We start from the raw sequence: 140,321 nt of genomic DNA, 5'->3' as shown, positions 1-140,321 counted from the left end.
CATTTTCCTTAACGTAATAAAATTTCATAGAAGATACTGTCCCTAAGGAAAAAATTGTATGCTACAAAAACAGTCCTTAAAATTCAGATGTTGCTTTTTGCAGTCTTTTGCAATTGGAATTTCCACCCAGCCAAGATTTTTACTGGTCAGTTTTAAGCTACCTCTGTAATTTATGTTTATACATAAACAGCTCTGATTTTAATTGCTATCAACTTCTTATACTTGATAGATGGTCTTAAACATTTTTTGCCTCCAGAGACTACTTATTTTGCCAAGTATTGACACACTTGCAAGATTTATACTTCTCTAAGGAATGAAGTTTACAATAAAATATAATGTATTCCGTGGCTGTGAATGGTAATGTTACTAAACAATCCAATGATATTTCACAACTGATAGTTATTTCCCTCTCACACCCAGCACTGTATTGTTTTAGTCCTACTATAGACTCAGGTTTTAAAAGAAAAGCAAAATGCCTAATTTGCCTAATCTAATGTTTTAGGGATCCAATATGACTTAATTTAGGTTTCCTTCCACTAGAGTCATTATCGGACTATTACACTTTCTTTTTTCCCAGTAATTATTTTAAGAGGGTAACTCTTGTGGAATGGATTCATTCACTTATGGGATTGGAATAACCCTCAACTATCACACTGCAGTCAGAAATAGGAATTGTTACAGAAGATTAAGATTCAGCGTCAAACATACAAGTAGTTACTAACTATTAGGCAGACATAACTCAGTAGATGATTGAAGTCATATCTAGATCTAAATATATGGACTGGATCCGGTTTGCTGGTAGCAATCATGGGTGACATTGCCTAGAGAAACCCAGGCGGACATGGGAGGGTTGTTAGAAACAATTCATCCATTTGTACCATCTCCGTGCAACTGCTATTGCATTACTGCAGAAGTAGCATCCTCAGGCTCTATCAGTGGCTCTTTTAAAATCAGCTGAAAATATCTCCAGCACTGAAGAAATTCATAGATGTTACTTTAGTGACAAAGTGCAACTCTCAGCCTTCTAAGAATATAGTTTCAAGGGAGAAGATTTAATTTTCTTATTTTATTTTTCTCAGTCATTTCAGGCCTTTAATAGAACATTCTATATTAATCTTTTTTTTTTTTTGTAAATAGATAATTTAATGTTACACAGCTCCTTTGCACAGGAAAAGGAAAGGCAGCTCTGGATTGCTCTCTTTTTATCTTATTGTTACTGCTTCTCAAGATGAGCAGGCACCCCAGCAATAAAAGGAAACACGTTCCATGGGTTGTACCACCCGTCTTCCTCACTGACCGGGGAATGGAAAGGATGAAATCCAAGGGGGCCTGTAATTTCCCTGGGGTAGGTGATGATGCAGCCTGTATCAGAGTAATTTGTTGTGAAGTTTTGAATTTAAACATTCCAGCTCTTGGTTAGAGTACAATTCCAGGTTACTTGGCTTTTGCCCTTGAGATGGAGGAGACATTTCCTACCATTTCTATAAGGGACACTAAAAAGTCTAGGAATAAATGATTTTGTCAAAGTAATCATTTCTATAATTACTCATTGGGAGTCCTTGCCCCAGCCATCCTTCCTCTCCCACCCATCTTATAAGTATTTTTCTAGAACAAATAATAGCTTAAACTGCAGACAGAATAAAAACTGAAGAAATCAGAAGAACAGAAGTATAAAGAGACAGAAGTGAGCAGTTGCTTAAATCTGTTAATAACCAGATATAGCAACAACGAATGAGAATGATCAGAAAACTGAAAGGAAAATATTCTTGAAGATTTAATCCCTGTAGGAGAAATCAATAGAAATGGAGACCTAATTCAGTTTATGATTTAAAAAGCATGTAAATGCTTACTTAAGCACTTATAAGCTTACTCAAGCATGTATATACAAATGCTTAAGAACTTCTTCATGTTCTGTCAGCATGAACTTAGTTTTTACTTGGGCCTGGTAGTTTGTGTTGCAAAGATCTTTTGCAATACCACTAGTGAGTTTCCAACAAAAATTTTATTAGGATGTAAATTTACTCTAGAAATCTATTTCAAGATATAAACCCAATAATTCTTCCGTTGTACATTTTATTTATTCCCTTTGACACTAGGATATAAATCTGACAGTAATTTTGTACCAGTCCAATAGAGGACTTACAAAAGACAGTGGATGAGATAATTCATTTCTGATTATTCATGTTTATTTTATCTTTAGCATAAATAGATTATGAAAATAATCTGTTCCCTGGCTGGTGCTTTTCTGATGAATTTTAAGATACATGTGGAATATTCTTAAGAAGACAGATACTGAAAATATAAATTTATTATTATTTTGACTCCTGTTGGCTCCTGTGTTTAAAAAAGTATATACACAAAGAGGTTAATGGCATCATGTTTTTCAGATAATCTGTTTTTAAACTGCTGACTTGTAAACTGTGAGATTAATAGCACTAAAAAAAAAACATCTAAAGATAATAGGATTACAATTTAATATTAACTATGCTTTTCTTGGGCATCTGCTGTAGCAGTGCCTCATCTCTGGGATACACTAGAGTAATTAGTCTGTAGTGGCATACAGTGGTGATGCATGATAACTGCAGCTTTTTACTGCTGCAGTTAGGGTTTTCCACTCACTGGTAACTAGTTTTAATTTGTAATTCCTGTCCTAAACCTGCACAGAGCAGGCTCACAATGCTCTTGCCCTAAGCTGATGCTGATCAGAGAGACATCAGTTCTCAAAGCATCCTATACTGATACAAATGCACAAGAAATTATTTGCTTGCTTTTCTCCCACATAGCAGAATTGCAAAAATTATCTGCGCTCACTTCTGCTACGCTCCAGGACTGGTGATATTGCACAGTATCTTTAGGAGAGCCTGATGGAGCCCAGGGTGGCCAGAGCTGATGGGTGCTGTGTTGGCTGCAGGACAGAAGGACGCGGGGAGTGGCAGCTCCGGCAGTACTATCATCTAAATCTCTAATTATTTTCTCCTCGTTTTGCTAATTATATGTATCCAATTGAAAGTAGATGGCTTCCTCTATCCCGTGTTGCCATTCTATTTGGGATGACAGGATAATTTGGTTCTGCTGTCATGTATGATTGCCTGACCAAGCCACACCTGAAACACCAGTCACAGATAATGAGGGCAGTGAATTGAGGGTTGTGGAGACTTTCCTCCAGCTGTAAGAGTTTGTAACAGAAGCGTTAAGGTAGCATGACTGAAGTGCAAGTGGAAAAGGACCCAAGGACACCGCAGAGCAAAAGATACAGGACCAGCTTTTATTTGCAATCAAGGGCACAGTCAACAGCAGACACTCTCATAAACATTGAAGAAGGTGGTGTTTACATCAAGATCAAAAGGCCTGTGCTTCAATAAGGCCAAAGTACAGTTAGGTCAGCAGGGGACCTAGACAGGAGGAGGGCAAAAAGGTACTTCTTACCTGGCATTGCTCCTCCTGCTCTCCCAACTGGAAGATGCAACATTACTAGAGGGATGCCCAAACTGGGAATGTAACAATGCATAGTAAACTGTGCTTAATTTTTACAGGGTCTGGGGGTTAAATAAGAAATACTCAGAAGAAAAATATTATCTCATACTAAATATTGATCCTTAGAAGCTCAAACAGACCCATCCAACAAACGACTTCATGATGGCCAGTCCCTGCTAGCCCCAGGAGCACAGTGAGGATGCTGCAGCCAGAGCCCCTGGTCCTCCAGGTCACACAGAGGGACTTCTACCAACACCTTGTGGACATGTGCATCTCGCTGCTTGTGTGCAGGCTTGAGTGAGTGAAATCTATGAGAGCTTTGTATATTAGGTAGCAAAATGAAAGCATTTAGGAAGTTAGAAAAGTAGGCTAGCAAAAAGAGCCCCTATACAACTCCATAATCATTGGGGGGGGGGGGGGGAATATTTTAATAATCTTAGTTTGCAGGATGTCCTCACAAAACACAAAGCTTGAGAATTCGATGTACTACAAGGACTACCTCCTGCAGAATGTTAGTAGGATTTAAAAGTTGTTATTTGTGCATTTAAAAATCTACCTTTCAGGCAATGAACAACTTCTGAATTTTGATTACAAGATTTCATTCACCTAGAAAATTCAGATCCACAGAGGATCTCATGTAGTGCCTCCACTTACAAGTAGTGTTATGCTCAGTATCGACCCCTTTCATACCGTCATTCAGTTCAATTGTTCAGATTTCCAGCTATTTTTGCCAGTAACTTTTAATCCTTTGCTTGATAGGGGATGTCTTTATACCAGTAGGAAAACAGTTCATGATAGAAAAAAGATAGTGACTCAAAGTGATAACCAATAACAAACCCATCAATGTAATACGCAGAAGACAGAAAAAAGGGAATGGGGTCTAGTCACAATTTCTCTTAATTTCAAGACCTCTGTATTTCAATGAATCCCATCAGGTTAGCAGATGTGAGCCTACTTTACACTCACAGTACCCCTGTGAGGCAGGAAATTTTGTCTAGGAGTAACTGAGTGCACAAGGGACCTGAAGAAGCTGTCCACGGCCACACAGCAAAGGAGGGAATCCGGGATTTCTTAGATGACACTGATACAGACCTTTTTTTTTCCTCCCTAAAGAGTCACAGAAGCTCAAAATGCACATTTTAAGTCACTCACATGATAAGAGGCACTGCCTGTCCCCAATTCCTGATCCTCTGCTCCCCCACTGGCGTATTCCAGAGTCCATAGGTGATCCTTGCCAAAATCAGCCCTACCTGTGCTGCAGTCATATGCAGGCTTCTCTTGTTCAGAAACCTCTGTTAGAAACTCAGTCCCACAGCATCAGAGGCACACAGAGGAAATGGAAAACAAATTGCCCAATATCAGTGAAACATGCAGTAAAAATATGTGACCACCTGCAAAGAAACACCAGCAGAATAGAGGAGTAGAGATTAAAGGGAAGGTAGGATGCATGTTTACGAGGGAAAAAGCAATGTCAGTGAACCTCTGGACTGAAGGGAAGAAACATCCTAAGCAAGGAGCAGCCATAAGCATCTTGAGCTGAGAAGGTAAGGACAGCACCTGAGCACATAATTCTCTTTGTAACCACTTAACAACATTGGGTCATAGAAATGCTGTCCAGAAGGGACCTCTGGAGGTCATTTCCCACTCACAGTGGGACTATTGCCCATACTAGATCATGTCAGCTTTGCCCAACCGAGTCTTGAAAACTCAGAGTTATCTTGAAACATTTTCATGCATGTCATTGCCACTGATTTCAACAGAATTTGGAAATTTGAACACATATCAAAATCTGTGTTTAAAACAATAAGGCTAAACAGTTCTTCCACTACTGGTAAAAAAAGTCACTGCTTTTTGAACCCATGATAATTAAATTTATGCAATCTATATTATAGGATTATGAGCATATTTTGTACAGGCTAACTTACTCCTTACTCCCTACATGAGCCACAGAAGCTTCTGTAGGTGCACCTGTGCATCTGCCTTATCCCTTGAAAGCAGTGGAATAATAATGGCAGGACAGCATCCACTGCAGGGCTACAACAGTGTATCTGCAGTGTATAAAGAAGTTTTTAAATGGATCACTTCTTGTTGTACTTGCAAACAGTCATTCCCTTCATGTAGAGACCAGCTTAGCCCACCCAAGACTTGTTTTTGACCATTGCCACTGATTGTTACCTGCAGTGAGCTAGCTAGTGAAAGTATTAAGCATTTCTATATTTCAGTTGTGCCTATTGACTGTGTATTTTAAATAGACTCTGCTATTCTCTCCCAGCGGAAAGATTTCTTTTACTTTAAGAATATATCGGGCTGTGCTTTCAGTACTTTTTCTTTGTTTAACAAGCAGCTCTCTTACTGAAAACCCAGTAGACCACAAAACCAGTCAGGGGCTTTTATCCAGGATGTCTGACCCATCGCCTGACAATAATTAGTTCAGGTTAATTACAGCAAATCTGTAGATTTGCAGCCCGAAATCATCTCATCCCCTAAGCTGAACCCTCCAGAGGTTTCTTTTATGAGCTCTGCATCCTAAGGGTGGACTTAAAGTAATGAATTTGTCTCTAATAAGATTCATAGGTTTGTTCCCTAAGCAATGGTGTCAATTATAGAATCTAACACTGATGGCTTATTTTGCTGAAAATAGAGAAATTGAGAGTTTTTAATGAAGCATGCAGGATTTTTAACATTTTTGTTTAACTCTTTGTATTGTCGAAAAGTATAAAAATACAATTATGTGAAATATTGTAACACACTCTATGTATTTCTGTGTGTGCCAATAGCTAATTTCCTTCTGCTCTACAATGGAAAAGGTTAATGTAATGACTCTGAGATTTCATTTGGAAATGTTCCAGAAGAGTGTCTGAGTATTTGCTGCACTTAATGGCAGGAAGTAATAAGTGAGGTTATGTATTGGTGAAAAATATTTCATGTACTGAGAAGATTAATACTGGAGTGAGGCACAGGGGACAGAAGCCTGAGGCTTCCTCCTCCATCCTGACACAATATAATATGTCCATACTTGATACGTGCCCTTCTGTAGTTAGTTCTTAATCATTAACAAAGCAGACAGTAAGTCTCAGGGGGACGAGGTATCGGGAGAAGGGAAGAAACCAGGCGTAGAATTCTCCTCTCTCCTACAAATGAGTGGCAGGCACCTTCAACTGGGAACACTGGACCAGATGGCACTGGTACCAGCAAGGTGTCTACATAGCAAGACAATGCCAAAATACCTTTCAAGAGTTTGACTCTGTCCTGAGTATTTCAATGTCTATACTGATTTTTTTGTGCATAGTTATTGTACTTAAGAGTTCCTGGAAGATGAACCACCATGTCACAGCCGTGTTTCAGCATTTTATTTCACATTAAATTTATTCCTTATGAAAAATTCAGCAGTATTGCATATGAAAGATTTAGCCCTCTTCTTTATTTCAAACTTTTCAAATTTACTTTTAATTCAGATCCCATTCCTGTTTTCTGAGTCAGTCTGAGCCACAAAACTGAGATTTCAAGCTCTTGAGAAATAGCTCCAGTCATTTATTTAACTAATTTTAATAATTAAATTGTTATTTTGCTTTTAATAACGTTGAAAGAAGAGATAAGGTTCCAGGACTCTTAAGTTCACTGGAAAGAGATTGTTGAGGTTGGAGCTGGAAGGGGGTAAATGTGGCAGTACCCATCACTGGAAGGGTGAATGTAGCTAAGGGGCACAGTACCGGTACACGTACAACAGCTCCTAATATTTAAAAATACAATATTTAAATATTTAAAATACAATTTATCTGATCGAGGTAAACTGCTAACAAATTTATACTAACCCTCCACTGCTGGTAGACTACTACAAGAGCTTGTTCTGCTCCCCGGCCAGGGGTCACACAGGCAGGTCAATGCAAGCCTAATTTTTCAGAAAGACTTTTAGATCAGCTGTGGTCTCTCTGCACCTTCAGCTGAGGGGAGAAGGGAGCCTCCATGCTCCTTTGGTTCTTGGGTGCTCAGCTCAGAACACAAATCACTGTCCCCAAAGGGCACATGGGTACAGACTGTTGGGTTGAACTTAGAGACTCGTGTCAGGTACCTGAGACAGGCGTCAGACAGGACATCCTGCCATGTTCACGGGTGGTCTAGTTCACAGTGGGAGCGGGGATTGAGGGCTGTGTATCTCCTCGCCTACCCCAAGCTGTAGAGTTCACTGAATTCTCACTTTTTACTGACTGTCATGCCTAATCTTCCACTGACCTCTGCTCTTAAGTCTGCTTATCTAATGACATCTGTTTCAATGCACATTTGAAGCAATAAAGGCATCCATTAGAAAGAGTAATATTTAGAAAAGGAAAAAAAAAAATGCACCAGAGGTGCAAGATTAAAAAGAAAACTCCCTTCTCTAGGTTAAACACTGATCAGACGCTTGCAGCTATACACTTTTTTAGCTGGAAAACATTGAAGTACTGTATTGGATTTACATGGGAAGGTTCTGGTAGCAGGGGGGTTGCAGGGTGGCTTCTGTGAGAAGGCACCAGGAGCTTCCCTCATGTCAGACAGAGCCAGTTCCAGCTGGCTGGCTCCAAGGTGGATTCACCGCTGGGCAAAGCTGAGCCCATCAGTGACGCGGGTGGTGCCTCTGCGGTAACGTACTCAAGAAAACATGAAAAACGCTGGGCAGCATCTGCGAGAGCAGAGTGAGGATATGTGAGAGAAACAGACGGAGGGGAAGGAGGTGCTCCAGGAGCCAGAGCAGAGGTTCCCCTGCAGCCTGTGAGGAAGACCACGGTGAGGCAGGCTGTGCCCCATGGAGGCCCACAGCGGAGCAGGTACCCACCTGCAGCCCGTGGAGGATCCCAGGCCGGAGAGAGAAGCCCACGCGGGAGCCAGCTCCTGGCAGGACTTGCCACCCTGAGGGGGACCCATGCTGGAGCAGTCTGTGCCTGCAGGACTCTGACCATGGGAAGGAGCTATGCTGGAATTGTTCATGAAAAACTGCAGCCCGTGGGAAGGGCCCATGCTGGAGCAGGTGAAGAGTGTGTAAGGAGGAAGGAGTGTCAGGGATGAAATGTTATGGACTGACTACACCCCCATTCCCCATCCCCCTGCACTGCTTGGGGAGGGGAGGTAGAGGAGCTGGGAGTGAAATTGAGCCTGGGAAGAAGGGTGGGGGAGAAGGTGGTTTTGGTTTTGTTTTTACTTTTCACTGTCCTCTGTTATTAATTGGCAATAAATTAAATTAAATTAATTTCCTCAAGTCAAGTCTGTTTTGCCAGTGACAGTAACTGGTGAGTGATTTCCCTGTCCTTACTTTGTTCCATGAGATTTTCATCCTATTTTCTCCCCCTTGTCTTGCTGAAGAAGGAGAGTGAGAGAGTGGCTTGGTGGGCATCTGGCGGCCAGCCAAAGTCAGCCCACCACAAATACCAAGACCTAAACTTTTAACAGAAAAATTGCTTGATTTCATTATTCTTATAACAGGGTCTAGGATTGTATTTCTGGAGAAGGAGACCCATACCTAAGAAAGCAAAGGGATTGATCACTCATCTCAGACGACAAATGCTTCAATATCAGCTGCTGTTTTCTCTGTTTCAGGACAGGGGACCAAACTTACAAATTGGATGTTGGACAAGGGTATCCACTCTGCTTGAGAGAAGAGAGGGTCTACATCAACCTATCTGTAAGTCAAGCTGTCCTCTCACTCATTCATGCAAATAAAAACGGTTTCAAGACAAGCAATTGAAGACATTATCTACATCCTGGCAGTTGGCGTACTTGTCTTACATGAAACTTGGACCTGAGACTTATATTGCTGGGAGAGGCGAGGTTAGGAGGACCATATTAGAAAATGCTTGATTTTATTCTGATGTTGAATCAAATAAAATTCTACAATCTCTCACATCTCTCATAAAACTAAAAAATTGTTTTTCAGGTGGCCCTAGGGACTGAGAAGTGGCATTAATTACTTGGAAAACTATTTTGGCCACCTCTTTAAAAACATTTTCATTACAAAGTTACAAAGCAGGAGTTTAGTTATGGGAGGCACGTACTGCGCTTGGTTCTGTTAACCCTGTTAACTCAGCATTGCAACATATTTTGCCAGATAACAACCTCTCCCTGTAGAAAGACCACAGAAAAGCTCAGGTGTACAGAATATCCATCTTTTAATCCTGTATTGCAGTCAGAACTCTCCTCACTTGGAACCTCTAACCTGTTAATTGCCTTACCCTCATTTATATGATAAGTGGTTCATTTCCTTTATTGTGATTGAATCCCCTCCCTATATTACAAGAAAACCGGAGCTGCAGAGAGTGCTTGATTGGATTTCATTGCTGTAGGCCATTTCTTAAACAGGTTACAGGTTGACAAACATAGAAGGGGGATCAATATCCATCCTTTGCCTCATTGACAAGCTAATCTTTTCAGTAAACATTTCATCAGTACCTGCCATTTGTATACATACCTGCCTCATGAGGACGGAGAAAGCTCTGCTTTATAAGGTCTAGGTAACTAATAAATGAAAAGACAAGAATATAAATGGGGCAAATCATCAAGATAGCATTTTTAGGATAATAGCCTTTCATTGCCTCCAGAATACAACCAAGCACGTTTCCAGCCATTCTTAATTATAATTAGGTTGCATTACACTCAGACCTGGTGTCAGCTTCTGTTTCTGTAACTCAGCTCATACCGCTCTCTCGGAAAGGTCTGCCCCTCAGCCCGAAATCTCCAACCATGTTACAAATGCTTGTGAAGATCACACTTGCCAGAATTAGAGATATTAAATGAGCTCAGCAAATGTAATAGGGGAACTAAACTGTCCCTTTTCAATGCACAGGCGCTGCCCACATTTTGCCTGCTTTTTCACTCCAGTGCAGATGAGAAAGGCCACCACGCTGAATAGTGACATCCTCCTCTCTTATCAGAGGTAACAGGACTATTTTGAGTGGGGATTTAATGAAGTTGAGGCTCTGCTAATCACTTAAAACTCATGAGTCATAGTCCAAAAGAAAGCGAGAGTTATGTTAAGTGTGTTTAGAGATATCTTTTTTTGTTTGCTTTTGTGTCACATGTTGAAGTCTCCTTCCCCCACAACGACGTGGGCTAGAAACTGGCATTGTCTCTGACATGAGGGCCAAGATGATTGCTATATTTAGGCTTCTCTTACAGTCCTGTCTACTAGAACTGCATGGCTGAATGACAAATGCTTCAAAAATTGGAAATGCCGAATTTCAGTCTAACCTGAAACAGAATATAAAGACATACTCTGCAGGGTCTGGGGTGGTAGAAAATGGACAGCAAACATGAAACTTTGGGTTAACAAGAAAAGAAAATAATTCTGTTGTTGATACTTTAGTAATAAGTTTATTACTATCTTCAATATAATAATAAATTAAAAAAGAAAAAGTAGCTATTAGTGACGCAAACAGGCTGTAGAGCATGGCAGGTAATCAATTTTTTTTATAAGCCCTTCCTCTGCTTCTAGGATCCAACGCTACTACTGACTGTACTAGAGGACTGCACTCTATTTCCTCTTTCATGTCTGAGATACATCCAGCAGAGAACGTACACATGAAAACAGCTCCTTTCCAGCTAGACAAGTCTCCCTTTGTTGCTCCAGGCTCTGCCTTTTCACTGAGGCTAATAGCAGTGGGCGTGCTGGTGCAAACTGGACATGGGTGCACATGCTGCTTTACCTAAGCTTCCTCTGATCCCAGTTACAGGAGTTGGCATTCCTCTAGCTTTAGGCAATATTAAGGCTTCTAGAGCATCTCCAGTGGATGCTAGGATGGGAGGTAGCAGTACTACTAACACCAGTAGGATACTGCATCTAGGCTACTGCACCAACTCTGCTTATGGTGTATGTTTATTTTGACATTTTTAATTTTCCATCTTGCCCAGTCCAACAAACCCTACAAACCAGAAAAGTCCCCTGCAATAATTTCGGAGGCAGACTGTTTCTTCAATTTCTCATGAACTTTCCTGTTTCCTTTCTTCTGTAGCATAAAGAAACTGTATTAAACCACACAGTGACATTTACCAGTCAAATAAACTTTGTAGACAGTAGAAAACATTAGAGGTGGAGATTGCCCCAGATGTGACTTCACTGACACCACTAAAGTAACATTAGAAATATTTCAGTCCTGCATTTTGCTAGAGAAAATTGAGGTGATACAACTATTCAGTGCTTGAGGAATGGGACAGAGAAAAAGTGGGGCAATGTAAAGGAGAACACATACACATTTCCTTTTCTTCCCAAGGGAGTCTTTCAGTGTCTTTTAAAATACATATTAACTAACTGCAACATACCTCAGATGTCTGTTCTATCACCTATATAATGCCAGGAAGAGGAAGCAGAAAGGAAGAGCTCAGTTAATGCCCAGCAGTCTGGGAAAGGATTTAATGTAACGTATATCCAGCACATTGGATGCCCTCTTTTTCTCATATCAAGCTGGTCCATGTAGGTCTCAGAACTTTTGTTTTCTAGCCTTTTCAATTAGCAAAAGCAGTGTTAGGATACATCTTTTATTTGATGTGCAGACCAGAATAGAAACGTGATAGGGAAAAAATATTCCCATAACCATAGGTTAATTGCTAGTAAATGTTGCTCAAGCAGTCTTGGGTATGTTGATTAATGGCCTCAGTGAGCAGCTGAAAAATAGCTAGGCTGCTGGAAAGATCATTAGCAGTTTTAACTCCTCAGCTATTGTGATGGGCATAGAGAAAAAATTACTAACATTTATAATACATTTCACTGAATACAGTGGCATACAGAAATGCAAGTTAAAGTGAGGCAGAAACAATCACTGAGCTTTTCTTGCATTCAATTTTATAGATGTTTACAAGACAGAGGCAAAAAATTTTATATTTTTTTTTCTTCTTTTCTAAAGCTTTTGGACACATCCTTGATAAATGCATGGGAGATTTTATACATAAACACAAATACTCAGTTCTGTTCATTAATCCTATTATTTGAAAGAGGAGGGGGGCAGAGATGCTGCATGAAAGGTAACATGCTGGCGAGCAGACCCTGTTTTAGCTCGTAGAGGCACAGCAACATTAAGTTGTGCCTTGTGACAGCACAAAGCTTGCAGTCCAGCGGCTGAAGAAAAGAATGATGAACTCTCAAGCTGCCTCTGATCATTCAGAGCTCTGAATACCATAGCCTTCCTCAGAGCATCCAGGAGACCATGGTGCTTGTGGGAATTCATGACAATACCTCTTCTTACCCAGAGTGACTGCAGACCCTGACAGTGCTACAGTGCCTATTGCAGTTCCAGGGAGGGCATCTCTCAGCAGTCAGAAGGGATTTCAGAGCTCTTACAGACCACTCCAGACTATTTACACCACGTAAAACCAGGGCGAGTATCCCATCATCAGACTTTGGATAGCCACCCAGCTCCACAAACACATTCATAAATTGTCTTTTTCTAACCTAGTCCTCAGAAAAGGAGGAAAGCATCACCTTCGCCTGACTCTCCCTAGTGAGGCTTCAGCAGGCTAGAGCATGGACCCACAAACACCTGAAGCACTGCACCCAGGAGGGTGTGAGAAAAAGTAGCTGAGCTAAGATAGGATATAAGCACCATATAAAGCCTTGATGAAGCAGCTGTAGTGCTCAGAGCCCTCTCTTCCTGCCCTCATGTGCTAGCCCACATGAACTTGTGCCACCTCCTTCAGAGACTCCATGACCCATATTAGCATTCAAATCCCAGGAGGGGAAAATAAAACAATCCTGAACTGCAAGAGAAAAAGGATGGCAAGAAGCTGAAGGCTATATTTGGCTGATAATGAGACAAGTTCAATTGTAGCAGGCTCCTGGAAAGCTCATCAAGAACAATCCCTCACACGGTTTCAGAAAATATGCAACAGGAAATTACAGCCTGAAGGCACTGTGTTCACTAGCAATTCCCAACTAAGAAAGAGAGAGAGAACACAAACCAAAATAATTGAACAAGACTCTTTGAGCTTTATATGCAAGCTCTGCACTTGCCAAGGGAAGTGGGCAAGCAGCCAAAAGGGACACAATATATCACTAATTATCAAATATAGGAGAGAAATAGCCTGCTTGTTGGAGAAACAATTCATGTAAAGCTTTCTCTATACTTTCTAGCATAGATGCAGTAACATTGGCAGAGTTCAGCAAAAGCACATTTTCCACAGTGTAACTCTGTCTGGAGTGAGGCATTTGTTGATGTACCTGCGATGGAAGGACAGTAGAAAATCCCCCCATGCTTCTTCCACTGGCATAGCTTTTGCATTGATCCTTCCAAGAGGAGACTCAGCCTGTGCACGGCATGGACACAAAGAATGCAAGGCACTGTAAGCTATTTGTTTTGTGGAAGAAACATATGGGATAGACATATGCAGTGATTGGGATATGGGATAGGTGTATGCAGTGATTTGCCACAGTCATAAGGCACACAACCCCCTTCTTGGCAACACCCCCCCAATAGCCAACTCACTATTGCAGGGGATTTCTTCTCTATTTTGCAGCAAGCCTACGTAAAAACGGGGGAATGAAGAAAAGTGGAGGCAGGAGGAGAGGGGAAGCCCTCTATCTACATCCCCTGTGTGGACAGGCAGGCCATTGCTTCCCCTCAGATGGGAGCAAGGGCTGCAGACTGAGTGCACACTGGCCGGCCAGCTGCTCTGCAGGAATCCCCCTGGAGCTACGGCCGCAGATCTCTCCTCTCCCTTCTTCCACTCCCAATGTGTTCACAGACACCCGTCAGCACTCTTACAGGTATCTAGCACCTTCTTTCCATGCCCAAGGCCACTAAGGATATTTGAGCCAGTACTACAAAACAACATTGAGAACTGCATCAGCCAGGACACTTGAATAAATGCAAGCTTTTAACGTCATAAATTGCCTTGTTATTACTTTGTTTTCTGGAATCGATGTTTAATGTGAACCTTGGATGCAGGTATGGACAGAGCAGCTGCCCCAAACCTGCCACATTTGAGGCAGCTGTAGATATAGGCTCTGGGCTCACAGGGGAAGGACAGGACTGCACAGAAATCCACTCACTGCTCCCATCGCTTTACCTCACTCTGTATTTTTATGGGCTCAGCATATCCCTTTCAAATTACATTTTCCCTTTCAATCCCTTTCAAATTACCTTTTCCATCAAATTCATGCAGCAAAAACACCCTAAAACACCACCAGCCTATCTTTATTCCACCAGATGCTGCGATGGTTTTGAATATATCCAGTAATCGAGCCGTAGGATTGAGAACATTAAAAATTACGTTTAGCGCCAAATCTACGGCGGCGTAGGTGGCAGGGCCCCGCGGCAGCCGGGGGTGCCCGGCGGGGAGGCCGCGGGGCCGGAACAGGCCGCGGGGCCGGGGGACAGGCCGCGGGGCCGGGACAGGCCGCGGGGCCGGGGGACAGGCCGCGGGGCCGGGGGACAGGCCGCGGGGCCGGGACAGGCCGCGGGGCTGGGGGACAGGCCGCGGGGCCGGGTCAGGCCGCGGGACCAGGGGACAGGCCGCGGGGCCGGGGGACAGGCCGCGGGGCCGGGACAGGCCGCGGGGCCGGGGGACAGGCCGCGGGGCCGGGTCAGGCCGCGGGACCGGGGGACAGGCCGCGGGGCCGGGGGACAGGCCGCGGGGCCGGGACAGGCCGCGGGGCCGGCGCCGCTGTCGGCAGCGAGCGGGAACCGCGGAGCGACGCTGCCACCTGCCGCCCGCCCGCCCGCCGCCGCCGCCGCCAGGGCCCAGCGGGGACAGCCGGCTCTCCGGTGGGGCTTCGTCCGCCGGGAGGGCAAAACCGCACCGCCTGAAGCAGGCGGCCTGCCCGAGGTGGGTATTCAAGCCACGCTGAGGCGTGAAAAATGTAAGCGGCCATCCCTTCAGAAGGTTTTGGAAGGCAATCGGCAAAACGTGACAAATTCGGTCTCTGATGAAACGTCCGGGGTGAAACAGAAGTGGGGGAAAGACCCCGATGGAACTCTGCCAGAGGCTCTGCGTATGTGGCAGCAGAGCGATCACCACTTTCTTCTTTTCCAGCACACAGCACATTAACCATATTTCATAGTTGTGCCTGCCGTAGGGAAGAGAGAAGATACCTAATGCCTCGGCATTTGTTGTTGTGAGCCTGCACTGTCCTGCCCCCGGGGCCTTGCAGAAGGAGCATCAGGCGTGGGACCAGCAATTGGGTTTCCCGAGTGCTCCCTGCAGCTACCCTGCTGACTGGACACCAGAGGGTGAGGCAGAAAGGGGAGACCGCAGCCCTACAGACACAGCTGAGAGTAAAGGACCGTTCATGAATGTCTCCAAAAAATGGACAACCTGCTAGACTTCCCTCCTGACACGTCAGTGAGCACCCCAGAGCTCATGGATAGGAGAGTTGTTCTGAAAGTTCCCAGCCTCTCGTGATATGAACCCTAACTCTGGATTTTGGTGACCTCTCAACACTGCTTTGCCCGGGCAGGCTGCCTCCAGGCATTGCAGATGTGCTTTAGTCAGTGTACTCTTGCTCTCTGCAGACCGCTCTACAGCTTTTATCAGGTTGCTCAGATCCTAGTCTGAATGTTGACCATGCAATCCATGTCTGCTTTTTCTGGGTTACTTCTTTGCAGTTCACATGGCGTAACTGAAAGCCAACTGCATTTCGTTGTATTGAGGGCAAGATTTTTGCAATCCTGGCTTGCTCAGCGTCCTCCTAGACAAGCTGGGGCACACAGCTCAGGACAGACAGGAATTAAATGTTTGAGCAAAAGCAGGAAACATAAAACTTCTTATTAGAGGATGTGGAAGGTAAGCACCTGACAGCACTGCTCAGGAAAGTAAAACAGCTCAAAAGCAGAAACTTACAAGGCAGGTTTACAGTGGCTGCCAGGACGTGCAAAGGTAAACTCAGCTAGAAGGCCTTGCTCTCCATGAAGGAACAGAGGAACTATGCAGTGTATGGGGAGAAGCACAGGAAAGAGGGAGGTCGCTTGGCCCCCAGACTGCTGTTTGGGGCATGTGGGAGCACAGGGATGGCGCTCATCCCAGGAGGGTGGCAGGGGCACCCACCATCAGAGCGTGCCTCCAGAGACAGGGAAGGGGAGGCTGAACCCAGGCACTGCTGGAGACTCTCAGGCCCTCCTTGGCTTTCAGCATTTAATACCTTTCACAAAGGGCTTCTTTAATGGTTTGAAGGAACAGAATATTTTCTGGATTGTGACTTGCTTTGGGCTGATCGCATAGGAAAGCCAAGGCCGAGTGCAACTCCCATTTTGTGTTCCTGCCACAAGAAGTGAAATCCCACAGTCTGGTGTGCAGAGCTTTGGGGAGCAGAGATTAACCTGTGATGTCCCCCAGAGAGGCAAAGAGAGAGCTGAAAGGCATTAAAACTCAGTCTCACCATCTCCATATGGTATGGTTTGGGAAAGGCAGTACAAGGATGCAACAGCTTGCTGTAGAGCTGGATATGCAGACAGGTTTTCTGGTCTTTAGGCCGTGTAAAGGAGACAGAAATAACAAGATCATTTTCAAATTTCCTACCATGTAATAACTGAAGCAGCCTACCCCTGACTTTTTCCTGTGCTCTCCCTAGAAATGCAGTTTTCTGAGGTTTCTAGTGCCAGGTTCAGGAAAGATGGCTTTGGCTCACTGGCTTTCTTTGTGCCACCTCAAGCCCGTTTTCCAGTCTGCTTGGGGTCAAACAGCCTCCAGTTGCCACCTTACACATAGCACTTCCCTCACAAAGCCTCTAGGGGAGAGGAGACGTGGAACTGGTGTGTACCATGACCATGAGACCAGCAGCATCAGTGCTTGTAATGAACAGATCAGGACAGTCTGTGGCTTTGTTTACATTACTGTGTTCTGGGCTTTCTAATCTACATCAAAACGACCATTGCCACAGGGACAAACTAAATGCCAGTAAGCACTTTGTTTTCTTAAAAGCTCTGTTTTCTTAAGCTGTTGCCTCATCTGAAGTCATACCTGGCTTTTTTTCAATCAGCTGCTTGGACATTGTAGGAACTTAAGAAAATGGATGCTGAAAAGACAGCTCAAATTAGCGTTAACACCAGTCACATGAAAAAGCATCTTTAAATACTGAATTAGAGAAAAAAAAAAAAAAAAGTCTATCAAAGTCAGAGATACCTACAAATGCTAAAACAATTCTTAGGGCATATGTGACACTGCAAAAGCCTGCAGGTCAGCAGTCCACCAGCCTAACATGACTTCTCTGCAGTCCACCCAATCAAGTCAACGACTTTGTTGGAGGCAAATCCACCTGAAAAGTTAAAGCTCAGGACAAGTAGAGTGGCTGAGCTACTAAAAAGCAAAGCATTTCAAAATTTGCAAGGCTTTCACCAAGTGCTTGCATATTTTTTGCCCATGGGCTTATTATTTTTCATGTGATGTGGCTTTCTGTCTGATCTGTGGTCTTCTAACAGTACTTCTACCACTTCTCAATGTCATCTTCTACTTGTTGGAGGAGGAATCACCTGGGTTTTGTCCCTTGGGAAGATAAAGCAAGTAAGTTGGCAAATTAAAATGTGTACTGCAGGCTTCTCTTTTTAGTGCTTTTGAAAGACCAGTCCCAATTCTTCCCTAAGTGCTTCATTACTATTTAGCCCAGAAGACTGGAAACGAAGCCTCAGACCAGCTAGAATTCCTCCTCCTCCTCCTCTTCCTTCTGCTGCTGCTGCAAAAAGACCTTAGAAATCATCTGCAGGCCTTTAAAGATAGGTATTTTTCTCTTGTATCAAAGCTGTCATATCAGCCGTTTCTTTATTCCCAGGGCAAATGTGACTTCTGTGTGTACAGCCCTGGCTGAGGAAGCTCTTAAACACCTTGTTCTGCTCTAACGTGGCAAGAGATAACCTTTCTGTGCCAGCTCCCAGTCTCCACAACTCTCCAAGATGTGGTGGAGTGGAGCAGTACACCTACAGAGAGTCTTTTAATACAGATGGCTGGTTAAGTCAGGTTTCAGTGTACACTTCCCAGAAATCATACGGTTTTTGAGTGAGTCACATCAGTAATGTCACCCTCCCCTTTGCATTTGGACTCCTACATACATCATGGTTTACTGTGCAGCCAGAGTTCATTTGCAGACGGCATCAACATCAAGATCTTGGGTCACGAAGAATTAAAATGACAGGGTTTTATTAATTGTTACAATCATACTTACTTGCATGGACTCTCTGTGGAGTGCATGAAGCATGCATTGAGTCTGTTTGAGTGGCTTTGTGCTTCTTACATGTCTGATTACCTCTGATGCCCCCTCAAAATGCTCTGTCTAAAAATCTCTAGAAGTTCACTTGCCAGTATCATTTTAAATAAAGATAACTACAAGCTTTGTTTTATTTTGTCCTCTCTTTACCTACCATCCCAGTTCTCTCTGACATTAAAATAAAACCTAGGTGGCAGCAGAGAAAAACTCTGACTTGACTCACTTAACTAGGAGTTATACAGTTTTACACTAACTATTCAAGGAGTTAGGGGGACAATAGCAGCAATGTCATTAGGAAAAAAAAAAAAAAAAAATATTTTAATACTATTAATTTGTTTAACATCAGCTTTTACCTTTACATCAGTTGCAGCAAGCCTATTTTTTTCAGAAAGTCCTGTTTTCATTCTCAGGGATGATAATGCACTACAGATAAAACATTAACCTACTTGGAGCCTCAACATTTGTCAGTTGAGGGCTGAAGAGAGGAAGGCCCCAAGACTGCAGTCACTGAAACACACAGGTCTGAGTGGGAGTCGAGTGGGTATTTTTTACTGAGAAAACATCAATCAAGAGAGGGAGCAGCAGAAATGAAATGAGATACAAAGCAGGAGATCAAGAAAGAGGTACGCCTCTTCAGCTTCAGCTTCAAGTGTTAGCTCAGTCTGGGTATAAAGGGATGATGTACGATCTGCTGTATGATTTATCATTTCTTGGAAGGTCTCTTCTTTCTTTCCTGGACTAGAATACTTGCTGCTTTTATTTGCTCCATGTTGCAAAATAATGTCATATGTTAATGTCCTGGAAATAAAGTTGGAAGATTATTCAACAAAAACTCAGGTAACAGCAAAGGCTTGAATAATTCATATTCAAAAATATTTAATTTTCAGATGTTCAATATATGTGTTAAATTCTTGGTTACAGCAAAAAGATTGTAACATACAGCATCACAGTGACATCTAACCAAGCCATAACTGCAGTTTTTTACAACTGTGTAAACAAAAGTATTTCTGTGATGGCACTCTTCATGAACTGAATTCTGGCATACGGAATCTCGGCAGAAGTCAAAAGAAACATTTACAAAGAAAAGAAAACCCCAAACTGAAGAACAGTATATGAACCTGGCCAGAATGGCCCAATCCACATTTCTTAAGAGAAAAGAGTGTCCTCAGAATTTTTGCTTGCTTGCTTTCAAGGAAATTCAATCTTTTCAAGGCATCATCCAGCATGTGAAATATTTTTACTATTATTGAATGATATGAAAAAAGAGTAAACATCTCTTAATTATGACCATGTGCATATCTCCTACTGTGACATTATTAAAGGAGACGAGATGATTTGGGAATACTATTGTCTGTATAACATGGCACCTGAAGAAGAAATAAGGAAATTTCACCTTAGGAAATAAAAATAAGTTCTTGAGAAATAAAATCCAACATGCTCCATCAAAGAAACTTTTTTGTGCATAAATACCTAAGAAAAAGTAATATCTTACTTTCCTGTAACAGAAGGAAACAATCTGATTATAAGATGTACTGTAAGCTGTAAAATGGGATTTGAATTTGAAATACACTCATCTGAAATAGATTTTAAATATTAGCACCTAAGATGTAACGCTGGGATTTAAACTATTTTAGTAGCTCTCTGATCATGCATCAGCTATGGCTTGCTTGACAGATACAATTTTGCCAGCAAAGTTTTAGTGTTCTGTGAGATCCTCTTAATGAAAACACATAGGTCTGAATGCCACTACATTTTACACATGTACCTTTCATATGGGAAGTTTTGCATATGTTCCATCTGCAGAGAAGGCCCCACAGTAGCAGGAGGTATAGATAGATCAAAGAAGTTACAGTTATAAAAAAATACTGGAAAACTGGGAGTACATGATATAATTACAAGCTGGTATCTTCAGTTTACAGAAAGCTACAAATTCGCTTGTTTAAAAAAAAGACATCCAACATGTGCTTACTCACATGCTGACACAGAGTTCATGCAAACTATTAAAAAAAAACCCTTATAAATGCTACCCCTCAGAAATGCTGCATATACCTCATCCTCAAATAAACTGAAGCCCCCTCAGAAACAACAGGGACCTAATGTGCAGATCGACTCAAGCAACATGTGATTGCTTCCTCTGTAATGAGAAGTGAACAGCAGTATCAAACAGGAAATTTCATTGAATCATACTTCATTTCAAACACTGTTAAGTCCAAATCCAGGTTCACTTGTCATTAAGCAATAAGACTACCTTTTTTTTTTTAAAAAAAAAAGCTACTTTCTTGGAGGAAGGACATTTTCTTCATAATAGCCTGGATTTACTACATTTCCAGCTGGATCGTATCTAGCCACCACAAACGTTGAGCCATCACTAGCAGATGCTTTTCCAACTCCCATCTTTTTTGTGTTTTTCCAAACCATTGCTGTGAAGTGACCTGAAGAAAGAGAGAGAAGCATATGCATGCATTCTAGGTACTAAATCTATAATATTCTCTTTAACATGTGAGGGGTGGGAAAAGAAAAAACAATACAAGCCTGTTTCTTTCTCTAACAGCAGAACAAGCTAGGGACATGAATAAAACACCTAGATCTAGCATTTTGTCTTGGAAAAGCCTGATCTAATCTGATTCCACGCTACTGTTCCCAGTTCCATGTCCTATATCCAAATAAGAATACCTAGGAGGAGAACCACGAAAGAAGTAATTTGATGAGTATCTGATACAAAAGTTGACAAAGACATCATGGTCTTTACCCCCTGCAGTGTGAATAGCAGTTCTGACAGTGACTATTATTCATTTACTTTAACCATCTCATACTTCCCCATTGTCTGCATGTGCAAATGTTCAAAATAATACTGGTTTTGTGGCTTCTTCTCCATAGTTGTAATAGTCACCCCTGCATTGTACTGCTCCTCTGTTGTTCTCCCTCTGCATAGACAAATCCCATGGGAGAAAAACATGATTTTCTTCATCTGAAACAAGCTCAGGCAGATCTCTTGCTTGAGCATTATCCAGGGAACAATGCTCTTATGTTCATTCAACATCAGACTGTCAGTATGGGGTCAACGGCCTCTCCTGATCTCCAAATTATATCTGAAGTGATCTCTGTGACTGGAGTGATATAATTTGTTAGAAGTCACATGTCAGTGTAAACAACAGCATAGTACATTTAGTAAGACACCTATATGATTCAATTTATTATTTTCTACAAATTAATTTGCCTTAAAATAAGTTGCCTTTCAAAAACTTTGGAGTTGGAGGAAACATACAGTATTAAAAACCCTATAGATTTTGCCTACTTCCGCGTTTCTCAGTTTCCTTTTACTCTCCTGTCAGTTTCTACCATAAAACTTTGAGGAAATTCTAAATTTTTTTCCCCTCTCATTTTTTTTTCTAAGACAAAAAGGTAGATTTTTGAAAAATATCAAACAAGTTGGCTAGCCAATTTCTTAAAATGAAAGCTGTGTTTTTGAAGAGACAGTACCCAGTCTGAACTTACCTGTCCCAGAAGAAAACCCTGGGTTTTGAAAGCTGTAACTTTTTATTTCACTGTACCATCTGTCAGCCACATCCTTTCCTGAAAGACAAAAGAAATCTGCTATGAAATCATGACATAGACACCAAAGTGTAGCTTGCTTACAGCCTGGCCAGCAAGATCTTCTGTTAATAGCTGATGAGAACCTCTAGAAACATGGAGAAACAGTCTTCTAACTGAAAAGAGTTTTTGAAATGTAGGTAGTGTGCTAGTACATGTAACTTACCAAACCTTTATTGTTTTGCAGTAGCTGTTGCTACTCAGTTATCACACAATCATAGAATCACTTAGGTTGGAAAAGACCTTTAAGATCATCAGGTCCAACCATTAACCTAACACTGCCAAGTCCACACTAAACCACGTCCCTAAGCACCACACCTGCACGACTTTTAAATACCCCCAGGGATGGCGACTCAACCACTTCCCTGGGCAGCCAGTTCCAATGCTTGACAACCCTTTCGGTGAAGATATTTTTCCTAATATCCAATCTAAACCTCCCCTGGTGCAACTTGAGGCCATTTCCTCTTGTCCTGTTACCTGTCACCTGGGAGAAGACACCAACACCCACCTCACTACAACCTCCTTCCAGGTAGCTGTAGAGAACACTAAGGTGCACTCAGCCTCCTTTTCTCCAGACTGAACACCCCCAGTTCTCTCAGCTGCTCCTCACATGAATTGTCCTCTAGACCCTTCCCCAGCTTTGTTGCCCTTCTTCGGACATGCTCCAGCACCTCGATGTCTTTCTTGTAGTGAGGGGCCCAAACTGAACAGTGTTAGAGGGGCAGCCTCACCGGTGCCGAGTACAGGGGGACACTCACCTGCCTAGTCCTGCTGGCCACACTGTTTCTGATACAAGCCAGGATGCTGTTGGCCTTCTTGGCCACCTGGGCACACTGCTGGATCATATTCAGCTGGCTGTCAACCAACACCCCCAGGTCTTTTTCCACCAGGCAGCTTTCCAGCTGCTCTTCCAAATTTACTAAGTTACTAATTAGACCGATGCTTTTTGTTAAGCACCTCATGCCATCGAGGCCATCAATGACTTGAGTTCTGCTCGACACAAATACAGTCCATCAGTTTCTCCACTGGACTACCAGTGCCTGGGTGGCCAGCACAGCCTGGCTCAAAGCCTGGGCAGGCAACACACAAAACAGCTGTAGGATCAGGTAGAGTTCATCCTGTTCAGGGAAGATCTCTGCAGCAAGGTGCTCACCTGGTAGGACAGAACTGATGAAGAGCACTATACTATCACCAACAGATCAGGAAACAGGACCATCCACCAATTCTTGTCTGCAGTTAAAACTTTACAAGGTTGAAGTAGAAAAACCTTTAGACAAGGGGGATCTGTGCGGCATTGTTTGATCGAGATGGGGCAAAAATCCCCTTAGAACTCAAAGAAATGACCTCGAAGAAAGCATCTCACAATTTAACACACTGAGTTTACATTTTTTTCTGCCCAGAACCTTCTGTAACTTTCAGCCTGGAAGGTAGTGAGGACACCTCTCCCTCACCTTGGATGAGTGCTCCTGTCATTTGCCTTCTACGTACAGCTTTCACCAGCTCCTCCCTCTTGGAATGTGTTTGAAAAGAATTAAGTGAGCCTTGCCAGATTTTTTTGAGGAAAAGGGCACAGGGATCTTTCTACAGGGCGGCCTCTCACCTGTGGATGCAGGTATATGAAGACACCTCCTTACAGCTTCAAGCAAACCAAAGGAAAGTGACACTTTTGACATCTTATAGTTTTCCGTGTTCTCATCAGCATTTAATAGTCAAATTTCTGAGTGCATTTATGTTTAGTGGTTTTTACTTAGCACTTGAGCCATTGTGAATGTCCACTTTGAGGAACGCTAACTCAGGGTACTAGTCAGACACCTCAAATATACATGCCTAGGAGCTGCTGCTGCTGCGTGGAAGTCCTTGTGTCCAAAGCTGTCACATCTCACTGACCAATATTGTGTAAGGGCTATGACTATGGCCAGTGATAGAACACTACACGTCTGTAGTTCTCTAAAGTTGATGTTTGCCAAAGAAATAATCCTACCTTGTTTTCTGTTGAACAGCTAAGGAACCTGACAGAAAGGAGCAGATTCTGATAATCTGCAGTGGGTCCCGTGGAACAGGCAGCACAGAGGGCAGGAGCTCAGACCTGAGCTTGCAGATGCTTTGCACTGAAAAGTAAAATGTTACTTCTTTTCCATTACTGGTTGTTAGGAAATTCTTGTGTCAAACAATGCAGGGGGGAAGGGGGTCAGGTTTTTCCCTGAGCTACATCAATAATGAAGTTTCTGCTTAGCATTCCAGGATGTATAACGCAAGGCCAGTTGATTTCATAGCAAGCTGCCAATGCTGTTAAGCTTACCGTCATGAAGAACGCTGGTCCCTGGTGGACTGTTGGCTGCAGAACAGCAATGACTCATGTTCTGCTATTTTGCAGCAAAAAGTCTTAAACTTGCACTGTTCTAGAAGTGAGACAGTGCGTTAACTTCTCTAAACTTCAGTTTCTTATAAGCACAGTCTGCTAAAAGGATGGCATTGTTAGCCTGGCAAGCTGGCTGACAGAGCTGTCATTGGAAAGAAAATATTGAATGAAATACCATCTCATGAGAGGTTTGTGAACTGAAAGTGCTGTCAACTTATCTATGCCACACTGCTTGTTAGGAATAGTGCTCTCTTAGTAGAGTCAATTTATATTTTCCACATAAAAAGGTAGCAAAACCTCTCTTGCTTCCCAAAGTAAATGTTACAGAAATAACAAAAGGTTCCTTCTTTCCCTGTTCTCCCCACACCAAACAACAAAACTTGTAAACCTATTTCACAGCTGAGGTCTGTAACACAAATAAATACCTGTTTATTTGTTACACACACTAAAGCTAAAATGAAGACTGAAAAAAATGCAAAGAGCAATCTTTACATAGTACAAGGCGAAAAGAAAAACCCCATATTAAAAAAGCCCCAACCAATCAGATCATCCTGCCACACCCTAGACTTCAAGGCTGTGAAGGATTTAGATGTATATGTGGTAAACTGGGTGAAACAGAAGTACAGAATGTGACTTCAGACATATCTGGCCTTATGAAGCACATGTCTTTTATGTGTACAAGTGCTTAAGTGACTATGCCATGTACGTAGTATTTTTACAGATGCAGGACTGCATTCCCACTGCTACCAGTACTTCTTCCCTCTGTTACTGTATCAGTGTGATACAGTGTAAAGAGTAGTTCAAGAGAAAGTCATACCCACTCTGCTTACTGTAGCTCTAAGAAGCGTACCTAGGCTTCACATGACAAGAACTTAAAATCTCCATAATAGAAATATTGCTGGACACATGGAAGTTTTGACAAACACAGTAGCTCTTCATAAGTTTTTGGTTTGGTTTGGTTTGGTTGGTTTGGTTTTGTTTGTTTTTGTTTTGTTTGGTTTTGGGTTTTGTTTGTTTGGTTGTTTGTTTTTTTTTTTTTTTTTATTTAAATAATACCATCGTGTGAAAAATTGGTAACTCTTTAGCTCAAGGGAGATGGCAATGTCATCAGTTAGAAATACCTCAATCCAGTGGATGAAAGACAACAAGCATAGCTGGCTAGCACAGTCTGTGACGTGTTAATCCCCAGCCTTTGCGCTCAAAAGCTTGCAACTTACTGCAGCCAGGCAGTGAAAGCCTAGGAGCTGATAGCTATGCTCTGTTTTTCATGTGAATTATCATGTTATCATTATTTGGCATTGCTGTCATCCTCCTTGAATTATAAGAGTCATTGCATCATAGGCTGTGAGAAATTAAGGACTTTTTCCTGGCAAAAGCGAAGGTGAAAGAATGACTAGACAACTTTTGACAGACTCTGTCTTGAAATCATGTTAAAGAAGTGTCCTGGAAGTGAAGGGAATTAAGTGTATCTGTCATATGCCACAGGAGGTGAGCGGGTTCCTACATGGAAGTTATTACCACCTGAGAAGTCAGGTAGGTACCTAGTGATTAAACACACTCTCTTTCCTCTGAAATACTTTTCTTCTAATTCTTTGCCCCTTGAGGAGCAGTAAACAATGCAGTGGTGGGACACAAACCAAACCAGTGTCGAAAGCAACAGCTGATACACGAGGGGACTAAGGAAGAACTCTGTTTTGAGCCAAGTGGTCCCTGGGCTTCCAGAATGAGTACAGCAGAGGCTGCTTTTGCAGCAACTTGCATCCTCAGACTTGCTGGTTCAGAGAACTCACCAAAGTATTTCTATTTTAAATTATTACGGAGTAAGTGATGCAGTTATATTTAATGTCTGTTTCCCTTGCATCTTAGTGTTTCATTGAAAATAGCTCCCACTCCCCCCAAGTTACCCCCAAACAGGGGTTGCTTGCTGTTCAAAATGCATTTCAATCAGAAGGAAGGAACACAGAAAAGAAATCTCAGTCCCACCACTTATTCCTGATTATAGCAGAAATAATAGAAGTTTACTTCTATCAAAAAGCACGCAGATCTGTCCTACAGTCAGCACTACAGCTTCTCTTCTGTTGCTCCACTTGCAGAACCAATTAGGATACTGCTGGTTGGTTTTTTTGTTTTTGTTTTTTTTTTTTTTTTTTCAAATACCCTTCCTGTTTGCATTGTTGCAAACCACATTCACAGTTTCAACACCTTCTCTATGGAAACACAGTTTTGACTCCACCCTTCTCTGAGCAATAGCTGAGTGATGTCCTGCTTGGTTAGATTCACTAGATTTCAGAGCGGGCTGAATCTCTCTCTAATAAGTTTCATCAGCACCATGACTCTCTGGACACATCTACATCACATAAAAACTTGGTGCAACAATCCTTGAATTAAGTGTCCAAGTACAGTTCTGCCCAAGACCAGGTCCAGAGTCAGCACAGTGATTATTTTATTTACCCAAGCTACAAGCTAGCAATGTGGCCACACTGACTGTGCCTCAAGCTGCCTCATATGGTCAGAGGATTGACCGTATGAGGTCAGTCCATACACAGCACTGCCCGTCCTGGTGTAAAGTTCTTCTGCTGATACCATTCCCTGAAGGTTGGAGAGATAGTAAGGGGCCACTGCACATAGACAGGTATCAATACTCTTGCCTGGCCATGCCCTGCATCTCGTCTCTTGTCCTGTTGTCTCATTAATCTTAATTTCTAACTGTTCTCCTGGGTGAAGAGCTCTATTCTGTGTGGATGGGGGGGGAGGGCGTGTGTGCCGACAACTGGTGTCAGACCAAGGGGTACAGGGACCTGGGTGTCTGCGGGAAGTGGTCTGGGAGGAGTTGCCACAGAAATGCATGGCCAGTGCAGGGGCAAGGGGGGTCCTGGCTGACGACCAGGGAGCTGCGGGTGCGTGTGTGCAGGATGCACTGTACTGGCAACTGGAGTGGAACTGCAGCCTCGGGGGTTGGTACGTCCAGGTGCAAGCAGCTGGGGAGACTGGGATCCAGAGGCAGCTACTGGGCACACTTGAGAGTCTGAGCTTAGCTGCTGCAAGGATCCATGCTGGAATTTTATTTCCATTACTGATATATATACATGTATATAATGTTATAAAAATATATCTATTTTTTTAAATCCATGAAAGGGAAATATATTTTTTATATGTCTATATTATGTTATTTATATAGATTCCAGTAACACACTTCATTGCAATCAGCCGAAGAGGGGAACAGGATGAGGCCACTGCTGCTGTTCATTTTAATGCTGACTGCGTCTGTGTGGCTACCTGTGTATATATACACACGTACAGGCTGTATGTATGTGTTTGTGTGTGCAAGCCTGGAAATACATTCTCAGCCTCAGTCCTGGGAACGTAAGACCGTGGCAGCTCTATGACTGTATTTGTCTCCCCTTAATATTTAATTTCTCTGGGCCCAGCCCTAATGTTTCTCCTCATACAAAAGATCCTTAAATCTTCAAGTAATCCCACTGAGAAAGTTGCCAAAAACATTCTAATAAAATCACATAGGACGCATTTCTGTGAAAGGATAGGCACCACCACAGTGATCTACTTAAAAAATAGGTACCTCAAACCTCAGAATTTTCCTCAAATGTTTTTCTAGCTTTTGTTATCACAACCTTCCTTATATTAGTCTGAGGGGAAAGAAGGTAGAGGTAGGTTTAAATTTGCCTCAGAAATCTACCTAGATTGAAGTCATACTCATGGTTTTGGGAAGTTATCCTCTACTTCCAGTATTCCTCATGCAGGTCCTTATTTTATTTTACTTTATTTTATTTAACTGTACTGTATAAGTCTGGTGTTATACAGCAAGAGATGCATCAAGGCAGGCTCTCAGCCAGAGCACGCTCCTCCAGGACTGGGGCAGAGGGTGCCTGTGCTGCTCTGCCCACCAGCCCCAATCGGTAGGCAGACCCAGGTTCCACCTGTAACAGAGTTGGGTGATAACATACAGTGAATTTTTCTTATGAACTCTAGAGTTCATAAGCTGCAGTGTTTTCATAGACAACACGGCACGTTCTTCATGACCACACCAGCCGTCCCAACCAGAATTTAGTCATCCAGTGCTTGCCTTCAGCCTCCCGACACACGAGAAATGAGAAGAGGCAGCCTGAGAAGCCTGACACACTACAGCTGCCAAGGCAGGCTGCAGTCTCTCGCATTAGTGGCAGATGACAGCTCACTTATTTGAACACAGACAAAGAGAAGTCTGCCATGGAGCAGTTCCTGCAGGACCGGAGGGAGGAAACAGCTGTCAACTATTTCTTGGATTACAAGGATAAACATATTTCCAGCGACAGCTTTAGGCTATGCAACTCTAAAATCCTGAATACAATTCAAGGTATTCTTGTACCAGGAGAAGAGTCAAACTAGAAGGCTTTTATAGTTGAAAGCTTGAATCTCTGAAACAAGAAATGCATCTCCTGACATCATTACAGAACTCAGTAAGAGCCAAAGTAAACAACAGCATCACTTTCTTAGAGAGAATACAGAGTATTATCTGGGAAAGAAACCGGAAGACACTGCTTGCCTTTGTTAAGCCCCTGAATGGATGGCCTTAACACAAATGTCAGCCTCATTGATCAGGGTACAAATTAACTATCCAAAGGGAACTATATAAGAAAAATAGAAAGAATGAACCAGCTCCACAGAGATGAAGACTAGCCCAGATGAGAGAATAACTTTCTTTGAAGAACTAGTTTGCTCATTCTGGTACTTTGAATGATCCTGCTACATAGGAAATATAGAAGTGTTTTACAGAACAAAAGAGGACGTAGCTTAATTTTCTCAGCACGACATTCAATCCTGCGGATAAAAAAATAGCAATGGACTGGCTCAAAACTGACAAGTTATGTATGGAAACAGTGCATTGAAGAAAACAAATGGGATCCATAAAAAGACAAGCATTATATATTTTACGGAAGAAATCATGTGTTTTGTTTCCAGCTCTCTAAATGGGAATTCTGTGACTTTAACCTCAGGGGAAGGAGCATAGGCCATTAACACAAACAAGAAGGAAGAAGTAAGCTCAGCCAGTGAGTCATAGCTACTATGCAAACTTTGCCGTACATCTGTGTTTTCCCATGCTGCTCTGAACCCTTGCCTCACACTCTTGCAATGGACAGAATGCCAAATATGTGTAGATCAAATTGTATTTTTCCACCCCGGGTTTCTTTTTCAACATGAAAAAGTACCCATTGCAGACTAGAGTTGGCACTTGCAGAGGAACCGAGCAATGTCCCTGGGTCTAAAACTCACTCGCTAAAATTTCCAGGTCCTTCAAACAGGGCCCCCAGCTTGCAGAAATGAGCTTCTGTCTCCCCGAGGCTGTGCTGGAAATTCCAAGGGCAGATGGGAATAAAGAAAGCAAGTGGTCACTTTTAATACATCCCACCTGCTGTCTCAGCAGACTCAGGCATGAGCCCTGCTCGCTGGAGGAGGCAGGAGGGAAGAGCCCGCTGAACATCACTCTGACTGAGGGCTCACCACAGGCTGTCAGCCTGGCCAAAATTCAGCTCCTTGGGCACCCAAACCAAAGGCTGCCAGTTATGTGTTACACTTATGATCAGAAAATGGAGTATTTTTGTCTTCAAAAACGAAGGCATGGGAAAGGGCTCAAAGCCTGTTAGCTGACAGAGCAGAAGAGACTAGATGTCTAACACATGAACTTCTGTCACTGTGGTGTCCGCTCCCCGTTTTTGCCCCCACAAATAGGGACTGCTGTGGAGCATGTAATGGCCATTTTTCCACCTTCCTCACTACAGCTGGCCTACGCTCAGCCCTCTGTTTGACTGGGACAAACTAAGCATAAAGGTGAAGTAGAGGGCACTGATGGCTTCCTCCTCTTCTCCCATGGACATACAAGTACCACTCAAGACAGGTCCACAGGGGGCACACGTGGAGCAGCCTGGCTGCCAAGTCCTGCCTCCAAAGGGACATGGCACACTACCACAGTCCCATACCCACCGCATGCCTACACGTGCTTCTTGCTCTCAGTACACGTAGGTGACTGCAAACCACCATCCTGGTCCCAGGGAGCTTGAGCTGAGCTGGGCTGTGGGGGACACATTTCTGAAGCAGAGGAAATGCCAATACTCTTGCAACCAGACTCTCTGAGCCCAAAGTACATGAGACAAGCCATTTATCTACTGTCTGTAAGACAACAAGAGAAGAAAGCTTACCTGGCTGGTCATAGGATGCCCATGCTAGGTTTTCTCCACACTTTCCATTAGCAGACTCAGAGCTGTGTTTGAGGACCCTTGTGGTAGCCAGTTCTTCTGCATACCTAGCAAAGGAATCCACACATTGAGTCACGGAACACAGCCACAGTGAGCAGAGAGGAAGAGGAGCAGGAGGAAGGGGATGAGATGCAAGCAAGGAATTTTGCTGGAAGATGATGGTGGAAGTCAAGTTACTCAGCTGCAAAGCCCTGAAGCCAGGGATGCTTTAAGCTTACATGGATCTAGGAGTTCAGCAAAGGGAAGGCCTAGAGGCCGTCTTCCCTGTCTTTCATGAGCATCTGTGTCACTGCTCAGAAGGGCCTAAAAGAAATCGAAGGGCAGATCTCCCCCCAGCATGTTCTGCCCAGCACCTGGAAATCCACCAGCCATCTGTAGCTGCAGCTGCTGGTGGAGAGGGAAGTACCTGCAGAGATTGCTACAGGTGTCACCTCACAACATTTCTAGGCCCCTCATGGGAGTAACTTAAATGTTCTCAGTGAGAGGGAAAAAAGACCACAGTGGGGATTCAGTCAAAGCAAGTGCGAAAAAACCCACATTTACAAATGAAAAAAAAAAAAGTCAAATGAAAAACAAGAGCAATGTGTCACGCGACAATATGGAAGAGAAGGGGACCACACAGAGAATCTGAGGTAACAACTGTGTACACCAGCATAGGGATAAGCAGCACTGTTTCTATAGAAGTTGATGTGTATGAGAGTGTGGGATGTATTTTATTGTCTTATGACAATAGAGTTAAGAAGATCATCATGTGTAAAACAACAATTCTCTTTATTCAACATTGGAAAGGCTTCAGTACAGAGACAGTAAAATTGGAAAGACCGTTTGTTATTTCTCATGGCACAAGAAATAGGAGGCAAGACAGAATGATCAGGTTTTAGATTGAAAAGTCACTTTTTCCACACTGTGCAGCAGAAGTCATCACCACAGGACAATACAGACACCAAAGCGCTTGTGGGTTTGAAAAAGAGCTATATAAATTTGCAATGTGTGTGTATGTGGGGGAGAATCTTCAGGGCTTATTAAATAACAGCAACAAAAAAATGAGGATATAAACTACAGCTTAGGAAAAACATAATTTCCAGGAGGAATCTGTAATTTCCGGGAGAAGATAATGGGGGAAGGATCACCACATTTACTTTGTCCTGCTACTCCTTCCCTAATCATCAGTTACTGCATCTGCCAGAGACAGGAAATTTGTCCATCTGAATGTTTTGGCCCAAGTTAGTACTTCAGCCATGAGGTTCTCATTTCCTTCTGTCCTAATCCTCCCACTAAACAAAATAAAACAAAACAACTATTTAGCTACCTCCGTTAATTTAGAAATAATGAAAACTTGCCAGTTGTAAGTCTGCTAGGTCCTGACTACAGGATCTCTAGATGCTCCTCCATGCCCAATATCACGACAGTCCTGTAATTTTTCTCTTTGAGGATTCCCACATTCCAAGCAAGAGGCAAGACTGGAACAGAGTACACATTGTACTTGGACAAAGTTGCCAAGGATTTGAGACAAAGGGTGATTAATTCACTCTAGCTCAGGCAGTTGAAAGCATGAGACTTGCATCTGAGATCATCACCCTATGCTTCATGATGGTCAAAGATAAAAAGACACCTGCTGAGGGTGACTCATCTCATGATAAAGCAGAGAACCAATAGTTGGTTCATCTAACCTGTCACAATTATTGGAACTGAAAATAGTAGGAAACAGATCATTTTCAACACAGATAGAGAAGCACAAAAAAGTACCCAGAGATACACCAAATATATACCAACAAATATATCAGGTATATCTAAAGAAAAGGTGAAGTTCTTCTTTGAATTTAAAACAATGCAAAATCTGTCATGACATATAAATATAGGATTTCTTATATTTCATGTATTTTATTCAGATCAAACCAGTTCTGGTTCTTGCTATTGACCAGTTTCACCAGTCTATGAATATGTGTCTTTTTATTCTTACAAGTTAAGTTACAGACCACAACCAAACAAAGCTTTCCTATTGTTATTCATCAGTGTGGAAAGTCAGTTGAGAACAGAGAGGACTGTGAGGAATTCCAGAAGGATCTAAAAATACCTAGCAAGGGCAGTAGCACACTTAGAGATAAATATGGAGCAATGCATATTTGACAGAATATCTGAACTATTCATACAAGTTGACTTGTTCAACTGTAGCACTTTGGAGACACAAGTGTTATTGACAAATCAATTAAATTTCTTCCTTGTGAGGCATTGTGTAAAACAGAAACAAAACAATCCTTTGAAGAACAGAAGGAAAACCCCAGCAGATTACAAAGGTATGTGGATGAGTCACTGACATTCTACATTTAGAAATACTGTATCCAGTTATCATGGACAAAGAACAAAAAGTAAAAAAAATCAAGACAGAATCAGGTTTTGCTTGCTGCCAGAGGGCATGTCCACACACCACGTACATGGTGCATTGCACAACACAACACCTGGCAGAGATCTCTGGTCTAGGAGTGTGGGAGCTGGTGCCTCTGTGTGACAGCACCATGCTCGGACAGTAAATCAGGTTCTGGAAAGGCTACAGTCTCTCTGGCTCCCAGTCAGCTGGCACAGAGAAGTCTGCATGGTTATGGTAGAAAGCCTAACGGGAGATGAGATCTCATGTCTGCAGGGATCAAACTGGATGCTATTTATATATTATAGAACGACATTTATTTCCCAAATAGTTTAATCAGCATTTACTGCTTCAGGTACCTACTTTGTACTGTAGGGATCAGCCTGAAAAAACTGAAGACTTTCAAATCTACTTTGAAAAAGGTTGCTGTAAAGGGAAAGGAAATAATCTGGTTGTTGCATCTACAGCAAAAAGGACAAGCAGTATTGGACTCAAATTTCTGTAAGGAAGACTTCAGTCAGACAGTAGGAAGATGGACCCACTGTACATCAGACTGACAAGAAGTTGTGCAGTCTTCAGCACTGAAGAAGGGGCAAGATGTGTCCCTCCTGACAGACTAGAGAACAACATATACTGGTTTTGCTTTCGGGGCAAGGAGATAGACCATTTGATCTGAATTTACTTCCTTCTGACTCCATTGGTCTTAGACCTGTCATCACTTCCTACCATGAAAAAGTTATTTTCTCACTATTTCAGCAGCAGTGGATATTCTCCTATAGATGACAACCCATCATCTGACAGAGAAGGTGGTGAAGCATGTTTTAGGCAGCTACTCTCTGCAGAGGAGACATACCATCGTAGACAGATGCATCCCACAACTAGAAAAAGATGCAAGAAAGATTTCTACAGTTGTGGCCACAGAAGTGTCCATGTGATCAGCTGATGCTATGTGATGGAGAAAGAAGGGATGACAAGAGTTGGGTAGGGAGACAGAAAAAATAGAGTCCCTCATTTTCCACCCAGTAAGTCTTCATTGAATATCAGCATGTCAAAAGGCAAATATTTTTGCAGTATGCACAGTCAAACCTAACGGATAAAAGTGTCACAATCTCATTAGAGAAAAGAAAGGACTGAACTCACTGTTGGGCTCCTCTGTTTAACTTCTTGCAGAGTTTTAATGGGGGGACTCCATGTTTCTTCCGGTAGTCATTGTGCGCTTTCAAGACTTCTTCAGCAAATTGTTTGGAAGCTGAAATCACATCAAAACAAATTGGAAAGGTCTGTCAAATACAGACATTAGTGAAGACAGAAAAAGCATGCTGTGGAGCTAAGATGCTGGTGCAGAGTGGACTGAAGAACAGAAGAATACCACCCTCAGTACCTGGGAGTAGGATGAAATGAAGCATTAATGCCTTCCATCCAGGAACTAACTCTAAGAGACACTCTCACTGGGATGGTACAGTTTCACTAAAGTTTGAAGAAAAATGTGAACCTCATTCCCTTCCTTAATAGCAAGGTGATTTAAGGTTAGTTTGACTGACTTTCATTTTAAAGTTTCAGCGCACTACATCACCACTGCAAAAAAGTCTCAGAGTAAGACACAAATAGGTCCTTTAAGGGCATGCACTAAAAATGCAAATTATTGTCACTGCATGCAATAATTTTCTGTATTAGTCAAGATGCCAACTAAAGAAAACAGAGATGCGAGAATGTGTAGAACTATGCAAATACTGTGAAACACACTTTTTATTCATTACATAGTACAAATTCATAGATATCTCAAAATGCACCTTTATTTGGCTCAAGACTAATAATTATTCATAAACAGCAAGTGGTAAGGAAAGAAATGACTGCTGAGGATTATGTTTTTCCCCTGTGCTAGAGTGCATTTGTTCAATATCTGAATTCCAAAGTTACTGCAAAGCTTTAAAAAAGCTCCTGTTTGTACCTTGATAAACTCAGGTCTTTCCACAGCACAAGGCAGAGGACAAGCAACAAGGCACAGTGCAATTCACCTTGATGACAAGTTCATGTTACCTCCCTTTATGACTTTGCTGATTTTTTTCCCCAAGATTCAGAGAAAAAAAACAATCTTCCCTGGCACTGGTCACCCTGTGGAATTTGCTGCTTTAAGAGAAATTTGGAACCTGAAACAGGGCATTGGGGCAGTTTGAGAGGTATGGATAGCACCTTCAAAACAGAAAGACAGTTTTCACTTTCTCTGTATTGCTGAAACTTCTGAACAGGCCAAGACATCTTTGAGTATTTACTCCACTTTTACCATGACACAGGTTTCTATATTCATTAATGACTCATCAGCTTTTTTTCTGAATATCCTAATTAGCACAATTACCATCATTTTTCTTGTAAAGCACTTTTGAAGCCCAAACAGACCTCATGACTAGAAAGTGTTTCCTGTTATTAAGCTTAGCTTCCTCAACTTCCTCTCACTACTCAATCCTAAAAACTATAATCAATCATCCTCTCCTTTATTAGCATGTATACCATTCTGCTGTTTCTAAAGACACATCTTCTTCCAGTGGAGCTGTCAGTTTGCACATACTGCTCTCATACATTTTTCCTAAGGTGATTACTCAACCCATGCTCATGCCGTTCTCACAGTTCTCTCCAGTTTCCCCAACAGCTTTAGGATAATACAGCAGCCTAAGATAATCCCAATATCCAATGCACATAGAAAGCCATTACTGTTTCATGCAGTACCTTAAACCTTTTGAACACGGTGTGAAGTTGGGTTGACCTTTTCCAGACCAAAGTGTTATTGTGGACATATATCTAATATTTTCTTCATCAGTATGCTTTCAGGCTAGATTTTTTTGGTATCAAATTATTGGCATAAGACAGCAACAGGAACACTGTTGAGCGAGATGAGATCTGCCCACCACCTTCCTCCTCTTAGGTTTTCCTTCAATGTCATATGTCATAAATTGCATTTCATCAAACAAAACAGGTACCTCCACTCTGGTGTTTAAGCACCCACACACCCCTCTGCTAACAAAGAAGCATGTCCCATCACTCTTATCACTATTGCTCACAGCTCACTGATTCTATCAGGCCAGAGTCCTAAATCTCTCCTGTGCTGCATCATGAAGGTTCATGGCCTATTTCTAAGGCAACTCTCCTGGGTTACTGAGGAAAGCAAGCCTGCAGCTAGTTTGCTTCATTTCAGTGATACAGGGGTCTCTGCTTCCAGCAGGGAAATTTTAAGACAGCCTGCAGATCAAAGAAGTTAAAATACACAGCTTTGGATGTTGCTTCACATACTATAGGCTGCATTTTTTCTGCACAAGACCATCTTAAAGCTTATGGCTGTTATCACCTAGACTCAGTATCTCATCTGCTCAGCATTAAATGGTAGATAAATAATCTGATATACAAGTGTGAAAATTTCTATTCAAATTATTTGTTCTCAATGGCAATAAAAAATTGAAATTCTAAAAAAAAAAATAATATTAAGTCAACTGGAATACAGGCTTTGTCAACTGTCAGTCTATCCATTAGCAGAAGTATTGAGTAATCCAGCTCTGTACCAACATTTTGATTTAGAAAGACCAACAAGACATGGACAAAACTGAGTTTCTTCTAGCCACAGCAGGCATCGCTATGCTGTCCCTAGAGAGCCTCAATCCTCCCCTTCCCTCAAAGGTGGCTGCTATAGAAACACCTACCATGACTCAAGCTCATGTGCTAACTGCCTCCCTCTGCACAGCTTCTCCCATGCATGCTGATATGTGGAGAGGGATGCCTGACTACCAGATGTATTTCAGATTTATTTTGTAAGGCATGCTAAGTTTTTCCATTTTACCAATGTTCCATACACTGAGAAGCCAGATATTAAAAGTAAGAGTTAGCGGGAGTTTTCAGGCTCCCACCCAAATGGGAACAGCTTCCCAAACAGCTTTGGAAACGGACTTTTATTCCCTTCATGTAGGCTGCTAAAGCTGCTAGAAAAAAATACTTCTTACTGCCAGGAAGTTAGGTTTTGTCATGAATCGTTACACAGCTTAATAAGTAAAACAAATAAAGGTGTTAGATAGAGTTGCTTGCTTCTCATTATTCAATTATTTACCACTATTTTGGATTCTTCTGGAACATTGGCTAAGGTAATGATAGCACGTGACAATGAATTTCCAGGCTGTGATGTGGTACAGACCACACCTTACAGTTGTTACGGTTTTGGACTTTCAGTTTCATTGACCAACTTTTCGTCACCACAGAAACGTAAGCAGAGGCTTCTAGGTTGCTTTTTCTCATCAGATTTGTTTTTCTGACTATTCTATTTCTCCATTCTCTTACTGTCTCTAACAGTGCCAATCTACTCAGTCTTTCTTAGGTGAAGAGCTCTTCATGCCTGAATCCTTCCTGCCTTTTCTCTGAACCCAGCCTTCTCCCGCCCTCTTCTTCCCTTAGTTTGGACACCAAAACAGAACCGAGTTATCCGAACATGTCTTCCACAAGACTAGCTTCTCTACATCACCTCTGCAGCTGTCAGCTGGACCTAGCCCACTGATCTGGCAGCACTTCAAGATGATGTGGGAAAAGAGTAGCGGTGAAATATTCCACAAAACACAAGCATAAAACCTCTCTACCCAATACCTACACAATAGAAATGCTGTGGGTAGCCCTTATGTCAGCACTCAGGATGCACAACCTTACACCAGGCATACACTTGACTACCAAAAAAGGCATACTTTTTATGGCTAAGCATCTACCCCAGTGATTCAAGAAAAAGCACAGTATCAATTTCTAGAATTATCATTGTCTTCTCAGTACTCTCTGTGCTAATATTCACTGGTAATTTTGTATTTTCCATACATACCATGGATTTCTATTTAGCTTTCAGATAAATAACATATAATGCAATCAGTGAGAGAGAGTTGGGGTTGTTTAGTCTGGAGAAGGCTCCGGGGAGACCTTATTGTGGCCTTATAAGAAAGATGGAGACAGACATTTTAGTAGGGCCTGTAGCAACAGGAAAAGGGGTAATGGTTTTAAAGTAAAAGGAAGTAGATTTGGACTAGATATAAGGGAGAAATTTTTTACTATGAGGGTGATGAAACACTGGAACAGGTTGCCCAGAGTGGTTTGTGAAAAAATTCATTGGAGGCTTTAGGGAACTGTAAAGTAATTTAAGAAGTCCTTTGTTACTGTCCCAGATATCTGAAGATACCTCTATTTTGACAAACTTAAGTACATTAACAGACTGGAAAGAAACAAAATTCTTGAATAGAAGATATCCCAGCTTCTAATGACCACATTTTCATCTAGACCTTTTTAAGAGACCTGACATTTATTATTAATAATCTTTATTAATAATCTTTATCCTCACTTGAAATATAATTCTCTGGAAACTAGTCCTAGCTGAATCTTTCACACTCAGAACAATGTTCCTTCAATGGAGAAGTGATAGATATTTAACTGATATGAGAAATGTTAAGAGGACAGTTACGCGTCTACTGTATTTTGACTCAGAATTTAGGTTTTAAGTCAAAAACGTTCCAGGATGGTCTTATACTGGCTGGCCTCTGCAGTGCCACAGGGAAAGAATATTCCATGTTTCTTTTTTTTGTCTGTTTGACTGCACTTTTTTGCTCCCCACTTGTGACAGTAACAGGCCCTTAATGCTATTCCTAAATACATCATTTGGGAGCATGGATCTGACACTCCAATTCATGAATCACTTCCAGCCATAAAAACTGACTTCCTTTGGTGCTGAACTCCCCTGTTCTGTAACAAAACTGGCTGATTGCTTGGAAACATACAGAAGAAATGAAATCACCTATACATCCTGGAGGGAAGGAAAGATAAAATCATACTATATTCAGAAAGCATTCTATCCAAGGGTTTCTTTGTCTTCATTTACACCTTTGAGCCAAAAATTCAATAAAAGAGCAACATCTCCCTCCCATACAATAGGCATTTATGGGAGGTATCATAATTGTCGGTACACTTCCCTGCCAACATAAATTACCCTATGACCCTACTAAAAGTTACAAGAGGAAGTATTAGTTATGGGAATGAAAGGAATTGGGGGGATATAGCTAGACAGGAGTTTGAATAGAAGTAGTTTCCTGCAACATTTTTGTGTTTATCAGGATGCTCAACATACCTTTCCCTTCAGGTCAGGAGATCCCCCTTCAGGGAGGAGATTCTTCGATGTCTTTCAGCATTCAGTTTTGCCTGAACTTTTCTTACACACCTGCTTATCGCTGGAGTGAGCTTCAGTACAACAGTAAGATGTCTGAGTTAATTTAATCTGATGGACAAAGTCCTCAGTCATTTTATTATCTGGGTTTCCTCTATAGCAAATGGGCAACTTAATAACCTTGCATTACCTGTGCCATATGATGTAACACTATTTTCTCTCATACCCAATTTGAAGCATATTGCCAGAGAATATGAAGCTGACGATGAAATAATGTTTCAATGACATTAGTCGCGTCACTATTTGATTGCAAATCCTATTCTTGATATAATAGACAGTGTTGATTACTTCCTCACTTAAGGCCTTTCATAAACTGCTAGGCAATTGTCTGCCTTCATTAAAAACGAACACCTGGTAAACTGGAAACTGCAGAGCTCTGAGAGGCAGCAGAGGCTTCTGTGATATAAACATTAAAAAAAAAAAATAAGCAACACTAATAAGTAGTCCTGAGCACTGACAGAACCAAGTTCTCCTTTCATCTGAGGTAAAGGTGAGGGAAGAGGTCCTCTGCTTGCAGCCCCTCTCTCCTCCAAACAATCAGACCAACAAGCCTATCAACAAGTAGTCACTACCATGGAGTAGTCATCTCGCATAAGGTTTGAACTGACTGCCCATCATAGCTATAGAAGCTAGTGTTGGGTTTGCATGAAAGACAATCAAAAGTATAATTTTTATTACTATTCTGCCATGGAAGACAACTAAATATTGTAATCATGCCACACCCCCACACAGACAACCCTTGTAGGCAGTTAATGCATAAACTGGTAACCTTTTTAAAAAGGCTAAGAAGACCTTCTCAGTAGTAAGGCCTTGTATTCTCAAATCTACCACACAATTCCTAGGGTGCATACAGCTCAAAATACAAAACCACAAGTGACCTGTGTGTGTTAGAACTGACTACACTATGCAGGAGAAGAAAGTGAAAAAATCTTCTCCATTTCTTCTCTTCCTTCCTCCCTAACATTGTATCTGTTGAAGAGTTTCTAATTACAGTAACTTGTTAAGAAAATAAGTTGTGATTGTATTTACAAATGAGCAAGATGAGAAATCAGAACTTCCCTACTACCAAACCTGAGCTTCAGCCATTAGGTTGTGATTCCACCTTATAACAATATTTGCATGACAGCAGCAGGATACTATACTCTTCAGCAAGTAAAAACTCTCCTAAGCCCTTTGTAAGTTGTTTGCATGTCTAACTGGAGTAATTTTTGCCAGTCACTTATTCATATTTCGGATGCTGCATATTCTTGTGCTCTGTGGATGGGCAGCAATAGAGAGAGCCTTGTTGCTACCCAGTGCCAAGTTCATTTTACATAGCACTGTTAGCTGTCTGGTGCCAGACAACATCTTTGTGACATGAGGAACTTTGCAAAGTGAAAGAACTGAAGAAAGGTAGAACTATCCCACATCTCCTGGGATATGCTCCACCATTTTATACCTCTACCATTTACGTTCTACCATGCTTGGGGTAGCCATACCTGAACTAGCTTTCATCTCATTAGCTCCAATACCCTCCCACCTTTCTTTTCTGCCAGACATCCAAAGTAGCTGGGGTAATGCTCCAAGTATGTTTATTTATGCACCTCCCAGAGTAATGGAAATATGGCCATGCACACTTGTGCTGATCACTGATGTATAAACCCACCTATCCAGTAGCCCAGGCCAGGTAGGGAGACACAGGAAGCTTTCTTTACCTATATTTACTCTCAATTACACCACCTCATTCTCATCTTCCTGCTCAACAGGCTGAACCCATTCTTACAACTCAAAACCTTGAAAAATATGGTCTTTATTTCACAGAATCATAGAATGGTTTGGGTTGGAAGGGATCTTTAAAGGTCATCCAGTCCAACCCCCCCTGCAATGCACAGGGACATCTTCAACTACATCAGGTTCCTCAGAGCCTCATCCAACCAGACCTTGAATGTTTCCAGGGATGGGGCATCTACAGCTTCTCTAGGCAACCTATTTCAGTGTTTCACCACCTTCATCATAAAAAATTTCTTCCTTATATCTGGTCTGAGTATAAAGCAATTAAAGGATCAAATAGGCATATTGCCCCCCATACCACTTCCTAGAAGATAAAATTCCACCTCAACCCCAAAATCTTTAAACCTCTTGATTTCAATGTTCCTTCTGCAGCTCTGGTTGCTTACACACCAGCCCAGCACTTGGGAGCCAAAGAAAAAAAAGAGCCTGCAGTATACGCAAGGAATGTACATGCATGCCTACACCCAGACTGCAGTTCCAAAGGGAAGCCCTTTGCATCTCTCCAGGGCCACACATACAACACTGTGTCATGGATATCAATCCATGTGACCTGCCATGGGGGCAATTCAGGGGAATAGAATTCTCATGATCATAAGTCCTCATACAGTGGAGCTGTAGAAGCTATAGGAGCTATCAAAGTCTGAACATCAGGAAACACTTTTTCACTGTGAGGGTGACAGAGCACTGGCACAGGTTGCCCAGAGAGGTTTTGGAGTCTCAATCCTTGTAGATATTCAAAAGCCATCTGGACATGGTGCTGGGCAACCAGCTCTAGGTGGCCCTGCTTGAGCAGGGGGGCTGGACCAGATGATCTCCAGAGGTCTCTTCCCCCCTCAACCCTTCTGTGATTCTAAGCTGAAAGGTCTGTTTCAGTAATAGGTCTTCATAAGGGAAAATTCAAGAACAGGTTATACCCTACCACAGTTCACCCCAAATCACTTTCTGAGGATCACCTGAGTGCCCAACATATGCCAATGGCCCACAGAATTTACAACTGTGACCAACACAGTGGATATAATTAAGCATGTGTTCAATAATTTCTTAACATCTGCCTATCACAAACTATCATCAGAGCTGTCTCATGGAAAACAGTCCTCATGCCCCCCATATTTACAAGAGGGCATGGAGACTTCAGCAACACATGCAACCCCATTTCAGCTTTGTGACACCCAGGTATATACGTGGGGACAGCCCTCACAGTCTATGTTGGCAAACGGCTCCCAAACACCTACAGTGGTGGCATGGCAAAGCTTCCTCTGGAGGACAGTTAACTCACTATCTCATGAAGCTCTGCAACGAGCATGCTTAAAGCTGAGACCAGGTAAAACCCACATGATTTCTCTTCAAAGCTGAGATTCGCTCTGGTAACTCAGTTCAGTCAACTTTAAATTATATTAAATAATGTTTGTGGTGGCCTTAAACAGGCCTATATTGTCTTCCTCCGCAACACCCCTGACTACTACTGTCTCCTCATACCTGCTTGTGCAGGAGCCAGCTGTGAACCAGAGCGGTTGGCTACCCGCCTGGCCTCGCCTCACCCCCCTCTGCAGGGCCATCCAGCCCAGATCTGGCAGAGCTGCTCTTCAGACCTTCAAAGACTGCATAGAACTTGCTTGCATCTGCCTGTAAAAACATAACATAGATATGCCCCAGCTAATCTTTCGAAGAACAGAACGGCCTCTACCAAAATAGTGATCTGAAATAGCCTTCTGGCCTGTTGAGATATGCAATAAACAACAAGGCAGTTAAGATCAAGGGACTTATTTTCTCATACTTTTTGTTCCTGCACATAAAGCAGCAACTGAAACAAATTCAAATCAAGGCAAGATAGACACGATCAACTGTACTGATAGAAAACAAAGGGTTTGAATGTTTCCAATAATAAAAGCTTTCTTCATGCCTTTTTTTTTTTTTTGAGAAAAATTTCTTGGAGGATTCAGAAAGGAGCTGATGTTTTCTGATGTGCAGCTCTATGGCACGGGAAACCTTGGTAGGTATCTTGGTTACTACAGACCATCACATTACACCCTTTTCTTTGTGAGCCCTTCGTACTTGTTTTGGTATTTATCTGCCTTGAGCATGAGGAGCAAAGGCCACTAACCAAACAGTCAACAGGAGCTGCATTCTCCTCCTCTCCCCTTCTGAAACCCTGATGGCTCAACAGACAGGTAAAAATTGGGCCCAGAATACTGTTTGACAAAGCCTGATGCCTTCCTGGCAGACTTTTCTCTATTCGCCATTTACTGAACTTGAATCAAGTAGTCAGTGTCTTCTACAGACAAAAACTGGAGAAGTGTGGGGGTTTTAATTGAATTAACTTGATTTTTTAAAGGCCCTTTTCCCACCACACCTTCCAGTTAAGTTCTGGTGCAAAAAGAAACAGCCGGTATCTTCTACTGACGACAAGTTCTGCAAATGCCTCGCTGTTACCAAATGCAAATCCTTGATTGCTAGCAGTTTAGGCTAATTCATTTCCTCTCTCCCCACCAGTCCTGTAAAACCAGCCAGCATGAAACTCCTTGTCATTTTGGCAGCTTGCAAGTCTCACATTTCTCAGAAAGCAAACAGGTCACTTTTCTAGTAGGCTTGTACTTTTGTTACGACCTGCTATGGCTGTCTCCTACCAAGATGCTAAAGTACAAGTTTACACTTCAGATCAGCTCAAGATGCATCTCGCTCTGCAGAAAACAGGACAGTCCTTTTTACTGTGCACCGAAGGCGCATCTTAAGAGTTAAAAACCAGCACATGCTTCTAAGAAGATTAAAACCATCATGGAAAACTTCACTGAGTTTGGTTCCTCTCTCTTTTTGTCGAAAGCCTTTCTTGGCCCTTATTTTTGCACTGACTCAACAGGCAGCACAGTGGGTAACTCCCAGCCCTTTCTCTGGAGTCCCACCCACGTTTGCAGAATGTGAAAAAAAAAAAAAAAAAAAAAAGAAAAGAAAAAGAAAACAAACACTGTGAAAAGATAGCCAATATTTACTGAGCCCGTCCTTGTCTTTGTCTCCTAGCGTCTGCACCCACCAGCCAGAAGAAACAGGGCGATTCCCCTGCCGTCACCTCTGCCTGGCTTTCAGAGAGCGAGCGGGTGGAGCTCCCTTCCCCCAGCAGGCTGGGTCGGAGGGGAAGCGGAAGAAATGAGACTTGAAGCAGCCTTTTTCTGCCACCATCCCGGCCTTTTCGGAGACTCCCGCCGCGCAGCAGAAATCCCTGCGCTGCCGAGCGGAGGAGTGGAGCTGGCAACCAGCTGCTTCCCCGAGCATCGCCCGCAGCTGCTCGCACGGTTGTACATCCCCTCCGGGGCGAGGGCTGCCCGCGGGACCCCGGCCTCCCACCCCGCACAGCTGCGGGGGGCCAGCGCCCAGCCCACGCGGCGATCTTAGCAACAGGGCAACAAAGAGCAGCCAGCTCACCATCACCTCATTCCCTGCGGAAAATACTTACAGCGGTCTTTTTGGTTCAGGCTTTCTGGGATCTGTAGGGAGGGGAGTCTGCACCACACGCTAATCCAAACGCTGTCCAAAAAGAGAGGAGCAGGGGAAGAGCAGAGGGGGCCCCCGTGTTTGGTCTAAGTATTGGCAGGAGTTACGGCCACGGGACGTGTTTTTCTAAACCTGATGAGGGAGTTTCAGTATGAATTTGGTTTTAGCAGCCTGCAGCTTCCAAGGAAGAAAGCTGAGTCAGAGGTACTGATGTCTTCCAACACTCAGCTCTATTCAATGAAGCAAAACCAATGCAAAGTCTCTAGCTCTGATACTTGCAATGAACACTCCTTCAGACATAATCCAACAGCTAGCAACAACACATTATTATAGCTTTTATCAAAGAACTGAGATTTTCAACAGCAGGATTTCTTTGCCTGGGGTTACTTAGACCTCAAGATAAGATTTACCGAAGATAAAAAGCTAAAGAAACTGCTCTGAAGGCATTTATACTAAAATAGTGGCCCCACTTTACATGAATTAGAGCATCCTTAAATTTGTCTCTGCCTTAATCTTTCTGACCCAGGAGAGGAGCAAGGAGTCTATTTCAAGGTCAGACAGATTCCAACCTGTTACATCTCCATAAATCCCAGCATAGAGAAACATGCCTGCCTCATGTCCTCAAGACCACTGCAGCAGGAACACAAGATATTTTACACAAAACATAGAGGAAACAGTATTCTGTAAAATAGCTGCTCTTGCCCATTCAAAGGCAAACCACATTGAATGATCGCAGACCGGAATTTGAAGACTTCAGTGCACTGTAAAGGGCAGATGGGATGTATTCAATAAACCAATTGTCAGGACAGGATCTGTTTTACGATTCGTCTAAAAATACCACATGCAGCTCAAAGTCAGTAACCGGGACTCAGTTTACCATTGAATTGAAAAGCATGACACAAGGGACAAAACATTTTTAACATGTACTTAGATCTCAAGCTCTATTTGTGTAACTACTTAGGGATGCAAGCATTACCCAAGCCTTGGCAGAAGATGTTTCTGGTCTGTTGTTGCTCCGAAGTGTGGAACAACCAAATGATGTGGAGTAATAAATGTTCAGGAAATAACAAATACATTAATTGCTTTATGACTGTATTAGCAATTTGCATATCTTAAAACAAGAGGAGATTTTAATCATTTTGGGATTGGGAGGTGCACAGTGGAACATCACTACTGCTTTTGCCCGGTGTGCTTTGCTAATGTAGTGTACAGCCACTAGACTTACCTGGTATTTGTACTTTTTATGCTATTAGCAAGGAAGTGCTGAACTTGATGCTTCTCAGCAACTACAGTTATTTAAATTGTTGTAAAGTTATTTACTAAAACCTAATCCACTTGAAGACATATGCAGCTTACAGGACTCAGGGCCAAAACCACCCACTGGCAGCTACATGGTGCTTTGCCTGGACTGAGTGTCATACCAGCAAGCCCTTTACAGTCACATTTACAGACAGCTCTGATCTCATCTAGGATGCTGACTTTTAAAAAAAGAAAAAGGAAGAAAAACTCAACACGCCCATGCTGGGGCCCATTTAAGTGTTACCCGCACAAAGATTTTCCTCAAGTTTCTCTGGAAGAGGCCTACAGTTTTGAGTGAATCAAGTACTAGGTTTTGCTGAGGATGTCCTAGGACAGACAGACAATATGCCGCCAGGCTCTGATTTGTCACAGAAATAATGTCCTAACCACAAGAACAAAAATAAACCATCCAGTTTCGCAGCCGGTTCAGAAGATCGGCACAGATTTTTGCTCACGACTCTGAGAGGACAAAGATGCAGAAAGCCCCGGGTATGACCTCTCTCTTCTATAAGGTCCCCGGCTCCTTGGCAGCTTCAGAGGGGTCTCCCCTGGCCGAGACTGCCAAAGCGGGGCACGCAGACAGCCGGCAGCAGTGGGGAAAGCACCAACAACGCAGCCAGCAGCTGGGAGAGGCTTCACAAATATCTGCACAGCTGGCAAGAGATTTAGGAGCTGAGCAAGGCTCTCCTCAGTTAAACGGTGACCAACTCTTAAATCTAAATCCTCCCGACAGGAAAGATGATAAAAAGCTTCCCCCCCTCAAAGCATCCTATCTGCAAGGCAGGTAAGTTTTGTCAGACAGCTAGACACAAGATAATTTTAAAGCTATAGGGCTTATAATTATTTCATACAGTAAAGCAAAGCTACTATTACAAAATGTAAGCTGGATATAAAATACAACCACGTCCACGTTGTGCAGTTTGGGAAGGAGGGGGTCATTTTGCTCGGTTTTTTAATCTAACCTTGTGTCAGAGAGAAAGCTCCTCCCAGGCTGTACCATGCACAAATGAAAGCAGCTTTCTCCGAGGAAAGCCACTAACGCTTTAGCAATGCTTTCCGAGCACAAAACCAGGCACAGACATTGAAGGAATACACAGCCAACCGCACAAATGCATTTGCTCACCTGATTTTCCCATGATCAAGTGGTGGTTTGTTTTGTTTTTTTTTTTTTTTAAAAAATTTCACCTGCTGCCTCCTCTCCTGACTGAGTTTCGCTGCTAAGTGCCGGGGAACAAAGCGTTTGCAATTTCAGCTCAACTTCTTCAGTCGCCCGCGACCGCTGCTGGAGAAAACTCAGCAGGGTGAACCCGCTACCGCCCCTTCTTCAGCACTGGAGTAAGCCTGCCCATGCCTTATAAGGCATAGGGACACCGCTTTTTTTTCTTAAAAAGATCCTGTTTAGGGTCAGGAGCTATTTATCCTCCACAGTAACCAAGCAGCTCCAAAACACCATATGGTTTCACATACCAATTTAGCTTAGTAATTGAGGCTACCTTCTGATAAGAGGAGGCTGTGAAAACAAATTCTGCTGACCAATAATTCTGCTGCCACAGCGGGCATAATCCATGAGGTTAATTCATACAGCTAAATACTTGTTAAAGTTTTACCCAGTTACAGTACGCAACATTGAAACAGGCAAATAAAGCAGTTCGAAGTATGCTTTATGTCTAAAATAAATCACTTTCTGCACTGTTATGACATGATCTGTAGAAGGTACTAGTAAAATGCAGCATTAAGTTTTCATAGGTTAAAGTGCCACCGCGCTGATGGTGTATTTCTGTAAAAAGAGTTGGATGTGCATATGCCTCATTTTACCTGTGCAAGCACACTGTGCCACTGTTACCTTCACACTACACTGAAATACCTCAAGATAAACTGGCAAACATTAACTACTTCAACTACAGCAAGCATGATACTTTAACTTCAGAAGTGCTGCATCTCTCCAAACAATAATTGTTGCATGCTCCCTAGTCCCTTCTTTTCATCATCATAAAAAATCATCTGATGCTTCCCAGTTTTCTACAACGCCTTTCAAAATTTCAAGGTTCTACTTGGTTTTGTGCCAAGTCTGCTGGCTCAGCAGGTTTTAATTATCCTTTATCTACTTCTGGAGGCTGAGCTCTGCGACAAGAAAAGAAAAGAAAACTCAGAAATAACAAGATGAAGGTGGTGTTTTTTTGTTTTTTGTTTTTTTTTTTTTTTTTTTTCTTTTTAAACAAGTAGCAGTAGCAGGTGGGAAAAGTTAGCATCCCTTCTGCTCCTCCTAAGGCTGCTTCACTGGCAAGGCTGAAATGCAGGCCAAGGGGGTGTCACTATCTAATAGCTGATGGGATGGGATCACTACGAAGAGGTATGGGGGCAACCCATCACCACCCAGAGGAGGAACCCGCAGGGCGTGAGATCATGCTCATCTTCAGAGCTGCCTGACGCTTCCCTTCGCTGGTGGCAAGGCGGGCAGCAGAGCAGGAGGAAGAGGTCAGAGAAGGTGCAGAAGGAAATACCTTGCCGCTCCCTCTGCTGTGGGTGGCAGCAGTTGGCTGAGGAGCAGGGAGGAGAGCTGGAGCTGGTACTATCAGAGCCCTTTATCTGAGGGTGAAAGCTGCTGTTTTATTTGCTTGCATGAGTGAACAAACCATGGGCTGGTCTGTGAACCCTAGCCTCTAAAAATGCTCTGCTAAACTTGAAATACTGGGTTGTACTACTCCTATGGCATACATCAGGGCTCAGCAATACCCTGTGCCCCACTGTGGCCATGACAAGGAGAAGGGAATTTAGATTTGCACAGTTGGGAGTCTGGTATTTGAAATGTTCCTGTATATCCTCACAGTTGATTGTTATATTTTATACTGTTTATGTTTTACTTCTTTACAATATTCAGCTGTGCTATGCAGCAATATGCCCTTGGGACCTGGACTGCTACTAGGAAAACAGCACTAAGACCTTCAAAAGCGACCAGAGTCACCTGCATGCCATTTCCACAACATCCTGCACAATCCTTGGAAAAGAGGATTTCTCTGATCTGGCAAAAATCCAGTGCTACCTACGGGGAAAAAATTGTGCTTTTCCTGATCAGAAAACAAAATCACTGTTCAGGCATGAAATGTGAAAAGTATCAGTACAAAGTAAATGCAATGACTCACCAGAGACTGGAAAGCAATGTAAGCTGAGATACACAGAAACAAAGAGGAAGGAGGGAGCTGAGCTTTTTTAGCATTTTAACATTACCTGCTGAAATTTCCACACTAATGAATATTGCTGATCTTATCAGATGGAAATTTGGAGAAGGTATGCACCTTAATAACTAAGAATGTAACCAAGTCTTTGAAAATAATGAAAGTGATTAAATAAAAGCCACTGCTAGGGAAATTTGCAAACTGTAAATCGTTAATATCCTTTTACCAGTTTCAGGTAGTATCACACATACTGGAAGCTGAGTGGAAACAAATGGGACTTCCCATTTGCTTTATGAGGTATCCAAGCACCTCCAAATGCATGCTTGTTTAATCACTGTAGGATCCCTTTGTACAGAGAAAATACTAGGATGACATTGGGATTAGCCAATAGTGGGCACTGGAAACTAACTTACAGAAACAGAAATCCCCTAATACAATCAGATCTGAGTCCAGCATTTTGCCTCCTATAGCAACACCTAAACAATTCTGGAAAAGATGCAAAAAAAGTACAATGTGGATTGATTCATTTTTAATTGTTCCATCTTTCTGATAAAAGGAGAACAGAACAAAAACAGCTGGCTTGGAAAAGTACCACATAACTAGTAAAGACTGGTATAATAAATATTCTTTCTTGAAACAGGTTATAGAGCACATAAGAAGGAAAAATGCAATTTGAAAGGAAGTGCTTGAGCCATCACAGTCAGGGAGTTAGAGATAATTCATCTTCAGTAGAGCTATTTCACCTGCATCCTGAAAATCTGTGGCTAAAATTTTGGTGTCAAATGGTGTACGTGCCATTCAGATGACAAAACAGATTCCTCCCTCTACCCTACCTTCCCTTTTCTCCCAACAAAGCAAATCCATTTCACCCATCCGCATCAACCGTTTCTCTTTACCTCGATGTGACTGACGCTGGTGCTGGCAGCCTCGTCACCTCCTCTGGTGCCTCCATATGTAAACCCACACCCTTCCCCTGCTTTCCTGTCTCTTCTGGTAGCTTCCCGCACCCTTCCCGCCGGCGGTTGCTCTTTGCCGCCGCCCAGCCTGCCGTGTGCCACCCGCTGTCGGCGTTGTGATCGGCGCTGGGTAGCCACGGGCACGCCCGCGGTGCCCCACAGATTGCCGCAGGGCACGTGGACCCGGCAAGGCCCGTGTGGTGGAACTGGCAGCGTGAATTTCCAGGCCCAGCTGGGACTGTGCTGCTCCCTGTTGTCTCGCACGGCTCCGCCTTCACAGCCACGTGCCGACAGCCTCCTCTCTTCCTCCAGTACCTTCCACCAGCCAGCCATATACAGCTAAATCTGTAGAAACTCAAGACTAAACAGATGTCTTCTTTGATACAGCAAGAAAGCCCAGGCACACCCCAGGCTAGCCGTTGTCTAGCATCATGGATTTCAGCCTGCAGATTTCTGTTCCAGCAGCAGTGCCAGTGACGAAGTAACAGCTGGCCAGCTGCTGCCCATGCAGATCCCCAACTGCTTGCAGGAAGGTTCAGACACATTTAAGGCGGCCTGAGATGAACCTCTTCACGTACGCATGCTCTGATGGGTCCAGTTGATGCAAATGCCTGTCATCATTAATGTCTTGAAACATTAATTCACTCCATCAGTTGGTATGAATCAGGTGCAATTAGGTGCCCGCACAGGCTGGGACAGACATATGACAACCCTGTCATACATAAGCCCTGCCAAGGAGGTGCGTATGCCTCCCGGCCTTCTTTCAAACACAACACCAAGCAGTTTCTCCACAAGTCAAACCACATACATAAAAAAATTGTGAGCAATACTACATGTAACAAATCTGTTCTCCCCAGAGGCTCTTAACAAGTGACCCTAAGGACCAACAGTATTCAAATGAATATAAATACATCACATGAATAGCATTATATATGGTGACAAGAACGATGAGCGAACAATAAAATTATGCACCAGACAATCAATCAACTAGAAAACTGTATATTGAGGTAAAAGGAAGATGGGGCAAAAATGGTGGTAGAATATTTGAGAATATTTCTCCTGTTCCAGTTTTGCCAGGTTTTGCTTGTGGAACCCAAACTGGTATTGCCAGTTCACCTGTAAAGTAGTCCAGGCTGTGTAGCAGGTCACAAAAAATTCCACTTTAACAGTTGGAGATGTTAATTTTTGTTGCAAGAGGAGATGTTCATCTCCGCTTTCTAGTTTGACCATAACTCTCAGATGCTGAAGAAAATGGACAGAACTGAGCTGAAAAGAGCAAGGGTACAAAAGCAAGGCTATTCCTCTTTTCTCAGCACTGTGCTGTTATCGGCTGGCCCCATCCACAAAACCCTCACACAGAAAACAGGAGGCTGTCACTGCAGAGTAGTCATTGACTTTAACTTCTTCCTACACATTGAAAGATAAAAGTAGCATGTGATTAATCACCAACAAGTCTTAAGGGCTGGACTCAAAGCAAAGGTTTGGGGGACAAAATGTGGGAATGCTGTGCCAGAGGAGAGTGTGGCAGAGGCACTGCCTTTCTCTGCCTTGGTGGCAGGGTGGGGGCTTCTTTTAACTCTGTTTATTGTATTAGAGCTTGTTCGTGGGTTGTCTCGGGGGGCTATTCGGGCAGTTTAGGGGTGTCGGAGAATAGTTTAATTTAAAATGCCATCTTTGGGAGTTGGGGATAAAGGTTTGAGTCCTCTTTTCCTGAGAGGCCCAGCACCCTCCCCAGTTCACATTCTTCAGGCTCAGTCCTTGACCATCTAAATGTCTGAGAGCACGAGTACACAAATCTCACCAGAGCAGGGCAGCAAAATGCCCACCTCAGCCTCAGGACGTTCCTCAACATGGGTCAAACTACTGGGCTTCTAGCTTCAGGAGAGCACCAGAGGAAAATCCACAGCATGGTTGCCCTTCACTAGCTCTGAGCAGGAGCCTCCATAAGAAGTGTCACTTCCCAGCTCCGCAGATGCTCCGAGTGCTTCCCCTGCACCCAGCCATGGAGAAAGACACGGAGCCCCTGTGGCTCCCTAAGAGGCAGGGGACAGCTCAGCCTCAGGGTACAGAGGAGTTACGGTAAAGAGTGGGAGGAGAGGGTACCCTGGAAGGACTTCTGGCCCAAAAAGGGGTTTGAGGGCATTCAAAAGGAAAAGGGCTTCTGTCGGTGCTACAAAGTGTTACCTCTCTCCTTCAAGGCTGCTGTGGGCTGAACAGTACCTGGCCTACGGTGTTAGGACACTTTATGGGCTCTCTGCTTCAGCACAGACCTCAGGCTGAGGTTAAATACCATTTTTCCAGGACCACTGCTCTGTAGCTATGATAAAAAAGTCCAGTGACAGCCCAGGTGAGAACAAATACACAAAGGAGTCAGATGACTATGCCAGCTGCTGACCTCCAGTAGTGGTGTATCCATGCAGAAACACACTGACCCCGCAGCATCTGTGGTTTTGCCTTGTTGTGCGTAGCCCCGCAATCTACTACTTTTTATATCAGATCCACACACGCAGTAACCTTTGTTTTAGCAAAACCTCATCCTACTAACTGGAAGCACCTCCTGCTTAACAGCCACATATTTAGCCATTGCATTAAAATATGCTTGTATATGAACCACTTTATGAGTCAGAAAGTAAATTTGAGCAGTTATTCATGAATGAGATCACACTATTATGATAGGTCCCGAAAACATCAATTTAAATGTTCAGAAGAAAACAAGAAAGCACATCCGATATTGGGACTAACTAGAGAATAAACAAAGAATGCAGATTGTGGTACTGTTTAAACCTCTGATTTGCTTGTGCCTTGAATTACATAGGTAGTCCTGGTTTCCTGATCTCAAATCTCAAAAATGATACAGCAGAAGTGGAAAAAGATCAAAGAAAGGCAACAAGGGCATGGAAGCTTCATACACAAATCAACAAGTCTTTCAGTAACCTGATCTAGAGGAAAGTATGCCCGATCATGCCAGGGGGGTTGGAGCTAGATGATCTTTAAGGTCCTTTCCAACCCAAACCATTCCGTGATTCTCTGATTCTTCAGCCAAGGGAAGAGATCATGGAAAGGGAAATTACAGACATTACTACAAGATGATGAACAACACAGATGGCTAATGACTGTTGATTGTGTCCTCTGATACCAGAATTAGAGGTTATTAAAGGAAGCTTGTGGGAATAAGGTTCAAAAAAATGAACGTGGGATGCAAGAGAGAAGGTGCTTTGGCAAGGAGTTTTTTTTTTGCACACATTGACTCTTGTCCTACCAGTGGGCACTGCTGAGAAGTGTCTGTCTCAGTCTTCTTCATGCCCTCCCATCAGGTATTTATAGTGCTGATGAGATCCCCGCAAGCCTTCTCGCCTCCAGGCTGAACAGTCCCAGCTCTCTCAGCCTCTCCTCCCAGCAGATGTTTCAGTCCCTTAAACATCTTTGTGGTCCTGCACTGAACACTCCAGTACATCTGTATCTTTCTTGTACTGGCAAGCCCAGTAAAGACAGTCCAGTAAAGACTGAGGCACAGAAGGCATCGAGTACCTCGGCCTCTTCTGTGTCCTGCATTACCAGGCCCCCATTACATTCATCAGTGGGCCACACTTCCTCTGGTCTCCTCGTGCTGTTTATATACTGTGCTGTTTATATACTAGTCCAGGTTGTCCTTGGCTTTCCTAACCCTATCCCTGCAAGATCAAACAGCAGCTCTGTCATCCTGCTGGCTCACCTGCCCCTGCTTCCATCTCCTGTACACTCCTTTATTATGTCTGAGTTCAGTTAGAAGGTCTGTGTCTGTTCCTCCATGTCACTCCTCCATCATCTCCTCCCCAGCAGCTCCCCTACCTGACCTTTACATCAGGCTCTTCTCTTGACAATTCCCCCGCATGAATTTCATGTCCATATTTGTGACCCATTCAAGTCCTCAAATATAAACTCCAGCACTATCACATCTGCATTCATCACACAGCTTTGGTTCAGGCTTTGTACCCCTGAAGAGTGCCGTTGACCACCCTGAGGCTATGCCTGTTTTAGCAAGTAGTTCAGCACAGCAAAGGCAGATTTATAAGGAGAAACCTGATGTTCAAGCTAAATGTTTCATTGAGTTTTGTCTTGACCTAAGACTAGCTCAAGGCCAGCAGCACGGAATGAATACCCAACAGCAGCTGTAGCATGTCAGACAAACTCCTGGAGCAATTCTCTGGCTATATTTGATCCAGAAAGAATCCATTTCACACCCAGACACAGTTCCATGGTGCAAACAGATGAGTGCCAGAATGCTAACTGAGATGGGCACCGGAGCATCATCTAGCCCTGCTTTTGCTGATCAACCTCTGTTGTTGATTCTGTGTCCTTTGCATAATTTCATCCAACTCACTTGGCAGAGCCTTGGCTTATCTCATCGGTACATGCAATGAGTTTGCAACGGCACTGCTCATCTACCTTGTTAGCTAACAAAATCATAATTGATATTCCTTAGGCAAGATTTCTCTGGCATGACCGCTTTGTGTTTTCCTTTCTTTGACTACAGAAACACAATTAAATCTCAAAAAAAGTCAAGCTAATAAATCCAGAAAGAAAACACGATTTTTGTTCAGTTATCTTGCTTAGTATTTTCCCCCTCAATAAGTATTTTTTCCCTTAACAGTCCTCCAATACATTGGATTTTAGATGCAACAGGCGCACTTCCAAAAAAATTCCGAGCAACCACTGACACCAAGAATTAGGGCACTGGTTATCACTAGCAGTTGAACCACTGTATTGGAGTTGATAAAACACTGCTGGAAGTAGGCATCTGAGCAGGACACACAGCCCACAGACATCCCTGCAATGACAACAAGAAGGCCATTTCCAACACTTAATTTTTTTTGTTCTTCTTTCCCAATACACTTCTAATCAAATTGCAAACCTCATCCCTGTAGAGGAAAGGGCTAATAAAAGAAGCCTGAGGAAAACAAACCAAAACCAGATGCTAATTCCACAGTAGGCATCTCCCGGGTTGCACATCTCCCCGGTGACACCGCGATGGAAAATGAGTCCCTGCCAGGATGCGGTTTATGCTTGGCTTCTTGGGGGGATGGCTGGGAGTAGAGGCGTGTCACCCCTCACCCCTGGGCCTGGACATCAGTGCTGGGGTTGGACTGCTTGGCTTGGCAGGACTGGTTTTTAGCCAGAGCAGTCTAATGGTCTGGCTAACTCTACCTGCAAGTCCGACTGCTTTCGTGAAAGAGGCAAGTAACAGTGACCTAGTCCAGACTGTCCTTTCACAGTTCTTCTAGTAGTTAAAGCCCCTCTTAAAACGGTGTACTTGGGAGTAGTGCACCCTTAGGCAAAAAAAAATTTGAAAAGCTCCTCAACTGTAAACGAATAACAAAATCAGATGTGTATGTGAGGTCTGCTGCGGATCTTCAGCCATATCTCCCAGCTCAGCGATCTCGTCCTCATCTGTTCATGCTGCTCAAAGCTGTCACCACAAGTTTGTGCCTTAGCATTTGCCCTGGCTTATCCCCTGGCTATGCTATTTCCTGCCTCTTCCATGCCTGCCTGAGGCTCTCACCATTCCTTTTTTCCTTTTATTTTTTGTACAAATCAAGCTGAACCAGCTTTTCTGCCAGTTTGCAGATCTCTGCAAACCTTTTAGATTGACTGATGTTCCAAGAAAGATTTCAGATGCTCCTGTCAGACTTAGTGCCAGCTCTCAGCTTTAAAGTCCTAGGATTGCAGGAATTTCAGCTATTGCTTTTTTCTTTTTTAAAGGTTGCTTTCTAGACCACTTGCTTGTAAAGAAAATACTGACAGTGTCACCTGTAAGAAACAGATGGCAATTAATTTATTTTAAAATAATGTAGGCATCAAGCTATTCTCAAGAAACCTACACTTTGAACAGTGGGAGATGATAAATCAAATTGGAAACTTATATTTTCTTTCTTCATTGATGCTCAGTAAGTGCTTTTTTTTCTCCTCACATGAATTCTGTCTTTTCACTCAGAACCCTCTAACAGAATCCTCGCTAACATTCAGTTCATTTTCTTAGCTGTCAGCTCATTTATATAACTGTATTTCCAATATACTTTAAAGACTAAAGTATATAGTATAAAGTATATATTAAAGATTCTGTGTAGTTAGCACATTTGACTGAAAACATCATAATTTATGACTATTTATCTAATTTTAATGTCTTTTTTTCTATTACTTAACCCAGTAGTCCATCAAATAATATACAGCCAATATTAAAGTTGACAAAAAAATAAATTATGTTTTGAGTCTTTCATATGGATTTTAGACAGGATACTTTGGTTTTCCTATCTTATCCCTTTCTCTGATATAATTCGGAAGGCATTATTTCACTTTTTCAAACTCTGTATCTACCGGTGACTGCATTCTGTCTCACTAGTGTTGTTCAGTACTGCCCAGGAGCATTACCTTCCGTTTCCCTTTTTTCTTCTTTGTTTGTTACTTAGCACTTTTAGGACACTGATCATCACGCATAATTTGAATACTACTTATACTGTTTCGCAAAATCATAAAAGTGACCAGCATTAAAAGTTGGTGAGTAGCTAACCTCAGGCAAGAAAGTAAATAAAATTCCCTAAATTTCTGAGATCAGCTGGAGCTGGAGTCTGTACAGCCACCTTTAGGCTGTACTACCACCCATCGGCTTAAAGTAGAATCAACAAAAGCAGTAGAGTGGACACAGCCTCGACTCTGCTGTTGCAGCACAGCCTGCCACAGGGACCTAGCTCCTACAAGGCTGTGAATCCTAACAGTTGAAGACTCCTCATTCCTGATGGATTTAGCTGCAGTGGCTAGAAAGATTACCAACCCCCATTATGGTGCTCTTTGACCATAGCTAAAACTGACAGGGATTTTTGCTTTTCAAGGCAGGGCTTCTGTCTGGGCATATGGGATCTTCTCGGTAGCTGGTCCAAGACTAGAATTTTTTCTATGAAAACTGAGAGAGTTTAAGTGTCATCACTTTTTTTTTTTTTTTTTTTTTTTTTTTGTAAGGGAACCTTAAAATATTTACCATTTTCAAATGTAAAGTTCTCTTCATAGGTGTAGATACAAGCAATCTTGCTCTTCTTTCTCATTCTGAAAGGTGTTTCACTCAGGATCTCTCTCTACAGCTCATGATCTTAGTCTCTGGAAACAGTTCCTGTGCAGGATGGAATCCAAATTAAGTTTGTTACTGATATCTTAGTATTGCAGGTAAAACTACTCAACCTTGAAGGTTATTGTCAGCAGAAGTAATGAACTGCTATGGGTTTTGATAACATCAAAGTAGTCCAGTACATCTTTAAATCTTTAAACAATTTGATATTTTATTTGGTCAGATAAATCACCAAGTCTGTTTCTTTTCATGTCGCTAATATACATACTTCTATAAATCCTTTAGGCTTTAGAGCACCTGCAGGAGCATTGCTCAAGAGTCAAGCAAAATGCATAGGTCCAAAAATAATTAAATACAAATATCAATCTTCATGTGCCTACTTGAGGCACAGTTTGTCATATAACTAAATATTTAGGTAAGACAGATCGCATTGATTTTTGCCCAGGAGCTATGAAAAATGTAGACCTTTAACATTCAGTCCATCCTGCATGCCTTGAGAATGGAGATTTTGTTGTATGTCTACATACATCTTGCAGTAAGCAGGTATCTCTTAGTAAGCTGCAGCATTAGTTTCAATTAGACACTCGTCTAAAATGTACCTGTAAGATGTAACATATAACATGCAATTATAAGAATATAAAAGCTTTTAGCATTATCCTTGCTAGGATAACTTTAACATTTTTCCTTCATGTCACAGGAAAAGTAAGATTTGGGTGTAGGCTCTTTGTTGATACTAAGCATTAGCTCGTTTCAAACACTCTCTAACCAACCTTCAGCAGCTTGGCTCGTTAAACATAATGTCTTCCTTTACATCAGTTCGATCTGAAGAGCTCCTCGTGTTAAAAACAGGTAACGGAGCACTATTGTTACTGGCTTTGTATCTTGGATCTCAAGCGAGAAAGATAAATGCTGTACAGAGAAAGATAGAAGTACAGCTTTCTGGGTGTATGAATATCGGTATCAGTGGATTTAGATTTTATTTCAGCTGGCAAAACCAGTAAATATTGAGCCTAATTTATAATAGTTATTACCGGGTTTACACCGTAATACAAGATAACAACAGCAGACAGAATAAAGGAGTATTCTGTGAGTCTTTCTTTACTGAATGTGAACACTTGGGATTTTTTTTATGCTATTCCTGCTTGGTGAGACTGACCACGAGCAAAGAGACAGACAAGGTAGTACGGACTCAACAGCAGGGTGCATGCGTGGATCTTGCCAGTACTGGGAGAACGCCTTAATTTTATAACTTTTCTAGACTACAGTTCACAGATGAACTGTGACCTTGTTATTCGGTACCATGCATTAAAAAAAAACCCAGAATTTATTTATTGTATGTATTTTTATAGCATTTTCTTAATAAATCTTCCATGTACTCTCCATTATTTTCAATAATAAAAATATTTTGGAGCACTTCCAACAAAGAACTATACTAACTATAGGAATTGCATGATTTTTGTTTGTGGTGTGCTTTGAAGATAGAACTTACATTTTCCGTGCAACTGTTTAACATAAACACCCACTTCGGAATATGTATTTTTTTTTTCTTAATATGAACAATATTGCAAGACAAATACTCAGCTGGATAAACTTGCTGAGATTGTTATATTTGAATATTTTAAATTATATCATCTGTTTAAAAATAACTGTATTTCAGCTCCCTTCAGCAGAGGGCAAAGTTGTTATTTAAGTGGTTGATTCATTTAATTAGAAAGTTGTTCTAAAGTTACTTTAATATTTTTTGCAATGTCAGTATCAGTGTGTCTAAGAGTACTTGGCCATAGCCAAGCTAAGTTATAGGTATGTCATTTCATTAGATTTCACTGACGAGTGAATAGCCTTTGAGGATTATTTATGCATACTCAGAAATGTACCACACCTTTTGGAAATGCAACTGTTGCTGCAGTGGAACATCTAAATAGTGAAATATTTAAGTAAGGAGTATGGGAGGGGAACCCTTCTTCAAAGCTAAACGTCTGTTACTTTCTGCGTGTTGACACATAATTATTTTTCTAGACTCTTTATGTTAACACTCAGGTAAGTTTCACATTTGAACTGCTTTTGGAGCCTACTGATTTTGACTTCACCATCTTTGTTTTACTTTTTACTAAATGTTGCTTCAGATACTGTTTAGAACCTGGTCCCTGCTGCTAGTGGGACACGAGACCATCTGGGTTTCAAAGCTTTATCTATTAATATAGAATCCTTGCTATACAACTTCATACCTCTTTCTGTGCTTGCAACACAAACTCAGCAGACAAGTTGTTGTTCCTTTAATGCATTCCTTATTGCTCTGAAAATTGAGTTTTGGGTATTTGTAGTAAGTTATATTGCCAGTAAAACAGCAGTGGTAAAATTGTTGTTCAGAAAAACACAATTTAAGATTAACACCCACTAGATATTGTATGAGGCTGCATGCAAAAAGGTTCTTAGAAACAACGGTGCCGTTCAATACTGTCAGGTGAAATGCAAGACCACACCAGGGGTTAGCTAGCTATTAGTTTATTGATGATATACTGGCACTGTAACCAGCGTGGGAGCCCCAGCAGCCACACGGAGGGTTGGGAGGGAAAGGCGGACAGTCTGGTCAGGCGCCTGATCCGGCCCGATCCGTCCCTGCCTCAAGACACTTTGTCTTTTTGGCAGCAGGTTATATACATCTCATGCCCACCCGGTTACACTTCAAACAACAAAATGCTGCAATAATTAGAAGCTCAGGTCACTGTGACCTGATGATCATCAGTGGGAGCAGGATCTTTCCTTTGTGAACTGGGACAAGATCACGTGCATCGAGCCGCGTCCTCGACTCCTCGCTGATCTTCCAAGTCCTCCCCTTGCAACTTGTACTTCCCAACGTGGTGCGCTGCTCTGTACAAACTGCAGGGAGCAGGTTCCAAAATGTGAAGTAGATGATTTTATGCATAGTTTTTTCTTTCACCTCAATCAGTGCATTAGGAAAAAAAAAAACAAACGACAAAACACCCTTGCGGTATAGCTATTTATACTTGCAGCAGCATAGATATGTGTTAAAAGATTTATTTATAAAAGTATGTTTCCTATTATTTCCCCATTTAAAAAAAAGAAAAACAAAAATCTAATCCACAAGTATTCTTAAATTCCTTCCCAAATACAAACTGAAACTTTATACTGTGCTTTAGGAAGACTTTTCAAATAAAGTATGCAAACAAAAATTACCTGAAAAATACTGCCTCAAGGAAGACAGTAAGAATCAGAATGGCAATATGCCATTGATAATGCTCAGAAATGCAGCTATTCTGAGGTTAGCATTTCTTTTGTTCACCCGGCTGTCTCTACTCTGGCTGATTCATATCAATGCCAAAGCAAAAATCATCAGTAAGGTGCTTCGTTAAGACACGGAAAATAGTCTTCAGTCTTGAAGAGGACTGGAGGTTCATAGAGGGTCTGTTGCTGTCGTGAAGCTGATTTCTGAAAATAAAAGATAAGTTTATTTTTCACCTTCTTAAAAAAACCAAGTTTTTAAAAAAAGCCTACAGAGCTAAAATGGAAAACAAAGTTTTAAAGGCACGTTTCCTTAGGTGAATTTTTAATCATAGCTCAGATGGGTCCGGCATATTCTTAACGTTAGTTAAGCCTTTGACTTCTGCCATTCTATCACCTGAACAGACTCAGTCCTGGAAAGTGTATGATATGCCAGCTCTGCAGGAGCCAAATGCGTAACCTGTTCCAGCTGATGGTATAGTCATTGTAACATTCATGCTTCCAAAGCCATACACCTTCACCTTTCCTGCTCTGGCTTGTGAGTTCTCCTCAGCTGCTTCCTTTGAGTTAACCCCAGCCTGTGTTCTCATTTACACATTTAACTCCTCTTCATGTGGAAACACACCTGGCAAATGTTTCTTCTGAGAAGGTTGCTGCTCCTGCTGAGCTTCTTCATCAAGTGTATGTTAGAACGTATATACTATGACATACTGTTAAAAAGAAGGTAGTAGACTGTAAAAAAGCTGTCACACTGTTTTTCAGGAAAAGCGTACATGTTTCTTTTAAATATTAGCTGTACACTGTTTTGCTATATCAAATGACTCATTTAAAGAGACAACAGGAAGGACCACGACTGACTTTACTTTTTTGCCTGTCTGGGATGAGGAAATTAGCCTTCACCAATAATAAAGTTAAAAGCATAGCAAGTATCGTTAGTATACTTGGAGTGTGGAACACTTTTACAATACCAAAATGAGGATATAATTAAGCATACCTACAAAACAGCTAAGTGGAATTTTCCCAACATTCAGTTGAGCCCTATACTTGTACTCCACATGAAGTAAGTACATATTCTCCTGTTGTATACAAAATTGCTGATTTATGACATTTAAATTATATTTGTCTTTAGCTTTACAATGCCATTAATTTCTCTGAAACAAGTTTGTTTTGCCATTCAAGTTGTAATGAAATAATAAACAAAGATCAGACCTATAAATAGAGGATATTATCAATGTTCTCTATATCAGAAATTTTGCAAAATGTGAAAAAAAAAAAAAACTTTGAAATCAAAGCTCTGTTTTTAAAAATTATTTCCTGTCCTGTACTGCCCTATGAGAAAACACCTTTCAAGCAAGGGAAACTAAGGTTACAGGTATTCTGCAGCTCGTGACACTGATTTAAGAGGCACTATGTTCACATATGTGCAAGAAGGGGATAATTTCAACCCAGCGGGGAAATTCATAGGTGTGCACAGTACCCACAGTTGCCTGAGTACACAATTATGATTAGCTAATTTTGCAGCTGCTTAGCAAACATTTTTACCTTTTGAGAGAGTCTACATCCTTAGTGATATTAGAAGTCTTACAGTACTGTACTTTACACTGCCTGGTATTCACAAGGGAAGAACTTGGGACAAAATCTGAAAGTGAGATTACAAATACACACCTTGAGAAATACAAAATATATCCTTTGTGTAAAGAAACAGATACATGTAAATGGGAAGAGAGCCAGGGGGCTTGCCTAAATGAAAACTGTAGCAGGAAAACATCAACTACAGCTACAGTGAAAATCATGACATCAGTATACCCTTCTTTTCCCAAGCACTGATATACTTGAGTGAGCTAGTTAAATGTTAGGCATGAGGAGAAATCTCTACAGCCATTTTCATTCAGACATATTTGTGTTTACTAGTGAAAATATGTATTTTACTATGCACTTCTCAGTACCACTGCAGAACAGTGGCCTCCCTTTCCGGTAATTAATTAATGCCAGGAAGTTCTGAGTGTTGATTTGATTGCTATCCATACTCAGAGCAAGAAACCACTGGACATGCCAGGTTCAGTTCGCTGCTATTTTCAAAGACTTCGCACCTTACTAATTGTGGAAAATCTGCAAAGCTGACAAAGTGTTCCCATGCAACACTAAAAAAGCACTTTCTTAGAACTTTCAAACTTTTCAACTGATGATTGTAATTCCATGGTTGACAACAGTTTTTAGCAACAAAATGTTGAATACTGTTGAATATTGTTCAAGGCAACTGCTGCGGTTGTTTGGTTTTGTAACTGGCCAATAAATAGCAGCTTTGTGTTGTTTGCTTTTTTTTTTTTTTTTCAAAAAAAGACATCATTCTAAACTTAAACACCAAAGAAAATGAAGGAATTTGAACTTAACTATCTTAAAGACTGCCCAGAAAACAGCAGTGAAGAACAGGTTTCCTAAACTGCATCTTAACAAGACAACACATATTCTTTTTACATTTATTTTTCTCTGCTGCCACACATGCTTGCAATATGCAGGAACGCAAAAACCTCAGACACAACCATCTTCCTCCACCCCTCTGCAAACCTACTTTATTTCAGCATTCTCACCAGTATTACGATACAGAAACCTGAGTTAGTACAGGAAAAATATAGGAAAATATAAAGAAAAGAATCTGGGAGCTGACAAGACACAAGGAAGAGTACTTATAAATGGTGTACTGGCAGGTGATGCCAAGAAGCATCAGGTGGTCACGATTTTCTTTTTTTTTTTTTTTTGAACCAGAAGGTCATTTTAAAACTAGGGCATAGTGCCAGTCTAGGGTTAGGTAAGGTATCTCTTTGAAACATACCGGAGAGAGCACTTCCAATCCTCTGCAGAGAAATAATTCACATGTAGTAACAAGGAAAGATAGAGAAAAACACCTCCTTAGAAAGTTTAACAAGGTGTTTGCATGATTACTGAACTGTGTGGATTGAGTATAACTACAACCTTTATTTTAAAAATATCGTGCAGCATAGCTTTTATTTCCCTTTTTGGTAACATTTCTGCAGTGATATTACCCATGCAGAATGATCCGTTAACAGTGTTGTCTGTACAGGCTCTTCCTACTTGCTCTGCATACCAGAGATTAGGGGTACTTTAATATAAAGGCTTGTGCATTATGTGCTTGTTTGTGCCCTTCGCGTTCCCTTCTTCATGTATTCAGCCAAAGTTTGGAAAGTTACACAAATCCTTGTAAGAATTTGTGGTTTTAAAGTTTGTTCTTTTTTTTTAAATTCTGAGAACTTTGAAAAAATGCTAATAAAGTATATAAAAGTTTTACAGTTAGATTCAGATATGTGTGTAACAAACTTACTATTATTTTCATCATCTACTCTGGTAAGCAGAGCAACTAAATTGGTCACACGGTAGCAAAAGTTTACTTACATTAAGGAAGGATGGTATGCTGATTGTGTGCAAGATTTTCTTAAATGTGCTCGGAAAAGCTCCAAGATCTGTTTCTGCCTTTATGACCCGTTCTTCCAGTCCAGCTACACAATTTCCAATCATCTTCACAAAAGCCTGGTGTGCAAAAAACGAAAGAAATCCAACTTTTTCACTAGAAAATTAGAACAGGATTATGTATTGCACGACAGTGGTAAAAGCTCCATTACTTAAATAAGGAGTCAAAAACTTGATGCTCTATTTCCCTTCTACTGAAAAGTCCATTTTATTGCTAAAAATTACTTGAGATACTTAAAAGGCTGAAAAAAAAACCAGGTTAAATCTAATAAAACAGTCTTCCTTTTCCTATTTGACTTTCAACTAACTAATTTAGACTTCTTAGAACCTAGACTTCTATCTGCCTTTCTACTAAAAGTGGGACCAAGGATCTGAATCACAGTTTTGAAGCTTTACCAGGGATCAACAGACCTCTCATTCTACTAGTCTCTGAGTATCTCCCCAGACAATAACTTTGAAAAACACTATAAAAAAAACACCCTCCCCAAAAACTCCCACAAAAACAAAAGAAGAAAAAGTGGTGCTATTGCTTTCTGAAAAAAAAAAAAAAAAAATGCTTGCCTTGCTTCAAGCAGTAAATAAAAATAGACTTTTTAATTTTTTTACACACACACACACACACACACACACACACAGAATTACAGTGTATCATCAATTCTCCGCCCCCCCCCGGTTAAGAAACGGAATACATCTAAAAGATATCAAATACATACCTCTAGTTTGTCAATCTTCCTGTATATCTGTCTCATTTCTGTAGCTTTTGTGTAAATCTGAGGTATACTTTCATTGACAACTTGAGAGGAATCACTTCGAATCTAAAGATGATTCAAATTCAAAAACTGATGACTAAAATAAAATGCGTAGTAGATATTATTCTGGAAACTAGAGCTGTGCTCCAACTAACAGATCAAAACTTGTCGTTTAAAAACATCAGATTAATATTAGTATAAAAATATTAGATTAAAACTAACAAGGTAGCTTCTGTATATAGTTTAGTTGGTGCCTTTGAAGAAAATTTACTTTGCATAGGCAAATACTTAGCTTTATAATTATATAAAGGCTACAGCCTTATTAGAACTCAGAGATGGAACATTTCCTGAGACAGACTGAAGAATCAAATATATTAAACTAAAATTTTACTTAAATTTTACTTAAATTTGACTACCCGTACATTTCCTCAGCATAAAGTCAGGCCATAAAATCTTGTTTTATTGGTATAAAACCAATAAAATAGTAATGTTCCCCTTAAAGTAGTGCAGAAGAACTACTTGTGCTATGCTTTAAAAGACAGGCTTGTATACCAGTGTCAGCTTATAGGAACTTTCCATTCGGTCCCTCCCTGTCCCCCCCATGTGAAAGTGAAAACAAAGCTGCCTTTCTGTTTAAAGGGTAAGAAAGGGTCCCCTAAAGCCAAATCTAGTTTTGGAGGTCTGGCAACTCTGATTAGATACTCTGATTGCAAAAGCCACGGAGAACGCCTTTACGTATTTTAAAGGAGAAACAAAACAGCATACATTTTTTTTAAATATGTCATTGTGCCACTAAGAATGGGATTCCGTGTACGCACATGGACAAGTATACAAATGCAATTATGCAGTTGGACAGCTATATGGGCATATTTTGCTCAAATATGAAAAGTTTGGTAGTTTTCATCCATGAGTTACCCAATTATCGAACTGAGTTATCTAATTAGCAAGCGTGTTTTCATACTGGGACGTGCCTAGACCGAAGGCTGCTTCCTACCTCCGTCTCATTTAAAAACACAAACAGAGGCTGAACCGTACGCCGGCTTCAGAACCACAACTACAGGCGCGCTGTACGCACCATGTCCAGCATTCCCACAAATTCATCCACTCTGGTCAGCAAATCCTCCAGGCTCTTGTCTAAGCTTTCTATCTGCAAAACAGAAATCCTTTAAAGGTGCGTGGAAGCGCACAAACCTCCCCCAGGATCCTCCCGAAGGCTGCAGACACACACCCCCCCACACCCCACACCCCCCCCAGCCGGGCCGCCCCGCTCCACAGAGCCGCCGCGGCCCGGCACCGCCGGCCGCTCACCTGCTCGCTGAAGAGGCTGCGGTCGGCGAGCAGGTAGGCGGAATAGGCGGCGGCGGTGGCGCCGAGCGACGCCTCCGAGGCCTCCTCGTCCTCCGGCTGGCCGAGGCCGGAGGCGCGGCTGTGGCTCTGCGAGACGTTCCCGCTGTCCGTTCCCGGCAGCTCGGTCCCGGCCCCCGCGGCCGCCGCCATGCTGCCTCTGCCGCACCCCCCCCCCGCCCCTTCCCGGGCAGCGGGGCGGAGCCGGCGCAGGCGCACTGGCCTGGAGCGGCCCGGGTCTGCCACCTCCCCCCCCCCCCCCCGCCGCCAGCGCCAGGGGAGGCCGGGGACCGAGCGCTGACGGAGGTTTTGCCTTCTAAAGGGGGCTGATGCGCCTGTGTTCCCTCAGCCACCCACCGTTAAAGCCCCGTTCAACAATTTAATCCCATCCCCGAAGGGGCCTCCGTACCTGAAAGCGGTACGGCTCGGTCGTGTTGCCACACCGAGGTTTCTGCTGGTAACAGCCCGAACTGGGGAGTTCATCTTAAAAAGACGAGTGTAAGGCGAGTCCAGGTATCAGTATGGTGCATGAAAAAAAGAAAAAAAAAAAAAGAGGAGCTCGCCTTTCTGTGGTTTCCTAGTCGATGCAAATCAGCACAAAATGGCTGCAAGCCTTTAAAGTTACTTGGCAGTGGTGGCTGTAAAGCCGACACATCAATACTTGTTTGTTTTCAGCTTGTAGTTGGTCTTGGGCACAATACTTTCATGGCCCCATGTGAAACGCACTTTACACTTCCTACCTCTCGGGCTGACCGAGTTGGCAGCGTTCGGACACTCTGGACGGGCCCGCGCTCTGCAGCCAGGCCCCGCGGCAGCACGCAGGCCCTGGCGCCCACAGCCACCGCCGAGGAGCCAGAACCACCCCAGCTCCGCACAGCCACGAGCTTCGAAGCTGTGCTACAGGGAGCACAGCAGGCTACTCGGCTCCCAGGGGAATCAGTGTAACAGTACCCTTTAGTAAAAGCAGTACTGGGAAAAAATATTATGGAAGGAAACTTGGAATCACCACCCACAACCAGAGGAACTGAAGTCTGTACTGGTACAGAGAAAAGCGTTACTAGAACAGTTACATATTCAGAGAGCCATCAAAACCAAGTATCTTGTTTCCACAGGGAATGGAGATACTTCCACGGAAAGATGTGTTGAGCACAGGGGAAAGGATATAGCGTAGAAGTAAGACAGTGCACATTTTATTGCAAACAGGTCACATTTTCATCAGTTAAATAAGGTAAAATCAGTAACTTCAGCCAGACAAATCCACTTATTCATAAAAGTAGTCTTATTTAAGATGTAACAAAATGTTCCTGATAAGATGGTCTGATTGACTGAAGCACATTCAGCTATTAATTTTTTTCACGGCACCAATAATCGGATTTAAAAAAAAAAAAAAAGAAAACCTTTGGTAAAGTACAGACACAGTTTTAAGACGAACAGGACCAATGTTCTGTTCTTACTGTGCTGAGAAGAATAAGTACAGCTCTATAACTGCTGTGATACCTAGAAGAGGTTTAATTAAAGTGAAAGAATTTTAAAATAAACTTTTAAAGCAAATCTAAAAGAAAGAAGCTAAGTTCAATGTCCCAAACATATTTAACAATGAGCAGAAGATTGGTTGTTCCACAGGTATTCTAAATTAGCAACAGTGAATTAGTCTGTACATCCCCTGTCCAGCCATTACAGATTCCAAAATGGAATCTAAGTTTTTCAAACCAAGACTTCTGAATTTTCATACCCATACAATATTTAAGAAATGTCTATTCCACCATATAAAAAGCTTTAATGTACTACAAAGTTTAAAACAAAAAGAAAACAACACAAGCTAAAAGTAGAAAAATACATTGTAAAACATTTATATTTTGTTCCTTACACTGATGAAGATATAACAAAATATTTTAGGTTAGACCACTTTCATAAATTCATGGTATTTTTGGAAGCAGTTATTGACTCAGTCACTGGCTACCCACTAGCCAGCATCCAGTAATGACGTCTGACCATCTCAAACATCCAGTATATTTTAGGTTTCTAGAAATCCTGTGTAGACATTAAGCTTTATTACTGGAAGAGTCCAAAAATAACAGAACTATTCTAAGTTAGGTTTGACAGTCAGTCAACATCCCTCCTCTGTATAGCAATCAGCCAATCTTTTGTAAGGAAAGACTGTGTGGATTGAAGTTGCCTCAAAGGTACAGCTTGTGGCAGCTCTGAGGTGAAGGGGACAGTCCTAGCACGCTCTTCTACTTTTGCTGCCTTCTCTTGCATCCCTAAAATTCACATGAGCCATGATATTGAAAAAACAGAGGTGATGGGAGAAAGAGGTATTAGCTAATAAATATCAAAAAAGAATACATTTACACATAATGGTGCTGAACCTAGTTTTAAGCCCTTATTGTCATGTTTTCTTCTCCCCATGCAGCACGGGTCCGCACCGCAGGCAGGCCTGCCTCTGACCAGCAGGTGGTGGTGAGCTCACAGCAATAGCGGCAACAGCCTCCGACTTTGCCTCCTCAGGCTCTTAAAAATATATGTATCTCTATCTATCTATAGTTTCGTTTGGAAAATGTATTTGCAGCATCTCCCTAACGTTGTTACCACCAGAGTAGGAAACGGTTACTTTTACAGAGCTTGTCTGGATTAGACATAAGGTTGCAAGTACGGTGTAAACAAGTTAGTGGAAGGTCTGTATGTAACGGGAGAAGATCATCAGATGGTATTAAGAAACACTCTCTTTAAACTGGTATTAGAAGAAAACCAGATTCCACTTCAAATAGACATGTCTGTTACTATTAAAATCTAATTCATATACATGCATGTATAAATACATCCACCCATGCATTCAAACCCAAGTATGTAGCACTGCCATTGGTAGCCTGTCAGACTGCTTAGACTTATACCAACTAAACCAAATTTGCCTTCTCACTTTAGGGCTGGGACATAAACCAGGTTTTACACGCTGGCTTTCTCCTGACAAATTTTGCAGTGCACGACAGTTTTATGTCTAACTGCAGATGCCACGTTTCCTAGAAAACAACAATTTTTTGCACCCGTGAGGTCTATTAGAATATCAGCTCTCTGTGCATAACACACTGCAAGAGTCAATTGTCCCAATTGGCACTTAAGACTGAAAGGAGAGTTGCAGGAATTGCTCCTAAAGTGTAATGACTGTTCCATCCTCCTCGATACCTCCTCTGGGGATAACCAGACTGTGTCGGGGATCAGTTTTTAAGGAACTGAGTAATTTGTGGATGTTGCCGTTGCTTTCTCGGCCAGAGTTGTTGTTGAGCACCAGGTCCCTTTGAAGTCTGTGGCTAAGGCTGCTGCCATTGATTCGAGAGAGGCTATTGGAAGTAAGGCTGTGCAGTTTAGGAATGTGCTGTGGCTCCAGACCGCCCTCGATGACAATGTCTGCCTCTTCATCACTCTCCATTTCATCAGGGTGGAAGTTCTGCAGCACGTGGGACGTAGGCAAGCTATGGTGACTTGCAGTGCTGTCTGTAGACTGGCCAGAGCTACCAGACATCCTACTGCTTCGAATAATATTGTTCCTCTGGTTTGCTGGCTTGACCGTGATAATAAGATTATGGCTATTGGCAATCATCATGTCTGTGACTTGGTCAAGAGTCTTTCCTGCTACTTCAATGCCATTAACTTCCAGGACTTCATCATTCACAGCCAGCAAGCCTGTGCTCTCTGCTAAGCCTCCAGGAACCATACGAGAGATGAAGATACCGGGTACTTTTTCTAGTCCGTGAGGAGTAACTCTTACGCTGGTGCCATCGCGAATGTAAAATCCTAAGGGTTTCTCACACCCGTGTCGATACAGCCTCACTCTCCTGTGTGTTTCAGGGAGAATGTCCACATCGATTATGGAAGACACTGGTCTAAAATCATGAGGCATGCTAATGTTAATGTGAGGACGCCGGCGGAGGTTGTCATTGCGGAGTGTCACCAGGGCCTTCTTCTTCCTCGATAGTGTGTTGGTCCCAAAATTACTGTAGTCCACTTCATCTGAAAGAGAAACAGTACCAAGGGATAAATCAAACAGAGAATAATTCTATCTACAAGGCATTTTCCTCTTAAATCTGGTTCAGTGAAGCCACACTCCTAATAACATGGAAAAAAAGCAGATGAATTCTTCCACTTACTCTAACCTTTGTTTCATTTTATGTCCATCAGCACATCATTCAGAATGAATGAGTCGTCTTCAATGACTACCCATATTCCTTCCATATTTTGAGGGCAAGATACTTCTGATTCTCAACTCCTATTGTCAGCTGTGCAGAATGCAATTACTTGCAGCTGCAGGCCTGATGCGAGACCCTTATTTTCAGAGTTGGACTGTAATTTTACACATACATCTCAAACGGGCAAGGAATATATACACATTCCTAACCTAAAAGTCTAAACCAGGGAGTATTTTAATATCCAATACACAGCCTTAACTGATAGCAGACCTTAGGCACAAACATGAAAGCGAGGTGTGAAAGAGTAGTTGGATATGTGATTTTAGCCTAGCCTTACTAAGAAAGGGATTTATGTTAATATGTATCTCTCAGGGATTTATGTTAATATGTATCTCTCAGTACAGCACTTTTCTATTTGGAATATTTTACTTCATTTCAGCTGCAGTTGACAGCAATAAAAAATGCTAAAAAGTGTCAAGTACCAAAAAAGTTCTGTGTAAGAAAGCAGCCTGGTAGAAAGAAACTGCTCTGCTGCCGAGTCCATATGCTAAGGATCACAGAACAGACACGGACTCACACACGTGCTCCTGTCCTTGAGAGGAAGATCTACAGGAAAGCAGCCTTTCTAGGGTCTACTCTTTAAGGAATTGTTTAAATATTTCAGTCTCTGTAGCAGTATCTTAAGGGCATGTGCAAAGTGATTAGCTTTAAATCAGCCAAGTGATATGACGAGTTATACCATATAAGATCATCATGTTGTGCTTTGCATAAGGAATACTTAGTCATGAAGTTGTTAGCATACAAAATGCGCCACTGCATTTCACATTAAAAATACTGTGCATATTTTAAACATGAAGCATGCACTAGTTGGAAAATTATTTCACTCTGAGTTTAAGCATGCTAACGCTTTTCAGATAAACTAACAGAGTTTCACTTTAATTCTACTAGTGAAGATGAGGAGTAAAATATGAAAGTACAATTATAGGACTGCCACTGAGATAATTTTCTCTCCAACAAATTAACCTTGCCTAGTAATGTTTGAGAAAGTAAGCAATACCCTCTGCCTGATAAAGGTTGGAAAATAAAAGTGTTAGTAAAAACAAGCTCATAATTACATTTTTATTTCTTGTAAGGTCTCATTTTCAAGTCAGCTTTCAAGGCCTATTATTGACATTAGTCAGTTAAGTGACATTAAGTTACACAACTCAAAGGATACTAAAAAAAGTGCTAAGCAGCAACCCGATCTAGCTGAGCCTGCTTGGAGCAGGGTGTTGGATTAGCTGGCCTCCAGAGGTCCCTTCCAGCCTGAATTATTCTGTGATCCTACAGAGTCCATTGGGCTGGAAAAAAATAATTTAAAAACTTCAAAAAGACTATTTCTGCATTCTCCTGTAACTTATTTACATTGGCTGTACTAACACTGAGGACATCACAAGGCATCTAGAAGGTCATCCTGACAGAAAGGCTTTTGTGAAATAAAAAATATCACAGAATAGTTTGGGTTGGAAGGGACCTTAAAGATCACCTAGTTCCACCCCCCCTGCCCCGGGCAGGGTCCCCTTCCCCCAGCCCAGGGGGCTCCCAGCCCCGTCCAACCTGGCCCTGAACCCTTCCAGGGAGGGGGCAGCCACAGCTGCTCTGGGCACCCTGGGCCAGCACCTCACCAGCTGCACCGTAGAAAATATCTTCCTTGTATCTCATCTAAATCTATCCTCTTTCTGTTTAAAACTGTTACCCCTTGTTCTATTACAACACTCCCTGATAAAAAGTCCCTCTCCATCTTCCCTGTCGGCCCCCTTTAAGTACTGGAAGGCCACTATAAGGTCCCCCCAGAGCCTCCTCCAGGCTGAACAACCCCAATTCTCCCAGCCTGTCCTCACAGGGGGGGTGCTCCAGCCCCTTGATCATATTTGTGGCCTCCTCTGGACCTGCTTGAGCAGGTCCATGTCTTTCTTACACCGGTGACCCCAGAGCTGGACACAGCACTGCAGGTGGGGTCTCACAAGAGCAGAGCAGAGGGGGAGAATCCCCTCCCTCGACCTGCTGCCCACACTGCTCTGGATGCAGCCCAGGACACATTTGGCTTTCTGGGCTGTGAGCGCACACTGCTGGCTCACAGTCAGTTTTCCATTCAATACCCCCAAGTCCGCCTCTCACGCCCGTCCAGGTCCCTCTGGATGCCATCCCTTCCCTCCAGCGTGTCAACCACACCACACTGCTTGGTGTCATCAGCAAATTGCTGAGGGTGCACTCGATCCCACTGTCCATGTCACCACCAAAGATGTTAAACAGCGCTGGTCCCAACACCAACCCCTGAGGAACACCACTTGTCACTGCTCTCCACTTGGACATCGAGCTGTTGACTGCTTGGACAAGTCTGTCATGTTTAACTTCACACTTGCCTCTTCTGTCTCCTCCCAGGCCATTCAGAGCTGTACCAATTGCAAAGGCCCTACTGTGTTATTTAAACTGAGGCACAGGACTAAGTCCTTAAAATCACCCAAACATGAGAAGCTCCCAGCTGGGTCCTGGAAGCACCTTCACAGCCAAGACAGTGACTGTGTGGAGATGGCACCTTCTCAAGTCCACCTGATGAGCAGTGGCTGCTCTCCTGAATGCACAAGCCACCTGCAGCAGCCAAAGCCAGGTATTATTCCTTTCCTTTCATCAACAAATTATTTTTCCTTGTAAAGTATCGGTCCACAATAGATGTCTTTTATCACCAGAGTCTCAAACACCGTGCCCTGCTCACCCTCACAGTTTACTGATAGATAAATTTCTGTGACAGTCATATGAAAACAACTTGGGGGATTCAGATTTAGAAACAAAACTCTTCCTTGCAACATAGTGCTGTAGAATACTAGTGCTGTACATTAAAGCCCAAGACAACCTTTAGCTCAAAATGTCAGTTAAAGATGGCAATTAAAATGACATGTGGGTTTATGCATTTAAGACTTTCTTGCAGTACTGGCAAACCAAACTCAAAACAAAAGCTGCATCCCTTAAAGACTCAGAAAATGAGGTTGGCAAGTGCAGTTTATTGCACCGCAGGTAAAATGAAAACACATGCCCTAGTTATCCATCTATTCCCTGAAAACACCCAGGTAACTGTACTCTCCCTCTCTATGTTAGTATATTAATATGGAATTCCTTTAAGGCAGACTTGCAAAAGCTTTACCAAGTAATTCACCTAGGAAGATTTGTCAACAACACTGTTTTCTTCCCCTTAAATTAACAACCCGGAGAGTTAACTCTCTCAACATGCATGTTTGTGATGATCAAGTAGTAATGTCACAGGAGAAATACCGTGGGGTCCTCCTGATACACACAGGTCACATCTGAAGCAGCTTCCTTTGGCTGAACCACCACCAGGGCAATGGCACAAAAGAATTGCTTGTTCTGCGCCTGTGACCTCCTCACCTGTGCTCAGCCCACTAATCTGTCTCCCCAGATGATTGCCAGCATTCCTAACCTCTGAGCAGCTTCAAAACAACCACCTCCTTTAATAACAAAAAGCCCAGCTTACCACAAAAACGCTATCTTCCTGCACCAACCCCCCCCCCAAACATGAACCTGGCAAAAGCCAGGATTACATGACAAGTGATACAGGATACTTTCAGTTTTGGACCACTGACCATTCTTGGATTTAGTATTTCAGGGCTGGAGCACATTAAAAAATGAAGCCCATATCCTGTTGATGACTGAAATTTTTGTTTTTAAAAGAGCGTCAGAGTTTTAGTTTTCAACTCTGACCCTGAACAGGATTACATATGAGAAAGATGAAGTCCCAATTTTAAAAGGTAAAAACCGTTAAAACCTATTGTAGGTTGGAGAAACAAGAGCTAATTTGAGAGCTTTTAAGAAAAAATACCAAATAACTGTTCTAGAAAAAGTTCAACTACAGAATACACACTCCTTGACAATACAGGGATTATTACATTACTTGTATTCAAGATGACCTGCTCACTAGTGTTTAAACTCGTTTGGGATGTCACCTTAAAATTAAAAAAATAAAATACAAAACCAAACCCAGAACAAAACAGCTACCCCTCTGATAATATTTAGAGCCACGATTCCTGCTGCAGGAATAAAGCAAAGTATCTCTACTGAACTTTAACATCAGCTGTTGCCTGTGGCAGCAGAAAGTCATCAATCCCTAGCAAAATGAAAAAAATTTCCTTCCTCATGAGGCAAATGAGAGAAGTCATCCAACGTCACTTTTATCAACTACAGGGTGGTCACACGGTGTATTACCTATTTCCAGCAATAAACTGCTCAGGTGGCATGTGTCAGGCTGAAAACTGTATCATTGCATAATTTACAATGACACACTTTTAATGAAGGTCAGCAACTTCTTGTAAGGTTTTGAGTTTCTCACCATATAGGATTTCAAGCAGGATTGACACTTCAGCTAATGAAATGGACTGTGCTTGATGCCAGCTCTTGGTGAAGACCAGTATATACCACACGGAACCAGAGAGAGCTCATTTTTCATGTTTCGTTTGTTGCAGTACCAAATTCTCTTTTTGCAGAGCAAAAAGTCTACAGAAATCTTCATGCATACTGACAGAAGAAGTGCCATCAAGTGGCACATCTGAATGGTGCTTAAAGCCTCATATTTTACAGGGTGTCATGTTTTCCTACATCTTGAATGAGGCCGGAGTGAAATGTTACGTGCAGGTGACAGAAGAGGAATTAGTCTTTTAGGTTCTGAACATGACCCCAGTTTCTTAGAATGGCGCAGACTGCAGGGAACACTTTCATGTACATGATGTAGTGCTTTCAGACAAAGATGTACTATGAACTAGATGGATAATCCTGGATAACCAGTAAACTTTGGAAGACCCAGACCTGAATTCTACTTGTGCCCATAATTTGCTTCCTACTGAAAATACTGTTTCTGTAAAAAGAGGTGAAGAACATTTACTGTAGTTGGAGAAGGAATCCTCAGCTTTCCAGTTCTCTCTTGAAACCGCAACCCAAAGATACACAAAAAACACCTCAAACTTCTGTAGGCACTGAATATTATGGCAACTTTTTTCCTCAAAAGCTTCAGTTTTTGCTACATTTTAAGAAACATTTTGTAATCTGGCAATGAGTTACATAAAACCTTAAGTATTTTGGCTGCATCCTTTCTGTCAATATGTGCTTTTTTCTTCTTTTTTTTTTAAATAGAGTTGTCACTACCTACTTACCCATGAAGACCTTTATGTTAGAGGAGATATATGCTACAGATATCTTCACGCAGAGATATACCTGTCCTCTCTTTCTTGACAACAGTGGTGTCAGCTTTGTCTTTTTTGTTTTGTTGTTGTGTTTTTAAAAAAAAAACAAACCTGGTAGAACTACCTCCACTTGTCCAGCAACAATAAAAACCATTAAAGGAGGTTTTCACTTCCAAGCATAGATATTTTAGCAAAATATTATTTCTTTAAATACATAGGAGGAAAGTCATAGATAGTAATATCTCTGAGGTGCTCTTCTAACATTTCTGTTGTCAGTCTGTGAATTTACAGAGTACATTATACCCTCCTAGTGGGCATCATGAATCCTATCGTTAAGTCACACAGTATATAACAGCAAAGCATATTTAAAGGGCTATTTATAATGGAAAAAAAATGCTTAGAGCATCTAGTTGTAGCCAAAAGAGTATTGTATTTCTTTAATTTACATGAAACAAGAAATTATAGACCTTCTGAAAAAACCACCAGGAGCACCACTCCCACTGCTTGGACAGCTGCTTTTCATAGGGACTGCCTGCCAGATGAAATACCAAAGCTTAGCCAGATAAGATTGTATAAACAAGCTGAATTCCACAGAGAAGCAGACTGCCAGGCTCCTATAGGAACAGTTAATTTCAGACTCTACGTTTTCAGTGTACATGCACTCATGGCTTATTATTTCCTCTGGGAACTGTGGAACATTAGTTGACAGCTCTGGAAAGTACTTCAAAGACAAAATTACTTCCACTAGGGAGAGCAGCACTTCAGGCAGCTTGGGAAGGAGGCCAATGAGTCATTAATAGCAAAGGGTAACCCCTCCATCCAACAGATCTCTATTACTGAGCATTCAAATTAGCGGCAGTCATAAAACAGTTTCAGGGGAACGTGTCATGTTTAACCCTTCTACCTTTCTGTGTCCCAGCTACAAAACACTGTCTGTGTTTGACACAAGTTGCATTCAGTGTCTATTTTCTCAGAAAGATCAACACCAGAAGCATTTGTGAAAGCAATCAGACAACAAATAAGCTGGCAGTCTCTCATTTATGACCTGGAAGGCTGACCACATGCAAAGGGATTTAAGAGGAAACAGATATGAAGTGAACTATGGCTTGGGGGGAGGTCCAGTGCCAATATCACTCATCAAGGAGTATTTAATGGGGGGGGAAAAATAACGCTATCTGAATGCCAACACTGCATTCTGTGTGTTACAGGAATATTAAAAAAATCCAGTTATCACTGCTGCCAGCAACCTCTAGGTGAACCAGTCTGAAAAACACCCAGTAGGTAAAGTAGTTTAGCTGCTATTCCACTGAAAGTAAAATAATACATCTCACTCATGCCTACACACACACACACACACTCACTCCTCTCTCTCCCTTATCACAAGGAACTGGACACTATCTCATCAATGTTTAAAAGACTACCTAAATGTTATAGTTTATCTATGACATTCAACAGGGCTTTTGAAGCACAAACAAGATCAAAAAGGACGAATTCAAATCAACGAGAGAGGACGTTCTCCTCGATATCCTTAATCTCAATCCTTTAGTTTCCAAAACAAAACTTTCCAAACACTCATTTGTAGACTGTAAACTCAATGACGTATTTTTGAAGAGAAATTTCAACAAATAACTACACCAGAAAGAAAACTTGAGAACACCATCCTATTCTAGTGTAGCGCTACTATATCTAGTAAACTGCAGCTTTGCAAAAGGCAACCTTCCTTCTACAGTGATTCAACATTAAAAAGATACATTTGACTTCCTACTTGGAAAGTGTTCAGTAGTAGGTTAGAATTAAAATCCGAGGAACACAGATTTATCTCTCTACTCCCAACACAGCTATAAACTTAAAATACCTACCCACTTTCAAGAAAGTGAATTTTGTTCCTTGGTTTAGCGTGTTACAACAAGCAAAACTGTAATTGCATTACGCTCAGGCTCTCTTTATGATGTCAGACACGTATAAGAAACATTTTTAGGCCACTCGCCTTGAGGATGGAGACAACCCCTTGGGAATTTAGCCTGCACTGCTGGTGTGGCCTCCTGCACTTCTCACTGCTTGTCATCAGAGGCCACTGTTCCCTTACTGAACCTCTTCCCTTCTCAGCAGACGGCCCTTTATTTTTGGACTCGCTGCACTGCTCCAAAGGAGCAGAAGCTGTTGTTCGACCTGCACGTTTGCCCCACGAAATAAGCGAGGCCTCTGGAGGAGAAAGGTGTTACCAAATGTAAGCAAGCACCCAGGCCTGTACCTCCCAAAGCTATCCTCTTCCTCAGAAACATCCAAACCCAGCTCCTCAAACTAGCCCAAAAGCCAACTAACAGGACCTCGAATTTTACAGGCAAAGTTGTGGATGGTGTTTACAAGGATTGTATTTACTAGATTCTCAGGGTCTTTTTCCTCTAAGTTTCACATGTGACTTCTACTCTAAAACATGACAAAACCAGCCCTTCTCCTCTTGTTTCCTTCCACAAACCACATTATGCCAAGGTTATGTTATTGCAGCTTTGGAAACCTGTGGGTTTTGAGCTTTGGCTTCCTTGTTTTGTTTTTTTCTAAAGTATTAGTTAATATTTCCCTTTTCCTGCAGGGGGTCAGTGGGAAGTCATGTTTCTGTTGCACATCTCGGTCATCAATCATTATTATGTTCACTCCAAGGTTGCAGGTGCTGCTATGGAGGATTTACTGGTGAGATGGTTTCCCAGGCCAGTCAGGGCTGAGTGGACACCCAGCAGCAGCAGTGGGTCCGTGATGCACGCAGAGTAACAGCATCACCTGTAAGCAGCTTTCCTGCTGGCCTGACAAATGAAGCGTATCACCATGCACCCAACAACTCTCAGCAGCCATCAAAACCTGTATTCACTCAGCTGATGGTATCAAAATGGGAGGGCTATCAATCCTCTTCAAAGATGCCTGGGGCAGGAGGGGTGGAAATCACCCTCAGAAACGCAAACCCACCACTTTCCAACCAAAATTACGTGTAATGTCTTCAGCAAGTCATCATTATAAACTTTTAACATTTAAAGTTATTAAAAAGCAACCCTTTAATTAATTTATTTCACCCACTCCATTTTTGAACTGCAACACACACACTCTTCCAATACTCAGAAGATCAGGCAATTGAGGGAAGCACCATTTGCTCCCCATAAAGGCACAAAGATAATCTCTTATTTCCAAAAGAAAATGTGTTCATGTTACGCAAAGCAAAATGACAGACCAAACTATAACAACTTAATACACACTGCAGATACAGTAAAAATCTTACTAATGACACAAAAATGCAGTGGATCTTATAAAGTATTCTGTGAGTATTGAATATAACTGTTTCCCTACTGTCAGTAGAGAAATAGTTACTTTTTGCACAAGTCTGATGTGTGGAAGGTAAGAAAGGTAAACAGAGTTGACAGATTGAACCAAAGAGCAAATCTAGGAGAATACCATTCTGTTTTTCACAGCTGCAATATTTGGAAAAACACCACAAGTAATGAAAAAAATCACCTCAGGATCATACTCATTCAGAATAAAAGTTTTATACATCTGGCAAAGAAAAATTTTTGTCTCTCTGTAGTCTCAGAAGCAGCTGGAAGTGAAGCTTGGAAAGGCAGCACAACATTAGCCAGTACAAAATAAAGGTTGTGTATTTGTACTAGAGTATTTACACAGACATAGGTCAAAGGAAAAGGCTTTGAAGAGCTGCAGTACTGAACCTGATCAGAACTGTCATCCCACAGACCCCAATATTAAAACAGAGCATTTTCCTCTTTCAGAAATAACTTTGTCAGCATCAAAGGCCATCTCAGGGCTCTGCTCAGCAGTCAGCAGAGGTGAGCCACGCCGGCAAGGCAGGACATGTATTACCCAGCTAACACAACTTGTAGCTCACCCAGGGGAAACTGCATCTAACCTGGTATTTCACACTTCCTCCTGCTGCTTTCTGCCATGTACCCCCATCTTCTCTGCTGGGTGCTCTCCTCCTCTCCAGTCCAGAGTGATCCTCCCTCCCCAGCTAAAAGCAAAACTGATAGTGATCAAGAATCATCTATTATCCTGTGTTCAGGTAACTGCTAATCACATTTCTGTAGCATGCAAGTGGTTTTTCTATTTGGAAGGAAAAGATATCCCAGACCTGGGAGCACCAGTAGCTTATTCAAAGGTGGCAATGGGGACAATTCAACTGTTGCAAACATTAAATCTGTGAGATACAAGAGTACTATACCAAGGCCGTTTTCCGTTCTGAAGTAATTCTCTCTCATACATTCTTTTGCTGAGTAACACCTTATTCATCCCAAGCTAGTTCAGACAGGCAAGCTAGGAAGCGCCTTTTCGCTTATAAATTCCCAGTAAAAATAGCTAAAAAAAAAAAAAAAGAAACCCCCAAACTGTGGAGAAGTTCATATCTGCTCAAAATTTAAGTCTCAAAGAAATAAATGGTGGTCTCTTCCACACTCCTTGCCCTGGATTGTTCTAAAAAGTTGCTACCACCACATCTTCTCAGAGAAAGATGTGTTTTTGCACAGTTAAAATTCTTCTAGGGTATATTTTCTCTCCTCAAAAAAAAGGACGCAATAGTGTTTTTATAGCTTCACTGTTGTGGTGTGATAATACCACATACATCCTGCAATGGGGGGAGGGAGAGAAAAACATTTACAGTGCTTTACAAAGCACTTTTCTGGTTCCTGCCTGCAAGCCGGCAGATTGTAAACAAAGTCCAGATTCTGCCTCTTATCACGAAATTAAAAAGGTTTCAAAACAACTGTGGCATAAGAAATTAATTACAACACTTGTCTTTCAAGTCGCGACCTCTGGGAGTCTCCCAAACTTTGCTGGCTGGAGTGTGATTAGTCACAGGGTAAACACCCCTCCCGGGGCCAGCCCTGCGTGGGGCTCCACGCAGCAGCACCCTCTCCTCTCACCCACCCCACGCAGCTCCTGCCCCAGACACGCCGGGCCTTACGGCGCTGGCAGGCTCTCGCCTCCGCCGTGCCCACCGGGCCGGTGGGACCGGGGAGCTGCGGGAATCCCAACCGGCTATCTCCTCCGTCCTGGTGGGACGGGAACGGGCTACCCCAGCACAGGGACATTTTCCAGTCCTCTGCTCCCCAGGCTGGAGCAGGCCAGGGCGGGCAGGAGCCAGCCTGCAGGCGGGAGGAGGAGGAGCGGCACCCAGCCCTGGCTGAAGCGAGCCGGAGCCAGTTGTCCTCTGCACCGAGGGAGCACGGCCAGTGCAACCCTGTGCTTCGGGAATGGGAACGACAGTACAGAAAAAGAGCACCGAGCAGTGAAGCGAAAACGAGGGCCCCTGAGGTGGTGGGGGACAAGGGAAGAGCAACCTCAAAGCACTGCTAGTGCCAAGTGGAAGAGTTGCTAACATGATTTATATAAATCTATATAACGGTCTGTTTTCTGATGTGGAGGAGAAGCAAGGTCAAGAGCCCAAACTAATTATTACAACTCAAATTGTGTTTGTAACGCTTGCCTTCCCAAGCTGCCCCTCCGGCACCCTTCCCCCTTCAAAGGACAAGGCTGCTCACCTCACAGAAGAAAAACATCGCTTCTATCTATAAACAAAGCAAGCCAGTAAGCCCCCTTTCTTGAAGACAGGTCACAAAGCAGTAAAAGCTCCCTGCAGAGTGCAAAATAAGACTTTTTCCCAATTAAACACAAGGGCGGGAGCAAACGTTACTTTTCTTGAGAGCTCAATCGCTGTTGCGGAGGCCCGGTCCTGTGCCAGGCAGCGCAGAGCTGATCTGCCCTCCAGAGAGTGCCTGGCAAGAACTCCCTGCTTGAGGAACAAAATGCTGACCCCATCCCTAACGCATGGCTGCCCCCAGCTGAACCCTGCTGCCGGGGTACCCCCAGCCCCCGCCCACAGGCTAAGGAAGGGCTGAAAAAAGCCAGTCTGAGAAGGGCTGCCTGTCTGGGATTTGCCCCATATACATCCTCCCTACAGAGCCAAGCACATACTGGTCATCTCAGTGGAGACAGAAGCTCCACAATGCACCTTTTTTTTCTTGCAGCACAACAGTGGATATTTAAAGATTAAAACTATATCTCAAGTTCTCAACATGAAGTTTATCATAATCCCTTCAGTCTTCACCCCCCCAGCATGGCACGTTACCAGTGGTACCCATAACCTCTGCTGAGATGGCGGCACTTACCTGGGCTACACCAGTGTGTTACCACCCTGCTGCTTTAGCAGGCTCAATGGCATGAAGCAAGAGGGTCTGAGCAATGTTCCTACCCCTCTTCCTCAAAACAAAACCAAAACTTTGCCTAATGTACAACTACCCTGGCTTCTACAGCTGAGAACAGAAGAGATTTGTTACTTTTAATGTTAGATTAGCAATATCCTTTCCTGGCCATCACCAGAAAGCAAGAGGCACTTAAATGCCATCCCTCCTCTGTCAGTAAAAACTGCATGCTTTACTCAAAAGCAACTTAATGGATCATTGTGATTCTGGCAGAAGGATCAACTGTGTAGAGTTATTGGCTAAGTGATTTCCCCAACATTTTTTTTACAATGCTGTATTCCTTCATCCATCACTGGCTAGTGCTCCATGCCCAGTTTAGTTACTTTGTGTACACAAGTCTGCAGCCTGGGCTAACTTTGCACCTGAAGGGACTCTCCAAGAGCTGTGGATGTTAGCGGAACCTCTGTACTTGAGGGGTCCAGCCCTCAGAAAACCAGTAACTGGACCGTGAAGCTTCTTTATTCCTAGAATATCAAGCACTGATCTGCAAGATTGAAAAAACAAGCATGCAAAAAAACCCACAAAACCCAAATACACCACCAATGTTTATGCCATTTAAAAATCCTGGCTTCTTCAAACAATTTTGGAGACACCTCATCATTATGCGAGTGGTAAGCTAGTGGCTGGTGTACTTTTTCCTTTAAAAAAGTGTTTCTTCCTGTGAGCACATGATACAAACAAGGGAGTGGCAGACAGGAAGTGATTATTCAGAAATGAAAGAATTAGATCAGGTTCCATGATATCAGAACAAAAGACACATGGCAAGTGAAGCTGACATTTACTGGCTGGTATGTAAGAAAACCCTTTATTTACTAAACCTAATTCAGGGCTCATGTAAGCATTTTGTCTCCTTATTGAACATCAGTGTTGGCAGCTGTGAACATCGATATGCCTCCTGGGTAGCACCAGTTACATCAAACACTGCAGTACAGATCTCCAGCTTCTACCCAAACAACTTTTTTTGAATGAAAGCACAGCTCTGCCAGTAGTAGCAGCAAGCCTCTGATGGCTCTACAGCTCATGGTTTGACTGGCACAGCTGCTCCAGAGGTGCTAAATGCAGTCACTGCTCAAGTTCAGCCCTTATGTCCGCTAACAGGGATCTCCTGAACAGAGTGGAGGTTCCCCGTGCCATGCTCGGGTACGCTGGTATTCCTGCCACTTGGAATTCCCTTCATGATCTCAGTTTTCTTGTTACACAGGAAATAACACCGAGCCATCAGTGACAATGTTGGAGGGCAGGGGCAGACATATACCTGAAAGAACATAAAGTATTCACAGCCTTATCCCTGCTCTGACTATGGACTATGCATGGACAATGTTGGGACATGGCTTTTCTTGTGCCTGGAAAAATTAGGTTGTGACCAGACCACCGACTGATTTACTAACATTGTAAGTTCCAGAAAAGTCACCTTAAAGAAAAGCATCCCACAGAAGAGGGCTAATTACATAAAGCACTTTTCATATGTGGATCCCAAAGTGCTAAAAATAAAAAGTTACTGTTCAGGAGGGACTAAGCTCCCATTAGAATGGTTAAACTAAAAAACTGATGAATACATCAGAGGTTACACAAAGTCCAGCAGTTTTAAAGGAAGGAGGAGGGATCTGCACAGTTCAAAGGCAGGAAAGAACAGATGCGGTATGTTAGGACTTATTTTCATTACACTGCATAGCTTGTTACCAAGAATGCTTTCAACAGAAGCATCCTCGCAATACAAAAAGGCAAGCACTTGCTACGCTGACTCCGACAAACTTTGATACAAGCTGTGCCCCAGCCCAGAGACAGCGAACTGCTACCAATAACCTCTGCTCACCATTGCTGGCCTCTAGTTGTAAGAGCTTCCTCCACCTTCAGTCCCCCCGGTGTACTGTGAGCAGCCAGTTCACATCTTTAATGCCCATATGAAACAAGGATTAATTTAAAAAACCCTCTGCTTTCTTTAGACAAAAGCCCAGTGTTCTTTTTGCATCTATTTCATCACTTTATTCTCTTAAATTGCTAGACAGCATCAGGAATTGGCAAGATCTTTAATAATAAGATCAGGCAGTATTACTAAAGTCCATGCTAAATTCCCACAACAGGAGCCAAATGGTGACCAAGACAAGAATTTTTATTTGGTGATGCAGTCTATCTTCAGAAAAAGCTGTTCCAAGGACATGAAAAGTGAAGACAAATAGTTACATAAAACAAAAACACTGGCTCACAGGTTGATGTGATCAATGCGTCTTCTTGCTAAGATGCTCTTAAGGGGGATACAAACACTAGGTACTAAGTTGTGCTGTATTCTAACCTGTACTCAATTAACATGCTAGGTAATGAAACAGCTTATTTAAAGTCTACAAACTCCACAAAGTTTTGCAGCTGCAAAGATCAACATTAAGAACCAACAACTCACTCTCAGAGTTAAAAAAGAAGTTTGTTTTGTGCTTAAGTTAAACTTGACAGACACGTTTAAAGGTGGCTCAGAACAGAAGTGTCAGAGCCTTTGTGTTCTGTACAGCACTGGGAGGCACAGCATCAACTCAGGACACCTCCTGCAGAAACTGAAAAGATGGGAGTGCTTCCTCCCATGCTGAGGGACAGATAGAGCATCAAGAAGACAGGTTAAACAGGTTTCAAAGTTAACGACACCTGCCCTTGGTTTAGCAGCTAACACCACATTAATCCAGGGAGCTACAGTGAGGAAAAAAAATATAATAAAATAGAGAGGTAGGAAAAAATTTTCTGGGCTTCTCTTCACTTTACCCATCCAGGCTGTATTCATCTGCTCAGCTCCAGTTTTTTATTCTGGGTGGAAGCAATTTAGCACCCGATCACTGTGATAAAACTCTACACAAGACTGCTCATCTTGCCTTTGTCTGTATCAGTTCATTTCACACAAGCCAGGCCTTTGGCCACGGCATGTCAAATGATAGGTTAGTTGAAAGGAATCACCTCTAACCCTTAGTCTCCACCTTGCAACACACAAATACGGTACTGGAAGTTTAAGGAAGAAAATGTGGAAAAAAGAAAATGGCTGTGGCTATGAATCACCTGCTTGCCTGGGAAAGAAAGAAAGAAATCTGGAAAATCCTGATCCTAAGAGTACCTGAAGAATACTGAAAGAGTGGTGAAGCATTCAAGACCAGCTGAGCTTCGTAGATATCAAAAAGCCAGTCAATGGAAGGGGAAATATCATTTATAACACACATTTCTCCTGAGAAAGCACCACTGTCCTATTTGGTTTTATGCCTCTTGTGTCAGATCAGTCAAAGGCCAACATAAAGTTAACATGCCAGATTTCACATCACCCGCTTGCCCAAACAGCTGAGGAAACTGTTTTAGCTGAGCTCTGCTCTTTCACTCGCTTCAGATTGTTGTGTTAATTAAAAAGCCTTGCTCTTGTGTTACACAGCCCACAGGAAGCGAGGAGGAGATTCCTAGCTTTATAATCATGTTAGTCAATAGCTCCCAGCGCTCTCACCGCTGCTACGCACAGAGCCAGCACTGCGCTCTTGGTTTGACAAGCTGTGGGAGGATGCTGCGTAGGAGACTCGTCATATTATGCAGAGTCAGCCCGAGCTCCTTCACAATGGGAGCTTTCTGCAGAAGCGCAACAACATAAAAACCTCCCTAAAACTACAGGACTGTCTGAGCGAGTTTCCCAAACAGAGAGCCAGCCCCACAAAAATCCACTTGATAAACAAAAGGCAGTTGCTAGCTGGCGAGTTACTGGATATGGATGTGTCACCTTTGGGCTCACCCCAACCCCTAACCTAACAAGTAAGTAAAAAATATTACTATTGTCACCTCCAAGCTTAGACTTATGAATTTCCATCTTGGAAGCGCTACAAGAAGTGAGTCACTCTATATACCTTGGCAGTGATTTGCAAGCCAACAGGGAATATCCAGAAGGAAATAATGTCACCAATTGGTGAGGCAGCAATGTTTACCAGCTTAAACAAGTTTGTGTCTCAGTGCTTCTAGTTACATATGGCCAACAGTGAATCTCCAATTCACAAGTCATAAAACTTTCAATTCAAAAGTAATTTACAACTTAATATGCCTGAAAATTAGAGACCTTTAAAAATTATCCCAATCGCTGAAGAAAAATACTAGATATTAGGATCACACCAAGTGGCGGGTTCTTTTGAATACCTGCATTGCCCTTGCCCAGTCTCTGCAAGGTCTTTAGCAGTGCAGGAGGTTTGGACACTGGAGATGCATTCTGTGTGAGGTCAGAGCAGCTGCCACCTTGCCCTCTCTCTGGAGGAACATGGGGAAGAGCCACCAGCCGAAGGAAGCCTTCACAAACAGGAGACAGGCGTGGTGGCACAGGGCACCCACAGGGACCGTAACTGGAGCAGCTCAACACAGACAGGAACAGGGTGGGGAGCTGCCAGCCTGAGTGACTTTGACAGTCTGAGGAAGATTTAGCTTTCTGAAGCTAAAGCTGACTATCATCAAGAATTTGCAAGGTGTGAGCAAGCTAGTTAGAAGGAAAAAAACAACAAAAAACCACACACACACACACACACACACACACACAAAACCCCCACCAAACAAACCAAAGAAAAAACCCCACCCAAACCCATTCTGTATTGGTCAAACTACATTTTGGGGGAAGTATCAATAAATGAGATACTGAATAATTAAGAGGACTGCTTATGTGTCAAATAAGATGCTTAGTATTGTACAAAATGACAACTATTCACTAGCTAAAACTAAGAATATACTGAGGAATTAAGGGCTCTCAACACATCCACTGACTACATAGCCTCTAGCAATTTATACCTCTCTCGCGAGCAGTGCTAAAGCCACACGGCAGTGCACTTAATGAAGTCTTCCTTACTTCACTCCAAATAAACTGTTCATGTGGTTTATTCACATTCTGAGCTAAAAGTTTACTTTCGATAAGCACTAATGGAGATGCATCAACTTCACCTTTGAAGCAGACAGTGATGGGACCAGCACAGAGCGAGGCTAATGGCATGGTAGAGGTAGGACAAACGTCAGACCAAAGGCAGGCTAAGAAGCCGTGAGAATGCCACCAACGATTCCTTGAAAGAAAGTGTATTAATTGAGCAAGGTCCTTAAACTGGTTTTCCTTTGTCTACTGCTAACAGATCTATTATCCTCAGAGGATTTATTCTTTCCAGAGAATGCCAACTATCTTCTTTACCATAAATGCTTTATAAATGGATACTTGTATGAGCAAGGATCACATGCAACAATTTGCATATTTTCAGAGTGATTTGCAAAAAACAAGGATGCAAACCCCTTCTATTATATGGATTCGGAAGGCAGGAGACCTATCTTGTCACCTTCTCCTCACCCTAAAAAGTTTTAAAACTATCTGACAACAGGCTATATAAACATCCTCTCTAGCCTTTTTATTTGTGTGCATTATTGCAAGTCTCTAGGATGCTTTCCGTAAGACCTCAAATGGAAGAAAGTAACCATGAGCACAAACTCTTTCCCCCTTTTTCTCTGGAATTTATAGATGTCTTAAGTAAGCGTTAAAATAAGGTACACTAGTTCAGCTAAGATGCTTCAATCCACATATTGTATCTCCTTCACTGTGTACAGTCTATGTCCTATCAGCTGTCAGTGGTTAACAGGTAGAAACAAAGGTGGTGTATGTTTTCAACACTGCAACCCCAAAACCACAAAATAAAAGCCTTGCAAGAGTCTCATTTTCTTTTAATAAAATACTAGGTCTCTGCTACCCACTTGATAGGGCACTTTAAACATATTTATTTTCTAAGCAGACAGAAACTGTGTCTTTGCAGACACAAGGCATCATTACAAGACCTCTGTTAATTTCTTCTCATGAGGAAACAGCTTTCCGAAATTTGCTTTAAAATTTCCATTTTTGAGATATCAGTGCATGGGGCAGCACACAGAAAGTGTCCCTAACTGGCATCTGCAGTTATTGCAGATTATAGTAGTTGCTCATGCAGATATTACAGCTGTCAGCACATACATATCACTAACCACAATTATTTGCAGACTCTTCAAAAAAAAAAAAAAGCCTGCCCTTGTACAATAGCGTTAGCACTATACCCATTTCAAGAAATCACTCATGTTACAGCAGAGATAGATGAATGTAATTAACCATCTTGCTAAAGCATTTACAAAAGGAGTAACTTGTAAAGTTTGAGAACTTGGTGTAGGCAGAACGTTTGCACAGCAAGTTGTCTTTAGATGACTAAGCTGCCACTAAAACAGGCTGAAACTCTGAACCACGGTTCCTCTCACAGGGGGCTTTGCCAGCTCTGCTGCCTACTGCCCGTTTTCACCAGCTCAGCAGCAGTCACCACCACCTGACAAACCGCTTCCAAATTCAACTTCTGTATTGAACCTTGCAGTCTAGGGACAAGAAAGTTCAGGCTGCTTTTGCTGTGGAGCACAGTGATTCAGAATGAGGGAGGAGAAGTTCTTTTGTTTCTATGAACTTACACAAGATCAGGACTGATAATTTGTCTCAATTGCTGTAGTAAGGAAGGCCACATTAAAAAAAAAAAAAAAAAAAAAAAAAGATGATGACTGTATCAGGCTTCTTCCCTCCTCCAACATTTTGATTTTTTTCCCTCTTCACATGTCTGATGGAGCATGAAAGCTGTTGCTCTGTCCAATCCACTGTCACACTCTGCCAGCAACACACCCAAGAGATTCTAGCTCTAGAATTTACAGACTGTGTTATAACCTGTCAGCACATCTAATGTAAAAAATATGCCAGATCACATCCTTCAACCAATTTCCAGAGGAAGTCATGCTGTAAGTGGGGTGCAGAAAATGGAGGAATTCCTGTTTACTGTTAGACTTAAAAACTGACTTGGGAGGGGACTTCCAATTAAAAGCTAACACCTGAAACACCACATCAATTTGTGTGTCATTAACACATATGTTTATCTAGAAGACCAACCTAAAGTCTGTTGATGAAGAATCATTGCAGAAGATGAGCAGTGACTAATGTAAGAGGAACGCAGGAAAGCGTTGCTCAACTCTTGTTTAGGGTAGGAAGTGATACCACAGGAGAGATGTGGTCCTGTCCTCTCACAGGACACCCGTGCAGAAAGGTGTATGCTATGTCGCACTACTGCACTCTCAAATGTCACTGTCAGGGCTCAAACTGCTATATAGACACTGATACTGAGCTGCCAGGAATGCAGAAACTTCATCTTACAAAAGCTTTCAGCTGTCATTTCATTTTAGGACAGGCTTGATTTTGTGATGTTCTATGTTTTAGACATGCTATATTATTACTCTTACAGGTCCCCTGTCCTTCCAGTTAAATCATGAGCTGTTAGCTGGACGTTGGCTCACTGAGATGTACCTCAGACTTGCAACTCAAACCTGACCACATGCAAAGGTAGGCAGTCACTACAGTTTCAAGTGCAAGAGTCAAATAATGTTGGCAAAGCTGAAAATGCCACTGCAAGGTGAACATACCTAGCATCCCGCAGCATGCCCAAGTGGCTTCCACGTGCTCCAGCCAGGGCTGAGCACAGTGCTCTCCTACTCTCAGCCAGTCACTGCAGAATGGAGAAAGGGGAAGTAGATACACTGTGGGTCTTCTCATGACCACTCCCACCCCCAAATAAAAGCCAGATTCCTCCCAGTGTTGGGAGAGATGAATGCACCTGCTTAGACCGTCAGCACACCTCTCACGAGCAAGGGCGGGGAGACCCTCAGAACAGTAATTGGCTCCTTACAGAGCTGTAATACACACACAGCGGATTTCAATTCTGCTTATTCACAGATGGCTGATTTGCACTGATAGCACACCTTTGCCAAACCCACCCAGCAGGCCCAATTTGAACCCTCCAACTCTGCCAGCTTCCCATGGACATACCTGCTCTTTGCTGACTAAACTCCACCCTCCGCTCTTTCATCCTGACAAGCAACTAGGTTGTCCAGAATGCTGCTGCAGGCTGATAAGCAAACTCCTTTAGATTACTGCTGATTGTATTAATACAAGCAGCACTTCAGCAGCTGGCTCAGCAGAATGCAGAAAGGTTAAGGTGAAAAAAAAAAAAAAAAAAAAAAAAAAAAAGAAACAACACACCAATAAAAAATAGGGCCATTGATAGGTGAACTCCCTGGAGAAGCAGATAATTTGCTAGCTATTGGACTGATACACTCTACTCATGCAGCAATCCTTTCTGTCTGGCCTCTCCCGACAGACATCTTCAGGGCAGGGACTGCATCCACATTTTTGGTACACTGAGTCTTCAAATGCTAAATACAATGCAGAGATCATTCAAGCTTGTGGAAGAGAGCATGTGTGCAAAGAAAGCGCTGCTTTGTAAACAATCTTCAAAATTTTCCCATAAAAACAATGCAGTATTTTCCAAATATATAGATATGAAATATATATATATTCACATTCATGCATCCATATGAACATGCATTTCACAATTTCAATCATGCCCACTGCTGTCTGGAAGACACACTATATTGAGTATTTCATAGTTTCCAAATCTAGGCAGAACAAGCCTAAAAACAATCTGGATTTAGTTCAAAAAGCAACTTTTCCTCGACTGAACTTTATGGGTGATTCTGCTTGCAAAGAGGCAAGCTAAGAGAAGGGAAGGACAACCTCAGCTTTACATTTCACTTTGGCCACAGAGAGACTTTCAGCGTGAAAGCTTTGCTCCTTTCCCTACCAAGGGTAGAATAGCAGTATAGCAAACACACTTGAGAGGCAGTGGGAAAGTAGTATCAATATTGTTAAGTTCTGAAGAAGGGCTGAAAACAGACATGTGAGTTACGAGGATCACATCCAGCCTGTTGGTAATTTTGCTGGAAAGACAGATTCTGTCCATGAGCAATTCCAGCAGGCATCTCCATGACTCATGCTACAAGTTCGGGTCTCAGACTGAAAACTTTATACATCTGGTGTACCCAAGCTTGAATCTGGGCACTCTTTCATCTAGCTTTTGTGGCTAGTTCAATCAGTCCCTGACTTGTAACCTCCTCATACTGCTGTAGGCTGTGCCATAGCATGACCCCAGCCTGATCTCAGGATTGCTACAGCAACCCAAACAAACCCACTGCTGTATCTTTCTCCAGTTAGGATAGTGGGTTTTGTGGCCAGGTAGAAGCGCTTCCTCCTTGACAGCCTCTGAGTAATTTGGAGGAAGTCACTGCTAGTTCCTGCAGGTCACTGACTACATCATTTAGCCTCTCCCTATGGGAGTCTGGAGGTTTAGGATTCATCAGGTTAATGCAGTAATACTTCCAGCAGTTCCACAGACCAATATTAACAAGATTATTTTCCCCTTAGCCTTTTCTTGAATGTGGGATATCAAATGCATTAACTGGTGGTTCTTTTCAGTTCTCCTAGCTAAAGAAGAAGAAATTTCCAGGCCAAGTCAATTCAGCCAACCCTCTCTCAAAATTACTACCATAATTATGAAGTCCCCACTTCATTGTCCTCCTGCTCCCTTCCTAAGAAGTTCCTGGGATGAAAAAAAAAAAATTAAAAAAAAAATCATAAATATTCCAGCAGTACAGGATTATTTAATGCAATTTATGTACAAGTTTATAGCAGAAGGCTACCAATTCAGTTATAGCACAGGTTGAAAACATTGGTCCTTAGAGGTAAGTATTTCCTATCTTGTCTTAGATCAAAAGCCTGAGCCTAGGCTGCTCCAAGTCTGATTTTGCAGACTTCGCTTTGAAAAGGATTATTTTAAAGTCAAGAGAGGCTTCCTAAGTAAAGTCAGATATGTATGATAGCTCCCTATCAACTAGTTCTGTATGCCTTTACAGTAATCAGCAACCTTATGGATGTTATCACCTGACTATACAGGTACCACCTCTAAAGGAGCTACTGAGGAAAGCAGGCAGGAAATAAAGTCATGATTTTTGCTTTGGAGATAAGGGACTTAAGGAAAAACTAGAGCTAGAAATTGGCTGTCTGTCTGTCCTGGCTTCAGAATAAATCTCTGAAACTTCTGTACCAATCCTCAAGGAGCCCCAGATCAAAAGGACAGTGAAGAACCTCTGCCCTCCTCAAGCTCCTCCTGGGAAAAGAAACGTACGTGTACTCACACACACTGGGGCACAGATAATGAAAAGCTCTGCAAAGTGCTCCCTGAAGCCAGGCCATGTGGCTAACATCAGAGAGGCGGTAAACTCTGTGTGGATATATTTGCGCAGAAAAAGGCCTTTAAAGTAAGATTGCTGACTGCATGACATGTGCTGCTCCTACCGTTACTGGCCAGCAACTTGCTCCAGAAGGATGACTGCTGTCTGTGCAGCTGCTCATACACTTCTAGCTTGAAAAGGAAGCCAGCTTGTGGATTTACCACTCACGGATGGAACACTTCCAAGTACCCAAATACAAGGCTACAACCCAGATTCTGCTCTAAATGTGGGAGACCCTCCCAGTCCAATCTGCAGAGAACTGACAGCAAGTTACTTCAGTATGAACAGAGCGACCTGGAGAGGGGACAGTGCCACAGCTCACTTTGACAATCTGGTCAAATTTTGAAGTGACATCTAAAGAAAGTAAAGGTTTGCATCTGACATCAAGTGAGATCTGGAGTAAGAGCAAATAAAAGACAAGGTTGTTTGTCCTAGGAAGTTTTGACAGCAGCTTAAAGCAATGCTTACGTTCCGGCCAGCGTCACTGACGGTGGCCAGCAGAGCCATGGTGATGTGCCAGCAGATGAAAGCAGTATGAAGTGCTACTGTGGGGGGATCAGAAAGCATCTGAGCATCTGCTGACCTCACTAAAATAGCGGCTGCTTAAGTAAAAGAAAAGTCTTCCAGAAAAACAGAAGCAAGAACAGCTTGTTCTTTAGACTGTCAACCTTATAGATATCCACTCAAAGAATGTGGATTTCACAGCAGAGGCATACAAGGCAGTAGTCCAGTGTACACACACAGAGCCAAAGGCTGTCATGGACATGCAGTCACAGAGATATTTAAAGCAGTACAATGGGAAAAAAGAGAAAATCAAAATGAGCAGGAAAAGAGGGCGGGGGCTGAAAAAAAGGGCCAGTCAGGGAGTAGTGCTGAACTAATGACTACATGACCAGCAACACCGACTACCAAAAAGAAGCACTAAGAGTATTTAGAAGAGTCAAAGTCTGTATAGTCCTAGAAGGTTGGCCACAGGGGAATAAGATAATAAAACAACAGGGTCAAGCTTCCGATCATGAGGTAGAGAGAACACTGTGGCCAACACTGAGGAAAGCTGAAATTCATTATTTGGGAGAAGAAGGAACTGAAACTATTGCTAAAAGCTGAGAGGACCTCTGTAAATAGACCTAAGTAAGTTTCCTCAGTCACTTACTTCAGGCCGAGATATGCTTTCCTTAATGCAGGTTCCAGTGAAGAAAAAATTCACAATTCACACCTTCTAGACACAAATTGATAATTTATCTGTATCCTCCTCTCTTTCCAAAGACAGTATTCAGGCAGAAAACCCTATTCCAACCTGACACCAAAACCTTTTATTTTCTCTCTTTGAAAAAGAAAGCTTTAGCTTTTATCTTCAAATGATACATTCAGAACTCTAGTTTGTAAGGCATCCATCTGCTGTGACTAGATTTACAGGGCCACATCATCAGCTATGACAGAGCATCATCACTCTACTGAAGTCGGAAGAGCTGCAGCTGAATCTGCTTCATGGCTTAAACATCACAGTCTGATGTGCCATCAAGTTGCAGAAAAAAAATATCTGTTTCATCATTTATCTATTTTCTATAAAGGCAGTGAATCTCAGCATTTGTTTTTGGTCAAGTCTTCAAAGTCTGGGCCTAGTCTTTTGTGATGCTCTTCCTGATATAAGCTGAGAGACAAAGCAAGGGAGTTGCATGCCTTTCACTAAGCCAGGTCTGAAATACAGCACTTGGATTCATCATGATATTCTACTATTTTAGGGCCAGTTTGGGCCCATTAACTCCCACTGGTGGAACTCCACAATGTCATAAAGCTCACTGGACTTCACAATCCCTTCTGCCTCTCAGGAGTTATCAGCTTCCTAAACAGCAGAGACAAATACTTCCACACAGCAGTTATTTCAAGTTTCCCCGCTTCATGAAAATTGGTTGCTTGAGGTAACAAAGATGGCCCAAAATGCTTCCTGCTCAAGACACCTTTCTTCTCACCTTCCAGCAGAGCACCTCAGGGCACCACCATGTTGCTGCTTCTGGACGATCTGGAAGCCTTAAAAGGTGATGCCCACCTCAACTGTTCAGAATTTGGCATCAAGCACCCTCTGCAACATTATCATGTTTTACTCTTTTTACCTTTTGCAGAAACAAGTGCTGAGATGTCTTCTCTGAAGAATTCCCAGCATCAGCTAGGCAGCAGTGCCAACAATGAAGATTTACTCCTGGCAACATGCAGACGGGTAAAACACGTGGCCCAAAGTCTGCATAGGTGCTCGAGGAACAGCGCTTTATAAGCTTTTTAGCCTACAGGGATAGATCTATCACATCATGTCTGGGTGACTTCACTATGAAGACTAAGCATAACTTACAAGTGGGCAGGAGGTACACCATCTTACTTCAGTGCTCCTTAAAGACATGAGCATTGATTAAAACCAGGAGAAGACATGGCATCTCCAAACCAGCCACTCATTTTGAAAAAGAAACTTCTGATCCTACTTTGAAGCCATTTCATGCCTATTCCCCATGCTTCTCCTCTCAGCTACTTAAGTCACTGAGTTGTACTGCTCCACTTCTACAGGACAGCATAAAAGCAGTACTAAAGGCAGAGCAGACAGGAGGTTGGGCTAGCAGCTGTGCTGCACCCAGGAGAGAATTCTTGCTCCCTACAAAGATGAGACCACAAAGAAAAATCTCTAAGTCTGCACAGTAATGTTAGGTGTTGGGAGAAGGCATAAGGATGGTGGGGGTGGTGGCAAAAGATGATCTCACACAGCTATCAAGAAAAACAGGAGCGAAGGAGAGGAAAGAAAGCACACCTGACAGACATGTTAAGAGATGTCTGAACAAGAACAGGGCTGGCCCAAAACCACACTGCAGTCTCTTGGGAGCAGTGGAAGTAAAAGGAGTTTTGCAATTAAAGGCTTATCAATCACTCCCGTGCATGTGCTTTACTGAACTCCTACAGAAAGTGATTTAAAAGACAGGAGTCAAAGGATGACTAACAGGCTCTCAACAGACAGGAAAAGGAGAGCAGATATGGGCAGAGGTGACCGCACATAGGAAGAGGTGTGAACATTATGTCTGGGAAAAGCCAAGATGTACAAAATGCTCATATGCCATACCACTGTCTGAAATGTTTTTTATCTCCCTTTCCTTTGAATAACCAGCGCCACACTGCTGACTTCCTTTATATTCCCACTTACATCAGACTCTCCCAAGACATCCTTTGTTCTTCAGGAGTGGCGACTGCTAAACTGCAACCCACGAAACAAGCACCTGCTGAAGGAAAGATGCACCAAGTCTTCAGTTAACTTAAAAGTCATACAACTCAGTCAAAAGAGTAATTCACAGAGCCATTATGTGGAACAGAAGAAAGAATTAGACGCAGAACTATCAACATTAATTTACTATGCACGTTTGGATTTGCTTTGTCCACAATTCTAGCAATCCAGAAGACGTGGTCAACTTCCTAGGGAAAAAATCAAGCCAGCTAACACCATGTTACAGACTTAATCCTGCAAAAAATGACACAGCCTTGCGAAAACCTATTCCAGCCTAAGCTTGTTTAGGTAATTAAGACAAAATATCTTCCACCCTACCTTTGCTATAAGGTATTCCAGTACAACTGTGCCCAACACTTAGCCTCAAAACATGCCCATTCAAGTTTGAATACTGGATTCAACCCACTTAAAAATTCTTCTGCATAATTTGAAAAACTGAGCATGTACTTCATTAACATTTGGTTGATTAGCAGTAATCAGCCACTTCACTCCTCTCTCACTGTCCTTCTAGCCAGGGTCTGAAAGCATTCACTGTAAACGTCACTCAATTTATAAATCTTTGTCACATGATAAACATGGTCATGAAGTAAGATTCCCAACAAGCCTCACCAGACTGACCCACCTCCTGCAGTAAGTGTCTGCCCAAGCCCACCCACATTACTCCACAAATACACACTCCAACTCTTACTTCTGGCAAAACTGCTCTATCCTCATCAGAGCAGGATTTCCCATGTGTTGTAACTCCAACACTGTGACATAGAACACATCTCTAAATATGTAGCTACAGCTGTATGTCAGTATTAAGTGCTGCAGGAAGTAAAAAAGTAGACAAGATGCTAAACTGATTTAGTGCTTGTTACAGTTCATTCATGTTTGCATATACAATTCTCTAACAAATCTCCAGACAAGCACAGCACACCCAGTAACAGCACAAGCCTCTCTCTACAGCTCTTCCTCAACTCCAAACCAGCAGCACTAGAAAGGCAAAGTATTTGTAAACTTTCAGGTTTGGAAGGAATTTCACTGAGTACATGTGTCCAGTTCCTCACTACCACACCCAATTATCACATGGTGGTCTCCTAAAGCCAGTTAGATCCCTTCTTTCACTTAACCTCCTGGGAGGCTCACCGAAAGCATTAATGCCCCATTGATTAGAGACCATCTGAGCTGCAGCATGCGTGTATTTCTAGTCAGCTCATAGGCATTTATTCTCATGCCAAAAGAAGCCTTCAGCTTCTTCATCTCCTTCACCTTCCACAGCATCTCATCCATCAGTGCTTCATATGCTGACATCTGTACAACTCCTCTTCACATGATTCTCTCACCAGAAGCAGTCACCTTTGGACTAGTACAGCCAGATCTTTGCCATCTAACGAGCTCCCACTTTCTGTCTTTCAGTCTCTGGGTGATTTCAAGGCATCTACCTGCAAGGGCCTGGACTGCAAGGAGATGCATTTCAGAGCTGCTGTTCCATTATTTCACCTATGATGAAGTCAGGAGTTTACAGGAACAGATTAAGAACGGGCATGCTTGTTTTGACAAGTTGAGGCTTGAAAATGTGAGTGGAGGGCAATGGCAAAGAAAAAAAAAAAAAATCCCTGATATTTACCAGAAGCTTACTGAGAAAACATTCAAGTTTTCTGGCTATATTTAAAACTTCACCCTTCAGTTTCACAAGAATTAACAGAAGAATTAAGTCATCTGTTTACTGCATTTGCTTATGTTGCCCTTTTCTTGGGGGGGTGAGGGGGAGGGGAGGCAGAAATCCAGACTTTGGCACATCTCTGTTCCTCTCCCCTGATATTCCCTGGCACACCAGACGTGATCATAAAAGACTCCAACAAACTGCTTGAGCATTTTCAGTTACTAAATCGGCATTACCAGCCCTCACTCCATCTGCCCTCTCACATCCCAGGTGAAGCTATCCCTTGTATAAGCACCACCTACTGAATGAGCAGAGCTCACACAACTGACATGTTTTCATAAGGTTGGGAGACTCCTCCAGCCACTCACTTTCCTGTGGATCCCCAGCAAGGATGGTCTGCTGAGACTACAGGAATGAGAGAAAAAACAAACCAACCAAGCCACAGCTTCACATCAGTAGAACCCAAGGTTTATTCTGCAGCAGGTAGTTTGGTGAAGACATTTCGTTGCATCTGCCACTGGCGGTCTCCTCCAGACTCCAACAATTGCAGCCTTTCTGGTCAGTGGAAAGCCCCTTACTTCACAGGAGCAAGGGGATAAGAAGTCAGCTGTCCCATACAGTCATGGTCCTGAGACGACTGCAATGGTCAGCTTGCGTCTTGCCAGCATCGATGTATTTGTGAAGAAATTAAAGCAGCTTGAGAAACCGACTGCATGGCCACTTACCCATCTGTGGAAGTCACAGCTTGGCTCAGCATGCTGAGGAGACCTAAGTAACGCTGGCAAGCAGAAACAGTGGCCAAAACCAGCAAACCAAAATGGCATTAGCGTCGGAGAGAAACCAATGGTTAACACCTGCTGCTTTAAGTGAGACCTGTAAGCAAGCGAGGTTCCAGTGAACAGCTTTTCAAAAGCACATATGGGATTTAACCAAGTCCTACAGCAAGGACAGGAAGCCATTCATTTTGGATGTTTCCAGCATGAACACCTGTTCGTATCTCCTCCACCATCAGACAAAAAAGGCATTTTCAGTGAAGCCAGAAATAAGACAAAAATAAACAGTGAATTCTCCCCTCCTCATGCCTAGCAGGACTGGGGAAAGCTGCTTTCGTCATTCAGCAGAGGCAGCTGCTGAAGGAAGGCAGAGGGCCGTCCGGGGCGGAAGGAGTAGTATTGCCAACATCAGCAACAGAAACATAAGAACAGCTTCAGCATCTCATCCCCTGCCTGCTGGCGAAGCAGCTGCCCTTCTGCCAAGGCACAAGGGAAAGTGAGCCATCATAGAAGTAATTGAAACAGAGGTGAACACTCTGGATAGATTTCCTCAAAGAGTCTCATTAGCAGAGCAACTAGAGCCTGATCTCCTCCCTCTTTACTATAAAAACATGAAACCATATTCTTTATTAAACTCTACTTACAAGTGATTTCAGAGAGACTGGGAGAAGGGCACACTTAATAACAGAACATGACTGGAAGGGCTAGACCTGATTTAAAAAGTCAATAAAGCGTGTGTTTTCATTTAAGAAACAAAACTTAGTCATGGTTTTAATAAAAATCCGACCCTTATTTGTTTTGGAGGAGGAGAAGGGAGGTCAGTGTGCTGCTCCCCTTGCCTCCCCAATTTTGAATCCATCTCATTGCTCCTGGCAACAACAAATAAAATTCAGCTCATCCCTAGGAGAGATTTGCTCCTAAAGCAAATGGGAAACACAGGCACGTGCTGGGTGGAGAGAGGAAAACCACTTGGAGATTCTTGCATTGCTTCAAAGATTAATCTAACATTTTAATTTTAGACCAGAAGCAGCACAGCAAGACAGGGATTTTGTTTTTAAAGGGCAATTAGAGCCTTCCTCCTCCATTTGTTCTTTCTTTAGAAGAAAAGTTTCTATTGTCTTGACATTTTGGAAAGGAAGAGCCCCACTGTGATTGTTTTACAGCAGTTATGAAATGCAGCAGCCACACACAATATGCAGCCCTAGGTTTGTGTTTTTGGTTCCCTTTTAGGTGCCCAGCCTGGGCTGTGCAGGCATGAAATCATTTGACCGACAGCTCAGCTACTGTTCACTTATCTAAGGAGAAAATCACTGATGACTGCAAACCAAGATAAACACTCTGATGTGCACAATGGAAGAACTTTGAAAACAATATGCTCTTTTAAAGAGAGCCCACACATTAAGGACCCATTGCTTTTCCACCTTAGTCACTGCCTCTACTATAGTCTTATCTTAGTAATCAGCCTGTTTGAGCTCATTTTACTCCTATGGAGGATATAAAAATATTTGGTTTACAGAGCATACACAGACTAAGAACAAGTTACCCTGGAAAGCATGCTGCCAGATTGATAGTCTGAAAACACCAGGACAAACGACCATTACCTACTCTACTGAAATGGCATCTGAAGAGTCATCCTGAAAGTCCTTTAATCTCTTATCTTGAGAATACTTGCCAGTACCAAATGAATTGCAGTCGTGTTGCCTGCTAGCTAAGGTCAAGAGTTCTGCAACATGTTGCTGTACGATTTTATCAGGCATGAGAAATGCAGAACTCCTCACATGTGCCAGCAGCCACACCACAACACTTGCACTGAAAACTGGCATATACCAAGTGAGTGAATGAGGAAGATGAATTTTCTAACTGTAAGCAGTTCCTTGGGGACATCTCAGATTCCTGAAAATCTTGCTGTCCATGAGATGCTTGATTTTTATGCAGCAAGACTGCAACTTTACTTCAGAGTTTGAACATGGAAATTTTGGGCAGCCCCAGACAAGACACACCAGGACAGAAATCCACTGCATTTTTAAAGGCAGGGTCCTTATTTATCCCATACAGCAAGTCATTAAAAACAAAACCAAGAATCCCCAGGATTTTAGCCTCAGTTTAGGGGAAAAAAAAAAAAAAAAAAAAAAAAAGTATTTGATTCCAGATTTCCCACAGTGATTAACATGGTTAAAAAAAGTTTCCCGGTAAGACACAAGAGCTGTACTTATCCAATCAATTTCACGCCATGACACTAAGACGCCTTCCTGCCAACAGCTGGCTCTTAGTAATCCTTCCATTCAACCTGCTGAAACACGATTTTGCACCCAAGGCCACATGCAAAAGCGTTTGGGTCAGGAGCAGAAAGAGAGATGCTGTTATGCAGGATGAGCCCCACACCTTTCCTTTCTATCCCCATAAATGAACACAATGTTAGATGCCAGATCCCACACGCCCTGAGATGGAGAAGACAGCCAGGAAATGTTTCTTTAAAAGCGGGGGTTGAAGCATATGCTATAAATTAGGTACAGCCCAGTGCAGGTGGCCACAAGGTTATAATGTAAAGCAACCTTAATTTCAGATTGAATTAATCCTAAACCCAGAGATTCACAGTATGTTGTTGAGGTCTCTCCTGCTTACTAATTAAAAGAGACTAAGCAGTCAAGAATCTGCTGTGAATTTCTTATGTCTTATGATTGCCAACTTAGATAGAAATATCAAGGAGGTGAACAACAGCTTCCAACATAAGTGAACTCCAGCAGAGGACATTTTAAGAAGTTAACAGAAACTGAGCTAGACAACAGAAAGTCTAAACCCAAGCAGGTTCAAGGCACTCCAGCCCTTTCCTGCTATAACATGCCATGTTTAAATGGAATCAAGTTTTTATGCCTCAATCCAGGGAGGATTTCCTTTTCTAGGACAGAGTAGCATACTATTTCCTTCCCTCAAATAAAGGCAGCAAAACTAGGTCTTCTGAACTTAACTTGATCCAGCAATGCTGTCACTGAGTGCTGATCGAACAAGAAGGGAGAAATTAAAAAAAAAAAGTAACATAATAGTTCACTCGGGCACTACCTTTACACTAAGACTCAGGAAATGGATGGCAGAAGTTTTATTGTAACTAGAGGGGGAGCATTTTTCTTTAATAATCTCCACAACCAAAGTTACTCAGGTGTGTCTCCAGCAGACCTAGTCTCAGACACACTGCATAGTCAAAAGATGAAGTCATCATCAGTGCAAAAACCAGTCTAGCTACCAAAGACAGAGGCTTTTCTCACACTCAGCTACTTCATAGCAAACATCTGGTGTACCTGAACAGAGCAGAGCATGGCCAACAACCACTGCAAGTAGCAAGCTCCCCAAGAAGAGGCAAAATAAAGAGTGCAAGCTACAAATTCAGTAAAGGAGAGCCCTGTAAAAGACCAAGTTGCTGGGCTGTGCAACTGCATCATGCCACCGACACCCCAGAGGGTTTATGGAACACTGACACATGTCTGCCTTAGAGCTTCAAAACATGACGACCAGTGAACCTTTAATGCATCGCTCTCTCCTGTATCAGAATGCATCCCAACCACAGGCACAGAGCAATTAATGGCTGGTTAATGGTCAGAATTGTTTCCTGAGCTGGCCAAAGCCAAACACACAGTATGATGAGTTTATGTGAGGAGTGTGTCATTTAGGACACAGCATCTTTAATTCGGATTAGGTTTTATTTACTGACTATTCACATCAGTCAATAATGCTTCCTCCTCTCCCATCTTAGGCAATTTCAAATGTGTGTGTGGAGGTGGCGGTGTGACAGAAGAAGAAGGAATTTGCTCTTCTTTCTTCCATTCTCCTAAAAAAAAAAAAAAAGACTTGCAGCTTTGGAGTTTCAGTTTTAACTGTAAGCAAGTAGTTATGCTGAGGGTATTAGGAATTGCGGCAGTGAGATCATAATCCAAGCACAACGGCATTGCACAAGTTTACTTGCATTTTCCAACCTGCCAGTCATTTGTTACATGAGGCAAATAGTAGACTGGAACTTGAGAGGGCCAGAATAAAACACCTCTTTAGATCAAGCATGTATGAAAACAGTCATCCAGACACACAGAGGGCAAAGGGGTCCATCTCCAAGATCACGGCAGACTGCTGCATAGGTTCTCTAGCATATATCTAAACTACATTGTTTTGGAACAAAAACTACCAGTGGGATTGAGGAGGCAACAGAGAAGCTGACCTGTTATTTGCTCCACCTGCTCATACACAGGTAGGAAATCTGATCACCCAGAAAATGGCTGCAGGCAAATTGTAGCACACTCAGGACATACAGCACTAATTCCTCCTGCACCTAGCTGACATAAAATAAGCAGTGCCCAGCAGGAAGCCTAGTACTTCACTTCTAATGGGTCCAGTCTTTCTCATGCTGCCCTTTCCTACCCTGTTCTAGAGAAAAGCATGCCTCTTCTTCCCCCCCTTTATGTTTGACTGTCTCTTAATCATCTTCTTAACCATTTAAATCTGGGCAAAATGATACTGCAACAAAAACATACACTTACAGTGAAAAGTACGCATGCATTTCTAAACAGTTCTGCAGGAGCACACAGCACCAGAAGAGAATTCTTACCACATAGTAGGATTTTGTACAGGAGTACCACTTGTACAGGAGTTTGATATGCAGGGGCTGAGAAAACGCCTCAAGAGACCATGTAGTAGAATTCTCTACAGCCAGACAAAAATCAATTATCTCCCAGTAAGGGAAAGCAGCAAGATGATGAGAAAAGGGCTCGGGGAAACTTTCAATGACAGTGTGAAAGGTAGCTATAAGGAAAAACAAAAACAAACAAAAAAACCCCAAAACAAACAAACAAACAAGCAAAAAAAAAAAAAAAAAAACAACAACAAACTCACTGAAGGGGAATGTAAACATCTGCCACACATCTCCACTGGTACATGGGGGTCTGCAGCCACAGAAGGCTGAGATTCACCTTTTCCAGCCTTCCATCTAGGCAGTTTGTCCTTACCACCACACTAAAGCTAGCTCTGCATGATCAAGTAGTTTGGCTCACTTTAAACAATCTATGCAACAATGATACAGAAGGTCCCAACATCCATCTTAAAGGCTTACAAGGCTTTTACTTCAGACCAGGTCTCCTGCCACTGACCAAACACCCAGCACATCAGGTGAGCTGGGTGGGCTTTGGGCATGCAGCCTCTGGTTTTGTTTTAGGTAGAAGGAACCCAGCTTGCACACCCTGACTCTGCTTTGCAATGCCAGCCAGCACACAGGGTAGGGAGTGGGAAAATCAAGAGGTTTACTGCAGAAGTGCCCTCCTGATCCAAATCAAAACATAAAAGTCAGGCATACCTATCCTTCCAATGCCTTTATACCACACCAGTGTCAGACCTATTTTCTCCTTCCTCAATTCATCTGTGTAATTTGGGGAAAAGCAGAAGGAAAAGTTTCGTAAGCCTCTTTACCTTCCTGCTGCTCACCTCTGGACCTTTCTTTCCTAAGATGAAGGGTTAACAGTAAAAAAAGGTCATGGCACATTAAACAGAGGCTCCTCCTGTGCCAAATTGCTTCTCAGATACTAGGATGCTAGTTTTGTTGAAGAATGCATCCCACCACATTGTCTTTGCAGCATGTTGTTCTGTGGTGTTCTTTAGTCTGCGTTGACAACACTGAATGCAAACCATTGACTTGAAGAGCAGCTTTTACAGCTACCTTTGAAATGGCCTGCCCCACTTGCAGCACTGCTTACAAAGTGTCCCAAGCCTGGCAGTGGTGAGGGAGGAGGATGGCACTGCAGAGATGCCCATCACACGGGCTAGATGCTGGGCTGCCGCTGGAGCAGAGAAAGAGCCAGTAGCTGGGAAGCAGCAGCCACAGCAAGGACACTGGCACAGAGGGTCCAGCTGAGACTGCTTCCTGGTGGAGCAGGAAAGGTGGAGCAGCCACTCCACTAACTCAAGAGCTCCCCAGCTGAGGAACCTCCACCCCCAAACGGGCATTACCACCACCTTGCACCAGGCTTCTGGGACATTGCTGTGCAGGGCCACAGGACAAGAAAAGCTGGATGCTTTGCTAGGCTGCAGAGTCTGGAAGCACAATTTGGTCCTATATAATAAACTCTCTTTTAAAAAGAGATTGTAACTTGTGGGAAGCTTTGGCAGAGAACGTAAATTCCTCCCCCCCCCTTTTATAAGCCTCGAAGAGCTTGAAGCAATAGTCAAAACACTCCCAAGACTTTCAGTTGCTGTCTCAGCTTAATACAGGACCATATACTTTTTCTCCTCCCACATGCATGTCCTCCCCAGTTTTCCAAAGACCCACCTTTGCCAGCATGAAGACAGGCGTAAGTTACACTTCTGGCAGCAGGGGAAACGGGCTGCACAAACTACACAGCGGATCTGCAGCAACTCCTCACAGCACGAAAGAGCGCTTGGAAAAGGGGAGAGGAAGGCACAAGGGGAACAGTGTTCTCTGCTCCAGATTGAAGATACTGAGTGGGAGTGTTTTTGTTCATTTCAAGGGCAAAAAACAATAAATTCTTATTAGCATGCATACTATAATTCAGGGTCTTACAAGCCTCAGTGCAATAGCAATGTGAAGGACATTTGCCAAGCAAAGAACTGCTGTACTGCAGAAAACTGGGTATAAAGTGGAAAAACTTCAGCAAATAAGTTTTCCTCCTCTTCGGAAGGAGTTTTACCTCAACACACTGGCATTTCATTTCCTCCCTCCATCATCCCAGTCACTGATGCTCTCAAGGCTGATGGCAATTGCCTGCATCATTCTCCCCAGCTGGTTCAGGAGGCAACAACCAGGGTAACTCAAGTGCACACAAAGCGGGGGGGATTGAAGTCAAGCTAGGAAAACAGGGTGAGTAGCAAAGCCAGAACCCTATGCTTTCGGGAGGATTTGCTCCTCTGCCCTCAAACAGCTGCCTCCTCCTGTGTCACTCCTCAGACCCACTCAGTTTTCAAGGAGGCCACCTTTCCTTTTAGTCCCCATGGCTGTGAGTCATCATTGTAGGACTGAGGTTAGCCTCTGGAAACTACCAATTTTTTTCCTTCCTGTTATGCTTGGTGATAGAGCCCATAAAGTTTTAAAGAAAAATCTGACCCAGGAAGGCATGCATTTGTTCACTGTCGCACAGCGACCCTTTTTGGTGCAGATACCTGTATTAACAATGCTAAAGAACTGTTCACACCATATATGCTAAAAAAAATTAGATGTAGTAGAGCAAATACCTGTTTATAGTATAGCAAATATCTGGTGCTAGCCACACGTTATAATTCCCTAATTCCTCAACTCCACTTCCTCACCCAAAAAGAAGGCCTATCACAGGGTGGAAAAAAAAACCCAAACAAAACAAAACCCCAAACAAAAACAAACACAAAAAAACCCACAAAAAAAATAAACCAACCAAACAAAAAAAGATATGTAGTTCTGTTAGTTTATCCCTGGAGTGCCAAGGCCAAGGGGCACTGCTCTCCTGTCCATGGCAGACAACTGCTCTCCCAGCCTGCTCTGTACACTGGGCACAGGAATCTGAGCTTGGCACCACGCTAACCCAACTATGTGGCTTCTGGAGCAAAACCAGTTCATACACAGCCAAGAGAGCACAGAATTAGCCATAATGCAACTGCCTGTACCACTCTGTGTGCAACTAGGCCCTTAGATATTCATTCTGCTTGTGTTTTCAGGTCAAAGCTTTTTTCCTTCGTAACTATGAAAACTAGATGACTTGCAGAAGTGCCTCAGAAGCTGACCACAGGCTCTAGAAAGAAGGGCTTTGCAAATAAACACCCAGCATTGCCAGAGCTAAATAAAGCAGCTGAAGTTTACCTAACTAGGAGTATGTTAACTATAACATACTTTCTTGGGAATCACTGTTTCATTCTTTGAAGCTATGAGCAACAGCATGCGCCACAGTACTGTCTCCTCAGGCTGGATATAGGATATATCCTCTGCTACTTTAATTTTCTAGTCCTTGAGTTTTTCCTTGAAAGTCTCCACCCCCAACACTACATTCCCATCTATCCACCCTCAAGCACTTGGACTAAATTAAGCCAAAAATCAAAGCCAGCTGATTATTTATTAAACAAACGGGATACATTTTGTCTTTGGTAGAATCGAGCACTCCTGGTAGCTGTAGACTTCAAACTTTACTTTGGGGGGGGGGGGAGGGGGGGAAGGAAGGAAGCAGTGTTTCACTTTAGGAAAGCACACTGAAAAGTCGTTATTTTACTTAAAAGCCATCTGCCTATAAAATGAAACTGTACATGCATGTAAGACTTAATAAGCTATAAACAAGCATCAATAGCAACACTCATATTTCAGTGATAATAGCTGGCTTTGATCACGTTTCTTTAGACTGCCCTCCCCTTCAAACCGTTTTCAACTCTCTCAACTCCTGTCAAGCCCATCTCTCACATCTGCCGATTAAAGGAAGAAGCAGAAATTGGAATTAATGGGGGTGCAGGGAAGGAGCTAGTGTGCTTTGTTTCTGTGCCAAAAGCTTCACCAGGATGCAGAGAGGTCCCTAACAAACAGAGGCCAGCAACACATGCAAATGAAAAATAGCCAGTTATGTACGCAGAAAGGCATTCCTAAATTTTTCCAGAGAAATTCTGAATACTTTGTTTCCTGTGAGAAAATGAGCATTTGACTAGAGATCTCCTAATCAGGAAACAGACATGTCAGGTATTTCTAGAATGCTAATGAATGTACAGAACAGAGCAGGGATTATCTGCTGCCTGTCTCAGCTGACACTAGGGACTCTCAGCATCTGAACTCCCTCCTGCTTTCATTCAAGTCACAGTTTGCAGAAAGATCTTTTGCATGAAAACAAAATAATACAAAAAGTCAGCTCCCAAATGGATACCGAGCACTGCATGTGGAGCTGCAGGAAGACAGAGCTTAGAAGCCACTTGCATCGGGGATTGTTTTCTTCTTCTGGTTGGGGAAAAAAGAGAAAACATATCCAAGACAAGAATGTGCAATAAAATCTGATTAAGGAACGTTAGTCACTCCTGGCTTCCCCTCAAAACAGAAGTCAAAGACTTTCCGCCATTCATTCACAAGATGTCTAAACAGTGAGTCTTGTTGAAAGAATGGGGGGGGGGGGAGGGGGGGAAGGGGGGGGGGGGGGAGAGAAAAGTGAAAAGAGAAAAAAGAAGGTTGCTTTTCTCAACCTACTAATAAACTCCCAAAAGTGCTTTTCCTTCATCCATGTGCTAAAAACCAAAGCAATCCCTGCAGCATCAGCAGGCGTTGTGGTCAAGGCTGGGTCCCAGCCAGCCAAGAGTGCAAATACAGTATTAAATGCATTCATACTTTCCCACTGAGACAAAGCCTGAAAAGCCTAACCACTGCTCCATCCTCTGTGCTGCCTCTTCCCAGTTAAGCCTCCTGATATTGCTCCTAAATAAAAATGTCCCTGACTCCTTCCATCCGTGTTTACCCAAGGAAGAGGCTGAGGGTCATGGGCTGGAACAGCTAAGAAGAGCAGGCACATTGCTGCAAACGTGTCCACTCTTCGGATTTGGCTTAGGTACTCAGTGGCTTTGCTGTTGCGATTTGGCATCCATTTACACAGACACCAGTGTGGTTCTCAGAGAAAAGAGGATTGTAATTGAAACCACCGAAAATAACCATTGGCATACGACAGTTGTTATTGAGCACAGACCCCCTTCAGCAGTTTTCATGGTCATGATTCAGCAGACACAGTGGCTACAATCCAAAAGAAGTTCTTTTTCTCCTTTTTTCTGCAAAAGGACCATGGAGCTGCACAGAGCAGCCTAGGAGAGGACCTCATGCCCTACGTTTAACTCACCACCATGCTGCATCCCCACCACAGGAGAAAATAGACTAATGCAGACAGAGAATTGTGCTAAGCCTTCACAAAGCCTCTGCGAGGGAGCCCGTTCCCCACAAGCAAAATGGACCTGGGCTGCTATTCCCAGAGGCTGATGAGTCAAGTAACTTCATTATGAAATGCTTGCTTAAGACCAGAGTTGTTATTTAAGGAGCCGGTATCTCACCTGCCTCACAAAGATAATACAGGTACACAAGACAACACACCCAGAAAGTAGTTCCTCTCTTTACCTACATAAGTGATGTGCTCTGAAGCAGCTTTTCTCTGTTTTAAACACGTCATGCTAGCACAGGAGTTGTTTACTCAACTTCTGCTGAGATAATAAATCTGGACATATAACACCTCCCAGCAGTTGCAGAAGCTAGCAAATGTACAAAAAAGCTGTTGGTTTTGGGGTTTATGTATGTTTGTTGGTTTTTTTTAAGTGAATTAAGATAATTTAAAATGAAAATTCTTCATCTCAAAATGGGCCTGGCTGAAAAGGTTACTGAATGGCTATATGAGGTGACGTTTCCCTCCAATTTTTGCCACCCAAGAGAGCAGCAGAAAGTAACATATGCCTTAGACTTCTTGTAAATATGTCTCTCTCAAAAAAAAGGAAAGGTTATAAGCCACAGAGTTTCAAAACAGGCAAAATAAAACTCCATTCCTTCCTACAAATCTGTGCTTAAAACTTCAGGCACAAGGTACCATATTTTGCATTTCCAGAGGGACGCACACAGAGATGACCATGAGGAAGATGGCCATGGTTTTAGACTTCTGTTTAAGCACCTTCTTTTGCTTTGAAAACAGACAAGCACACTGTGTCTGAAGAGAAGCTATTTACCAGTTCCCAATTTACACATCCATTGGGCAAGTGAGTTCCCACAGACATGAGGGGTTTTGTCTCACACTGGTCATACCAGATCCTCTGAGCTGTCAGACAACCACCTGCATATATGAGGACTCAGAATCTTCCAAACTAATTTGGAGGAACAACTCTTCTCCTTGGAGTCTTTACATGGTTTCAGTTGAACCTGGCACCTCAGTTTTGAATCTCATCTTCCTCCAAGGGTCCTGTGCTGCTACCTGTTCAGATTGTTACTGGTCATTGTTCCCTTGGGAGGACCAGGAATCAGGGTACAAATAATAAGCAGCGGAGCGGAGCATCTGTCTTTCCATGCACCAGCATGATACAGAGAGAGAAAAAAACAGACAGGAAACAACTTTTTTTAAAAAAATGGTGGAACTGTGCATTTGACATGTTTGTTTTAAATCAAAATAAGCCACTCAGAAATGTATACATGTGTTCTGAGCACATTATTCATTGTAACTATTTTAAAGCCATTAGCTGTCAACTGTTTCCCAGCTGATGTAGATTCCCAGTTGAAGGTGCACTAGACATCTAGACAACACACCCAAACTCTTCAGTTCTTTCTTTCCTCATTTTATCATTAAAAATAACTATGTGGCATGGGATCTAAGTGTCTTAAAAACACTTGATGATTTTTTTCATCAAGAAAAGCTTATCAGGCCAGTGCAAAAGCTGTTCACCCAGCTTTTAGAGGGATGATAAAGAGTTAGGCATATAACTTGCCCAACAAAAGAAAAAAAAAATTCAAAATGAAAGCTTACCCACCTTCAGCTGTTGGGAAAGCAGAATTCTACAAGCTGTAAAAGCTCACATGCTTTATCACAGAAATTATTACAGTATTCAGGAGTGGCTAGTAGCAGTGACTGTGCCACCACCCTGGCAGATGCACCACTTGTGTGAACTAGTAGCTTGGTAATCATCAGCCTCCCACCTTCTGTTTCCAAAAGGAACACCATTCTGAACACTGAAAAGCTCCCCCATAGAAGCACTACAATGCAAGCAAATTCAGGGGCTGTATTTCAATAGCTCTATTCTTCCACACTTTACAGCAGAACTTGCCTTATTTTACTGACATCCACGCTGCCAAGAATTGATGTTGAGATTTAGATAAACATATCACGTTTAGATAAATATGAGATGCCACCACCCTGTTTCTTCCAAGTGCCAATATTCTTAGTGCCACTGACACATAAAAAGTTTGAACCATAGTCTGTACTTTATTACGCGAATTCAACATCTAGCCTCCTTGTGATGTCCTCCCTGGTATGGTATCTCCAAAAGCCGTTCTAGCCAGATAGTGAGGTATCAGCTCCTTAGGCCTCTCAAATTGCTGTTCAGCATAGGTACTGTTTCTGCACGTGCATTTTCAAGCCAGCTGGTTGCAAATGCTAAGTACTATAAAGAAATAGTTACAGTGATTATTTGTTTTAAAATTATTCATGTTTTCCCTACATAAAAAATAGTCTTGAAGCAAAAGTTCTAGGAAGTAAGGTTTTGCAGGCAGCATATGTGAATTCGGAACCCAAGTCCTTACTATGTTCCTTTTTAAAACCAGTGAGATTTTGCCAAGTTTTTTTCCAGTTCTTTCCCATCTTTCCAATAGACGCTTATAATTTCCTGTATATTCTCTCTTCCTCTGCTTTTTGAATTGTACTAAAATTTCCTGTTTGTGGGTAGGTAGATTCTGGAAGAAACCTCAGTGATAAGACGACTGCAATCTCCGAACCACTAGACCCCCTCCTGCACACCAACAAAGCAGCCAAGTGCACAGTTGCAAGTTACATTCAACACGAGCCCAAGGAGACCCAGACTGCATCTGCACAGGGACAAGACTTCCCCTTTGATCCTGAGCTCTGCCCCAGTGCTCTGCACCAAAGCACTCCGCTTCTGCTATTCATGCCTTGGCTCATCGAAGGCCAAGCCCATCCTTGTGCACCATAGCCAAGGACCACATTCAAGAGGAGTGGGATTCATTCACTGCACTGAATAACATGTATTCTCGATTTATTTGAAGCTGCATGAAGCTAATAACATAAGAAAAATCTTATTTTTGCCTTGAAACGGTACAAATACTAAGTCGGGAACCACGTCTCAGCAAGACAGCAGGAACCAGATCTGAATAACAGACCCCACGGCTGCATGGCACAGAGCGTGAAGATGCTCTGCTCTGTAAGCCACGCCAGTCCACGGGAGCTGACCCAGCCCCAACATGCCAAAGGGATGCGAGGCCATGCCAGAGCCTTTGTGCATCTTACAGACACGGGACTGCAGCAAGCTGCCTTTACAAACCTTCAGACCTCAGCACAAGCCCAGAAATATGTCTAGCAGCATTTCCTCCACAATATTCCCTCCTCAGCAGGGATGCAACTTTTCTCTATTATTTCTGTGTGCAAGCAGCTATCCAGCAATACATGCTGCTGACACTGACATGCCTTGTAGTGCCAGGAGGTCTTTAAGACAGAGACACCTGTTTTGCTGGAATTGCTCAGTCCACACCAGTTGCAAGAGAGACACCATGAAAGGGTACCACTCAGCAAGTGCTAGCGAGCAACCTAACCAACCAGGGTTACACTAGCAGGAAAACCATTTCCCCTCACAGCTGCTGCTGATGCACATACAGAAGTTATCTTCTTCACGCTTCTCTTTTTCAGCTCTCCTGGGATATCCACACAGAATTGAAGTGGTCCGAGACAAAGGCAGTAACATTTGTGAAGACAGATGGAGCTAGTGACTCCGATTTTCCAAGATAAGCACAACACACCCATAAACCAGACCAACAAGACTCAAGAGCATGCTACCCACACACTGTATGACACAGATCAGGGTAGAAAGACACCCGCACCACACTCTGAAGCTCCAGTACTTCCTCATGATGCAATACAGCTCTGGCAACTCAGGATGCAACTGGTGAAAGGAAGGGTGTGGGATTGAGCCACCATTTACCAAATGAACTGGGACCAACTGAGGTACAGCACCGAAAAAAAACCACTCCGGGGAATACTGCAGTCTAGCCTTACTCCAGGCATCCAGAGGCAGGACAAGTTAGTTGCAGGGATGCTTTCCACGTGGTCTGGGGTTCAACACTGGTAAAGCCCACAGTATGGCAAGGCTTTGTGCATACCTCCAACAACACCCTTCCTCTTGCTCACCACCACTATGCACTTCCCAGAGCTGATGCAGATGACACGTACCCTTGCTGAGGGTCATCAGAACAGAGGAAGCCAAGTTTGTTGCAGCAAGCCGTTTCCTGTGATCTGCAACCCATGAGCTGGCTCCTGTGGCCAGCTGGTTCTGGGAATGTTTCAGGGACAGAAGATTGGTTTTGAGGTACTGCCAAGCCACTTTGCCCACGGCAGCACATGTTAAATCACAATGGATATCCAGTCTGCAGCTTCTCCCAGCGCTCCCCCTCTCCTCTCCATCCCCTCTGGATGACATTTCATGCCTGAGATGAGCTTAAATACCTGCCCCTACCCCAGAGTGCCCTACAGTGCTTGTACAACAGAGATCAATATACAGCAATGAACAAGCTCTAACACAGAGCCTGTGTTACAACCCGCAAGTACCATACTACTTTGTTACACCGTATGTCCAGGGCAAGGTGACTGGGCAACTGTGCATGTGACAGGGGGGTGTGTGCTATGGTATGGTAGCCAAACAGATCAAGGAAGGAGACATTAAATCCCACTTAAAGCAACATACAGCACAAAGCCAGTGCTCTTCTGGGGGCAGGTTGGGATGCTCAGGGCAGCCTGCAGACAGCTATTCAATTCTTCTCTTCCAGTGCAAGAAATGTTAATGCACCTTACTCTACCCTATGACAAGAGCTGCCAGATAATGCTGTCACGCAACCTTTGAAGTCAGCCAAAAAAACAGGGAAGGGGAAATTCTGCAATACTCTCACTGCCACCTTTGCATCCACAAGCAAAAAGCAAGAGACCTGAACAGAAGACTGAAGTTAAACAAAAAAGTTTCCTGTTTTTCATAGTCATGGCCCAGTGCAAGCAGAGATACCTTGAAGAGGTCAGAAAGGCACCAGCCACACACTTACTGAAATCAACTAAAACAAAAAAGAATGTGATGTGCCTCTGGGCTTGGCCTATTTACACAAGAAGAGGCGTTAGCCAGAACTAGTGAAAATCATGATCAGAATTAGCATTTTCAGTCACCCTTACAAATGCCAAGCTCACCAGCAAATCAGCAGCAGCGTCCTTTGGCCTCAATTATTGTCTGTAGGGAGGAAACCCTTGGGATACCCCCTTTCAGGTACAACAAGCTGATAAATGGAGACATCACGTGGCTACCCACATGGAAAAGTAACTCCCTCATAAAGGAACCTAATAGATGAAGCAGCAGCTTTTCAACCATAGCACTGTAGGACCCAAGCTCAGTTTAACACTGGAAACAAGGATCTCACATTTTGTGAGAGGTACAGGTAAAACCCACCATGAAGAGGTCATTTGTAGCTTTAAAGCTGGTTCAGGCTTGAGGACAGATCCTGTACCAGGGCTTGCTGCACAAATGCTAAGTTTGCTCCCTGTACGCTACCCTCTTCTCTCTCTAATACTCAGGCAGAAGTTTTAAAAGCAACGAGTACACTGCTCAAGTGTCCAGTGCCCTTTAAGTGACTAAGAAGAAATGCAGGCAAAGCAGACATTGTCGCTCCCCTCTGCTCTTGATACTTTGCCTCAGCTAAGAATTGCTCTGAAACAAAATTTTTAAAACATCTTGTTGCATACTGTACTCCAAATGTGCTATACCTTTATTTTTTCCCCTCTACAAAGGATAAGGCATGTTAGAATTATGCAGCTTCTAGGAATGCAAGCTTAGGGAATTCCCTTTTTTTCTTGTTGCTTGACACAGAGACACTACCCCTGGACTTATTTATGCAATCTATTATAAAGCATTCATTTATTCATTCAGATTCTTGCAGTTTGGGGGAAATTCTTTCTAAAACTTTACGGGTTTCTGATTAACACAATGTGTTTTTTCTCCCCTTTACTCATGCCAGCTGCATTTAAAACTAGACATTAGTAAGTACAAGAAAGCAAAAATGTAAAGATTACATTATTTTGTAAACAAAATCACTGCTTCTGCTGGATATATAGTACTAAAACTAGCCCCCAGAACTTCCAAATCGCTTGGAGGAATGAAAATGAAGCAGCAATAAAGCAGGCAAAGTGAAAAAAACAGTTGCCATCAGTGTCCAACCAGAGGTCATAACTGACAGACCCCCGCTTATCACACTTCAGTGGCATTCAGGGATGAGGAAAACAGTTTTAGGCCTTTTCAAATCCTCAGCTGGTACCTCAGCTTTAAAGGAAACAGTTGTGTTAACTTAGGCAGAAACACTGTCTTGGAGCTTGCCCCTGCCAGCAGCTGGGTAGCCTCGCAGTGCCCTCAATGTGCAAAGACGGTGCCTTCCACCAACCCTGCTGGATTCCTCTGTCTAACTTCACAGACACCAGGCAGTACATAATTCCTTATTCATACTTAAATTCAAATTAAATAAATGTCTCCTTCAAAATTTCACAACTTTTTTTTTTTTTTTTTTAAATTCTCAACTCCTCTATTATTTCTAATGCAAAGGGATAATCAGAAAACTAATTGGTCTAAGACCCATGGTAACAGGCAGGTTTTCCTCACTAACTGCTACTTCCATACCTGCTCTGTCACTGCCACTCCACCCCACTGATGCCAGTGTTCTCCAAGACTTCCAGTGCTCGGAATAAAACAGGCACCAGCACCTGCATGCTTCCACAGAACACACACTCTCTCCTGCCCGGTGAGTGATAGCCTTGCAGAGCAATTAAAAAGCTAATGCAAGGAGTAAGAAGCTGAGAGGAAGACAAAGCAAAAAATGGAGAAAAAAAAAAAAAAAAAAAGAATACAAAAAATTAAAGAAAATTAAGGAGGGAGGAAGGAGATGAGTGGCATAGAAGTTGTTGATATGAAGTTTTTAGAGGTTACTTAATGTCAGCATATGGCAGGGGACTGAAGCACAAGAACAACAGTGAAGTTTTCTAGGTTAATAGTTTCCTTAATATTCCCCCAGGATTCTTTGCTACTCTAAACATAGCACAGAGGAAAAAATAAGATTCGAGTAGATCATCATCAGGGGCACGTTCAAGAAAGAGTTCGTTCAACCACCCCCAAACTGCTTTCTCTTTTGGCGTTGAAAAATATCCAGAGTTCTTATGCGGTATTAATGCTGACACATTTAAATTTGGAACGTGCAATCCCAGTAACACAGGCAGTCTGAAGACAAAAGAGGAGCTTTCAGTCACTTTTTTTTAAAGTGGTTTGAGTTATATTTTGAGTTAATTTTTCAGTGCCTGCTATAAATACCTAGCAGAAACATCCTTCACTGCATGCTTGCTTTCAGTGCAAGAGTCTACCGATTAAGTTGTCATAAGCCCTTTAGTGTACTTAAGTTTAGAGTACTTCAGCAATTTAGCAGAAAGCCTATTCCTGACGGCCTGAATCTTGAACTAATGTTTGCATTTGCATTGTGCTATCTACCTTCCCTCAGAACATGAAAGCTCCTTAGAGCTTGTGAGGTCTCTTCAGGTAAAATCCGGTGTCAAAGAAGAGACTGTCAAGTACATTTCATTATTATCTGCTCATTGTACTTGTTTCCATCACTTACAGAAGGGAAATGACAACTAGGCACAACAGGAAAAAACCTGAGCCATGAGCAGGAAACAGAATCTCTTGTTTTGACTACTAAGGTACTGACAGATAAATAGTGGAAAATCCCCCTCATAGGGACCTTAACAGAGGTGGATCATTTGACAAGTCTTCCTCACCACTGTTTTTATATGGTTAAGCCACCTGTTAGAACAGCTTCAGTACCTTAAATAAAAAGGGTCAGTCCAAGGAAGAAAACATGAAATAGTTTTACTTGAGACTATCTTTAAGTTGACATAATTGGAGGGTTTTTCTATTTTGCTTTTTAAAGTACTGTCAGAGCAGCAATCTGCAACTGTAAGACAACAAACAGCAGTTGAGGGACAGAAAAGACTGTTTATTTGCTTGTTCTTATGTGGGTTACCAACTAAAGCTAAGCATGGAGTTGAACAGAGGTTCCTATTAAAGGCTGCAGGAGTTTCCACTGTAAACAAGTTTCTTTAGTCTAAATTCAGCAGAACATGGGATGCTGGTACCAGCTTGATGAAAATTTGAAGCAGCATCAACTGTTAAAGTCTATTTTTATTATTAATACATTTGGTTATGTGCACTTAAGTTATTAAACTCTGAAACTGAAACCAAATCTCATGTAGCTTTAACATAGAAGTGCAACCAACATCTGCTGCTAGAGACAGAACAGCAGCAGCATTTTTGCCAGGCTTCTGATCCGTGCTTACTGTACACTGCAACTGCTGATGTTTATGCAGTGCATATTTCTGCAACAGTTCCCACTATCAGTTACCAACTGACTCCACAAAGCCTATCTGTAGGTTATGCTATTTCCACATGCTTTCCCCTCCTTTCACTGAAAATTCTTGCTTACTGACTGTTGCAATTAAAAGTAACTGGTGATGAAAATCAAATATCCTCATACTCTAAAAATTGAGTTTTCGAGGAGGAGAGAAGCAGCCTCATGCCAGCTCTGCTCAGCCACCAGGTATCACTAACCATGCCAGTAACAAAATCCAAGGCTGTTTTGTGTTTATGTCTGACAAGCCAGATAAAACATAATGTTTTTAAAGATACTGAATAAAGTATTTGAAAGATAATGATTACCCTGTCTCATAATTTGCACATGAAAGCTGAAGCAGAGAAGTTACAGTAATTTGTTGCCAAGCTTCACTGGAACAAACAGCTGCATTTTACTTATCTTCAGATATCAAAGGACTTGAGTGGGACAAAGATTACTTGGCTTGACAAGCATTCAAAGACCCCTCCCGCTCAAAACCAGAGAAGTTTCTGAGGAAAATCATGAAAGGATTTAATTTAAACCTAGCAGCAATTCCTATTATGCTAGCATAAAATCTACCATCCTCCTCTGATCTTGTCAAAGCTAAGACAAGATGCTTTGCCTTCTTTCCCAACACAGTGGCGTTACACATTTCCAACAGCTACAAGCAGAGAAGTTCTTCCTCACAGGAAACAGAGGCTTCATGGCAGTGTTAAATCGCTTTAAATCTGCTGTGGTCCTGCCCATCCCATGCTAGCTCATCACTCCAACAACTAGTTTTCTGCCAAAGAGCTGGCTCAGAGAGATCAGCCACTGGGTCACACCAGTGCCAGGGCAGAGGACACAGGGTAGCAGCCCTGGGACAGTCTGACCAACAGCAGAGCCACATCCTCCAGCACACCAGTGAGATACACCTACACTGAATGTCAGGAGAGCTGCTTCTCCCCGCGCCCCTCTTCCTCTTACACAAGAGCAGATAAACTGAAGACCTCAAGTCACCTTCCTGGTACCCATGTCATTCCCTCAGACTCATACAAGACCATTGTGAAAATCTATGCAGCTTAACCAAGAGCAAGACCAGAAGCAGTTCAGTATTTTCCCTCAACATGTGTTGCAACCTCCTTTATTATTTAATATATCAGATGCCTTTAACAAGAACAGTAAAATCACATTGTTCTTGTTTGGAAATACAACATTTTGAGAAGTTGAAATCAATGCCTGCACTGTAAAACAAACAGGAAGGTTATGGAAGAACCAAAAAGAAGATGTGAAAGACTTCAACTCAGACTTTTCTAAATTCTACTCTAGAAGGCTGAGCAGTGTGTTAAAGGATTTAGGTTGCTGGAAATACGTTTCATTTTAGTTACTGCCTCAAAGCCAGTTTTTGTGTTTAACACATGTGGTTAGACAGCCAACCACCATTCCTGGGGATTATCTGCTTTGAGTATGAAAGACAATAAAACAACCCACCATCGGTTTTTCAGTCAGACCTGGGCATGATTCCCATTAGCAGATTTTTATTTTAAAACTGAGTGTGATTGCTCTGATTTTATAAATGCAAGAAAGCTAAGCACAGATGTTGGTACTCTGAGCAGAACAAAACTTTGCCAGGTAAATAACAAATTGCAGTTATGAACTGCTTCTGAACATACAGAAATATGCTGCATGGCACAGTAGTTTAAATACATTAGTCACTGCATGCAGTTGAAGAAAAACAGCATCTTCCAATCTTTAATTTAATGTAAATTAAAACAAGCCAAATCCAAAACCCAACCAGGTAAATGCACATTTTTTCCTGTTGATTTTGGATCAAGCTTTAAGTGAGACCTGATGGTAGACAGCAGCTCCAACTACTCAAGGAAAAACATGCAACGACTGGTGTTCAGTACTGGTTTACCGTTACAATAATGGACTATTAAAATATAACTAAAAAAGAAGACACTTATAGAAAGTTTCTGAAGATGGTACTTAGTAGCTTTTTACACACTATCAGTTTTCCAGACAATACAGGTATCATAAGACATCAGCCTTCTCCAACTTCAGGCCACCTCAATTAACAGCTGCAGTTCACTTGTGGCATTTACACTAAACTATCATGTAAGGCTCTGCTCCAGTTAGCTGTAGAGAGAGTTTCAGGGTTATCTGCTGTTAGAATGCTCTTCAGGTTCTTCAGTTTTTTTGCCCTTTACATTCCTGCAAGAAGTGTGACATTTTACAAAGATACAATGAAATACAGATCTGGCATCTGACACTCCAGCACTTACCACGAAGACATTTAAACCTTTAGAAAGTTTTTAAAATTAATTTTATTGATGGAAAGATTGTGAATTTGAATTAGAATCTGTTTTATGATTGACAAAGTACCCCCAAATTCATTAATTTACTGTTATTTTTATGGAAGTTGCTTAAGAACAATAATAATAAACCTGCTAATTCACAGGAACAGCAGCTGTACTTGCTCAACAGCCACATGGACAATCACAGTCCCTGCTGACATTCTAGATGTCTTGTCAAGACTGCCTGAATATTTAAGTTAGCTTGTTATTTCTCCAAACCCCAACTCCTTCAAGTTTTCCCTGAGAACAGTTCTACTGAGGGATAAGTTTTCAACACTACAGATGTATAGGAACAAGGCCACTTGCTGAAGCTTGGGCAAAGCAAGCAAGAGGTCTAAAACCTCAAACCACCATCAGGACACACCTCCAGATGTTACAGGGACAAAACAAAAAGGCTTCTCAGAAGAAGAGTTCATTAGACCTCAGTCTGGGATCAAGATGAGGCCTGGCAGGTCGCTCACAATCTCCCTTACCTCCTTTGCTACTTGAGTTACAGCAGATTTTCTGTTACTGCCCATGCAAACTCTATAAACCCTGAAGACTGGTAGGCAGTGAAGGTCTGGTCATCAGCAGCCTCCATCACTTCTCCCAGAATCAGAATCATTAGTCTGGATTTACAGTGGTGTGCTGTTAGAATTAGAGCCAAGTATCATTCCATGCACTATGCGTGCTGTACTCCAGCATCGTGGTCCTGGATCTAACTCCTTTCCTTGGAAAGGAATGCTGCACCGAGTGCTTACACAGTGACACACATGTTCATTTTGCAACACTTCTCTGAGTTTCTGAACTTCCTAGGTTAAACACAGTAGGTAACCCAAGCAAAAGAGGAAAATTCTTGAAATCTGTTACCTGGTAGACCTCCACTTACATCCTTATACCCCACTTGCAAAGTTCAAGAAGTCATTTCAGGTAGGTTTACAATGAAGACATAATAGTTCCGCTATTTATTCCATTTTATTTAAAAGCTTCCAATGCGGCCTGGTTTGAACACATAATCTGCCTCTGGGAGATGGGCATTAAAGCAAGATTTGATAATAATGTCATTCCATTTAATCAGACAAGGAAAATTGTAATGCATTCACAGTATGCAATACTAACTCTTTTCAGTTCTTACATTCTTTGTTTCTGCTTGAATTCATAGCTTACACTTAAATATTTTTGCAGTATTCAAGAGATTGTCTCAATTACTGTACTTTAAATCAGACAAAGAACAAATGGAGTCTTGAAAAAATTATGACATAGTGCAGCATCAGATAAGCTCTTCCTTCATACAGGTCTTGGCTAGAGTACAAGAGTTCAGTTATTATGGAGCAAGTCACACACATCCATAATTCCTTGCATTGTTTTAAGGTCTTCGGGACATCCGTCCCTTCCCCAGCAGCAGGCACCTTCCATAGAGAGTTCTGGATATGGCTGATATCAGTTACAGCCAAGTGAATAAATTCTTGGGCTCAAAGCACCAGCTGATATAAATCACTACTGCACTAATGAAGTCAAAAGAGCCACATCAGTTTACAACACAGGACATGACCCATACTTGCAGCATGGAAAAGCAAGTCAAAGGAAAACTGCCTTTTCTTTTTATAGCTTGGTTCTCTAATTAGGATTTTTGTCTGCCCTGTAATTTGGTATTAGAGGAAAAAAAGAAAAAAGCACTACATACTTTCAGCAGATGGACCACTATGAGCTATAAAAGCTTGTCATAGCTGAGTTTACTCAAAGATAACCTGCAAATGTCTCGGAGTCTTCAAGACCCCAAGCACTATAAACAGTAATTGTTGCAAGCACACTGGGAACATCAATTCAGGTCCTTAATAAAAAGGCTGGCTAGTAAACACTGACATCCCCTGCCTTGGGAGTAAACAGTTGCTGTGATCCTGAAAATTTGGGCTCGGGAGACTTGAACAAAAAGGAAGAAGTGGAATAAAACAACCATCCCACACCTGGACACCAACCTGGCATGTAAGAGTCCAGGCAGTGTGCACATGGCTTACCTCTGGGGACAAGTGAGGGAAGAAGCTCTTTTGAACTGAAAAAGTGCAAGACTAAGCTCAGATGAAAAACAACTAGGCAAACAAAAATGAAACTAGCAAATTGTTGCTTGATTATTGTGCAAAGAGTACGTTACCTGTTTTGACACTCTGGGAACAAATAGTTAAGCTGTTTTAACAGGACTGTATAATTCACTTGACAAGAGAAAGGATAACCCAACTATAAACTGGGAAAACAGATAAGATTACTAATCATGCAGTGGATAAACAGCTTGCTCTGCTAGAAAAAGACCTGAACTTCAACTACGCAGTCCTCCATGCCTGCTTACTTCTTCCCAGTTCTCTCAAACCCTCCCTACTTTACAACACTGTGAGAACAAACTTTGGCAGCCACCTCCCAGGGCTTCTCCCACTGAAGGGTAGTGATCCCTGATCCAACAGGCTAGGGAGCCTATGCTCTGCAGTCTCCTTCGAAGTCACAGAAAAGGACTGGCCTCATATTTTACTAGCATCTCAGCTTAATTTCCTGTCTCTGAAGTCAGAGTTTAGGGTGTGAGCTGAAGCACTGTAGGCACACCATGTTCCCTCTGGATGGCACAATGATTTCTTGGTGCTAGTCACCTTGTTCTCTAGTGCAGGTCTCCAACAGAAGGACCAGCATTGCTGTCACCCCAGTGTGAAGACAGGGAAGACAGCAGGGGAGCAGAAAAAGAAGAGAAACAAAATTTCAGTAACTCCTATTATTGTTGAAGAGAACAATTTCTAAAGGGTTCTTCTCAGAAAAGGAAATGGACATGATTGTTTGGAAGCATCCACAAGTATAAATCTCAAATGTTAACTTCAGGAGTCCCTTATTAAAGGTGCCATTAATCAGATGAACGGGCCAGAATTCACTGTTCCCTTCAGCTTTATTGAGGGAGCACGGGAGAATGTGTGTTGGGAAAGCTTTCTGGCTTTGCCACGCTGAGGAGGCATTGGCTTGCCTTCTGTGTTGCATGAGCTTCCTTACTTGTGAGCATGATTCTTTCCACTGAGCAACAGGTAAAATAAAATCTCTTTAAAAGGAAATACTGAACTTTTCCCTTAAGGTTACAACTAGCATACTTCTTCAGAAGGAGGGAGGATTTTTTCCACATATAGTCAAAAGTTTTCTCCCATTTGCCTACTTCTGCAATCAGCATTTCGGTGGCAAACCCTCTCTCAACGCAGACTTAGGGATACTCGGTGCCTTCAGCAGTCTGCCCAAGCAGAGAAAGGACAGCTGCATTTTGAACAGGACTGATCCAGAGACATGAATAAACTTGAACTGATGCAGGCATGACAAAGTCATGCAAGTGAATTCTCATGACCTGACCCACCATGAACATTCACAAGCCCTAACAGGCACTGCAGGAAGGAGACTTAATAGGACTTGTCATCCACCTTTGCATTTTCGGCACAAGAAGTCATCTCCCACGGACACTTCCACTCATCTGACAGATACACAAACAAAACAAACTGCTCTAAAACCTCTTCTACATTTCTCCCTCGAGCACTTATTCCCGTCTAAAAGAAGGTGGCAGATGACATGTTCTGAATGGGCAGGGCCACACAGCCCTGGACATATCTGACAACACCAAATTGAACCACATGCTATACCAGCTCATACCAACCATCAGGCCGGAATCTTCTGCTAAATCCTTATCAGTACAAATGCCCACACAGCAGAGTCCAAGAGAAAAAAGCTACATGACTGCTCAAAGTCCCAGATCGAGTCTCATTTATGACTCTGCTACTGACAAGACTTTAATTCCAAAAGCCCTATGCTGTAAATCACTGCATGACTGAAAAAACTGTGAAGGTAGCATTTGAAGCAACTGTCAAGCATGTTCTTTAAGGAGGAGGTTTCAGATATCTACAATAAAAGCTCGACAAGAATGACACACAGCCACTTAAACCTGCTGTCACCTTGAAGACCTGGATAATTCTGCCCAAAGTTTGCTTGATGATTCAAAACGTGAAGACTTAACACTCCTTAGTGTAGGGACAGTGGGGAGAATCATCATTTGTTTGTCTGCCAGGTCAACACAGTCAAACCAGACCTCCTTTGTGACAGATCTTTTTCTTTAAAAGAAAGACACTACGTATCTGTGTGCATTCACACACTATACAGGCATGAATCACTTGGGTATGGCACTATCAGGATAGGTAGGTAATATTTTTAAATGTGAAGTGGTAGTACTAGGATCCCCACAAGTGAAGTGGTGCAGCTGGCATGCTCAAGTGATGACACAGTACCAGTAGCACAAGGTACGCTCCCCTCGGAAAAGAAGGGGCATATGGTGATTCTCAGCACGTTGTCCCTCAAACACATTACAGGCAGCAGCGCAGTCTCTCTACGTGCCCTGAAGTCATGCCATTCCTGCAAGTTGCAATGAAGTGCCTGAGAGGAGGAGTGAGAGGGCTGCTATGTCCCTCATATCATTTGAGCCTTTAAATGAGGGTTACAAATCCACCCATCACCTTGCACCAGCACACTTCAAGGCAACAAAATGAAATTGCATCTTACCTTGTCTTTGTATAAAAACCCTGAGCAGTGGATGAGCACTTGAAACAGCCTTGAAGAAGTTGTCATCATTATTAATAGGGAGGAGGTCTCCATGCACATCAGCATATCCGATCATCACTTCCAGGTTGGCTATGTGATGAATGTGAAGAATTAGTTTGTAGAAGTCTTCAAACTTTCCTGGCTTGTAGCGATCCAGGGAGAACCTTCTGAACTCTGCCCCAAACTGCAAAGAAAACAAACAGAGCATTTGCTATCAAACATCACCACAGCCCAGTGCTCTAGCTTGGCATTTGAACATGATGTACATCACCTCTCTCTTTTTATGATGAATATAGTCACATATCAGTGCTTTCAAGTCTACAAATGGCTTTTTAGGTCCTCACCTTAGAACAGAACCGTGGATACCAAGACACCACCCTGCTTGACAATTAGCATACTCAAGTATGTCACCTTAAAAGAACGTGTATTTTTTAAATATTAAGTTTTCATTAAATCCTCTAGAGGATAATTGCATTTGTAGGATTTAACTTTGAAGCTCCTCTATCATTCATTATTATCTCAGGCATCCACAGAACCATTTTCTCTGAAGCAGAAGTGCTCACTCTACTGCTTTCAAAAGAAGTTACTCAGCTATTCAAACCACCTTATAAAAATTCTTTGCACGTTTCCCATCAATACCACTGGGATCCCAACCACAAGACCTTTAAAGAAGTGTGGTATGTGAGTGCACAGCTTGTTATTAGGAAATACACTCACTCTACATGCCCCCTGAATTTCCTGATAATCCATACAGGAGGAGGAAAGTTCTTAGAATAAGCTAGTTTTCATAGGTTAATTTTTTTCTGTCATTCCACTGGTTTTTATTTTTAAAGCTTTACAGACCAGTAAGTGGCTGTTAAAAAATAAAAAAATGGGGGGTGGTGGTGTGTGTATGTGTGATCTGACACAAGACAATTGAAAATGTTATAAATCCATGAAGTTCTTTTAAGTCTGAAAGTGACGGAGGAAAATATTTCAATGGACCTTATTCCTGATATTGAAAACCAAATATGTAATTAAGAACAGGAGGAAAAAAATCAGATTCTCTAATCAAGGAAATCAAGAGTGAAAACAGGCATCTAGTTAAACTAAGTAGCTAAGTAGCTTCCTGGTACATTTAATTTCATAAACCAGATTGTGTAGTAATAGTAAACTTCTGTTCATCAGCTGAACATCTAAACCCATGCTAACTCACGCCTGATACGGAGACACATCCACAAATCCAAGAACAAGGAAGGCTGTGACTAGAATCTCATCGAAGTTCTCATTTGCAAAGTCAGTCAATACCAGGGCAAGAAACTAAAGACAAAAAACTAACAAGCAAACAAATGAGGGGTGAGGGGCAAAGAAGAATTTTCTGTAGATTTCCTCGAAATGAAGGATGACTTGCTTAGAGGTTCTCAGATGTTAAATCAACTATACATGCAAGCCACTCTTTTGCTGAGACTAACAAAAGTATGAATCATCACCATAATCATCTTCAAGCAAAAAAAATAATAAAAAACAAAAACACAACCCTACTGGCTTTGGGTGCAAGCATGTTCTCAAATTACTTCTGCTGTTACAAAAATCCCACTCTTCAGCATCAAAGCCTAGTTGTGATCATCTGAAAGCTTGTTTAGTCAAACTATGCTGCTTGTTTGTAATATTAACTGCTAGTTCCAGTTTGTATTTCAATTGAGAGTACCCATCCAAATGCACAAAAGCTGAACAAACCACAGCTGGTTCCAATGGAGGAAAACCAGTTCTCCTTTGTCCTCCATGCCCTACTCCTCTCCAGAAAAATCCAAGAGGCAACTTACTTCTGTTGACACATTTCAAACTGAAGAAAAGCTTAAGTATTTTTATTTGAAAAAATATCTTAAAGTTTTCTTTTTCCTAAATTCAAACAAGAAGCAACCATCTTCAAGTGACAAGTTTAACATGTACATGATAAACTAAAGAAGCAGGAACAGTAGCTTTGAAGGCTTTGTTTAGTGCTGCATCTCCCGCTCCACACACCTGACCAGCAACACAGGATTCCTCCTGCCAAAAAAGCACCAGGCCAGGGTATTCAGATGCCAGTCCCAGTAACCACTGGTTTTCTGGACAGACAGCGTTTTCAGGACCATTAGCATGCAGGGTACTTGCAAGGAAGTGGATGCTGTGCAGTCTCACCCCAGCCAGTACAACACCCAACCTGCAGAACCATCGGCCCCGCACTGCCTGACACACGCACCGAGGCACGGGCAGCTCCCGTGCTGGGGCATCGCGCTCAGCGGGAGAGCAACACGGGAGAGGAGAGGAGAGGGGAAGGAAGCAAGGACGGTCATTTACACGTCGATATGACCCACAGTTCAGCTTAAGCTGCCAGAGGAGAGGAGGACAGCTGGTGAAAGGGCCAGGTCTCCCAGCCTAACCCCCGCAGCCACGCTAGACACGATTGTATCAGTGGAGCGTGACATGTGGGTAACAGTCCACCCACGGGGATGCAACTGCAGACTTGGGGCGCTGAGGTCTGATGTGAACCCTGTATAGTCAAGTTAACTCGTTCACACATTCAGCCTCGGGAAAGCCCAAGAGCCAGTTTCCTTCACCTAGGAACAGGGCAAGGATAAACAAATGCAAACTATTTCACTTGGTTATTTTGCATGACGCAGCCCTTTAAGGCAAGGGAGCTAGAAGGTGATTCTGCAGAGAAGAGTATGAGGAGGGAAGAGCCTCTTCAAAAGAGATTTAAGCAGACAATGTGGATGATATTTTTGTTTAAAGGTTAGTATTACTGTAGTAGTAGTTTAGCCGATTAATTCACCCTGTGCATATACACAGGCAGCAACCATTGTCAGCATCTCTTTTCAGAAGAGGGGAAAAAAATGCTTCAGCAGTGACCCTTCATTCATCATCCCTAATGAGGCTGATAGAGAGTATCACAGTAATAATAGGTTTTGCAGTACCGCACAGCTTGGAGACTGGGTGCTGTGCATTGTATTCAGCCAGGATTTCAAGATAACATCCACCACGTATCTTCCAGAAACTACAAATTCTGAAGGCTTCGCACAGATAGTCAAGATGACTATCTGCTTTTCTAAGCTACAAACAAAGTTCATCTTTAGTATATCCTTCCACAGAAAGATACACAAGGACTGGTGTCTGCCAGCAGAGTCTCTGCCAGAACAATACTGTATTGCACTGTTTGATAAACTAACAGTTTTAACAAGCAGATTAGTTTGTCATAATGAAGTACATGATTCTGACCTATTTATCTAATGCAAATACTGCTTCTACTATGGCAGAAGTTAGAGGACAGGAGGGTCCAAGGGAACTTAAAAGAATTTAGTCTGACAGAGCTAATTATGACTGAAAAAACCTAGGAAGAACAGCACGTTTTGTTTCACAAAGAATAAGCTCAGTCCTGAGATCCTCCAAAGTATCAGCCAGCCACTATACTTCCTATCTGTAGCTAAATGACAAAAAGCACCCAACAAAATACTATACATCGAGCAGGAACCCGAAGCAAAAACAGATGCCAAGAAAAATTTGCAAACAAGAAAAAGCAAAGTGTTCTGATAAAAGCTGTGCTGAAGTCACAGCTAGCTGACCAAAACTTACACAAGCTGACCAAGAGCAATCAACCGCCTTTTTTTTTTTTTTTTTTCCTGGCTAGCGGGTACAAGAGGTCAGAGGAGAGGAGGGAAAGGAGGGAGCAGCATTTTGAGGTTTGTTTACTTGGAGGGCTGTTATTTTGTGAAATGAAATGGAAGACTTATTTGAAAGCAAGAGACCAACTTTTTTTTTTTTCAATTTTAAGTTTCAAACAGTTTACAGGGTCAAAAATGAAGCCCTATGTTTATGAGGTGCCATCCCTCTAGTTTATTGCTGGCTTTGAGTTCAGTCTATTGTAATAAGAAAACATCAAAGAGCAACATTTAGCAATAAACATGAATTATGTTAGCCACCTACTTCTACGAAGTAAAAATCAGGAACAGAAAGAAAAGCAAATACTCTTATCCTTGCATAGACTGTAATTTCTGCTTACCTGTGAGATTTTCAAAACGGGGAAGACCTGACCAGGGCAGCTTTATCAGTGAGAATGAACAGAGGCCAAGAAAGAGGAGGTGGGAAGACAATGTAAGTGGCTTTGTGTTGGCTGACTTCAGAGCTCTCTGCTGTCACATTCATGTCTGTGTCTCTCTGTTCCCTCTTTCTCCCCCAGCCATGTCTTCCCCAGCTCACCCAACACTCTCTTGATCTGCTCCCAGTCTCACAGCAATTGTCACTAGTGGCAAGCTGCCACCAACCAAGCAGATGTTCTCTGCAACAAGTTCTGTTTTCTCCCCTTCAACCACCTGCCCCAAAGGAGCTTTGCTCCATCCCAATGACCAAGCTGGAGGGAAGCATGGGATTTTGTGTTCTGCTCAGTCACCTGCTCACCTCTTACTATTCCTTTCAAGAGATAGTCACAAGAGCAAGACAGCCATCTATTTGCTCTTCAGAGGAACCCCATCACAGACACAATTTCACTGCCTTCTCCCTCAGACTCTTTTCCCAGTTGGCATTGTGCCATATTTCTACCCTTCTCCCCTGTAGTCTCCCTTCACTCCCTCATAAAAACAAAATCATGCTTTAATGTCTTCTATTCTTAGAACAGTTTCTCCCCCCAGAAAAAAAACAGTGGTTCCCCTTCTTTTTCATGCTTCCAGGACACAATGCTTCATGTCTCTCCTTTTCATGTGAAGAACAGCCTTTGAAACCCCTCCAAACCTCTCTAGTGGCCTGTGAGGCTCAGCCCTTGACAACACTTTTCTCTCTCGCTTCTACTCAAAAGACAAATTCAGCTTCTTTCTCTGTCCCCATCACTCAGAACAACTTCTTAATGAGACATACCTCCCATGCAATCTCATTGATCTCTTCACAGATGCTCAATCTTCCAGCTCAAGGGCAACTTAAAGCTAAGTTTACTCTTTTCCCTGCTTCACCTACCTTTTTTTCATGATTATTAGGCACCAGACCATTACACTGCATTCCCAGCACCTGTTACTCCAGTACCACCCTTCATCCAGGCAGTTGCATATATATATATATCTATGTGTTAAGTACCCAGGCCTTTTCTGCCCAGTATCTTAAATCCATGGTCACCATTCAGCTACTCATTTGCACAGCTGGACTTTGCCTTGCCTGCTGCTCTGTACTTTTGCTAAACACTATTTTGCCTCACTACCACCCAACTATTTCTTAGTTGGTGGTAGTTTGTGAAAAGAGCTAGCCACAAAAACTATTTTCCCAGTCTGTTTTTATGAACCCATCATCCCTTTCTTTGCCACCCCTGCTCCAGCAGCTCCTCTCCTATCAGGTCACACACATAGCTGCTTTCTCCCTACCATCTCTCTCTCTGTCAGTAATGCCCACAAGCAGCACACAGTGCCAGCCTTCCTCACTGCCTCAACTCTTGATATTAAAGTTCTGTTCTCTTTCTTGAAAGTCATTCACAGCGAAGACTTTAAAATAAACCTTTGCCTTAAGTGATTGGGCTACCTTTCCAAAAGCAAACCTCTTCCTTTTTTCTTCCAGACCCCTACACCTCTGGTAATCCAAAGTCTGTTTGCAAAGGATGTAAACCAGCCTGGTCCTGTATTTCCAAGGGAACACAGAGCACCACACAGCTTTAGCACAAATACAGCACAGGATGCATGCATCCATGGCATGTCACCATCAGCACAAGGGGGAAAGAAACATCTGACACCTTGCCACCCAGAGGGACAAAGGGCCACTGAATCAAGAGATCTGGTCAACACTACCAACAGCCGACCAACCTGTGAGCCTGTCTACCTGCAGAAAGGCAGCTCTGTACTAGTACAGGTCTCCAACAAGAGCAGACCACCTTCTGAAAGTTTACTAAGAGAGATATCTGCATGGTTACAAGACACCTGTAACTAGTAAGGGCTCTGGCTGGTTGCAAACTTATTTAAGACCCTTTTAGTTTCCTCCAGAGGTTTCCCCATGAGCTCAGGGCCAACAACAGCTGCAGAGAAGTAATCCGATGCACACACACGCACATGCACACACACACACACGCACACACACCTAGCCAGACCTGACAGGGGACTGGGAACAGCTGTGCTGGGCAGAAGCAGGAGGGATGGCCCCAGGCTGGGTGGCCCTGGGGCTGAAGCACCACACCCAGCCCCAGACATTTCTGTCTCAATTAACTTGAGGAATTTCCAATGGGAACAGGACTACTTCTGTACTGGGAGATTTTGCCTTCACTTAGAGGGAAAGAATGTCTCCAAAGGTACATTTCATCTTTAACTTCTGGCCTGGATTGTAAAGGCAATTAGGGGCAAGCAATCAATGCCTGCAAGAGTGTTTCTTGGTTACTAAAAGCTCAGGTTAAGTGCACACAAAGTCTCTTATAAAGGGAATGATAAGGGACAACACTGAGGAAAGCACTATTAATTGCACCTCTGAAGAACTCCTTGGGGGTGGCTAGTCCTGCAGCCTGCCAGACAGAGCCTCCACAGGTATTTTAAACTCATACAAGTTACATTCCTTTCTGACTTGGCTGTAAACAACTTTTCAACTTTAAAGAGCACCTCGGCAAATTAAAGGTCCATTGTTCAGTGTCCTTTAGGACTGTTTCGGTGTGTCGAGACCAAAAGTCAGAAGACTACTCGCATAAGACAGACTGGCTAGGCAAATTTTTAAGCAGATCAGAAACGTCCAAGTTACTAGGCTAAAAAGGATTACAAAAGCAAAGGTGAGAACCTGGAGGCAGGATCAATAATAGGAGAGCGTGGGAGGTGTTGAAACAGAAGGTAGCAGCCCTTGCCTTCTGGTCAATGCATCGGAGGGATATTGATAACCATTCAATTAGCACAGCTAGCACCCAAGCCTGTAATATATTACTAACTTTGGGAACATTGTCAAAGGAACTACCATCTGTCTTAGTTTGGGCTGAAATAGAGTTAATATTCCTTTTCAGGGACTAGATGAGTGCTGTGTTTTGGATTTAGCTTTGGGTTTGGTATGGGAAAAATGCTGATAGCACACTGGTGTTTTCAGCTGCTACCGAGACTTCAAGGACCCTCTGACTCCCCATGTCCTGCCCATGCACAAGGGCACAGGGAGCAGGGAGGGAGCACGGCCACAGCACCTGACCCAAACTGGCCAGTGAAATATTCCATATCATGGAACGTCATGCTCGCTATATAAAGGAGGGGTGGTTGGGAAGGAGCTCGCTCTCGCTTCTGGGATTGCAATTGTGGGATCTTGGTATCTCGGGGTCGCCGGCCGGGAGTGGGCTGGGTATTGGTCAGCGGGTGGTGAGCAATTACGTTGTACATTGCCTGTTTATATATTTCTTTTTGTTTTCCCCCCATCATCGTTATTGTTTTCATTTTATTGCCATTATTAAACTGTTCTTATCTCAGCCTGTGAGTCTCCCTTCACCCCTCTAATCCCCTCCCCCATTCCCAGGTGGGGAGGGGGAAGGGAGGGTAATTAGCTGCGGTGTTTGGTTGCCCATCAGGCCCAAACCACAACACCATCTTTCAGTAACTAGATTTTGACCTTTTTTCTGTTTTGTTATGGGGGACCTGAAACTATAACCTGAGCATATCCTCCTCCATCTCACACTCTGTGAAGCCAGGTAGATCAAAGTACGTGTCCTAGCCTTCCCTGTACCTCCTACAGGCACTACTGCTCACATAGTGCCAGAGTACAGGTCAGAAAAGATACTCACACTCTGCTGGTGCTTACTGAACCTGTCACCTGAACAGAACTGTTGCAAAATTACTTGTCTGTCCAACACCTTTTCAGCTGAAAAGTTCAGCCTCTCAGCTGTGAAAGGCAGCTAGCATGCACAGGACCAACTGTCATGGCTCAGCTGCTGCAAGGTGATTTGTTACACTGTGGTCACTTTCTCTCCAGTCACCTAAGCATTTAAAAACAGACTTAAGTATACTAGGTATGACCACTTCAGAAAGTCATCCTGCTATGAAAAACAAAGATTTGTAATAACAGAGCAACCAGGGGTTTAGTAGATGTTATTTAGCACATCAGAATAAATATAGTGCCTGGCGTCAGAAGCTCAGCAAACTGGGAGGGAAAGGAACAGAGGTAAAATTTAAGAGATTAACCTTTACAGTCTCTCTTGACATGTTTTGCAACAATCCAGACCATCTCAAATTGCTATTGCTGTGGCATACTGTCTTCATTTGAGAGGGGAAAGCATTGTGGTTTTCTGAGACTGTGCCACATTTGGTTTGCATATAATCAAGTATGTTTTGAAGCTCAAAACCAGAAGTTAAATCAGCTGGTTACAGGGCTTTTCACTGCACTTATTTTAGTTTTATTCTCGGTATGACAAGTATGACTTTAACTTAGAAGAATCTAAAGTACTGCTTAAAAACTTAAAGCAGACTTAAAGTCTGTTTTAACATCCTGTAGGTTTAAAAACAGTGATGCTTTCTGATTAATTTTGAACTGTGCTACACATGGGAAACATTTCTTAAAACTTCAGAAGGCCTGTAAGGCTTCAGGGTTAGAGTAAAATCAAAGTACAAAAGGCTGGAAAACACAATTTGTAGACCTTTCTCACTTAGTTAACACCAGACAGAGAAGAAGCAGACCTTTAAAATCTCTTTAGAGAGGACTGGTAAAAGCAAGTTTGCTCCTACAGCTTATTGCTACAGTTACAACACTGCTTGATGTTATGCTTTATACCTTTCAAATACACAGTGTGTGTACATACACTGTAACAGCTAGAGAGTCAAGTGGACATGCAATACTGCCAAGGTGACTGAGCAGTATCAGCAACTTCTGGAGGGAAAAAAAAAAAAATGCCAAAGGTTTGAAACAGCTATCAAAGTAACAAACACAGGTTTGTTACCTCCTCCTAAGAGGAGGCAACACATGAGCAAGACAAATCACCCGCAAGCTGTTCAGATATTACATCCATCTAGCAGTCGGGCAGGCTTGCTGAAGCACCGACTTCTACACTTGGCCAAGACCAAACCACATCGTTTTGTCTCTAGCAACTTTGTAAGAGCACACAGCATAGCTGGTCCCAAGCATGCTCTCTGTGTTCAAGGTCCAGAAGAGTATCATGTCTATACCCTGGATACATCAAAATATGTTTGAAAATTTATTAAAAATCCATTTGCAGCATTCATCTGAACACCAACATTTACTGGAACAAAGTCAAAACAGGATGGGAGAAGAGGAAAAAAATATGGTTATAGTTAACTGGATATATTTATCTTAATGGGTTTGTTTATAGGAGTAGGATGTTAGTCACATTACTGTTAATTTGTAAATCAGTTTGTAATGCAAGAAAACATAAGGCAGAAATGTCACAGTCAGCACTCGAGTCAGGTAGTTGCGCTTTTATAATCCTCAGCCATCATCAAAAGTTCCTATTGTTCAGCAATAAAAAGGGGTTTTTTTTCCAAAGGACTTTTTCAGGGAACCACAAGTGCATTTACCTACTTTTGAAAGGATGAAAATGAATTCTTACTCATACATACAGCTTGCAAGAAATAATATAGTAGTAGTAAATACTTTTCTGCTGCTTTAAGCCAAAATCATAAAACTGTCAGTTTCAAAGTGCAAAAAACTCACACTTTCACAAACAATTCAAAGGGCTACCATTTAAAGGCCTGATGCAATCTTATACCTCTACTATTCCAGAAGATTCAAATGACTGGAAAAGAAATAGACACTCAGGCTGATAGCTACCCTCCTATTTGAAAAGCTGTATATACAATTCAAGGAAGAAGAAGAAAAAAAAAAATCTCTTTTCACTCAGAGCAGGACAAGAAAAGACTGGCTGCATGGAGCTATAATTAAAGAGAAGTCTCACCATTAATGTAGGAATTCCTATTTTAAAAGTATCTGTTCTTCTGGAGACTTACACTCATGGAAAGAGAGGCCTGCAACCTCTCTGTAAAGCTACGGAGAGAAAATGAAAAATAGGTTTGGGATCTCATGGCCACAGGCAGGATTCTTAACAAAACAAACAAAAAAAGCCTGACACATTTCATGCACTGGAGCTCTTGTTAAAAGAGAGAAGAGAGAGAGGGAAAGGGTTATCAGTAAACCTTTTTCAGGCATTAGAGGCCATTTCTTCAGAGGGGACAGATACTTCACTTGTCACCCAACAGGGGAAAGCAGTCAGTGAGTACTAGACATGTGAGAATACACAGTTGTTTTAAGCCAGCAAGATAATGTGTTTTGAGATCCTGTCTAAAAGGGCTGAAACATTAATCCTGAGCTACACAGACAACACCTAGATAAGAACTGAGCTTCTGATGTATTCTGTCGTGAAAGATGGGAGAAGAGGGATAAGGTATAATTACAATTCAATTAATATTTTCCTACAACGTGCCAATTTCTAAGCAGGTTTGTCTTTATCCTTCTGCTTTCCTATCTAGCAATAAGCTTTTAAGTGTTTTGATTATAATGCCAGCTCTCAGGGGAGGAGACAGAGGAACGGAGGAAGCCCTGAGCCTGAAGGAAGAAGACTTTTTAAAGCAGAAGACCATAGCAATTCCCATCACTGCCATGTCTGAAAACAGAGGTGCACACAAATGGCTGATGCTCTGTTCTCCCCTTCAGTATTTGCTGCAACACAGTGATCCAAGAGATTTTTGCAGCACCTTATAGTTGCCCAGAGAAAAACTGACCTGACGTACACCAAAAGGTATTACACAATGCCACAAAGCTCATCCTTCTGCAGAGACATGTAGCCAAAGAACATATCGCTGCAAATGTTCCCACCACATAGTCACAAGGCACGAAGATGTCCCCATACACGAGCATCAGGAGCTGAAGCATCCTTCTACACCACGTTCCCAGCAGGGGTGATCAGTCAGGCTAGGACCAGGGAAGGTACAGGCTGGGTTAGACCAGCTGAACTCTGATCATCCACAAAGCTCACACATGTACTGGACAAGGAAAGACAAATACCACCAGCAGTTTTTGGCCTTTCGGCACAAGAAGGATGTTGAAAAACTGGACTGAGTTCACCCACCAATGCTCCCTGACTCCTTCTCCCCCTGCCCTTTTTTTTAAATAATCCTCTGACACACATCAGAAATCTTAAAACTTAAGGATACATGGGGATTGTCAGAGAAGTGTCTTACCCAGTGTGATACTAAGGATCTGACAAACTCTCCCCTTCCAATAATCAAAGGCACAAACCAACTTTCAAGAACTTCTGGAGAAAAGGAAAGAAACTCAGGACATTCAGGAAAATCTTGGTAAGTTTTCACAGGAGCCATTTCTGAATTGTGACTAATGCAACACACCAGCGGGATGGTGGTTCATCCTTAAGGAAGAAACAATCTAGTTATCGTAAGAGGCAGGGGTATCAGAAGCCCAGTGTTTGCAGACTATTGCAAACTGAAATCTGACTTCCCACAGCTATTTTTCCCAGAGCTCCTTCATGTTCAACACGATCTCCAGAGAAGGAGAAAAGCTATTTCATGCCGTTGTGTAAAAGCGGCACGCTCTCACACCCGGCTCCTCCACTAAAAGGGATTCCACCTGCCCACGGCCTGCCACTTCCCCAGCCTTTGAAAAGCCACCTGAGAATCCCTTGATCCCCGGCCAGCAGCATGCCCCAGCGCAGAAGCTGAGCTGCACCCACCTCCGCTCACCTGGCAGGCTGCGCTCTCAGGCGATAGCTGCAAAATCATGAGTGCTCAGACTCAACTTTCCAGTTCTCAGGCAGGTCTGGACAGGCCTCGTACTTACAAAACACAGGCAACTAAATGTTTAAAAGGCTGACTACATATGGCTACCAAAAGCAGCATTATTGAACCTTTTTGTTTCCCCAGCCTTAGATAGTCCACCCAATCACAAAAAAAAAAAAACAACAACAACAAAAAAAAAAAAAAAAACAAACAAAACAAAACAAAAAAAACCCACCAATCTGTATTTCTAGGTGATCGCAGCAGGACAACCCAGTGATCCACTGGGACAAAACAGACAGCATCATAACCGACCCTACAAGATTACCATGTTTCAACAGCAGGTGTAAGGCTTTTATACAGTACCTTGCCAGGTACCAGTGGCCAGAGCTTTTCACTGGATCTGCTTCTAACCACTGAAGAGTAACTCCATGAGAGGGAACCTGTGAGCTTTACAGACAAAAGAAAACCATCTTCCAATGTCAGTACCAATCTCTGCCAACCATCTGCAACAGCTTGCTACATAAACAGTCTGGATACTATTGCACACAAGTCACACAACAGTGTAACCCCACCAGCCCCAGGAAATTCAGCAGCACAGCCTCCACTGACCCATGCAGCACATTAATGGATCATCACTGGGTGTAGGCCCTCAGCAGGGTATTTTGAATTTAGCCTCTATTTAAAGTTTCCTCCCAATGCAGTACAGTTCTCTAAAGTAACTTCTGGGCCATCAGCAGTGACAACCCTGAACTACAGAAGACCTCCAGTAAACCCCTCCCACCCACACAAGTTTATTTTCTTGCTCTCCAGAAGTCCTCAGTCATTCGTACACTTATAACTTCCCTAAATCACTCTGTGTCTATACTACTACACAGGATTCACTTACAGAATTCCTGCAGCTGTAAAGAAGGCTACGAGGTGTTCATTATAAGGTTGCCTTTTAATTGTTAACAGAGCAAACTCAAGCTACACCAATATTAAAGCAGAAAAGAGAAGATGAACTTTCCAAAAAAAAAAAAAAAAAAATCTTATCTGTGGTCAGGATTTTAGTTTGAAGCTCATACAGTGCATGGGGTATAGCTCAGTAACTGGAAAGTAGGATCTGGATCATTTGGGGGCCACAGTGGCTTTTGTGGGTGGGTTATGCCCTAGAACCAGTACAAGCTGAACCAAAACTTTCCAGCAGCGGAAGCAGGATGGAACTTTCCAGATCAGCTGAGCCCCTTCAAGCAGCAACAGGAGGTTAGGAAATAAGGGCCTCAACCTACATTTCAAGTGCCACATTTAGAAATGACTGGAGAGTCCCTCAGACACAAGGTAGTTCTCCCACTGAAGCCATCCCACCATCCTCAGGTCTGTGTGTTGCTCGAGGCTATTTGATCTGAATGCAGATATTAACCGCAGGAAGGGACAAAATGGGGAGTACTGAGCACAAAGTTCCAAAGACGTTGCCTTCAAAACCATCTCAGCAGGCCATCAGAGCTCTGTGTAATTCCAGGCCATGCTAACATTACTCTGTACTCTTTTCAACTTATGCATTGCCTACACCTTTTCTGTTACTGTATATAAAACACAGGCTTCCAGGGAGTTTCTCAGTTTTGTTTAAATGCTTCTTATTTTTGCACACAGAGGTAGCGAGCAAGATTTTGATGTGCTGGTTCAAGCAAGAGCGACCAGAGCCTCTTGAAGAGAGCTCAGCAAAGACCAACCATAGACACAGCCAACCTTTATCATCGCTTGAAGAAGCCGAACGCCGGCAGCCAGCTGCTCCTGGGCGGCAGCCCTGCAGATCACAACTCTCTTTCCCCAACACTATGAGCGTGCAAAAGCTGGCTGGCTTATGGCGGGTGCGGGTATCCCCAGGTAACACCTGGTAAAGCCGCCGCAGGAGGGTGAAGCTTCCCGCAGGCCTCGCTCCGGCTCCTCCGACTCGGACCCACGGCAGGATTTCGGCGCTGCCCGCCCCGGCGAGGGGACCCGGCCCTTTTCCCTCCTAGTCCCCCCCCCTCCTCTTGTCAAACCGCCGCGGGGGACCCGACCCACCACCCGGGGAGACGGCCGAAGCGCCCGGGCGGCGTGCTCCCGCGGCCGCGGGGGGCAGGAGCACCCCGGGGCGCCCCCGGCCCGAGCCCCAGCCCCCCCCACGGCAGGCGAGGCGAACCGCCGCTTTCCGAGCTGCCCCAGAAAGTTAGCGCCGGAGTCCCCGCGGCGAAACAAAAGATCGAGCGAGAGCGGCGGGCGCGGGGCCCCCGGCGCCCGCCCGCCCCGGCCCCGGTGCGGCAGGGCCGGGCGGGGAAGGGTCGCGCCGCCGCCGCCGCCTCACGCCGGGGGTGAGGCCGGGAACGGCGCCCGGAGCGGGGATCCCGCCTCTCCGCGAACTACCGCCAACCCGTCACCGCTCTCCGGGCTGCGGCTGGGGCGCAGCTCCGGCACCACCGGGCGCGGAGGGGGGGGGGGGGGGAGTAGGGGAGGGTCCCCATTCATTTTGGGGAGAGCCGCCGGGAGCGGGCCGGGCAGGGTCGCACCCGGCCGCCGCCGGTCGAGGCCGCGCCGCACTCTCCTCACCTTACTCTTCACTTCCACCGCGCTGCACTCCAGATACCGCAGAGTCTGAGATTTGTTGAAACTCCGGTTCATCTTCCCGGCCCCGCTGCCTTCCCCCCGCCGCCGCCGCCTCCTGCCTGCCCGCCGCGGGCCGCGCGCCCCTGGGACGCCCCCGCGAGACCGATCGCCCACGCGCGCGGCAGGCGGCACGCGGCGCCCCGCGCCCGCTCACGCTCCGGCCACTTTGTCCCGGCGGCGCCAATGAGAGCGCCCCGCTCCGCCGAGGCTCGCGCTCCGGCTCCCACGCAGCCGCGCGCCCGCGGCTCGCGGCGGGCCGGCGCCTGGTCCGCCAGGCCACGCCCACCGGCACGCCCACACCCCCCCCCGCTCCGCCCCGCCCCGCCCATTCCCCGGCGGCCGCGAGGCTGTGGCGCGCGCCGCGGCCCCACGCGTGTTCGCGGCGGCGAGGGAGCCAGTGGGGGTCGGGCGGGCCGGGCCGCGGGAATCGCCCCCGCCGCGGTTGAACCGGGCACAGGGCCCCGGCGTGTGCACCTGCCCGGTGCCACGGGCGGCCGGTGGTCCCGCTGCCGAAAGCACTGGCACTGCAAAAAGGACACCCCGAGGCAGCGTGACGCGACGGGCCCCCCCCCCCCCCCCCCCCCCCACACACACAGGGGGGTGCTCGGAGGCGCCCGCTGGGTGCCGGGGGGGCCCGCGCGGACTCTGCAGGCAGCGCTGGTGATCCACGAAGGGTGCCGGGCTCTGAGAAGTGCTGCAAGTCGTTAATTTGAGATCACAGGTCGGCAGGTTTGGGAGGAGAGTTTCCACCACTCCCTTCTCGAAATAAATCAGTGGACTGCTTCCCTCTGCTAGTGGCCCTTATTAATTAGGTAGGTTACTAATTTGGGAATCTTGAAGGAACTTACTTCTTTCCATCTTCTGCCAAGGACCTTTATAATTCTAACAGACTTTTCCCTTCAGTCAGTTCCTTTTCGTCACTGAGAGCCTTTGGCAGTGGTATTTTTTCCTACACACTCCTGCCCAAAACATCAGTCGCGACGTGAAGAAGCTGAGGACACAGCACACACCTGTGCAACCTGTTTTCTGTGCTGACATCTCCTAGGATCCTCTGCCCATCTAAGGAAGGATGATAAAGTCCTGGCAGATGTGACAAATCACCATCTCCCCTTCCCCAGACCCGCTGGGAGCGTGTCAATGGCAGCGACAGGGAATACCTGCGAATTTAGGGGCAAAAAAAAAGAACGTGGTTGACTCTTCATGTGACTCCAAGAGAGGGTGAATGCATGTGCCTCAGCTACAAACCGGTTCCAGCTTACTGGAAAATGGATTTGAAATGAACATTTGCCATATGTTCTGGGCTTGCACTGTGTTTGGAAGGCTTGCTCTAAGTTAAACTGGAAAAATAAAGTCTAGAGAGCTGAAAAGGGAAATGTTTGTGTGAAGTTGATTTTTTTTATCTTAGCATGAGCAATGCAGCAGCTCCGCTCTCCTGCTGTGATGGCTGAGGCTGAGCTGTGGAGGTACAGCATCCCCAGGGTACTCAGGGGCTGAACACCCCTTTTGGGACGGTGCCATTTAAAGATGGACCTTCAAACCCAACAGCTGGATCCATATGGTTTTGTGGTTCAACATCTGGAGCAAGAAGGCCAGTTCACTGGACTGAAGTTACTCAGTAGCTGAAGGAACGGTCTAGTCATGTAACCTCCCAGGGGGGGAATTACTGGTATTGCTGGCATTGCTGGGAGCATTAGCAGGGACTTCAGGTGGGATGTTATTCCAGCCCACACGTCCTCCAGCTGGACCTCGGAAGGGGACCCTCCTGTTTGCGTTGCCTCCTGGGTCAAGAAAGAGCCCCCGGAGTGCCCGTACACATTTCAGGCACGTGGTGATGTGGTTGAACCCAGAATCACAGCCACAGAGAAGGAAAGACCTGAATTATTTTTTTGTTTCAAATTTTTAGCTTGTTTATTTTTTCTAAGAAAAAGTAAGTTCTCAACAGTTGGAAACCAATAAGCAATTTAATTTTAGTCTTAACTTTAAATCTAGTATTTCTTGTATTTGTGGTGTTCATTTGAGAAGTACAGATTAAACTCATTTGTCTTATTTATTTATTTATTTTATGCTTCCTTCAGGGAGTGCATATGCTGCATTACCATCTCTTTTATATAAATCAAGACTCTTCAAACTAATAATGCCTACCAAGCTGTGTGTAACCAGAATGGGAATTCAATGAAAATTAATAAAATATATATATTTTGAAGTGAGATAAAAGCTGGTAAGCCATGCTGGATTCATAGGGAATGAAGATACATTTTTCACAGGGTAAGATGGGTTGATTTACCTGTAGGGCTAAGGAGACTTCCACTCTTCCTTCCCTGTCAGCAGCAGCCATTGAAGATCTTGTTCATATTTCCACCCCCACATGAATGCACAATCCTTTTCTTATCATCTACCCCATCTTTGAAGCTAACAGGTGTATTAAGGACACAAATTACTGTATTTGAGGAGTGGAGCTCATGTTGTTTCTATTTCTTCCATCCTACAAGAATTTAGAAGTGGTAGATCACTGCTTCTCTTTTTTTTTATTTTTATTCATCCAGAAGAGGAGCTGGTTTTTTTGCTGTTCTGTTCCTGCCCACTTTTTCAGCCTTGCATTAAACATTATCGCAGTAAACAAGGTAAATACACTAATATGAGGAAATATGCGCTTTAAGCCTATAGAGAGGCTATTGCTAGCAAAGATTCTTTTCAAGCTGCTTCAACAAAATTTGGTTTCTGCTGCTTTTTCTCAGTTGATCAGTTTGCCTCTTTAAAAAATTCCATCAGCAATCCTGAAAAAGATATTTTAATTTCAATTATTTTTGTTCAGGTTTTAATATATGTTGCCATGACTTCAAATGTAATGATGAATATGAGTTTAAAATACAAGTGCTTTACCTGAAGGAAATCCAATTTGAGTTAAATATCCATTCTTCTGTAAATTAATATAGAAAATTTTTACCCACTCTGATCCAGGAATGATCAGCTTCTGGATAGCTCATTAATTAGGCTAAAATAGGTGCATGCATAGAGTAGAGGATCACAGTATGAAAAACTAGCTGTATAATTTAATTAGTAGACAAATGCAATAATATTTTATAATTATTTATTAAACAAGATCTTATTTATTAATATTCTTTGTTAATATTATTTATTAATCTAAGAATTTATTAAAAGTGAATGCTTCTCAGTGAAGCTTCACTGAAATCCAGTTCAGTCCATTTTTGTAAATTCGCTAAGATTCACTTGGGGTTTTTTCTGTTTCCAAATTACTTCCAGGTTTAATCCCTTTCCTCCAGAGCAGAGCTCATACATGGTTAAGTCAGCTTGAGAAAACTCCTTCTCCTCTTGCCTCCCCTTCCCGTGCCTGCGCTGTGCTGTAATGAGCAGTGACTTGAGCTCCATATACCAGCAGGAACCAAAACACCGTGTGTGCTCCCAGGCTGTCCCGGCCCCAGGTTGTACCAGCTGCTGCAGCCCCTACCAGCTGTTTTCCTCCTCAGACTCAATCGCAAAGATGGTTTTAATTTAACCGCTTTTGCTCAGG

At 42.9% G+C, this 140,321-nt stretch overlaps 3 protein-coding genes and 1 long non-coding RNA gene across 10 annotated transcripts; all 4 read right to left on the bottom strand.

Moving 5' to 3' along the window:
• Positions 1-19,149: 19,149 nt before the first annotated feature.
• Positions 19,150-47,270, bottom strand: GLIPR2 (GLI pathogenesis related 2). 2 transcript variants are annotated; one of them, XM_042798230.1, is made up of 6 exons: positions 47,081-47,270; positions 34,323-34,431; positions 30,764-30,867; positions 22,118-22,195; positions 20,871-21,054; positions 19,150-19,420 (listed from the first exon to the last, which is right to left on the bottom strand). In XM_042798230.1, the coding sequence occupies exons 1-5, from the start codon at positions 47,091-47,093 to the stop codon at positions 20,894-20,896; spliced, it is 465 nt and encodes a 154-aa protein (XP_042654164.1). In that variant the 5' UTR covers positions 47,094-47,270; the 3' UTR covers positions 19,150-19,420; positions 20,871-20,893. The 2 variants fall into 2 exon arrangements, with proteins under 2 accessions (XP_042654164.1, XP_042654163.1); XM_042798229.1 differs by having other exon boundaries at positions 19,150-21,054.
• A 9,845-nt stretch (positions 47,271-57,115) lies between these two features.
• Positions 57,116-66,165, bottom strand: BLOC1S4 (biogenesis of lysosomal organelles complex 1 subunit 4). 6 transcript variants are annotated; one of them, XR_004406199.2, is made up of 6 exons: positions 65,960-66,165; positions 65,727-65,798; positions 64,616-64,717; positions 63,828-63,962; positions 60,375-60,626; positions 57,116-57,224 (listed from the first exon to the last, which is right to left on the bottom strand). XR_004406199.2 is itself a non-coding variant. In XM_032986712.2 (5 exons), the coding sequence occupies exons 1-5, from the start codon at positions 66,146-66,148 to the stop codon at positions 60,531-60,533; spliced, it is 594 nt and encodes a 197-aa protein (XP_032842603.2). In that variant the 5' UTR covers positions 66,149-66,165; the 3' UTR covers positions 59,666-60,530. The 6 variants fall into 6 exon arrangements, 2 of the variants coding, with proteins under 2 accessions (XP_032842603.2, XP_032842626.2); XR_004406197.2 differs by lacking the exon at positions 57,116-57,224 and adding an exon at positions 59,666-60,117; XR_004406198.2 differs by lacking the exon at positions 57,116-57,224 and adding an exon at positions 59,666-60,056.
• Positions 66,166-67,169: 1,004 nt separating this feature from the next.
• Positions 67,170-137,052, bottom strand: PARD6G (par-6 family cell polarity regulator gamma). Its single transcript, XM_042798243.1, has 3 exons — positions 136,736-137,052; positions 122,460-122,682; positions 67,170-70,000 (listed from the first exon to the last, which is right to left on the bottom strand). Exons 1-3 carry the CDS (start codon positions 136,805-136,807, stop codon positions 69,141-69,143), a joined length of 1,155 nt encoding a protein of 384 aa, XP_042654177.1. The 5' UTR covers positions 136,808-137,052; the 3' UTR covers positions 67,170-69,140.
• Positions 101,137-103,861, bottom strand: LOC116960120. The gene is made up of 2 exons (XR_004406207.2): positions 103,762-103,861; positions 101,137-101,283 (listed from the first exon to the last, which is right to left on the bottom strand). It is a non-coding gene; the product is annotated as an uncharacterized LOC116960120 (long non-coding RNA).
• Positions 137,053-140,321: the final 3,269 nt, after the last annotated feature.

This window comes from Tyto alba, unplaced genomic scaffold, assembly GCF_018691265.1.
Source record: "Tyto alba isolate M040663 unplaced genomic scaffold, T.alba_DEE_v4.0 Super-Scaffold_27, whole genome shotgun sequence".
NCBI lineage: Eukaryota > Metazoa > Chordata > Aves > Strigiformes > Tytonidae > Tyto > Tyto alba.
Note: the sequence above shows the minus strand (reverse complement) of the source record. Positions and strands in the feature narration are given on the sequence as shown.

What these genes read in the sequence shown, in the direction of transcription:
- GLIPR2 (XM_042798229.1), bottom strand. An exon ending in TTAAACAGAGGAGCCCAACA is followed by an intron (nt 30,868 to 34,322) that starts GTGAGTTCAGTC and finishes TTCCTTTGCTAG; the next exon opens with GTATGCAGAAGAACTGGCTA. An exon ending in AGGGTTTTCTTCTGGGACAG is followed by an intron (nt 21,055 to 22,117) that starts GTAAGTTCAGAC and finishes CTCTTTCTTCAG; the next exon opens with GTCACTTCACAGCAATGGTT.
- BLOC1S4 (XM_032986712.2), bottom strand. Translation starts at nt 66,148, where the DNA reads ATGGCGGCGGCCGCGGGGGCCGGGACCGAGCTGCCGGGAACGGACAGC. An exon ending in GCAGCCTCTTCAGCGAGCAG is followed by an intron (nt 65,799 to 65,959) that starts GTGAGCGGCCGG and finishes TCTGTTTTGCAG; the next exon opens with ATAGAAAGCTTAGACAAGAG. An exon ending in TTGTGGGAATGCTGGACATG is followed by an intron (nt 64,718 to 65,726) that starts GTGCGTACAGCG and finishes AATCATCTTTAG; the next exon opens with ATTCGAAGTGATTCCTCTCA.
- PARD6G (XM_042798243.1), bottom strand. Translation starts at nt 136,807, where the DNA reads ATGAACCGGAGTTTCAACAAATCTCAGACTCTGCGGTATCTGGAGTGC. An exon ending in CGGTGGAAGTGAAGAGTAAG is followed by an intron (nt 122,683 to 136,735) that starts GTGAGGAGAGTG and finishes TTTTCTTTGCAG; the next exon opens with TTTGGGGCAGAGTTCAGAAG. An exon ending in GGTTTTTATACAAAGACAAG is followed by an intron (nt 70,001 to 122,459) that starts GTAAGATGCAAT and finishes TTTCTCTTTCAG; the next exon opens with ATGAAGTGGACTACAGTAAT.